At 51.7% G+C, this 122,739-nt stretch overlaps 1 protein-coding gene, 1 long non-coding RNA gene and 1 pseudogene across 3 annotated transcripts; 2 read left to right on the plus strand and 1 right to left on the minus strand.

The window, feature by feature from the left end:
• The first annotated feature begins 14,242 nt into the window (after positions 1 to 14,242).
• Positions 14,243 to 15,046, plus strand: LOC100586777 (annotated as a pseudogene). The gene has a single exon (XR_001113371.2). The product of XR_001113371.2 is annotated as a 40S ribosomal protein S15a pseudogene (transcript).
• A 27,572-nt stretch (positions 15,047 to 42,618) lies between these two features.
• Positions 42,619 to 107,444, plus strand: CASTOR2 (cytosolic arginine sensor for mTORC1 subunit 2). Its single transcript, XM_030797490.1, has 9 exons — positions 42,619 to 43,090; positions 88,934 to 89,004; positions 98,768 to 98,961; positions 99,145 to 99,277; positions 100,141 to 100,264; positions 101,243 to 101,353; positions 103,060 to 103,142; positions 105,667 to 105,761; positions 105,861 to 107,444. The coding sequence occupies exons 1-9, from the start codon at positions 42,978 to 42,980 to the stop codon at positions 105,924 to 105,926; spliced, it is 990 nt and encodes a 329-aa protein (XP_030653350.1). The 5' UTR covers positions 42,619 to 42,977; the 3' UTR covers positions 105,927 to 107,444.
• Positions 107,445 to 108,333: 889 nt separating this feature from the next.
• Positions 108,334 to 113,949, minus strand: LOC115830997. Its single transcript, XR_004026543.1, has 2 exons — positions 110,096 to 113,949; positions 108,334 to 109,304 (listed from the first exon to the last, which is right to left on the minus strand). It is a non-coding gene; the product is annotated as an uncharacterized LOC115830997 (long non-coding RNA).
• Between the last annotated feature and the right edge of the window lie 8,790 nt (positions 113,950 to 122,739).

Genomic DNA, 122,739 nt, shown 5'->3' on the forward strand with positions numbered 1-122,739 from the left:
CTTATTTGGAAATGGTATTCTGCATTGTAATTTTTTTTTTCAATGATAATAACTCAATCCTCTATTTGACAAAGAAGAAGAAGGAAGAGGAAGAAAAAGAAAGTGGGATAAAGGATCAGAAAGGGAGGAAAATAGAAAAAATTAGAGTATGACTCCAGGGTAGACCTGTTTTGTTGTCGCTTGGTTGGTTGGTTGGTTGGTCAGTTGCATTTTTCATATGTTTTGCCATGTTGGCCAGGCTGGTCTCGAACTCCTAGCCTTAAGTGATCAACCCACCTCGGCCTCCCAGAGTACTGGGACTACAGGCATGAGCCACCACGTCCAGCCCCCACATTGCTTCTGGCCTCTGCGGTAGACCTCCCAGATGGGGCGGCCGGGCAGAGGCGCTCCCCACATCCCAGACGGGGTGGCCAGGCAGAGGTGCTGCTCACATCCCAGAAGGGGCGGCCGGGCAGAGGCGCTCCTCACTTCCCAGACGGGGCGGCCGGGCAGAGGCGCTCCTCACTTCCCAGACGGGGCGGCCGGGCAGAGGCCCTCCTCACTTCCCAGACGGGGCGGCCGGGCAGAGGTGCTCCTCACTTCCCAGAAGGGGCGGCCGGCCGGGCAGAGGCGCTCCTCACATCCCAGAAGGCGTGGCCGCGCAGAGGCCCTCCTCACTTCCCAGACGGGGCGGCCAGGCAGAGGCGCTCCTCACATCCCAGAAGGGGCGGCCGGGCAGAGGCGCTCCTCACTTCCCAGACGGGGCGCCAGGCAGAGACGCTCCTCACTTCCTAGATGGGGTGGCGTCCGGGCAGAGGGGCTCCTCACTTCCCAGACGGGGCGGCCGGGCAGAGGCGCTCCTCACTTCTTCCCAGATGGGGTGGCCGGGTGGAGATGCTCCTCACTTCCTAGATGGGGTGGCGGCCGGGCAGAGGGGCTCCTCACTTCCCAGACGATGGGTGGCCGGGCAGAGGCGCTCCTCATTTCTTCCCAGAGGGGGCATCTGCATTGTAATTTTTGCTCTGTTTTATTTTTACATTTTCTTTTTACGACATATCTGGGATTTGCTTTAAAACATCCCAGCCAAGAAAAAGAGGGGAAGGGGAGGATAGTTTAGAGCACATTGGCAAAATCCTGATTGCTATTTAAGCTGGGCAGTGGGTGCACGGGGGTTCACTGTACTCTCTGTCTACTTTTGTAAATGTTTAAAAATATTTGTTGTAAAAAGTTCCTTGGTTTTCCTTATGTTTCTCCAGAGGAAAAAAGATGTTGTTTTATATCCTAAAATGTACAAGCTACCTTGTTAGAATAAAACTAAATGTGTATGCTGCTGGGCACCAGGGCTCGTGCCTGTAATACCAGCACTTTGGGAGGCCAAGACGGGTGGATCACCTGAGGTCAGGAGTTCGAGACCAACCTGGCCAACATGGTGAAACCCCGTCCCTACTAAAAATACAAAAATTAGTCAGGAGTGGTGGTGCGCTCTTGTAATCCCAGCTACTCAGGAGGCTGAGGCAGGAAGATCACTTTAACCTGGGAGAAGGTTGCAGTGAGCTGAAATTGCACCACTGCACTCTAGCCTGGGCGACACAGCAAGACACTGCCTCAAAAAAAAAAAAACAAACCCAGGACTAGTTCATCAAGAGGCAAAATAATATGACAAACCCTACTTAAATGATTTCATCTGGTTTCAACCACTGCCAGCTGGTTTGATCCAGTTTCAGCTGGTTTCAAATGACTTCATCCAGTTTCAGCCAAGTTAATTCAGCTTCAGGTGGTTGTGAACAGTTTGTGGCTCCTTTCAACCAGCTTCAGCTGGTTTCAGCCAAGGTCATCCAATGTTGGCTGCCTCCAACTGGTTTAACTCCTGTTTCAACTGGATTCAGCTGATTTCCACTCTCCTTAAGGCTGTGCTGTCCAATTCAGTAGCTCCTAGCTACATGCAGCTCTTTACATTTAAATTGATTAAAATTAAAGGAAGGCCAAGTTCTCTGGCTCACCCTGTAATCCCAGCACTTTGGGAGGCCGAGGTGGGAGGATCACTTGAGGTCAGGAGTTCGAGACCAGCCTGGCCAACATGGTGAAACCTTGTCTCTACTAAAAATACAGAAAACATTAGCCAGGCATGGTGGTGGGTGCCTATAGTCCCAACTACTCAGGAGGCTGAGGCAGGAGAATCATTTGAACCTGGGAGGTGGAGGTTGCAGTGAGCGGAGATCACACCACTGCACTGCAGCCTGGGCGACAGAACAAGACTCTGTCTCAAACAAATAGATAAAATGAAATGAAATTCATTTCTAGTGTTATAGGCAGAATGTTTGTGGACTCTCCAAAATTCATCTGTCAAACTCCTAACTCCCAGTGTGATGGTATTTGGAGGTGAGAAGTTTGGGAGGTGATCATGTTTAGATGAGGTTGTAAGGGTGGAATTCACTTGATGGGATTAGCAGCCTTTCGAGAAGAGTCATCACCAAGCTTGCTTCCTCTCTCCCTGTCTTGGTCCATTTTGGCACTGCTATAAAGAAAAACCTGAGACTGGGTAATTTTTAAAGAAAAGAGGGGTGTTTTGTTTTGTTTTGTTTTTGGAGATGGAGTTTCACTGTCATCACCCAGGCAAAAGTGCAATGGCACGATCTTGGCTCAATGCCACCTCCACCTCCTGGGTTCAAGCCATTCTCCGGCCTCAGCCTCCTGAGTAGCTGGATTACAGGCGCCCGCCACCACGCCCAGCAAATTTTTGTATTTTTAGTAGAGACGGGGTTTCACCATGTTGTCCAGGCTGGTCTCGAACTCATGACCTCAGGTGATCCACCCACCTTGGCCTCCCAATGTGCTGGGATTACAGGTGTGAGCCACCACACCCAGCCAAGAAAAGAGTTTTAATTGGCTCACGTTCCGCAGGCTGTACAGGATGCATGATTCTGACATCTGCTCAGCTTCTGGGGAGGTCTCAGGAAACTTAAAATCATGGCAGAATGTGAAGGGGAAGCATGCACATCTCACATGGCCAGAGCAAGAGGATGAGAGAGAGGTGGGAGGTGCTACTCACTTTTAAACAAGCAGAGCTTATGATAACCTTCTACCATGAAAACAGCACGGAGGGGATGGTGCTAACCCATTCATGAGAAATCCGCCCGGTGATTTAATCACCTCCTATCAGGCCCCACCTCCAACACTGGGGATTACAATTTGACATGAGACCTCTTTTTTTTTCTTTTTTTGGTTTTTTTTTTTTTTTGAGACAGTTTCACTCTGTCGCCCAGGCTGGAGTGCAGTGGCGCCATCTGCCCTCACTGCAACTTCTGCCTCCCAGGTTCAAGTGATTCTCCTGCCTCAGCCTCCCGAGTAACTGGGATTACAGGTGTCCACCACCACACCCGGCTAATTTTGTATTTTTAGTGGAGACAGGTTTTCACCATGTGGTTCAGGCTAATCTCAAAGTCCTGGCCTCAGGTGATCCGCCCACCTCGGCCTCCCAAAGTGCTGGGATTACAGGTGTGAGCCACTGCACCTGGTCTCGACATGAGATTTAAGCAGGGGACAGACAGCCAAACCATATCACTCCCCATCATGTGAGGATACAGGGAGAAGACAGCCATCCACAAATCAGGAAGTGGGCCCTCAGCAGACACCAGTGTGCTAGTTCCTCAATCTTGTAATTGTGAGAGAGAAATGTGTGTTGTTAAGCCACCAGCCTATGGTTTTCTGTAATAGAAGCCCAAATGGACTAAGATACTCAGTCACGCTGCTCACAATTCCAGTGCCCAAGAGGGCCAGGACCACATGTGTTCAAGTGGCCGGCATATTGGATGGCGCATTCATAGAACATTTCCATCACCACAGATGGTCCTTCTGGGCAGCTCTACTCTTGGGAGGAGTTCACATGTAGAGATCATGGCAGCAAAAGTCTCTCTGAGTCAGGTGAGAGGCAGAAAGATAAGTGTGTTATTGGCCCGGTGCGGTGGCTCACGCCTATAATTCCAGCACTCTGGGAGGCCGAGGCAGGCAGATCACGAGGTCAGAAGATCGAGACCATCCTGGCTAACATGGTGAAACCCCGTCTCTACTAAAAATACAAAAAATTAGCTGGACGTGGTGGTGGACGCCTGTAGTCCCAGCTGTTTGGGAGGCTGAGGAAGGAGAATGGCGTGAACCCAGGAGGTGGAGCTTGCAGTGAGCCAAGATTGTGTCTCTGCACTCCAGCCTGGGCAACAGAGGGAGACTCTGTCTCAAAAAAAAAAGGAAGTCTGTTATTAACACCAGGAATGATCATTGTCACTTTTTTTTTTTTTTTTTGAGACAGAGTTTCACTGTTGTTGCCCAGGCTGGAGTGCAATGGCTCACTGCAACCTCCACCTCCTGGGTTCAAGTTGTTCTCCTGCCTCTCAGCTTCCTGAGTAGCTACAGGTGCCCACAACCACACCCAGCTAATTTTTGTATTTTTAGTAGAGACAGGGTTTCACCATGTTGGCCAGGCTGGTCTCGAACTCCTGATCTCAGGTGATCTGTCCGCCTCAGCCTCCCAAAGTGCTGGGATTACAGGCGTGAGCCACTGTGCCCAGCCCATTGTCACTTTTTACTGAGCACCTGCTATCTACCAGGGAGTGTCGAATGTGTAAAAATGCTATCAGTATGCCTTCCAACAACTCTATAGGGTGGGCATTATCACCCATATAACAGAGAAGGAAAATGAGGGTTTTTCCTTTTTTCTTTGGTTGGTTGGTTTTGGTTTTTGTTACTGAGACAGGGTCATACTCTGTCTCCCAGGCTGGAGTACAGTGGCACCCCTCATAGCTCACTGCAGCCTCAACCTCCCAGGCTCAAGTAATCCCCCCAAGTAACTGGGACTACAGGCATGCACCACCATGCCTGGCTTTTTTTTTTTTTTAGAGGTGGGGTCTCACTATGTTGCCCAGGCTGGTCTCAAACTCCTGTTCTCAAGCGATCCTCCTGCCTCAGCCCCCTAAAGTGCTGAGGTTACAGGCATGAGCCACTGCACCTGGCTAGGAAACTGAGTTTTTTCAGTGGTAGAGGCTCTTAGCCAGTGGCCAAGGGAAAGAGAGAGTTCTGGGTTCAGGGGCGGGCAGGAAGTTAGCAAGACACCAGGGACTCAGCTACACTGGCTGGATCTCAGGGAAGAGCAACTGCCACAGTGGGGACCTGGAGCATGAGGGGAAACTGAGGCAGCAGCTGCACCACAGGGTTGGCAGTACCTGATAAGAGAAGAGGATGCCTTCCATAAGTAGGCCCACAGGTGCCCAGGGCTCCCCATACCCACTGGGTACCAGGTCTAAAACCATGAGACCAGTACCAGCACCAACCACTCAAGGAGCTGAGACAGCTGACCCACTCTGTGCCCTGGCTAGGACTGGCCCCAGCACCCCCAGTGGGGAGGACTCAATGGTCCCAGCTGCCAAGGGCCCAGGAACACTAGCAACAGAAGAATGGCCAAAGTGACAGGGAACCCTTGAGACCCTAGAGTGGCAATGCCTGGGCCGGGCCTGATCCTTCCCACCAGACCCCAGCCATTCCTGGCCTTCTGCCATGGTTCCTGGTTGGTCTGCAAAGTGCCTGGGGCAAATACCTTCTGGGAGAAGAGTAGAGAGGGTACCCAGGCTCCATGGGCCTTAGGATTCCTGAAGTGGGAGGCTCCTCTCTGATGATGGGGCCACCCTGCTCTGGACAGAAATTCCCTAGCCTCAGGGACATGTTGAATCTTGTCACCCGGAGGAACCAAGTGGCTGGGTGGTGGCCCAGTGCAGTGGCTCATGCCTGTAACCTCAGCACTTTGGGAGGCCAAGATGGGCGGGTCATGAGGTCAAGAGATTGAGACCAGCCTGGCCAACATGGTGAAACCCCGTCTCTACTAAAAATACAAAAATTAGCTGGGTATGGTGGCGGGCACCTGTAATCCCAGCTACTCGGGAGGCTGAGGCAGGAGAATTGTTTGAACCTGGGAGACAGAGGTTGCAGTGAGCTGAGATAGCGCCACTGCACTCCAGCCCGGGTGACAGAGTGAGACTCCATCTGAAAAAAAAAAAAAAAAAAAAAAAAAAAAAAAAAAAACAGCTGGGCAGCAAAATAAAACGGTTCCCCAGTTCAGCCTTCGGAGGTACCAACCATCGTTAGCAGAGCTGTAAGACCAACTGGGCCCCCACTCGAGGAACATCCCCCTTGCCACAGGGGCTGGGGAGTTGGATTCCCGGGCTGTGCTGCCCTCTGGAGCAGCCCCCTTGGATTGGCCCTCACTGTTCTCCGGGGCCCTGGGAAGCCATGCAGAGAGGCAAAGGTCCTTTATGTGCCAGACAAGGCTGCTGTCAAGGGACTGCAAGTCTCCATGAGGTGTGACATATCTGTTTTTAGAAAAAGAACATCACATCAGCAGGAGCCGGTGGCCAGAGCTGGGGGGAAGGGGGGATCCAGGTCCAATTCCCATGTATCTAGGGCACATGTGCACAGCACCGAGGGCCACTCCACCCCCTCCCCAGCTCTCAGAGGACCCTGCTCCCACCTGCCTTTTGCTGTGCTATCGGGCAGATGGCATTGTCTCTGCTTTGCAACTGATGAAATAGGAACTCTGACTTCTGAGCTAGGCTAAGAGGGTGCTTGATGCTGCCATTCCGGGCCCAGGTGAGACATTCAGTCATCAGCATCTGTAGCTCTTGCCTGAGTCTCTGAGCCTGCCAGGGCAGAGCAGAAGCAAATGCATGAAGGCTCCTCCCCCAGGGGCTGCTCTTAGCCAGTGACTGATGACAATGGGTGTATCAACAGCTTAGCCACATGACCCCACACAGGTGGGGACAACCATGGGTTTCCACATTCTGTACTGCCTCCCAGAGGTCCTCACCAGGTTTAAGCTCAATTGCCTACACTGGTAACTGGTAACTTCCTTGATAACACTAATTTCTTTTTTCATTCTTTTGGTGTTTTTTTTAGATGGAGTTTTGCTCTTGTCGCCCAAGCTGGAGTGCAATGGTGCGATCTCAGCTCACTGCAACCTCTGCCTCCCAGGTTCAAGCGATTCTCCTGCCTCAGCCTCCTGAGTAGCTGGGATTACAGGCATGTGCCACCACACCCTGCTAATTTTATATTTTTAGTAGAGAGGGGGTTTCCCTATGTTGGCCAGGCTGGTCTTGAACTCCTGACCTCAAGTGATCCACCCACCTCAGCTTCCCAAAGTGCTGGGATTACAGGCATGAGCCACCGCGCCTGGCCATTTCCTTCCTTCCTCTCTCTCTCTCTCTGGCTGGAGTGCAGTGGTGTGATCTGGGCTTACTACAACCTCTGCCTCAAGAGTCCCTCTGCTGGGACTACAGGTTCACACCACCATGTCCAGCTAATTTTTGTGGGGTTTTTTTTGTAGTGATAGGGTTTCACCATGTTGCCCAGGCTGGTCTCAAGCAGTCCTCCTAGGTTCAAGTAATCTTCCGGCCTCAGCCTCCCAAAGTTCTGGGCTTACAGACCTGAGCCATTGTGCCCAACTAACACCCCTTTCTTGGCAGCCTTCCTGTCCATATCTGGCCTCTCTACTCCCCTACCTGGGTTCGTGGGATGACTTGCACTTAAATCCTTGGAGGGAACTTTAAGCAGAAGGAAAGAGGAGAAAACTCAGAAATGGTGTGGGACCAGCAGCTTCCCCATTGTCTGGTCTGGAGTGGAGGTTGTCCAGGGATCCAGGGAGCCTGGCTCAAGCAGGATAGAAGTGACATCCAGGCTGGCCATCAGGGGGTGCAGTTCAGCAGCAGAGTCTCCAGGCCTGCTCACACTTGGGCTGGTGAAGGATTCTCTTCTGGATAGCCTGTTTAGATTACAGTAGGACCTGAAGACATGAAATTGGTTTCCAGCCCTGGGACAGGGGTCGGGCCAGGCTCACACAGCTGGGCCCAGGCTCAGGACTGAGGTAGAAGCATAGTGTTCATCACAGCTGGAGCAAAAGCCCAGAAGAACGGACTTAACACTCCCAGTGGGTCAGAGGAGAGGCTAGCACAGGGTAGAGACAAGATTCTGCAGACAGAGGCCAGAAGATTTTTGTAGGCTACAAGATTCTGTGGACAGAGGCTCGCGCCTATAATCCCAGCACTTTGGGAGGCCAAGGCAGGTGGATCACTTGAGACCAGGAGTTCAAGACCAGCCTGGCCAACATGGTGAAACCCTGTCTCTACTAAAAATACAAAAATTAGCCAGATGTGGTGGCGCGTGCCTGTAATCCCAGCTACTCAGGAGGCTGAATCAGGAGGATCGCTTGAACCCAGGAGGCGGAGGTTGCAGTGAGCCGAGATCGCACCACTGCACTCTAGCCTGGGTAACAGAGCAAAACTCTGTCTAAATAAATAAATAAATAAATAAATAAATAAATAAATAAAATTATGCAGACCTCATCCCCAGGAGGCAGTCTGAAATGGCTCAGGAAAAAAAAAAAAAGCAGGTGAAATTTGTGCAGGGGGATCTCACCTGAACAAGGATCAGAAAGACAAGGGGTTGTGCCCAAACCTCCCCACCCTCCTAGTGGCAGCTGGACCCTGGACCCCTTCACCACCACCAGCCTGCCCCATGCTATCCATCACCGGCCAGCTCACAACCTAAACATCTCTGCATCCCTCCTCTCTCTCTCCATCCCCACTGCTACCTCACTGGTTCTGGCCACCACGGCTCTCTCAGCTAGGCTGCAATCACTTCCAGGCTGGATTCCCCACCCCTGCCCTTGACCTTCTCCTGTCCTCTACTCCACAAGGCAGCCAGAAGAATCTGCCAATGTATCAAGTCTTCTCTTGGGCTAGAGCCTTCTGGTTGCTTCCAATCTGCACCCTCCCAGCCCTTTGTGTCAGGCACCATCTCATCTTCATAAATCCTGTTTCTATTGCCTGGAGGACTCCCCCAGCCCTACCTTCCCCTGTTCCTAAATGACATTTTGCCACCCTTCAGATTTCAACGTCACTTTTTTTTTTTTTTGAGACGGAGTCTCGCTGTTGCCCAGGCTGGAGTGCAGTGGCACGATCTCAGCTCACTGCAGGCTCCGCCCCTTGGGGTTCATGCCATTCTCCTGCCTCAGCCTCCCGAGTAGCTGGGACTACAGGAACCCACCACCTCACCCAGCTAATTTTTTGTATTTTTTTAGTAGAGACGGGGTTTCACCGTGTTAGCCAGGATGGTCTCGATCTCCTGACCTCGTGATCTGCCCGCCTCGGCCTCCGAAAGTGCTGGGATTACAGGCATGAGCCACCGCGCCCGGCCCTCAATGTCACTTTTGAGAGAAACCTTAGCCAGGCATGGTAGCATGCACCTGTGGTCCCAGCTACTCTGAAGACTGAGGAGGAATGATCTCTTGAAGTCAGGAGTTGGGGGCTGCAGTGAGCTAGGATTGCACCACTGCACTCCAGCCTGGACAACAGAGCAAGACCCTGTCTCTAGGCCAGGTGCAGTGGCTCACACCTGTAATCCCAGCACTTTGGGAGGCTAAGGCAGGCAGATCACCTGAGGTCAGAAGTTCGAGACCAGCCTGGCCCACATTGTGAAACCCCATCTCTACTAAAAATACAAAAATTAGCCGGGTGTGCTGGCATGCACCTGTAATCTCAGCTCTTGGGAGGCTGAGGCAGGAGAATTGCTTGAACCTGGGAGGCAGAGGTTACAGTGAGCCAAGATCACACCACTGCACTCCAGCATAGACAATGAAGCAAGAAAAAAAAAAAAAGACCTTGTCTCTGAAAAGAGAGAGAGAGAAACATAGTTTCACCATGTTGGCCAGGATGGCCTGGAGCTCCTGACCTCAGGTGATCCACTTGCTTCAGCCTCCCAAAGTGCTGGGTTTATAGGCATGAGCCAACACGCCCAGCCTAGTTTTTGAAAATTCTCATTGATTATCTATCATATATTGCTTCTCTGTGATTTTCTGCTGTTTTTCTAAAACTTCTAGTAGCCCTATGTTGCAATCCCTCCATCTTTCTCCCATTTCTCATAATTGCTCTTTTGTGAATTTCATCTTTGGCTCCTAGTGCTCTTGTGTTGGTCTGGACCCTTCTAGTAACAGAACGGCCATCTGAATGGAGGTCCATGCAGGGTTTCTCTCTCTCTCTTTTTAGAGACAAGGTCTTGGCTGGGTGCGGTGGCTCAAGCCTGTAATCCCAGCACTTTGGGAGGCCGAGGCGGGCAGATCACAAGGTCAGGAGATCGAGACCATCCGGGCTAACACGGTGAAACCCTGTCTCTACTAAAAATACAAAAAATTAGCCGGGCATGGTGACGGGCACCTGTAGTCCCAGCTGCTCGGGAGGCTGAGGCAGGAGAATGGCGTGAACCTGGGAGGCGGAGCTTGCAGTGAGCTGAGATCGTGCCACTGCACTCCAGCCTGGGTGACAGAGCAAGACTCTGTCTCAAAAAAAAAAAAAAAAAGAGACAAGGTCTTGATTGTGATGGTGTCTACCTAAGGGTACGCATTCCCCCAGACTCACAAAACTGTACACAAAGACTAGTAGTCTTTGTTTTGTGAGTCTGGGGGAATGCATACCCTTAGGTAGACATCATCACAATCAAGATATAAAAGGGTTCCATCATTCCCCAAAATTGCACACTGCCCTATTGTAGTCAAGTCTTTCCCCCACCTCACATCTCCTGTAATCATGGAGCATGTGGCATTTTGAGTTTGTCTTCTTCCACTTAGCAGAATGCCTTTGAGATTCATTCATGTTGTTGAGTATCTCAACAGCTTTTTTTTAGCTGCTGAATAGTAGTCTACTGTATGGATGTACCAATTTATCCATTCTGTAGTTGAAGTGCATTTGACTTGTTTGTACTTTGGGGCAATTATAAATAAACTGATTGTAAATATTTGTAAACCGACTTTTGTTTGAATACAAATTTCCATTTCTCCTGGTTAAACACCTAAAAATGGGATTGCTGGGTCATGTGGTAAGTGTATGTTACATTTATTTATTTATTTATTTATTTATTTATTTAGACCGAGTCTCACTCTGTCACCCAGGCTGGAGTACAGTGGCACCTTCTCGGCTCACTATAGCCTCTGCCTCCCAGGTTCAAGTGATTCTCCTGCCTCAGCCTCCCAAGTAGGTGGGATTACAGACACCACCCACCATGCCGGGCTAATTCTTGTATTTTTAGTAGAGATGGGGTTTCACCATGTTGGCCAGGCTGGTCTCAAACTCCTGACCTCAGGTGATCCACCTGCCTCAGCCACCCAACGTGCTGGGATTATAGGCATGGGCCACCATGCGTGGCTATGTGTTCACTTTAAATTTTTTTCTTTTTCTTTTTAATTTAAAATTATTTTTATTTATTTATTTTTTGCTGAGGCTGGAGTGCGGTGGCACAATCACAGTTTGCTGCAGCCTCAACCTCACAGGCTCAAGTGATCCTCCTACTTCAGCCTCCTGAGTAGCTGGGACCAAAGGAACATACCACCATACCCAGCTATATATATTTTGTAGAGACAAGGTCTCACTGTGTTGCCCAGGCTGGTCTTGAACTTCTGGACTCATGCGATCTTCCTACCTTGGCCTCCCAAAGTGCTGGGATTATAGGCATAAGCCACTGTGTTGGCCTTTATGGCCATTTTAAATTTAGTTATTAATTTTCTTACTACTGACTTTTGAGGATTCTTTACATTCTCAATAAAAGTCCTTTATCATATATGTGCCTTGCAAACATTTTTTCCCAGTTTGTGGTTTGCTTTTCCATTTTCATAAGAGTGTCTTTTGAAAATCAGATGTTTTTAATTTTTATGAAATCTAGTTTAGCATATGTTTTTGTTTATGCTTCATGGAGATAGAAGCTATATCTAAGAAACTTTTTTCCTAATCTAAGCTCACAAAGATTTTCTCCTATGTTTCCTTTGGGAAGTATTTTAATTTTGAGGTTGGATTTAGGTCTATGATCCATTTTGTTTTTTGTTTTTTTTGAGACGGAGTCTCGCTCTGTCGCCCAGGCTGGAGTGCAGTGGCGCAATCTCGGCTCACTGCAAGCTCCGCCTCCCAGGTTCACGCCATTCTCCTGCCTCAGCCTCCCAAGTAGCTGGGACTACAGCCGCCCGCCACCACGCCTGGCTAATTTTTTGTATTTTTAGTAGAGACGGGGTTTCACCGTTTTAGCCAGGATGGTCTCGATCTCCTGACCTCGTGATCCGCCTGCCTTGGCCTCCCAAAGTGCGGGATTACAGGCGTGAGCCACCGCGCCCGGCCCTATGATCCATTTTGAAATAATTTTTGTTAAGTTGTGAGGTAGAGGTGGTCAAGTTTCTTTCTTTTTTTAAAAAATATATGCATGACTAGTTGTTCCAATATCATTTGTTGTTTGTTTGTTTGTTGTTGAGACAGAGTCTTCCTCTGTCAACCAGGATGAATAGAGTGCAGTGGTACAATCACAGGTCACTGCAGCCTCAAACTCAAGCAATCCTCCCACCTCAGGCTCCCAAGTAGCTGGGACTACAGGCACATAGAACCACACACAGCTGCTGCTTCTTTTTTTTTTAGTGACAGGGTCTTGCTATGTTGTCCAGGCTGGTCATGAACTCCTGGCCTCAAGCCATCCTCCTGCCTCAGCCTCCCAAAGCGTTGGGATTACAGGCGTGAGCAACCACGCCCAGCTGCAACACCATTTGTTGACATGACTACCATTTATCCATTTGATTGTCTTTGCCGTTTTGTAAAAACCAACCGACCCTGAGGTGGGCAGATCGCTTGAGCCCAAGAGTTCAAGACCAGCTTGGGCAACATGGTGAAACCCTATCTCTATTATAAAAATAAAATAAAAAAAAAATCAACTGACCACATATGTGTTAGTTTATGGAGTTTCAAAACATGGTTAACAGGATAGAGCTTTGCCTGTTAGGGAGAAGGAAAGGGGCATTTAGATAGATAAAATTCTTTAATATTTTTCAAGATTTGTATTTATTTAGTTAGTTAGTTTAGTTTAGTTTTTGAGATGGAGTCTCACTCTGTCGCCCAGGGTGGAATGCAGTGGCAAGATCTTGGCTCATTGCAACCTCCATCTCCTGAGTTCAGGCAATTCTCCTGCCTCAGCCTCCTGAGTAGCTGGGATTACAGGCATGTGCCACCACACCTGGATAATTTTTGTATTTTTAGTAGAGACGAGGTTTCACTATGTTGGCCAGGCTGGTCTCGAACTCCTGACCTCAAGTGATCTGCCCGCCTCAGCCTTCCAAAGTACTGGGATTACAGGCATAAGCCACCACGCCCAGCCTGTTTTGTTTCAATTGCAAATAAGAATTGCACATATTTACGGGGTACTTAGGGATGTTTTGATACATACGCACAGGTGTATGTGCAACCTTACAGATGACGTTCCCCAGGAAACACTGAGATGGATTGAGCAAGCAGAATATTTATTAAGCAGTGCCCTTGAAGGCCAGGCACAGTGGTTTATGCCTGTAATCCCAGCACTTTGGGAAGTTGAGGATTCCTTGAGCCCAGGAATTGGAATTCAAGACCAGCCTGGGCAATATAGCAAGACCCCCACCTCTACAAAAAATAAAAAGTTAGCGGGGCATGATGGTGCATACCTGTAGTCCTAGCTACTCAGGAGGATGAGGCAGGAGGATCACTTGAACCCAGGAGTTAAGAGGCTGCAGTGAGCCATGATTGCACCACCGCACCTCCAACCTGGGTGACAGAGTGAGACACTGTCTCTTTAAAAAAAAAAAAAAAAAAAGGTGTTCTTGAGAGCAAGAGGCCAGAAGGAAGCAGGAGCAAGTAATGGAGAAATGGCGAGAAGGTAAGCTTCCACTGAGCCCAGAAGGAGAACAGGAGCTGAAACAGCCATTCACACTTGTCCAGGCTTGGCCAAGGTGGTTGGACCTCCACCCTTCCACAGACATGGGATATTGGGAGAAGGAGCTCCCTGTAGTTGAGACAGTTCCTGTGGGCAGCATTCACAGAGGGGCCACAAACCCTTCATGGAAGGTGGTGTGAACCATGTGCCTCTGCAGTCTGCCACAGTAGGGTTATACTTTGTGTTTTCTTTTTCGTTTTTGAGACGGAATCTCACTCTTGTCACCCAGGCTGGAGTGCAATGGTGTGATCTCGGCTCACTGCAACATCCGCCTCCCAAGTTCAAGTGATTCTCCTGCCTCAGCCCCCCCAGTAGCTGAGACTACAGGTGTGCACCACCACGTCTGGCTAATTTTTGTATTTTTAGTAGAGACGGGGTTTCATCATGTTGGTCAGGTTGGTCTCGAACTCCTGACCTCAAGTGATCCTCCCACCTCAGCCTCCCAAAGTGCTGGGATTACAGGCATGAACCACCACGCCTAGCCTTACGTTTTGTGTTTTCATCTGCATCTGCCATGAATGAGGAAGAATGCCTTTTCATATTCTTGGAGGGAGGTTCTGGAGAGGGTGACCAAGTGGCTTCAGGCCTTCCTGAGACACAAGGGAACCCCTCTGGAGCAGCTTCTAGTGGAAGGCCAGGCAGACCTGGATCTAATTTTAGTCTTTCATGCCCTAACTCTGTGCTCTGAAGGGAGTGACTCAACTTCTCTGAGCCTCAGTTTCCCTCTCATAAAATGACTGGGATTGTGATCAGGGGTGGGGGATAAAAAGGAAGAGAAGGCTCTTTCCGCCATCTTTCCGCACCGCCACAATGGTGCGCATGAATGTCCTGGCTGATGCTCTCAAGAGCATCAACAATGCCGAAAAGAGAGGCAAACGCCAGGTGCTTATTGGGCCATGCTCCAAAGTCATCATCCTGTTTCTCACTGTGATGATGAAGCATGGTTACATTGGCAAATTTGAAATCATTGATGATCACAGAGCTGGGAAAATTGCTGTGAACCTCACAGGCAGGCTAAACAAGTGTGGAGTGATCAGCCCCAGATTTGATGTGCAACTCAAAGATCTGGTAAAATGGCAGAATAATCTGCTTCCATCCCGCCAGTTTGGTTTCATTGTACTGACAACCTCAGCTGGCATCATGGACCATGAAGAAGCAAGACGAAAACACACAGGAGGGAAAATCCTGGGATTCTTTTCCTAGGGAGGTAATATATATATTTACAAATAAAATGCCTCATGGACTCTGGTGCTTCCAAAAGAAAAAAAAAAAAGGAAGAGAAGGAGATGTCCTCACTTTAATCTTTAATTTAAACTCTGATCATGTCCAAAGGATTTAAGGACATTTAGTCAAATTCAGAGGCCCAGCAAAGTTGTTCCTATGGGTCAGTTTGCAAGAGGGTCCCAAGAGCTAGGAAGAGGCTGGGCACAGTGGCTCATGCCTGCAATCCCAGCACTTTGAGAGGCCAAGGTGGGTAGATTGCTTAAGATCAGGAATTCAAGACTAGCCTGGGCAACATAGCAAGACTCCATCTCTAAAGAAAATGAAAAAAACTAGCCAGGCATGGTGGTATGTCCCTGTAGTCCCAGCTACTCAGGAGGCTGAGGTAGCAGGATCCCTTGAATCCAGGATTTTGAGGCTGCAGTGAACTATGATCACACCACTGCACTCCAGCCTGGGTGACAGGGCAAGACCCTGTCTCAAAAAAAAAAAAAAAAAGATCTGAGAAGGACCATTGACAACATGCCGGGTTCAGTGTGGCCTCCTGAGCCTGGTTCCAGCCTTCTATCTCCTTGGGCCTGGGGTGTGAATGACACCTGACCCGCTCACTCTGTTTGGGAGTTGAACAGTAAATTAAAGGTCTTCATTATCTCATTTGAGGTGGAATAAAACACTTTGGAAAGGCTGGAGCATTCACAGCAATCAAGCTCTGAAAGGTTCTCAGTTGCTGGAAGGAATATCCTCCAATAGATTGCTCTTTTCTCTGAAACGTGGCTTACATCTCATGAGCAATTCCAGCAGCGTCCACTGCAGATGTTTTTGGCATCTTCACAAAGGAGTTAAAGAGATCAGACTCCTTCCCAAGAGAGAAAATCATCTTTGCAAAGTCCAAAAAGATTCCCTGGGCACAGCTCCCTCTGCCGTGACCTGCCAAGAAATTTTGGGGCTGCGTAGGACATGGGGTCATTCTCTAGCTCCAGGATACTCACCAGTGGTCAGTCACCACCTATGCGTCACAAGTCACTCCACAAACCTTAAATGAACATCATGTTGGGGAAGGCCATGCTTTGTCTCAGCCCTGCCCTCCCTGGGCTTACTATCCAAACTTGGCCCTGTGTAAATTCTACAGGATTCACCCCTGGTTTTCCTGTCCACTGACTCAAATGACCAACATCTCAACACCTTCCTGGGGGTCAGACATGCAGAGACTTGCATTTTAGTGATCATAAAATTGAGGCACAATGTGGCCGGGTGCGGTGGCTCACGCTTGTAATCCCAGCACTTTGGGAGGCCGAGGCAGGCGGATCACGAGGTCAGGAGATCGAGACCACGGTGAAACCCCGTCTCTACTAAAAATACAAAAAAAAATTAGCCGGGCGTGGTGGCGGGCGCCTGTAGTCCCAGCTACTCGGAGAGGCTGAGGCAGGAGAATGGCGTGAACCCGGGAGGCGGAGCTTGCAGTGAGCCGAGATCGCGCCACTGCACTCCAGCCTGGGTGCCTGGGTGACAGAGCGAGACTCCGTCTCAAAAAAAAAAAAAAAAAAAAATTGAGGCACAATGTATCCAAAATAAACCTTCAGAATCTCAGACTCTAATCCTCTCCAGAATTAGTTTCCAGATTTTTAAACATTTAACTTTATTTTTAGAGAAGGGTTCTCACTATGTTGCCCAGGCTGCTCTTGAACTGCTGGGCTCAAGCAATCCTCCCATCTCAGCCTTCCAAAGTGCTGAGATTACACGTATGAGCCACCATGCCTGGCCACTTTAAAAATAATAATAATAATAATTTCTCGCTCTGTCACCCAGGCTGGAGTGCAGTGGTGCCATCATAGCTCACAGCAGCCTCGAACTTCCAGGCTCAGGTGATCCTCCCACTTCAGCCTCCCAAGCCACTGGGGGACGACGGGTGCTCACCACTGTGCCTGGCTACTTTTTAATTTTTTCGTAGGGAGAAGGTCTCACTAGGTTGCCTAGGCTGGTCTCAAACTCCTGGGCTGAAGTGATCCTCCGACCTTGGCCTCCCAAAATGCTGGGGTTACAGGTATGAGCCACTGTGCCATCCCAGTTTCCAGAATTTTTTTTTTTTTTTTGAGACGGAGTCTTGCTTTGTCTCCCAGGCTGGAGTGCAGTGGTGCGATCTCGGCTCACTGCAAGCTCCGCCTCCAGGGTTCACGCCATTCTCCTGCCTTAGCCTCCCGAGTAGCTGGGACTACAGGCACCCGCCACTACGCCCGGCTAATTTTTTGTATTTTTAGTAGAGACGGGGTTTCACTGCGTTAGCCAGGATGGTCTCGATCTTCTGACCTTGTGATCCGCCCGCCTCGGCCTCCCAAAGTGCTGGGATTACAGCCGTGAGCCACCGCACCCGGCCCAGTTTCCAGAATATTAAAGAGCTTCTGTTGGGTTAGCCTTAGGAATAGGCAAAATAATAACAGCAACAATTTTCCTCTGTTGGGCACTTCCCATTGGCCAGAACTGTACTCAGAACCAAAACACATCACCCAGAATCCTTATAACAACCCCAATTTATAGATGGAAAAGTTGAAGCATGGAGGTATGAGTAGCAGGGGTGTGGAGGGCCTGCAACCTCTATCTTCCACCAGGTCAACCTTTTGGTTCTTAGAAACTGTGCAGGCAGGCACGTATGTTTATTGCGGCAATATTCACAATAGCAAAGACTTGGAACCAACCCAGATGTCCATCAATAATAGACTGGATTAAGAAATCCATTTATGGATTATGCAGCCATAAAAAAGGATGAGTTCATGTCCTTTTTAGGGACATGGATGAAGCTGGAAACCATCATTCTGAGCAAACTATCGCAAGGACAGAAAACCAAACACCGCATGTTCTCACTCACAGGTGGGAATTGAACAATGAGAACACCTGGACACAGGGCAGGGAACATCACACACCAGGGCCTGTTGTGGGGTGGAGGGAGGGGGGAGGGATAGCATTAGGAGATATACCAAATGTAAATGACGAGTTAATGGGTGCAGCACACCAGCATGGCACATGTATACATATGTAACAAATCTTCATATTGTGCACATGTACCCTAGAATTTAAGTATAATAAAAAAAAAAGAAAGAAAAAGAAAGAAGAAAGAAAGAAAGAAAGAGAAAGAAAGAAAGAAAAAGAAACTGTGCAGGCAGGACGGGCATAATGGTTCATACCTGTAATCCCAGAACTTTGGGAGGCTGAGGCGGGCAGCTTACTTGAGGTCAGGAGTTCGAGACCAGCCTGGCTGACATGGCGAAACCCCGTCTCTACTAAAAATACAAAAATTAGCCAGGCGTGGTGGCATGCACCTGTATTCCCAGCTAGTCGAGAGGCTGAGGCAGGAGAATTGCTTGAACCCAGGAGGCGGAAGTTGCAGGGAGCCAGGATCATGACACTGCACTCCAGCCTGGGCAACAGAAACTGCACAGGCAAGTCCTCAGCCATGGATTAAGACCAAAAAGAAAGAAAGAAAAAAATGTTGAAAGGGCACAAGCTGCGGAGTGGAGAGGAGAGGAGAAGAGACAGATGGAAGTGAGCCCAGGTACAGAGAGAGATGGGGGGAAAGACTGAGTGGCCTCTTGTCCTGCTGCAGCCTTGCCTACAGACAGCCTGGAGCTGTCACCCTCACCATGGTGCCTAGTGTTCCCTCACTGATCCGACTCATAGGTGTTCCTTCACCACCTGGGGCAGCCCTGGGGAGACCCAAGGAAAGCTGGGTCCATGTGCACCTTTCCTCCTAACCTCCTCTAGCCTCAGTCTCCCCATCTGTGGAAAGGGCACATGAATCCCCACCTCTCCAGAGGATCAGACGCAACAATGTACCCATGGGCACCAAGGAGGAGCCCTGGACACACACCCATTTCCTTCCTTTCCTCCTTCATAAGTCAGGAAACAGTACAGAATACAAGCCACAAAGGGAACCTGCCCTTAAGCCAGACTGCCAAAGAATTGCTTTGTCCATGCATTCATTCATTCATTCATTCATTCATTCATTCATTCAACAGATACTTCCTGAGCATCTACTGTGTGCCAGGAAGAGCACTGAGGCTTTCCTTTCCTTTTTTTTTTTTTTTTTTTTAAGTTTCTCTTTTTATTGTTACTCTGGTGGGAGTTAACGGAATAACGGTCCATGTCTCCAGAGAAGGTGAAGGCTTCTTGACTCGAATATAATGGGTCCACCCTTTTTCAGTGGTCCAAACTGCTGTTTCAGTTGTTGTGAGCACCAGATAGGGTCCTTCCCAGGTAGGCTCAAGCTTTCCCTCTTTTCAGCCTTTGATAAGGACGTGATCTCTGGGTTGATGTTGGTGGGTCAGGAATTCAAGGAGTGGAGTCTGTGCTAGGAGACCTTGAGTCCTGAGGGAAGGAAGAATGGAAGACAGACCAAATACATAATTTCTTTTTTTTTTTTTATGGATCAATGATAATAACTCAATCCTCTATTTGACAAAGAAGAAGGAGAAGGAAGAGGAAGAAAAAGAAAGTGGGATAAACGATCAGAAAGGGAGGAAAATAGAAAAAATTAGAGTATGACTTCAGGGTAGACCTGTTTTGTTGTCGCTGGGTTGGTTGGTTGGTTTGTCTGTTGTATTTTTCATATGTTTCGCCATGTTGGCCAGGCTGGTCTCGAACTCCTAGCCTCAAGTGATCAACCCACCTCGGCCTCCCAGAGTGCTGGGACTACAGGCGTGAGCCACCATGTCCAGCCCCCACATTGCTTCTGGCCTCTGTGGTAGACCTCCCAGACGGGGCGGTCGGGCAGAGGTGCTCCCCACATCCCAGACAGGGCGGCCGGGCAGAGGCGCTCCTCACTTCCCAGACAGGGCAGCCGGGCAGAGACGCTCCTCACTTCTTCCCAGACGGGGCGGCCGGGCAGAGGCGCTCCTCCCTTCCCAAACGGGGCGGCCGAGGCTTTCCTTTCCTAAAGGCATTCTCTTTTCCTTGTTTCTTTCCTTTCCTTTATTTTATTTTTTTTTGAGACGGAATCTCGCTCTGTTGCCCAGACTGGAGTGCAGTGGTACGATCTTGACTCACTGCAACCTCTGCTTCCTGGGTTCAAGAGATTCTTGTGCCCCACCACCTGAGTAGCTAGGATTACAGGCATGCATTGCCATGCCTGGCTAATTTTTGTATTTTTAGTAGAGACGGGGATTTACCATGTTGGCCAAGCTGGTCTCGAACTCCTGACCTCAAGTGGCCTATTGTCCTGCTGCAGCCTTGCCTACGGACACCCACGTCAGCCTCCCAAAGTGCTGGAATTACAGGTATCAGCCATTGCGCCCAGCTCTAAAGGCATTCTTTCATGTATTTCCCATGCACGCACACACAGGCATGCGCACTGCGAGACAGGCACCATTGTGCCCATTTTACAGATAAGTCAACCAAAGCAGAGAAAGCAGAAGTAACTGCAAAGCACAGAAAGCGATCGAGACCAGATTCAGACGGTGCCTGGCTGTCTGGGATGCAAATGTCTGTTTGTTTCCCAAATGCACACTCTCCACCATGACAGGGCTGAATGATGCCTGGTATCTGTGTCCAAGCGTGTGAGTTTGCACAGAGAGGCTGGCATATGGTCCCTGGGGCCTCCTGCAAGGCTGGGCAGGCCCGGGAGCACTGGAGAAGGAAGCCCTTGTTCCCAAGATCAGGATAATGGCCGATGTGGATTACGCTGTGCCTGTTTACCTTCCTGAAGCGCTGTGTAAAGTGTGAGAAACAGAGGTGGCTGAGGCCTGGGCTTTCACAGATCAGGCCAATGGGACATCCAGTCCATCAGCCTCTTGAGTTGTTGGGGTTACAGGCACCTGTCATCACAACCGGCTGATTTCTCTTTTTATTATTACATTTTGTAGAGATGGGGTCTTGCTTTGTTGTCCAGGCTGGTCTTGAACTACTGGCTTCAAGTGATCCTCCCACTTCAGCCTCCCAAAGTGCTGGGATTACAGGCTTGAGCCACCACACCCGGCCTTGTCTGTTTTTTATAACCAAGCCATGAGTAACAAAAAGTCAGAAGAAAGTGTTGCCACCTCTGATGGCAAATCCCAAAAGGGGAGCTGAGATTTGTTTTGAGTGATGGTGGCATGGAACTAGAGACCTAGAAGAAGATCCAAGATCACAGGCCACCCCTTCTAGTTTACAGATAAAGAAACTGAGTCCTAGCCAGGCGTGGTGGCTCACACCTGTAATCCCAGCACTTTGGGAGGTGGAGATGGGCAGATCACCTGAGGTCAGGAGTTTGAGACCAGCCTGGCCAACGTGGTGAAACCCCATCTCTACTAAAAATACAAAAATTAGCCGAGCATGGTGGCGGGCGCCTGTAATCCCAGTTACTCGGGAGGGTGAGGCAGGAGAATCGCTTGAATCTGGGAGGCAGAGGTTGCAGTGGGCCAAGATCGCGCCATTACACTCCAGCCTGGACAACAAGAGTGAGACTCTATCTCAAAAAAAAAAAAAAAGAGAGAGAGAGAAAGAAGAAACTGAGTCCCAGAGAGGAGACTGGCAGAGATGAGAGCCCTGTGCCATCCCCAACCCCACCAGCTGCCAATTCTCCCAGCCTCCATTTAGTTATTTATTTGTTTGTTTGTTTATTCAATCAACTTTTTTTTTTTTGGAGATGGAGTCTTGCTCTGTCACCCAGGCTGGAGTGCAGTGCCTCGATCTTTGCTCACTGCAACCTCCGCCTCCTGGGTTCAAGTAATTCTCCTGCCTCAGCCTGCTGAGTAGCTGGGATTACAGGCATGTGCCACCACACCCAGCTACTTTTTGTATTTTTAGTAGAGACGGAGTTTCGCCATGTTGGCCAGGCTGATCTGGAACTCCTGACCTCACGTCATTTGCCCATCTCAGCCTCCCAAAGTGCTAGGATTACAGGCGTGAGCCACTGCACCCGGCCTATTCAATAAACATGTATTCAGTCTGTACCTACTGTTCTAGGGACTGTGGACAGAGCACTGAGCAAGATAGGAAAAAACGAGCACTACTCTGGGTGAGTGTCAGCAGAGCCAGCCTCAGGGAGCATGACCCATGCAATTACACACTCGGTTTCATGCTCTACGGTGGCCATTTTGAAATCCTTAATAATTTTTCAAGAAGAGCCCTCAAGTTTCATTTTGAAACGGGCCCTGCAAATTATGTAGGTGGTCCTGTGTGTCAGGCCAAACTAGCAGATAAGGAAATGAGGCACAGAGAGGGAAATAACTCCACCAAGGTTCACACAGGATGCAAGCCACACAGCTGGGATTGGAACCTAGGTTAGGCTGGGTGCAGTGGCTCATGCCTGTAATCCCAGTACTTTGGGAGGCCAAGGCGGATGGATCATCTAAAGTCAGGAGTTCAAGACCAGCCTGACCAACATGGTAAAACCCCATCTCTACTAAAAATACAAAAATTAGCCGGGCACGGTGGCTCACGCCTGTAATCCCAGCACTTTGGGAGGCCAAGGCGGGCAGATCACGAGGTCAGGAGATCAAGACCATCCTGGCTAACACGGTGAAACCCCGTCTCTACTAAAAAATACAAAAAATTAGCTGGGTGTGGTGGAAGGCACCTGTGGTCCCAGCTACTCATGAGGCTGAGGCAGGAGAATGGCGTGAACCCAGGAGGTGGAGCTTGCAGTGAGCCGAGATCACACCACTGCACTCCAGCCTGGGTGACACCACTGCACTCCAGCCTGGGTGACAGAGCAAGACTCCATCTCAAACAAACAAACAAACAAACAAAAATTAGCCGGGTGTGGTGGCGGGTGCCTGTAGTCCAAGCTACTCGGGAGGCTGAGGCAGGAGAATCACTTGAACCTGGGAGGCAGAGGTTGCAGTGAGCCGAGATCATGCCACTGCACTCCAGCCTGGGCAACAGAGCGAGACTCCAAAAAAAAAAGTGAGAGAAAGAGAAACAAAGAAGAAGGAGAAAAAAAAAGAAAGAAAGAAAGAAAGAAAGAAAGAAAGAAAGAAAGAAAGAAAGAAAGCAAGCAAGCAGGAAAGAAAGAGAAAGAAAAAATAAAGAAAGAAAGAGAAAGAAGAAAGAAAGAGAAAGAAGAAAGAAAGAAAAGAAAAGAAGAAAAGAAACGAAACCCAGGCTAACAGACTCCAGATACCAGCAGCAGCCCTTGAACCATGTTGCCTAATTGTCCCCAAGGAGAAAATCCCAGGTCTTCAGAGGCAGCAAAAGCTTTCCTGGCACAGAGCTAGAAAAGAAGATTCTCATGGTGTCCCATGTGGCAGGAACTACAGGAGCTGGGGTGGGTAATCCGTTTAGGCCACTTGACAAACACCTATTTTTAGGTCAACTCTGAGAATAGAAAGATGAAAAAGGAGTGGCCTCTGCCATCCTGGAGCTAAGCAACTGGTATAAGGGAAGTGACAGCCCCCATGGAATCGGACCATTTCAACTTCATGTGATGAATGACAGTCAGGGCTTCTGGGCATGACTGTAGGAATGACCACAGCTAACACTGACCATGGGCCTACTTTGTGTGCTGTTTGCTTTTTTTTTTTCTTTGAGACAGAGTCTCACTCAAGTCGCCAGGCTGGAGTGTGGTGGTGCGATCTCGGCTCACTGCAACCTCTGCCTCCCAGGTTCAAGCGATTTTCCTGCCCCGGCCTCCCAAGTAGCTGGGACTACAGGCGCTCACCACCACGCCCAGCTAATTTTTGTATTTTTAGTAGAGACCAGGTTTCACCATGTTGGCCAAGATGGTCTCGATCTCTTGGCCTCGTGATCCACCCACCTTGCCCTCCCAAAGTGCCGGGATTACAGGCGTGAGCCACCGTGCCTGGCCACGCTGTGTGCTTTTTAGCATTTTCTTCAGTTTTTGTGGCAACCTATGAGTCAGGAACTCTTATTATGCTATTTTACCTAGGAGGAAAAGAGCATTCACAGAGATTAAACAGTGTGTTCAGGCCAGATGCAGTGGTTCAACCGTAATCCTAGCACTTTGGGATGCCAAAGCAGGAGGATTGCTTAAGTCCAGGAATTCAAGACCAGCCTGCGCAACTTAGTAAAACCCCCATCTCTTTTTTAAAAAAATAAATAATAAAATACTTTAGGAGGCCAAGGCAGGCAGATCACTTGAGGTCAGGAGTTCCAGATCAGCCTGGCCGACATGGTGAAATCCCATCTCTACTATTACAAAAATTAGCTGGGTGTGGTGGCGGGCGCCTGTAGTCCCAGCTACTCAGGAGGCTGAGGCAGGAGAATTGCTTGAACCCAGGAGGCAGAGGTTGCAGTGAGCTGAGATCACACCACTGCACTCCAGCCTGGGTGACAAAGCGAGATTCTGTCAAAAAATAGTAATAAAAATGATGATAAAATAAGATAAAAATATAAATAAAAAATAAACAACATGCCTAAAACCACACAGCTAGAAGGAGGCAGTGTCAGAACTCAGCTATGTCTGACATCAGAGACCACGATTTTTTTTTTTTTTTTGAGACGGAGTCTTGCTCTTGTCACCCAGGCTGGAGCGTAATGGGACGATCTCAGCTCACTGCAACCTCCGCCTCCCAGATTCAAGCGATTCTCCTGCCTCAGCCTCCCAAGTAGCTGGGATTACATGCACCTGCCACCACACCTGGCTAATTTTTGTATTTTTAGTAGAGACAACGTTTCGCCACGTTAGCCAAGCTGGTCTCGAACTCATGACCTCATGATCCATCCGCCTCAGCCTCCCAAAGTGCTGAGATTACAGGCATGAGCCACCACGCCCCCTGGCCTTTTTTTTTTTTTTCCTGTTTTTTTTTTTTTTTTCTGAGGCAGACTCTCGCTCTGTCGCCCAGGCTGGAGTGCAGTGGCGCGATCTCGGCTCACTGCAAGCTCCGCCTCCTGGGTTCACGCCATTCTCCTGCCTCAGCCTCCAGAGTAGCTGGGACTACAGGCGTCCACCACCACGCCCGGCTAATTTTTTATATTTTTTAGTAGAGATGGGGTTTCACCGTGTTAGCCAGGATGGTCTCGATCTCCTGACCTCAGAATCCGCCCACCTAGGCCTCCCAAAGTGCTGGGATTACAGGCGTGAGCCACCGCACCCAGCCTCTTTTTTGTTTTTGAGACAGTCTCTGTCGCCCAGGCTGGAATGCAGTGGTACAATCTCCACTCACTGCAACCTCCGCCACCTAGGTTCAAGTGATCAAGTGATTTTCCTGCCTCAGCCTCCCAATTAGCTGGGATTACAGGCATACACCACCACACCCTAGCTAATTTTTGTATTTTTAGTAGAGGGGTTTTGTACACCACCAGCTAATTTTTGTATTTTTAGTAGAGGGGTTTTTCCATATTGGCCAGTCTGGTCTTGAACTCCTGACTTCAAAGTGATCTGCCTGCCTTGGCCTCCCAAAGTGCTGAGATTACAGGCATAAGCCACCATACCTTGCCAGAGACCATGATCTTAACGAGTATATGGCCCTGCCCCGAAGAACTGTGGACATACAGATGAGAGGCAGGCACCCCAGACTGCTGGGAAAAATCACAGAAAGCTTCCCAGAGGACGTGATGACAGAGGTGAAATAAATATGGATCTCTCAGCCTATACTAGGGTCAGAGGCCATGAGAGAGTATGGAAGAGGGAGAGAGACCTCTCACTGGAGGGTAAAGTACTAGGCTGGGAATGGTGGCAGATGGGACCAGAGAGATAAGCAAAGACCACACCACAGTGAGCCTTGAATGCCAAGTACATCAGTTATGGGTCTCAGAATCTATTCTGGTCAGTCTACATAGCAAAGAAATGAATGAATGAATTTATTTATTTATTGAGACGAATTCTTGCTCTATCGCCCAGGCTGGAGTGCAGTGGCACGATCTTGGCTCACCGCAACCTCTGCCTCCAGGGTACAAGCCATTCTCCTGCCTCAGCCTCTTGAGTAGCTGAAATTACAGGTATGTGCCACCACATCCAGCTAATTTTTGTATTTTTAGTAGAGATGGGGTTTCACCATATTGGCCAGGCTGGTCTCGAACTCCTGACCTCAAGTGATCCACCCGCCTTGGCCTCCCAAAGTGCTAGGATTACAGGTGTGAGCCACCTCGCCTGGCCAGAAATTTATTTTTAATATGTCAAGTAAACTGACCAGGGGTGGTGGCTCACAACTGTCATCCCAGCTCTTCGGGAAGCCAAAGCAGGAGGATCACTTGAGGCCAGGAGTTTGAGACCAGCCTGGGAAACATAGCAAGACTACACACACACACACACACACACACACACACACACCACACACACAAAATTAGCCAGCGTGAGGCTTGAATGCCAACTGCATCAGTTACGGGTCTTAGTTGCAATCAACAGAATCCATTCTGGTCAGTTTACATAGCAAAGGAATTTATTTTTAAAATATCAAGTAAACTGGCCAAGTGTGGTGGCTCCTACCAGTAATCCCAGCACTTTGGGAGTCCGAGGCAGGCAGATCACCTGAGGTCAGATCACCTGCGATCAGGAGTTCAAGACCAGCCTAGCCAACATGGTGAAACCCTGTCCCTATTAAAAATACGGGAGGCTGAGGAGGGAGGATCACTTGAGCCCGGGAGATTGAGGCTGCAGTGAGCTATGATCACACCATTACTCTCCAGCCTGAGTGACAGAGTGAGAGTGCCTCAAAGAAAATTAATTTTTGCCTGCCTGCCTTCCTCTCTCTCTCTCTCTCTCTCTCTCTCTCTTTCTTTCTTTCTTCCCTCTGTGGCCCAGGCTGCCATCTACTAGGCTCGCTGCTGCCCCGCACCGCGGACTGCCTGGGACTGCCGGCGCACGCCACCACCGCTTCCTGCTTTTTCTCCTTTGGCTGCAGGCGCGGTTTCGCCACGTTGGCCACGCTGGTCTCCAGCTCATGACCCCGAGTGCTCTGCCCGCCTCGGCCTCCTGAGGTGCTGGGACTGCAGATGGAGTCTCGCTCACTCGGTGCTCGGTGTTGCCCGGGCTGGAGTGCGGTGGCGTGGTCGAGGCTCGCGGCAGCCTCCGCCTCCCAGCCGCCTGCCTTGGCCTACCAGGGTGCTGGGATTGCAGCCCCTGCCCAGCCGCCGCCCGTCGTGGGGCGTCTCTGGTCGGGCGCCCTCTGCCCGGCCTCCCCATCTTGGAAGTGAGGAGCGCCTCTGCCCGGCCACCCATCGTCTGGGAGGTGAGGAGGCCTCTGCCCAGCCACCCATCTCTGGGAGTGAGGAGCGCCTCTGCCCGGCCACCCATCGTCTGGGAAGTGAGGAGCGCCTCTGCCCGGCCACCCCGTCTGGGAAGTGAGGAGCGCCTCTGCCCGGCCGCCCCGTCCGGGAAGAAGTGAGGAGCGCCTCTGCCCGGCCGCCCCGTCCGGGAAGAAGTGAGGAGCGCCTCTGCCCGGCCGCCCCGTCTGGGAAGTGAGGAGTGCCTCTGCCTGGCCACCCATCGTCCGGGAAGTGAGGAGCACCTCTGCCCGGCCACCCATCGTCTGGGAAGAAGTGAGGAGCGCCTCTGCCTGGCCGCCCCGTCTGGGAAGTGAGGAGCGCCTCTGCCCGGCCCCATCGGGTGAGGGCCCCTGGCCACCCATCGTCTGGGAATTGAGGAGCGCCTCTGCCCGGCCGCCCCGTCTGGGAAGAAGCGAGGAGCGCCTCTGCCCGGCCGCCCCGTCTGGGAAGAAGCGAGGAGCGCCTCTGCCCGGCCGCCCTGTCTGGGAAGTGAGGAGCACCTCTGCCCGGCCGCCCCGTCCGGGAAGAAGTGAGGAGCGCCTCTGCCGGCCGCCCCGTCTGGGAAGTGAGGAGCGCCTCTGCCGGCCGCCGGGGAAGTGAGGAGCGCCTCTGCCCGGCCGCCCCGTCCGGGAAGAAGTGAGGAGCGCCTCTGCACGGCCGCCCCGTCTGGGAAGTGAGGAGCGCCTCTGCCCGGCCGCCCCGTCTGGGAAGTGAGGAGCACCTCTGCCCGGCCACCCATCGTCTGGGAAGTGAGGAGCGCCTCTGCCCGGCCCCCCATCTGGGAAGTGAGGAGCGCCTCTGCCCGGCCACCCATCGTCTGGGAAGTGAGGAGCGCCTCTGCCCGGCCACCCATCGTCTGGGAAATGAGGAGCGCCTCTGCCCGGCCGCCCCGTCTGGGAAGAAGTAGGAGCATCTCTGCCCAGCCGCCCCGTCTGGGAAGAAGTGAGGAGCGTCTCTGCCTGGCCGCCCCGTCTGGGAAGAATGAGCAACGCGTCTCCCGGTCGCCCGTCTGGGAAATGAGGACGCCTCTGCCCGGCCACCCTGTCTGGGAAGTGAGGAGCCCTCTGCCCGCTGCCCCGTCAGGGAAGAAGTGAGGAGCACCTCTGCCCGGCGCCCCATCTGGGAAGAATGAGGAGCACCTCTGCCCGGCTGCCCCGTCAGGGAAGAAGTGAGGAGCACCTCTGCCCGGCCCCCCATCTGGGAAGAAGTGAGGGGCGTCTCTGCCTGGCCGCCCTGTCTGGGAAGTGAGGAGCGCCTCTGCCCGGCCGCCCCGTCTGGGATGTGGGGAGTGCCTCTGCCCGACCGCCCCGTCTGGGAGGTCTACCACGGAGGCCAGAAGCAATGTGGGGGCTGGACGTGGTGGCTCACGCCTGTGGTCCCGGCACTCTGGGGGGCCGAGGCGGGTTGATCACTTCAGGCTAGGAGTTCGAGACCAGTCTGGCCAACATGGCGAAACATATGAAAAATACAACAGACAAACCAACCAACCAACTCAGTGACAACAAAACAGGTCTACCCTGGAGTCATACTCTAATTTTTTCTATTTTCCTCCCTTTCTGATCCTTTATCCCACTTTCTTTTTCTTCCTCTTCCTTCTCCTTCTTCTTTGTCAAATAGAGGATTATTATCACTGATCCATATAAAGTCCCTCTCTCATTTATTTTAATTCCCACCCCCCATTTCTATTCCCCGACTTCCCTTGTGCAACCTTCCTAATATGTTTGATACGCATCTTTTTGTTTGTATGTATTTTTAGAAAATGTTTATTGTTTTTGTGTGCAAAAAAATTAATAAAAAAATAGAAAATTAATTTTTTTTTTGTAAACTATCACAGCCAAAAGGAGCCTAAGAAGACATTACTACTAAATGTCACATGGTGCCATGGATGAGATCTTCGGACAGAAAAAGGAAATTGGGCCTGGCGGGTGGGTCACGCCTATAATCCCATCACTTTGGGAGGCTGAGGTGGGTGGATCACCTGAGGTCAGGAGTTCAAGACCAGCCTGACCAACATGGAGAAACCCCGTCTCTACTAAAAATACAAAATTGGCCGGGGTGGTGGCACATGCCTGTAATCCCAGCTGCTTGGGAGGCTGAGGCAGGAGAATCGCTTGAACCCGGGAGACGGAGGTTGCGGTGAGCCAAGATCGCGCCATTGCACTCCAGCCTGGGCAACAAGAGTGAAACTCCGTCTCAAAAAAAAAAAAAAAAGAAAAGAAAAAGGAAATTTGTAAAAAGGAGGTCTAACTAAAGTATGGACTTCAGTTAATTACAATGTATTAATTTGAGTTCATTAACGGTAACAAATATACTATACCAGTGCCAGATGTTAATACTAGGGGGAAGTGGTACAGGATATATGATAATCCTACTGCCTTAACAATTTTTCTGTAAATGTAAAGCATTGTAAGATGAAGAGTCTACTTTTAGAGTACTGAGTAAATTGCATGGAACTAAACACACACGCACAATTACACGTAAAACTGATAGAACCTGGATAAGTTCAGTGGATGGTATCGAAGTCAATTTCCTGGTTGTGAGATTGTACTCTAGTTTTGCAAGCTGTTACCATTGGGGGAAATTGCATGAAGGGCACGAGGGCTCTCTGGGTATTAATGTCTTACAATTGCAAGTGATTCTGCAATTATCTTAAGATAACAAGCCTAATTTTATTTATTTATTTTATAGAGACAGGGTTTCACTGTATTGGCCAAACTTGTCTCAAACTCCTGGCCTCGAGCGATCCTCCCACCTTGGCCTCCCAAAGTGTGGAGATTACAGACATGAGCTATAGTACCTGGCCAAAAAGCTTAATTTTAAAACACTGAACAGAGAACAGGATCTTTTGGAAAGCTGAAGAAATAAAGTCTAGGCTTAAAGTTCTAGGACCCTTACCCAGCACCATGGGGCAGAACTGGCCTGATAAGAAAATAAAGCTGTGGGCTGGGCACAGTGGCTGATGCCTGTAATCCCAGCACTTTGGGAGGCTGAGGTGGGTGGATCACTTAAGGTCAGGAGTTTGAGACCAGCCTAGCCAATATGGTGAACCCCCATCTCTACTACACAAAAATTAGCTGGATGTGGTGGTGGGTGCCTATAGTCCCAGCTACTTGGGAGGCTAAGGCATGAGAATCACTTGAACCCAGGAGGCGGAGATTGCAGTGAGCCGAGATCACACCACTGAACTCCAGTCTGGGCAACAGAGCAAGACTCTGTCTCAAAAAAAAAAGAAAGACAGAAAGGGAGGGAGGGAGGGAGGGAGGACAGGAAAAGAAGGAAAGGAAGGGGAGGGGAGGGGAGGGGAGGGAGGGGAGGGGAGGGAGGGAGGGAAGGGAGGGAAGGGAAGGGAAGGGAAGGGAAGGGAAGGGAAGGGAAGGGAGAAAGAAAATGAAGCTGTGGCAGCTTCCACAGCCACACCTTCTCCAGGACTTCTCGTTTCTAAATGGTGAGTTGTATTTTCCCAAAATGGCTACAATAGTAACTTCATCCAACATGCTCTTCTACAAAGTGACGTTGTCACTCCTCCATCAAGAAGCAGGGTCTATGACCCTGTCTTCATCTGTTTTTGTTGCTATAAAGGAATATTGAGGCTGGGTGATTTATAAAGAGGTGTATTTGGCTCACGGTTCTGCAGGCTGTACAAGCAGCATGGTGCCAGCATCTGCTGCTAGTAAGGACTGTAGGAAGCCTCCTATCATAGTGGAAGGTGAAGAGGGGCTGACAAGATCACGTGGTGAGCAACAGACGTGCCAGGTTCTTTCAAAGATCCAGCTCTCATGTGAATAGAGCAAGGATTCACTCATTACCACAGGGAGGGCACCAAGCCATTCATCAGGGATCTGCCCCCATGACCCACACACTCCCACTTGGCCTCATCTCCAACATTGGGGATCACATTTCAACACGAGATTTAGAGGGGACAAATATTCAGACTATATCAGCCCCCTCCCCTAACTCAAGCTGGGGTTGCACCTGTTTCAACCCAGAGAATACCATGCAGGTGACGTCCCTACGATTTCTTTTTTTGTGTGTTGTTTTGAGATGGAGTCTTGCTCCGTTGCCCAGGCTGGAGTGCAGTGGTGCAATCTTGGTTCACTGCAACCTCTGCCTCCTGGGTTCAAGCAATTCTTATGCTTCAGCTCCTGAGTAGCTGAGACTGTAGACATGCACCACCACACCTGGCTAATTTTTGTATTTTTAGTAGAGACAGAGCTTCACCACCTTGACCAGGCTGGTGTCAAACTCCTGGCCTCAAGTGATCTGCTCACCTCAGCCTCGCAAAGTGCTGGGATTATAGGTGCGCACCCAGCTAATTTTTGTATTTTTAGTAGAGACTGAGTTTCACCATGTTGGCCAGGCTGGTGTCAAACTCCTGGTCTCAAATGATCTGCCCACCTCAGCCTCTCAAAGGGCTGGGATTACAGGCTTGAGCCACCGCATCCCGCAGCCACCGCGCCCCGCAGCCACCGCGCCCAGCTTGATTTCTGAGGTTAGGTCATAAAAGGCCATGTGGCTTCCAGCTGACTTTCTTGGCACATTTGCTCTCCAGACTCTCCCTGCAGTGTCCTCTCTGAGAATCCAGCTGCCAAGCTGTGAGAAGCCCTAGCCCCATGGAGAGAGGCACCCGTCAACCAGGCTCCAGACATAGAGTAAAGAAGCTTCCAGGCAACCCCAGCCTCCAGGCATCCAAATCACCACCAGCATTCAAGTCTTTCCAAGTAAAGGCCAGATACCACAGAGCAAAGACAAACTGTTCTCACAGGCCCTGTCTGAATTAACAACCTATAGAATTCATGAGTTCAGGTCAGGCACAGTGGCCCACACCTGTAATTCTAACACTTTGGGAGGCAGAGGTGGGAGAATCACTTGAGATCAGGAGTTTGAGACCAGTCTGGGCAACATGATGAAACCACATCTCTACCAAAAAATACAAATATTAGCCAGGTGTGGTGGTGTGTGCCTGTAGACCCAGCTACTTGTGAGGCTGAGGTGGGAGGATCGCTTGAGGCTGCAGGGAACCATGATCATGCCACTGCACTCCAGCCTGGGTAAGAGTGAGACCCTGTCTCAAAAAAAAAGGAAGAATTCTCCCAGCACTTCAGGTGGCCGAGGCAGGCGCATCACCTGAGATCAGGACTTCGAGACCAGCCTGGCCAACATGGTGAAATCCCATCTCTACTAAAAATACAAAAAAATTAACTGGGCATGGTGGTGTGCACCTGTAATCCCAGCTACTCGGGAGGCTGAGGCATGAGACTCACTTGAGGTGGAGGTTGCAGTGACTGAGATTGTGCCACGGCACTCCAGCCTGGGTGATGGAGTGAGGCTTCATCTCAAAAAAAAAGAATTCATGAGTTAATATAATGTCATTTCCTATTTTCCTTCCTTCCTATTCTTTCTTTCTTTCTTTTTCTTTCTTTCTTTTCTTTTTCTGTCTCTTTCTTTCTTTCTTTTCTCTTTCCTTTCTTTCTTTCTCTCTTCTCTTTCTTTCTTTCATCTTTTCTTTCTTTCATCTTTCTTTTCTTTCTTTGGCCTTTCATTTCTTTCTTTTGTCTTTCTTTTCTTTCATTCTTTCTTTTTAACAGGGTCTTGCCTGGCTGCCCAGACAACAGTGCAGTGGTGCAATCACAGCTCACTGCAGCCTTGAACTCCTCAGTTCCAGTGATTCTCCTGCCTCAGCCTCCCAAGTAGTTGGGACAACAGGCGTGTGCCACCATCCCCAGCTATTTTTTTAAAAAAAATGTTTTAAGACAGGATCTTGCTAGTTTCAAACTCCTGGTCTCAAGCAATCCTTCCATCTCAGCCTCCCAAGTTGTTGGGATTACAGGCGTGAGCCACTGTGCTTACAGGCATAAGCCACTGCACCGGGCTATTTTGTCATTTTTCTCCACTAAGTGTGAGCTATGTAGTATATAGTAATTGTTACCAGACAAATCCCTGCTGCCTTCTCTGAAATCCCATCCATGCACCTTTTGCTCACTTCTGAACCTGAGCCATACCCAGGTCTGATGTACCTGCATCTTAGCCACAGGGAGGCTGCAGGAGCTCACCTTGTGAAGACAGGGCTCATGACATGGGAAATCATCAAAATCTATGCTGGGTGGCCGCCATGCACAGAAGGCCACTAGGTCAGACCAAGTGTGGACTAACAGTAGCCTGTAACAGAAGTGACCTCCCTTCATCGCACCCTGCCCCATCATGATTTGAACCTCTCTAGAACCTGCTGTGTTGAATTGGGTGCTGACTTCACTCTGTTTTTTTTTTTTTTTTTTTTTTTTTGAGACAGAGTCTCACTCTGTCACCCAGGCTGAAGTGCAGTGGCATGATCTCGGCTCACTACAACCTCTGCCTCCCAGGTTTAATCAATTCTCCTGCCTCAGCCTCCTAAGTAGCTGAGATTATAGGCGTCCGCCACAACACCAAGCTAATTTTTTTGTATTTTTAGTAGAGATGGGGTTTGGTTTCACCATGTTGGCCAGGCTGGTCTCAAACTCCTGAACTCAAGTGATCCATCTGCCTCAACCTGCCAAAGTGCTGCCAAAATATTAGCATTTTGGCCAGGCACAGTGGTTCACATCTGTAATCCCAGCACTTTATGGGGCTGAGGCGGGCAGATCACCTGAGGTCAGGAGTTCAAGACAAGCCTGGTCAACATGGTGAAACCCCGTTTCTACTGAAAATACAAAAATTAGCTGGGCGTGATGACGCGCGCCGGTAGCTCCAGCTACTCAGGAGGCTGAGACAGGAGAATCGCTTGAACCCAGGAGGCAGAGGTTGCAATGAGCCAAGATCGTGCCACTGCACTCCAGCCTGGGCGAGGGAGCAAGACTCCATCTCAAAAAAAAAAAAAAAAGCTGGTGTGGTGGCTCACGCTTGTAATCCCAGCACTTTGGAGGCCGAGGTGGGCAGATCACTTGAGGTCAGGGGTTCCAGACTAGCCTGGCCAACACAGTGAAACCCTGTCTCTGCTATAAAAAAAAAATTAGCTGGGCGTGGTAGCGCATGCCTGTAATCTCAGCTACTCAGGAGGCTGAGGCAGGAGAATCACTTGAACACAGGAGGCAGAGGTTGCAGTGAGCCAAGATTGCGCCACTGTACTCCAGCCTGGGCGACAGAGTGAGATTCCATCTCAGAAAAAAAAAGAATGTGTTTCAACATATAATCAATATTTTTAAATTATTAATAAAATTCTTTAAAATTTTTTCATAATAATCTTTGCAATCCAGGGTTCATTTTACACGATAGCACATCTCAGTTTGGATGCTTAATTTTCATTCACAATACTCGATCTGTATTTAGAGTTCATAGATTTACATAACTAAATTGTTTCAAAGTCCTGTGACCAACTTGTCTTCCTGGAGAGTGTCCTGGTTTCAAAAATGAAAGTCTTACATCTTGAAATTCTCCTTGGTCCCAGGAAAATCAGGGCAGTTGGTCAACCTCTTCCAAACATACTTGGACATCATTTTTCTTTTTTTTTTGTTTTTTTGAGACATAGTCTCACTCACTCTGTCGCCCAAGCTGGAGTGCAGTGGCGCCATCTTGGCTCACTGCAACCGCCATCTCCCAGGTTGAGGTGATTCTCCTGCCTCAGCCTCCCTAGTAGCTGGGATTAGAGGCACATGCCACCATTCCCAGCTAATTTTTTTGTAATTTTAGTAGAGACAGGATCTCACCATGTTGACCAGGTTAGTCTCGAATTCTTGACCTCAAGTGATCTGCCCAGCTCAAGCCTCTCAACATGCTGGGATGACAGGCATGAGCCACCGCACCCAGCTGGGTTTTGTTTTTTGGTTTGTACTGTGTTTGTTTTGTTTTTTTGAGATGGAATCTCACTCTATTGCCCAGGCTGGAGTCAGTGGTGCAGTCTCAGTTTACTGCAACCTCCGCCTCCCAGGTTCAAGCGATTCTCCTGCCTCAGCCTCCCGAGTAGCTGAGACTACAGTCACTCACCACCATGCCCTGCTAACTTTTGTATTTTTAGTAGAGGCAGGGTTTCACCACGTTGACCAGGCTGGTCTCAAATTTCTGACATCAGGCGATCCACCTGCCTCAGCCTCCCAAAGTGCTGGGATTACAGGCATGAGCCACCGTACCTGGCCTGTTTTTTGTTTGTTTGTTTGTTTGTTTGTTTGTTTGTTTGTTTGTTTTTTGAGACAGAGTCTAGTTGCCCAGGCTGGTGTGCAATGGCGTGATCTCGGCTCACTGCAACCTCCGTTTCCCCGGTTCAAGTGATTCTCCTGCCTCAGCCCCTCAAGTAGCTGGGATTACAGGTGCATGCCACCACACCCAGCTAATTTTTTTTGTATTTTTAGTAGAGATGGGGTTTTTACCACATTGGCCAAGCTGGTCTCAAACTCCTGACCTCAAGTGATCTGCCTGTCTTGGCCTCCCAAAGTGCTGGGATTACAGGCATGAGCCATCATGCCTGGCCAGGCTCATGCCTGGCCAGCAGGCAAGACATAGGGTTTATTGAGGAGACTTACAGGGTAGTCCAGACATGGCAGGTGGAACAGGAGAACCACACCTGCTTATAAAAAGCATGCAGTTGGGCCGGGCACGGTGGCTCATGCCTGTAATCCCAGCACTTTGGGAGGCCAAGGCGGGCGGATCACAAGGTCAGGAGATCGAGATCATCCCGGCTAACACGGTGAAACCCCGTCTCTACTGAAAATACAAAAAGTTAGCCGGGCGTGGTGGCGGGCGCCTGTAGTCCCAGCTACTTGGGAGGCTGAGGCAGGAGAATGGCGTGAACCTGGGAGGCAGAGCTTGCAGTGAGCCGAGATCATGCCACCGTACTCCAGCCTGGGTGACAGAGCGAGACTCCGTCTCACAAAAAAAAAAAAAAAAAAGCATGCAGTTTATACAGCATTTCCACTTAGCACCCTCCCCCTAGCACCCTCCCTCTGGCAACCTTCATTGAACCCCAAACAAAGGCCACCATCCCCTAGATGGTCCAGGGGTTCAGATGTTCCTCATAGATAAGAAAAGAATCTCCGGGTTGGCCACTCCTGGATTCCTTAGCTTAGAACTTTCAACACATACTCTTCTTAGACCATGGGGTCATTTTCAAGGTATGCTGATGTTACTGTTGTCAGGTGTGTTTGCCATGCATCATAGCTAACCACTAGGAAGTTCTATAAGTGAGGCAGGGCCTTAAGAACATACTCTGAGCTGGAAGTGTCAAGTTGGAGGCCCTTGACATTAGAAGCCAGAGACTGGGTACACCCACATAGTGAGAGAAGTTGAGGGCTGCGGGGATGTGTCAGCTATATCCACTGCTACCCAACAAACCATTCCAAGTCTTAATGGCGAAAAATAACTTTTTTTTTTTTTGTCAGAGGCAGGTTCTCACTGTGTCACCCAGGCTGGAGTGCAATGGTGCAAACACGGCTCACTGCAGCCTCAACTTCCTGGGCTCAAGTGATCCTCCCACCTCAGCCTCCGAAGTAGCTGGAACTACAGGCGTGCATCACCATGCCCAGGTAATTTTTGTATTTTTTTGTAGAGAAGGGGTTTTGCCATGTTGCCCAGCCTGGTCTTAAAGTCCTGACCTCAAGGGCTCCACCCACCTTGGCCTCCCAAGGTGCTGGGATTACAGGTGTGAGCCACTGCGCCCAGCCAACAGCTATTTTTTTTTTTTTTTTTTTGGAGACGGAGTCTCACTCTGTCACCCAGGCTGGAGTGCAGTGGCCCAATCTCAGCTCACTGCAAGCTCCACCTCCTGGGTTCATGCCATTTTCCTGCCTCAGCCTCTCGAGTAGCTGGGACTACAGGCGCCCGTCACCATGCCCGGCTAATTTTTTGTATTTTTAGTAGAGACAGGGTTTCACCATGTTAGCCAGGATGGTCTCAGTCTCCTAACCTTGTGATTCACCTGCCTCGGCCTCCCAAAGTGCTGGGATTACAGGCGTGAGCCACTGTGCCCAGCCAACAGCTATTTTTTATTCGTCATGTTTCTATTGGTTGGCTGGATAGTTCTGGTTTCACCTGGGCTAATGTATGTGGCTGCATTCAGTTAGATAGTCAGATGCAAAGTCCAAGATGGTCTCGTTCGCATCTTAGCATGGTCTGGTAGTTGGTGCTAGCTGTTGGCAGAGGCCTGACACAGCTGGAACACCTGGACCTCTTCATATGATCTTTCTTGCAAGCTTCTTTACGGCATGATGGTCTCAGGGCAGCATTCTTTCCAAGAGGGCAAGTCTCAATGCACAGGACTTAGGGAGCAGATTTGCCAATACCCTATTGGCCAAAGCCATGAAAATCACATAGCCAGACCTAGAGCCAATGAGTGAAATACCAGAAAAGGGTAGTGCTAAGGAACCGAAAGAGGAGGGAATTCTACCAGGACGGTGCCCATCCAACACTTGTGTTACCTCAGGAGCCAGTACCTCCTTAAATACAGGGCCCAAAGTGCTTCAACTTGCTTCACCCCAATCCCAGCCTGAATCCTCAGGACTTGGCAACTCAGAGGTCAATTTCCTTAACACTCCAATGTGAATTTCGGAAGTTAGTTTCACAGAAATCTTAAGCACCAAATACAACTGAGTGAAAGCAGTTCTGCAAGTCAAAACAAAGTGGTCTACATTTGCAAACTTTATGGCAGTCTGGCTTAATGAAATATAAAGCCCACAATGCTTTTAAATAGTTTTGGCCAGGCACAGTGGCTCACGCCTGTAATCCCAGCATTTTGGGAGGCTGAGGCAGGCAGGTCACCTGAGGCCAGGAGTTTGAGACCAGCCTTGCCAACATGGTAAAACCCCGTCTCTACTAAAAATACAAAAATTGGCTGGGCGTGGTGGCTCACGCCTGTAATCCCAGCACTTTGGGAGGCCAAGGTGGGTGGATCACAAGGTCAAGAGATCAAGACCATCTTGGCCAACATGGTGAAACCTTGCATCTACTAAAAATACAACAATCAGCTGGCATGGTGGCACATGCCTGTAGTCCCAACTCGTCGGGAGGCTGAGGCAGAAGAATCATTTGAACCTGCGAGGAGGAGGTTGCAGTGAGCCGAGATCATGATGCTGCACTCCAGTCTAGCTACAGAGTGAGACTCCGTCTCAAAAACAAACAAAAAAATACAAAAATTAGCCAGGCGTGGTGGCATGCACCTGTAGTCCCAGCTACTCGGGAGGCTGAGGCAGGAGAATTGCTTAAACCCAAGAGGCAGAAGTTGCAGTGAGCTGAGATCATGCCATTGCACTCTACCCTGGGTGACAGAGCAAGACCCTGTCTCAAAAAAAAAAAAAAAATATATATATATATATATATTTTTTTTTTTTACCAAGACCCACAGTAAAACATACCTTTATATCAAGTTCTAGTGCACATAGGCAGACACACACATGCACGCACCCCTTACACACATGGACAAGATTAAAGTGCCCTTCGGTATAGAAAAGATAATAGTAACCTACCCATTTTATATGAAACACTGTCACATTTTCTAGTCTATTTAAAAATTTTTTTGTGTTTTTTTTTTTTTGCTGGGGATTTTTCCATTTTGTTGAAGAGATGGTCTCACTCTGTTACTCAGGCTAGAGTCCAGTGGTACAATAATAGTTCACTGCAGCCGGGCACGGTGGTTCACGCCTGTAATCCCAGCACTTTGGGAGTCCAAGGCAGGTGGATCACGAGGTCAGGCGTTCAAGACCAGCCTGGCCAACATAGTGAAACCCCATCTCTACTAAAAATAAAAATAAAAATAATTAGCTGGGCGTGGTGGCAGGCGCCTGTAATCCCACCTACTTGGGAGGCTGAGGCAGGAGAAGCTTGAACCTGGGAGGTGGAGGTTGCAGTGAGCTGAGATTGTGCCACTGCACTCCAGCCCGGGGAACAGTGTGAGACTCCATCTCAAAAAAAAAAAAAGAAAGAAAAAAAACCAATAATAGTTCACTGCAGCTCCGAACTCCTGGGTCCAAGGGATCCTCCCACCTCAGCCTCCTGAGTAACTAGGACTACAGGTGCACAACACCACATCTAGCTAGTTTCTTATATTTTTATTTTTGTAGAGATGAGCGGTCTTGCTATGTTGCCCAGGCTGGTCTCAAACTCCTGGCCTCAAGAGATCCTCTTGCCTTGGCCTCCCAAAATGCTGAGATTACAGGCATCAGCCACTGTACCTAGCCTGTTTAATTATTTTTTTAAATAATTGCCATGCCCTGCTAAATTGATTTCACCATCCACTACGTGGGTCATACACAGCCTGCAGATTGAAAAATGCTACCTTAGGCCATCCAGAGCAGAAGTCAGAAAACTAGCCAAATCTTGCCTTTAGCCTTGTTTTGTTTCACCTGCTTTTTTTTATTGTTGTTGTTTTGTTTTTTGTGTTTTTTTTATTTTATTTTTTATTTTTTTTGAGACGGAGTCTTGCTCTGTCCCCCAGGCTGGAGTGCAGTGGCACGATCTCGGCTCACTGCAAGCTCCGCCTCCCAGGTTCACGCCATTCTCCTGCCTCAGCCTCCCGAGTAGCTGGGACTACAGGCGCCCACCACCGCGCCCGGCTAATTTTTTGTATTTTTAGTAGAGACGGGGTTTCCCTGTGTTAGCCAGGATGGTCTCGATCTCCTGACCTCGTGATCCGCCCGCCTCAGCCTCCCAAAGTGCTGGGATTACAGGCTTGAGCCACCGCGCCCGGCGTTTTTTTTTTTTTTTTTGAGACATAATCTCGTTCTGTCGCCCAGGCTGGAGTGCAGTAGCGCGATCTCAGCTCACTGCAACGTCCGCCTCCCAGGTTCAAGTGATTCTCCTACCTCAGCCTCCCAAGTAGCTGGGATTACAGATGCACGCCACCATGCCTGGCTAATTTTTGTATTTTCAGTAGAGACGGGGTTTCACCATGCTGGCCAGGCTGGTCTCAAACTCCTGTCCTTGTGATCTGCCCGCTTTGGCTTCCCAAAATGCTGGGATTATAGTTGTGAGCCACTGCACCCTGCCAGTTGTTTTTTTTTTTTAGAAACTGAATTTTATGCCTTCATGCAAGCTTCCCTTCACCTGTACCATTTCCAACTTCTTTTTTTTTTTTTGAGATGGAGGCTCACTCTATCACCCAGGCTGGAGTGCAGTGGCGCCATCTCAGCTTACTGCAACCTCCACCTCCTGGGTTCAAGCGATTCTCCTGCCTCAGGAGAAGGCACTTCCATGCCCCGCTAATTTTTTTGTGTTTTTAGTAGAGACGAGGTTTCATCATATTGGTCAGGCTGGTCTCAAACTCCTGACCTCAAATGATCTACCCTCCTTGGCCTCCCAAAGTGCTGGGATTACAGGCATGAGTCACCACGCCCAGCCACGTTTCCAACTATCTGATAGCCAACTGCTTCACACATTTGTGTAATCTGTCTGGCCCCTGAATGCATTTCTGTTTGGGATTTCTAGATCTCTCGATTCTAAAGGCATAGATAGGTGCATTGATGCATTCTACAAATATTGAATGAGTGTCTCTCATAGGCCAGTCACTATTGCTGACAATGGGAACACAGCCGAGAACAGACAAAAATCACTGCCTTTGCGGAGTTGAGATTGTATAGGGGAGAGACAGATAAGCTTTAAAAAAAAATGCTGAGGCTGGAGGATCACTTGAGGCTGGGAGTTCAAGACTAGCCTGAGCAACATAGTGAGACACCCCTCTCTACAAAAAGTAAAAAAAAAAAAGGCTGGGCGTGGTGGCTTACGCCTGTAATCCCAGCATTTTGGGAGGCCGAGGCGGGCAGATCACGAGGTCAGGAGATCGAGACCATCCTGGCTAACACAGTGAAACCCCATCTCTACTAAAAATACAAAAAAATTAGCTGGGCGTGGTGGCGGGCGCTTGTAGTCCCAGCTACTCGGGAGGCTGAGGCAGGAGAATGGCGTGAACCTGGGAGGTGGAGGTTGCAGTGAGCTGAGATCGTGCCACTGCACTTCAGCCTGGATGATAGAGCAAGACTCCGTCTCAAAAAAAAAAAAAAAAAAAAAGAAGGCCAGGCATGGTGGCTTACGCCTGTAATCCCAGCAGTTTGGGAGGCTGAAGTGGGTGAATCACCTGAGGTCAGGAGTTCAAGACCAGCCTAGGCAACATAGTGAAAAATACAAATATTAGCCGGCCATGGTGGCCAGCGCCTGTAATCCCAGCTAACTGGGAGACTGAGGCATGAGAATCGCTGAACCAAGGGGGCGGAGGTTGCAGTAAGCCAAGATGGCGCCATGGCACTCTAGCCTGGGCGAAAAAGCAAGACTCCATCTCGGGGGTGGGGAAAAGAAAGTTAAAAAAAAAAAATTAGCCGGGCATAACTGTAGTCCCAACTGCTCGGGAAGCTGGGGTGGGAGGATCGCTTAAGCCCAGGAGTTCGAGGCTGTAGTGAGCTATGATTGAGCCCCTGCACTCCATCCTGGGCAACACAGCAAGACCCTGTCTCTAAAAAATAAATAAATAAAAGAAAAAGAGTGAAAGAAAATAAAGTGGGAGGGGGATATGCATGCTCTAAGATCTGTCGACCACAGATTACAGGCTTTTCACCCTTTTGTGGAAATGACAAAACCTAGTATGTTCCTACCTAACAGAGGAGGGCTGAGGGAAGGTGAGGCAGCACAACTGCAATTTTCCCCTAAAAGAGAGTTCTCAGCCTGCCCTGGCTGATAGATCTCACCCATCGCGTCCCCAAATTACTCTGCCAAAGGTCGAAGCACCAATCACTTTAACCCAGAACATTTCAAAACCAGACAGCCATGGAGGAGGAACCTCTGTGGTCCGGGCGCGTGGGCCCTGGGGTTGGAAGTGCCTCAGACGCACTTTACATTTTCCGCGAATTCAGCCTTCGCAGTCACCATCACCCCTTCACCAGTGGGATAAATGGCCACCTCATTAGCTCTGCACACATGACCCTCCCGACCTGACTCCTGGTGACTATGCCTGCCTTATCTCTTTTCTCTCCTCCCTCACATTTTCCGCTGCAACAAAGCCAAACACAGCGCCGTGGGGGCTTTCACGCTTCTCTGCCCTAGGACACGCTGTTCCTGCAGCCTGGAAGGCCTCTGTCCTCCATCCGCGCGCCCTCACTCCCTTGCTACGAACTCCCATTCATCCTTCAAAACCCAGCCTGAGTGTCCCCTCCCCCGGGTCACCCCCTTCGACCTATCAATCCCCTCCCTCTGGGTCCCCAGCAAGCTTTTCGGTTTGGCTTCTCTGCATTCTCATGACCGATTGCCCTACATCTTGGCGCTCCCAGACTCGGGCCTTCTCCAGCACTGGAGTCGTCTGGTTTGCTCGCTTTACACTCCAAGCGCCTAGTACCGAGCCTGAGTGGGTGCCAGAGGGCGCGCCTAGGCTCAGGCTGGCTCCACCCGCCCCGTGCCTCCCCTCGGCCTTCCCCGTGGTCCTGAGGATGCCCGCGCTCCTGCATTTCCCGTGCACCGGGCTGCCGGTAGCTCCGGCAGCCCAGCCCCCGCGGCAGCAACAGCAACAGCAGCAGCAGCACCGGGGGAGCCCCCCAGGCGGACTACAAGTCCCGGCAGGCCGCGCGCGGGCCGCGCATGCGCAGCGGGGACCGGCGTTTGAGTGGCAAGTTGTTTGTTACAGCGAACACCAGCTGCTCCCCGCGCCGGGCGACGCGCGCCGCTGCTCCGCCGCTCGGCCCCTCGGCTGCTGCTCCGCCGGCGCTGCCTCCCTCGCCCCGCGGCTCCCCCTCGCAACTTGGCGGGCCTCCTCCCTTTTGTCCGGCCCGGCCCGGCCGCCGCCGCCCCCCGCGCCCGGCGCCGAGCTCCCGGGTCCCCGGGCCGGCTGTCGGTGCCGGCAGGGCGCGGAGGGGGCGGGGGCCGCGGCTCGTCCCCCCGCGGATGAGCCGCCGCGGACGGGGCGCGGGCGGACGATGGAACTCCACATCTTGGAGCACCGGCTGCAAGTTGCCAGCGTCGCCAAGGAGAGTATCCCGCTGTTCACCTACGGCCTGATCAAACTTGCCTTCCTGTCCTCCAAGACCAGGTAAGCGCGCGGGGACGCGGCGCCGGCCGGGGACAGACAAAGGGGGCGCACCCCGGGCCGCTGTCCTCGCCGCCGCGCCTCGGAAAACAACTTTGGGCCCCGGGAGCGCCCCCGCCCCGCCCCCGCCGCCGCTTCGCCCGCGTCTGACAAAGCCGGAGCCGCAGGGTCCTGGCTCCCGGACCCCCCGCAACCGTCCACCCCCCGATGCACCACCCCCCACCTCTGTCGTGCCCCCCCATCTCCCACCGCCTCCCCCATCGCAGCCCCCTCCCCGAAATCCGGGGGGCTGGGGCGGCTGCAGTGACGGATCCGTGAATGGATGAAGGAACGAACGAATGAATGAATGAAAAACAGGTGTGGGGACGAGGCCTTGGAAAAAACAAACTAACGCCCCCATCCCCCCATCCCTCGGTTGGGCCGGCCCCCGTCGCCACGGCGGGGGGAGGGATTCCGCTGAGCGCGGTTACCCAGAGCAGAAAATCATAAAATCATTAGTGGGTGTTTATCTCAAGGTGCCTACGAGGCTTGCTGCGGACGGCCTGGAATTGGGGGGGAATGGGGGGGCGAGGGCCAGGGAGGGGCTGCAGAGGACGTGATTCTTTCTCCTTGGGGTCCTGGAAAGGGGGTGGGGGGATGTTTTGCCCAACCGTAGAAGGGGAGGAGCAGGCGTGTTTATGCATCTGCCTTGAGGCTGGGCTTGGATGCTGCAGGGGGAAAAATAGTTGAAGGCCTTGGAAGGTGAAAGAGGGAATCACACACACTGACAGTCTCTCTCTCACTTGGATTTTCCCTATGCCAGGTAAGGGTTTGACATTGTGAGCCCCGGTGGGTGCTTGCTTTAGGGTTTTGTTGTTGTTGTTGTTTAAGGAGCCTGAGCTGAGGGGAGTGTGAGTGCCAGCTAGCTGCTGTAACTTAAGTCTCGTTTGCCCACCATTGTGACTTAAAAAGGAATGATAAAGTTGTTACTGGTTGGTTTTTCGCGGTTTGGGGCGGTGGTGGCTCTCCCTCACTGCAAAATGAATGAATATGTTTCGGGTCAAGGTTAGCGTGAAAATGACAGCCCCCTTAGGCTGCCCCCTTTGGCACTGAGCTCAAGGGAGACAGAGAAATAATTCCATCCCAGCCTGTTATCTGCCTGTGAAAAGTTCTTGCTTGGAAATCTCACTTTGATGTGTGTGTCTGAGCCGGGTGCTCAGTCCGGCTATTGTTTGCGAGATGGAGCCAGATCTGCCGATGGCATCTTGTTTACTTTCTTCTCCGGCTGCTCAGTAGGGTATGGAGATTTAAAATAGTCGCCAAGCCTCTGCCATGGAGCCTGTGCTCCCCGTTGATTGCAAAGGGTAATGATTAAACAGGTCATTTGAAAACAAAAGCCAACAGCTCGGATTCTGAACCGCGCCCCCACCCCTCACACAAAGCCCCCTCTGGCTGTTGACACCTTCAGATCCTGCTTCTGCCTGCCCTCTGCCCCCCACTCCCTAGCCGGGCGTGACGTTCCAAGGCTTGGAGGTAACAGAACAGCCTTGTTTTTCCAAGCCTTGGCCCTCAGCCCTGGGCAGCCCCCTGGCTGATTTCTCGGCCACCATTCAAATGAGGATGATGACTCAGGCTGCGGCTGTGCACAGGGCCTGGGTGCTGGAAGGAGGGGGCATTTGGGGGCTTCTTAGAAAGGCAGCAAAGGGCAGGGTCCCTCAGCCCCTTTCCCTTGGTGGAGAGACTGGCCTTCCAGCCCCCAACTCAGGGTCCCCTTTGGGTACTCACGGATAGATAGGCATGTCTCTGGGGTCAAGCCCCCCTGCTGGCATCTGGGAACACAAGAAAACCTGCCCCTCAGTGGGTCCCCCTTCCTCCCTCCCCCAGAAAGCAGCCTGTCCTGTCCCAGGCCCAGGTGACCCAGCTGACTAGTCCAGTTTCAAGATGACTCAGAGGCCAAAGGCCATCTCTGTGTTTCCATGGTCTGGCCTCAAAAGGTGCTGGAACGTTCGTCAAATGCCTGAGGACCTGCCACCCCAAGCACTCTGATCCCAGATCGTGGCTTCAGGTCATGTGTGACCAGAGCCCCCTGCCTGCGTGGCTGAGGCGAAGTCTCTCTCCTCTGGCTCACACTTTGTCCGTCTGTAAAATAGAGATAGCACTACTTGGCTCGCTCATGGACACAGAACTGCTGTGTGGATGGCGTGGGATGATTGTGGGAAATGGCTTTTTAGCGAGTGTTAATGGGTCGCAGCCTTCGGACATAGCATTTAAACTGTTTTCAGTAATCAGCCATCCAGGTAGAACCCCTTAGATTCTTCCTGCAATACCTGCCCCCAGGTGGTGTGACCCACAGCTGTGTCACCTCCCTCTCCGAAACCTAAGTTTAGCCCAGACTAGCACAGCATGCCCTGAGGGTCCCTGTGCCACCTATTTACTTTTTTTTTTTTTTTGAGACGGAGTTTTGCTCTTGTCTGGGCTGGAGTGCAATGGCGCTATCTCGGCTCACTGCAGCCTCTGCCTCCTGGGTTCAAGCGATTCTCCTGCCACAGCCTCCTGAGTAGCTGGGATTACAGGCATGCGCCACCACGCCTGGCTAATTTTGTGTGGAGACGGGGCTTCTCCATGTTGGTCAGGCTGGTCTTGAACTTCGACCTCAGGTGATCCACTGGCCTCAACCTCCCAAAGTGTTGGGATTACAGGCGTGAGCCACCACGCCCGGCCCGTTTACAGTTTTGTCAGTCACTGTATAGCATCAAATCGTTGACATGGCATTCGAGGCCCTTTGGGATCTAGATCCTGAATCCTCATCTTTATTTTTTTATTTTTTATTTTTTATTTTTCTCTTTTAGAGACAGAGTCTTGCTCTGTTGTACAGGCTGGAGTACAGTGGCGCCATCATAGCTCAGTGCAGCCTTCAACTCCTGGGCTCAAGCAATCTTCCCACCGCGACCTCCCAAAGTCCTGGGATTACTGCTCCTGGCCTTGAATCCTGATCTTTAGCCCTCCCCCAGCAAATACACAATTTCCCTTATTGTTCCCTACATACCTCTGTGCCTTTGTGTCTACTTCTCTTCCATCTGCCTGGAATATTCTCCCCCACCTACCCCTAGTAAATTCCTATTCAATCCTCAAGAGCTAATGATAACACACTGAAACCTTCCTGGACCTTTCCCTCCGCCCCTTAGCAGACTTAAGTCACTTCTCTCTCGTGGAGTGGAGTTGTGGAAAGGGAATGGCATTAGGAAACATTCACTCTGTGTGGGGGTGTGGCTGGGTCCAAGGGATGCAGAGATACCTTGCCTCTTCCTCTGCCAAGCCCTAGAGCCTGGTGGAAGAGAAAGAAAGAGGCCATCACTCTGCAGCAGGGTGGAGTCAAGGAAGGGCTGGTCTAGCAGGGTACCTAGAAGGCTGGGTGCCTACCTGTAGGAGGTGGTACTAAATCTTAGAGCTTTGTTTTGTTTGTTTTTAAGAGATGGGGTCTCACTCTGTTGCCCAGGCTGAAGTACAGTGGCACCATCATAGCTCACTGCAGCCTCGGACTCCTAGGCTCAAGCAGTCGTCTCACCTCGGCCTCCCAAGCAGCTGGGACTGCGGTTGCACACCACCACACTCAGCTAATTTTTACATTTCCTGTAGCGATGGGGGTCTCACTGTGTTGCCCAGGCTGGCCTTAAACTCCTGGCCTCACATGATCCTCCCACCTCAGCCTCTCAGAGGTGCGTGCGGACATAGCATTTAAACTGTTACAGGCCTGAGCCATTGGCCCTTAGGGCTTTTGAAGTAGGAAAGCCAGTGGCTCACACTTGGAGTTAACTAGTTGGAAGAGAGGATCTAGATCCCAGGACCCCCAGGTACGTTCTGTGTATTAGGTATTAAACCTGCTTTGCAAACCAGGAAGCTGGGGCTCAAAGATTAAGTGACTTGCTCAAGGTCACGCAAGAAGTGATAGATCCGGGATTTAAATGTGCAAATCTGCACCTTTCTGGCATAAGCTCCTAGTTTTTGCTGTTGCAGGTTGCAAGAGATGCCCCCATTGAATGGTTATGTCCAGCCCTTCTGTCTACAGCACAGTGTTCTGAAAGGCTTAGGAGTACAGAACTGAAATGCTGGCCTTTCTGTATTCCTGCCTACTTGGCCTTGGTGGGCCTTTTCTTTATTTTTTTCTCTTTTTTTTTTTTTTTTTTTTTGGAGATAGGGTCTTGTTCTGTCACCCAGGCTGGAGTGCAGTGGTGCATTCTCAGCTCACCCCGAGAAGCTGGGATTACAGGCGTGCGCCACCACGCCCGGCAAATTTTTGTATGTTTAGTAGAGACTGGGTTTCGCCATGTTTGCCAGGCTGGTGTCGAACCCCTGACCTCAAGTGATCCACCAGCCTCGGCCTCCCAAAGTGCTGGGATTACAGGCGAGAGCCACCGCGACCTGCTTAGACATTCTACTTAGAGCCTTAGAGCCTATCTCAGATACTTCCTTCCGGGCACCTTGCGTATTTCTCAACTTTTGCCCATAACAACATGTTATTGGCTTGTCTTTGTCTCTTACCTAGATTATCAACCTTCAAGTTTTTTGTGCATGATTTGATCCACCCCTCCCCACCACATCACCACAGTACCTACCAGTGGTGATGAGAGCTACCGTTGACTTTGCCATATTTTGCAGAGTGGTGAAGACACTAGCTTTGGAGAAGTACAACAGCAAGGTCGCACAGCTGGAAAGAAACAGAATTGGGATTTGAACCAGGTCCTGTCTCCGCTGCGCATAGCACCCTGATTTGTAGGCACTTAGTAAATGTCTGTTTGATGGATTTCTGACCATCAGAGTGACCCAGATTTCAACCCAAGTATTTGCCAGAGTCTCATAGGAGTGCCCTGGGGACTGGAAGAGACGTCATTGTAGAAGGCAGAATCACACCTGGTAGAAGCAGAGCCCAGCGACCCTGTCCCGGGTCTGCTGAACCAGGTCTCTGCCCAGGACCTTTGGAGGAGCACGTGGGTGTGGCTGGACTAGGCGAGGAATGCGCTTATTTATTCTCAGCATAAAGCCAGAAGGCAAGGCCCTGGGTAGGTCTGTCGGCTGAGCTTCCCTTGTCCTCTGTGGTAACCCTGAGGCTCTGTGACCTAGCTGAGGGCCCTCTGTGGCCCACCTCACCTTGTCTCTCCAGCCTCACTTCGAAGCTTCTAGCCACACCCTAGCATGCCTCCAGCCTTCAGGCCTTTGTTCTTTCTGCCTAGAGTATTACTTCTTGCCTTACCCCTTTCTTCCCCGTGCATCCTTCTAGATTCCATTTCAGCTTCCCTGAGGGCACGTTGGGCTCACTCTTCTGGTAGGATGGGCTTAACTCAAAACAATGAGGCCAGGACCAGTGGCTCATGCCTATAATCCCAGCACTTTGGGAGGCTGAGGTGGGAGGATCCCTTGAAGCTAGGAGGTTGAGACCAGCCTGGACAACAAAGCAAGACCCCATCTCCACAAAAAAAATTTTTTTTAATAATTAAAAAAAAAATAGCCAGGCATGGTGGTGCACACCTGTCTCAGGAGGTTTAGGTGGGAGGATCACTTGAGCCCGGGAATTTGAGGCTGCAGTGAGCTATGATGGCGCCACTGCACTCCAGCCTGAGCGACAGAGACCCTGTCTCTGAAAAATAATAAAAAAAGATGAAATGTAACCAGGGGCTATGAACAAGGATGCTTTGTGGTGTTTGTTTGTTTGAGATGGAATCTCACTTTGTTGCTCAGGCTGGACTATAGTGGTGCAATCTCGGCTCACTGCATCCTCTGCCTCCCTGGTTCAAGCAATTCTCCTGCCTCAGCCTCTGCAGTAGCTAGGATTACAGGCACCCGCCACCATACCTGGCTAATTTTGTATTTTTAGTAGAGACAGGGTTTCACCGTGTTACTCAGGCTGGTCTCGAACTCCTGACCTCAGGTGATCCTCCCTCCTTGGCCTCCCAGAGTGCTGAGATTACAGGTGTGAACCACTGCGCCCAGCCAGCAAGGATGCTTTGAGCTACAAACAACAAAAAGCCAGGACATAACCAATAAGAAGTTTGAACTTTGTGTGATCAGAGTTTATGGGTTGGGCTGCTCCAGGCTTGAGTAACTTAAAGGCTTGATGAGGTCATCAATTTCTGCTTGGCTGCCCATGGCACAGAAGCATAGCCCCACTGTAATGGCTGGGGCGGCTCCATGCATCCTGGGCAGTCAGGAGGAAACTCCGTGAAGGAAGGAGCTGTTGCCTCTAGGGTGGCCCTGAGAAAACCTTTCTAGGGGTACCCCTATCCCTGCACAGACTTCCTCATCTCATTGGTCAGAACTGGGACACATGAACATGCCTCAGCCTATCACAGGCACAGGGAATGAGACCATCATGGACCAATCAGGATTCACCACTCAATATGGGGCCTGCCATCCGGATGGATGCTCTCCGCCGCAGGGAGGTGGGGGACCCAGAAGCTGTGGGTGATGGCCATGTGCACAGTAGGACTGAGGCACTCAGTCCCGTAGCTGACCTACCTGGGACAGGCCTGGAGGCTGACTCAGGTGTGAGGGGCAGAGAGATTACTGTGCACAGACTGCTGTGTGACCCCAGATCTAGGTGGGATCCCGGTGTGCCCCATCTGCTTGGCTTACCCCAACCCCTCTGGAACCTGAACCTACTCCCAGAGTCCCCTCTATTTTTTTATTAATATTATTATGGAGCCACCTCTTTATTTATTTGTTTATTTTGGAGACAGGCTCTACTGCCCAGGCTGGAGTGCAGTGGCACCATCATAGCTCACTGCAGCCTCAAACTCCTGGGCTCAAGGTATCCTCCTGCCTCAGCCGCCCGAATAGCTGGGACTGCAGGCATGCAGCACCACACCTGGTTAATTTATTTTACTCTAATTTTAGTAGAGACAAGGTCTCACTGTGTTGTCCAGGCTGATCTTGAACTCCTGGCCTCAAGGAATCCTCCCACCTTGACCTCCCAAAGTGCTAGGATTACAGGTGTGAGCTACCATGCCTGGCTAATTTTTGTATTTTTAGTAGAGACGGGGTTTCGCCATGTTGGCCAGGCTGGTCTCGAACTCCTGACCTCAGATGATCCACCTGCCTTGGCCTCCCCCAAAGTGCTGGGATTACAGGTGTGAGCCACCATGCCCAGCCAAGCAGCACCCTCCTTTTTGCCCATGAAATGCTGTTATCTTTAAATTCCATTCTAGAAAGTCCATTGGATTGGCAAAAACTACACAGGCAAGTATGCAGTAAGCATGTGCCCATCGAAAGTTCCTTCTGCCTTCCTGGGCCAGATCTGCTGAATGCAGGTCTCTGGTTTGTTTTGGCCTGCACTGGGTCATTCGTGTTCCTACCTGCAGGACATCTTGCAAAGGAGCCATGGTGAACGCTAAAGTCTTTTGTTTCTTTTTTGTTTTTTTTGTTTTTTTTTTTTTTTTTTTTTGAGACGGAGTCTCACTCTGTCGCCCAGGCTGGAGTGCAGTGGCGCAATCTCGGCTCACTGCAAGCTCTGCCTCCCGGGTTCACGCCATTCTCCTGCCTCAGCCTCTCCGAGTAGCTGGGACTACAGGCGCCCGCCACCACGCCCGGCTAATTTTTTGTATTTTTTAGTAGAGACGGGGTTTCACCGTGGTCTCGATCTCCTGACCTCGTGATCCGCCCGCCTCGGCCTCCCAAAGTGCTGGGATTACAAGTGTGAGCCACCGCGCCCGGCCTGTTTGTTTGTTTTTGAGACAGAGTCTCGCTCTGTCGCCCAGCCTGGAGTGCGATGGCACAATCTTGGCTCATTGCAACCTCCACCTCCCAGGTTCAAGCAATTCTCCTGCCTCAGCCTCCAGAGTAGGTGGGATTACAGGCGCCTGCCACCACACCCGGCTAATTTTTGTATTTTTAGTAGAGATGGGGTTTCACCATGTTGGTCAGGCTGGTCTCGAACTCCTGACCTTGTGATCCGCCCGCCTGGGCCTGCCAAAGTGCTGGGAGGCGTGAGCCATCACGCCCGGCTAGTGAACACTAACGTCTTAAGAGGCGTTTATGAGAGAAAAGCTTAAAATTGCAAAAAGTCCATGCAGAGCCCTCGTCATTCCTCGGAGCACATTGGGCTGAGGCCACTGTCTGATTGCAGTTTAGGGAAAGACAGGCTAGCCCAAGGGAGTTAGAGCCGTGGGACACCTCGGCTGGAATCCCAGCACTGCTCATCCTGGCTGTGTGATCTTGGGCAAGTTGCTTGACCTCGCTGTGTTATGTTTCTTACCTGTAACACAGGGATGATGATCATGCCTGCACCCTAAGTGGTTGTGAGGGCTGATGAGATAAACCACGTCAAGCACTCTCAAGAGTATCTGGTCCACTAGAAGCTCCAATAAGCATTTTTTTTTTTTTTTTGGGACAGAGTCTTGCTCTGTTGCCCAGGCTGGAGTGCAGTGGCATGATCTCAGCTCACTGCAACCTCTGTCTCCCAGGTTCAAGTGATTCTCTTGCCTCAGTCTCCCAAGTAGCTGGGATTACAGGTCTCCACCACCATGCCTGGCTAATTTTTGTATTTTTAGTAAAGACACCTGGACCTCCCAAAGTGCAGGATTACAAGTGTGAGCCACTGTACCCAGCCATTAAGCATTAACTGGGAAGGTCCTGGGGCCACTGGCCAGCACCAGTTTGTGAGGGCAGAGCCAGAGAAGCCCGGGCTTAGAAGACTTTTTACACACACACATAATCGCATCTTGATTCTGGAAAGTGGAGATGCTGTCACTGCTCTCGCAGAACTAAGCCAAGGATCTCACCTGTCATTTAGGTGTCGGGCCTCTGGCAGGGGCAGCCAAAATGCTCTAGGACCACAGAACTGCAAGCCAGTAAGGCTTCCTAGAGGAGGCGGCACCATCTGAGCCAAGAATGGGGTGATGGGTGGCATGAGAAAATGTCAGGAGGTGCTGGGGATAAAGCAAGATGAGCAAGCAGGGAACAGGAGTGGGTGGGCACAGATGGATCAGGGGAGGGGTATGAGTGAAGAGGGTATGGGGTGAGCCCCAGAGCCTTGCGTGTGCCCACTCAGGACAGCCATAGTCTGCTGCTGCCCAGAGAAAGGGGCTGGCTCAACCCTAGCTCCCAAATCTTTTTCCTATGCCTTTTTCCTTTTTCCTCATCTCTTTCCTGAACTATCCAGATAGCTTCCTGCCTCCTGCCTCTAGGGCAGCCCAAATGCTCATTGCTGCCCCATCCCTCTGGGCTGGAGGAGCAAACGCCTGGAGTCTGGAAAGAGAAAGGTGTCTGCAGGGAACAAGCCGCTGTCCTGTGGCGGGTGCAAATTGGTATGTTCTGTTCACGCAGAAACCCTGCAGTGTGTACCTGCTGTAGGCAGGGCCCGATAGGAATCGCGAAAGGTGTTTCTGTCCCATGGGAGGAAAAGACGTGAGTCCCGTGTGTTCTCCAGCAAAGGTAGAGGGTGAGAGGACCAGAGGCCCACACGGGGGGCATGGCTGGGAGTGCAGAGGCAGGGGGGAGTCCGGGAGGATGGAGGGACACAACTGGAGTGGGTGCTGGGTGGACTTCATGCATTCCTTCAGAATCCCTCGCCACATCTCTGCCTTGTTGGTTTTGTTTTTTGAGACAGGGTCTCACTCTGTCACCCGAGCGGGAGTGCAATGGCGTGATCTCAGCTCACTGCAACCTCTGCTTCCTGGGTTCAAGTGACTCTTGTGCCTCAGCCTCCAGAGTAGCTGGGATTACAGGCATGCACCACCATGCCTGGCTAATTTTTTGTATTTTAATAGAGACGGGGTTTCACCTTGTTGGCCAGGGTGGTCTCAAACTCCTGACCTCAGGTGATCCACCCACCTTGGCCTTCCAAAGTGCTGGGATTACAGGCATGAGCCACCACTCCCGGCCTGAATCTTTCTTGATCAGATGTCTTCTGTCTATCCACTCTGGCTCTTCCTACTCCCTTCCCAACACATGCCCTATTTTAGGTAACCATGGTAGTTTTGTTTTGTTTTGTTTTTGTTTTTGGAGATGGAGTTACACTCTGTCTCCCAGGCTGGAGTGCAGTGGCATGATCTCGGCTCACTGCAACCTCTGCCTCCTGAGTTGAAGTGATGCTCCTGCCTCAGCCTCCTGAGTAGCTGGGGTTACAGGTACCACCACCATGCCCAGCTAATTTTTTGTATTTTTAATTCAGATGGGTTTTACCAGGTTGGTCAGGCTGGTCTTGAACTCCTGACCTCAAGTGATCTGCCCGCCTTGGCCTCCCAACGTGCTGGGATTACAGGCATGAGCCACTGCGCCTGGCCAACTGTGGTAGTTTTTAGATTTTTTGTACAGAGGGGGTCTCACTCTGTTGTCCATGCCGGTCTCAAACTCCTGACCTTAAGTGATCCTCCCGCCTTGGTTTCCCAAAGTGCTGGGATTACAGGCATGAGCCACTGCTCCCAGCTGCTGGTGGTTTTAAAAGCTAGGATTGGCTGGGTGCAGTGGCTCACACCTGTAATCCCAGCACTTTGGGTGGCCGAGGCGGGCGGATCACAAGGTCAGGAGATCGAGACCATCCTGGCTAACACGGTGAAACTCCGTCTCTACTAAAAAATAGAAAAATTAGCCGGGCGTGGTGGCAGGTGCCTGTAGTCCCAGCTACTCAGGAGGCTGAGGCAGGAGAATGGCGTGAAGCCGAGATCGCGCCACTGCATTCCAGCCTGGGCGACAGAGCCAGACTCTGTCAAAAAAAAAAAAAAAAAAAAAAAAAAAGCTAGGATCCCTCCACCCCCCTCTCCTTTAAATGTCTGTCTTAGCTACTTTCTTCTAAGTCACTAGGAGATGGTAAAAGCAATACTGCGAGACTTCCGAGGCTAGGGCACGAAAGGATAGCTTCTGCATGGCATTCCCTCTCTCCCAGATCCCTTGCTGTGTGGGAAACCAACCCCCAAGGCCTGAGGACACCCAAGCAGCCCCATGGAGAGGCCCATATGGAGAGGAACTGAGGCTTCCCACCCTCAGCAGGCAGAGCGGGGCTTTGAAAACAGATCCTTCCGCCCCAGGCAAGCCTTCCAGTGGATTGCAGCCCCAGCCAATGCCTTGAACTGCCAAGTTCAGCCACACCTAAATTCCTAACCCCTAGGAACTGTGAGGGATAATAAGTTTGTTGCTGTTTCAAGCCACTAAGATTTGGGGTAATTTGTTATGTAGCAACAGATAAGGAATGAAATGACCCTGCCATTTATCATTGAGATGGGAACAAACATTTTTTAGAATAGCAGGAAGTACTTAAAATAATTACTAGATTGGCCAAGCACAGTGGCTCACGCCTGTAATCCCAGTACACCTGTAATCCTAGCATGCCTGTAGTCCCAGCACTTTAGGCTGATCACTTGAGCTCAGGAATTGGAGACCAGCCGAGGCAACATGGTGGGACCCCGACTCTGCAAAAAATCCAAAAAATTAGCTAGGCATGATGGCGCATGCCTGTGATCCCAACTACTCAGGAGGCTGAGGTGGGAGGATTGCTTGAGCCTAGGAGGTAGAGGTTGCAGTGAGCCGAGATTGCACCACTGTACTCCAGCCTGGACAACATAATAAGACCCTGCCTTATTATAATAATAATAATAACAACAACAACAGCGATCCGCAGACAGCAGGGCAAACCTGACTATGTGATCACCCTACCTTTAGTCCAGCCAGAGAACTCTAGTGAGTCCTTAAACCTAACACAGACACTTCTTGAGGTCGGCTTCAGCATCCTCTCCTCCAGGAAGCCACCCTGGTGCCTAGTAAGTGGCTTCCTGGGATCACCCATGCCTCGGGGTGCAGGATGAGAGGGCTGGTCCTGATCCCCTTCTGTCCTCACCCCCAGGTCCATGTCCAGGGCTCAGGACTGGTTGTCCCTCGGTGTTGACTTATCTCTCAGGGACCAAAAAAGTCAGTTGTAGCTGGGCACGGTGGCTCATGCCTGTAATCCCAGCACTGTGGGAGGCCGAGGCCGGTGCATCACCTCCTGAGGTCAGGAGTTCGAGACCAGCCTGGCCAACAAGGTGAAGTCCCGACTCTACCAAAAATACAAAAATTAGCCAGTGTGTTGGCGGGCGCCTGTAATCCCAGCTACTTGGGAGGCCGAGGCAGGAGAATCGCTTGAGCCCAGAAGGCAGAGGTTGCAGTGAGCCGAAATCATGCTACTACACTCCAGCCTAGGCGGCAAGAGTGAAAATCCATCTCAAAAAAAAAAAAAAAAGTTGTAAAAGGTTTAATTGGTCTCTTCTGAGCCTGCACACGGCTGCAGTATGAGGAACCACCCCAGTTGCATCCGCGCTGGGCCAGTGGGATTCTGGGTGTCCAAGGTCCCTGTGGGCCCTCCACGGTGCTAAATTAAAACTTTTTGAAAAAAAATTTATTTTTTTTTTGAGACGCAGTCTGGCTCTGTTGCCCAGGCTGGAGTGCTGTGGCGCGATCTCGGCTCACTGCAAGCTCCGCCTCCCGGGTTCACGCCATTCTCCTGCCTCAGCCTCCCGAGTAGCTGGGACTGCAGGTGCCTGCCACCACCACGCCTGGCTAATTTTTTTGTATTTTTAGTAGAGACGGGGTTTCACCGTGTTAGCCAGGATGGTCTCGATCTCCTGACCTCATGATCTACCCACCTCAGCCTCCCAAAGTGCTAGGATTACAGGCATGAGCCACCGCACCCAGCCTGAAAAAAATTCTGGAGACAGGGTCTCACTGCGTCACCCCAGCTGGAGTGCAGTGATGCAATCTCAGCTCACTCCAGCCTTGATTTCCCGGGCTCTAGCAATCCTCCTGCCTCAGCCCCACTGAGTAGCTGGGACTGCAAGCACTCACCACTATGCCCAGATAAGTTTTGTATTTTTTGTAGAGACAGGGTCTCGCTATGTTGCCCAGGCTGGTCTTGAACTCCTGGGCCCAAGTGATCCCCCTGTCTCAGCCTTCCAAAGTGTTGGGATTATAGGCGTGAGCTACGTCACCTGGCCTAAATGGAAAACTGGTGTCTAGGTGCCATATACTCAGGCTTGCCCTCACCGTAACACATTGAACATACTCCAATCTCTGAGCTAGATCTCTGCTTAAAAACCTGAGGTTTTGCTTGCACACCCCATTTTTTTTTTTTTTTTGAGACAGGGTCTTGCTGTCACCCAGGCTGGAGTGCAGTGGTGTGATCTTGGCTCATTGCAACTTCCATCTCCTGGGTTCAAGTGATTCTGGTCCCTCAGCCCCCTGAGTAGCTGGGATTACAGGTGCATGCCACCACGCCTGGCTAATTTTTGCATTTTTAGTAGAGACGGGGTTTCATCATGTTGCCCAGGCTGGTCTTGAACTCCTGACCTCAAGTGATCCACCAGCCTTGGCCTCCCAGAGTGCTGCAATAACAGGCATGAGCCACCGCGCCCGGCCATGCACCCACATTTACAGCACCCTTAGTCACTAAGGCCTAAATGTGGAAGTGACCCAGGTGTCTACTGATGGATGAACAGATCAACAAAATGGGATGTATTCGCACAAAGGAATATTATTTGGGGGGGGAAGGAAGGAAATTCTGACACATGCTACAACATGAATGAACCTTGAAGACATCATGCTGAGTGAAATAAACTAGTCACAAAAGAAATACTGCATGAGATCCCACTTGTATGAAATACCTGGTGTAGCCAGAGTCATAGAGACAGAAAGAATGGTGGTTGCCAAGAGCTGGGGAGTTGGTGTTTTTAGTGGGTATGGAGTTCCTGTTGTGTAAGATGAAGAGTTCTAGAGATGGATGGTGGCAAATGTATTGCAAATGTACTTAACATTGTTGAATTGCACACTTAACGATAGTTAAGATGGTAGGTTTTGTTGTGTGTATTTTACCACAGTTAATAAAATTTGAGGCCAGGCGTGGTGGCTCATGCCTGTAATCCCAGCACTTTGGGAGGCTGAGGTGAGTGGATCGGTTGAGCTCACAAGTTGGAGACCAGCCTGGGCAACATGGTGAAACCTCATTTCTACAAAATATACAAAATGTAGCTGGGCATAGTGGTGTGTACCTATGGTCTTAGCTACTCAGGAGACTGAGGTGGAAGGATCGCTTGACCCCAGGAGGTGGAGGCCGCAGTGAGCTGAGATCGTGCCACCATACTCCAGCCAGGGCAGTAGAGCCAGACCTTGTCTCAAAAAAATAAAAATAAAAATTAATGTTTAAGATTTTATTTTATTTTAGATTCAAGAGGTACACGTGCATGTTTGTTACATGGATATATTGCATACTGGTGGGGACTGGGTCTCTAGTACGCCCATTACCCAAATAGTGAAGATTGTACCTGATAGGTAATTTTTTTAACCTTTCTCCCCTTCCCAACCTCCCCTCTGTTGGAGTCCCCAGTGTCTGATGTTCCCTTTTTTTTTTTTTCTTTTTTTTGAGATGGAGTCTTACTCTATCACCCAGGCTGGAGTGCAGTGGTACAATCTTGGCTCAATGTGGCCTCTGCCTCCTGGGTTCAAGTGATCCTCCTGCCTCAGCCTCCCAAGTAGCTGGGACTACAGGCATGTGCCACCACACCCAGCTGATTTTCATATTTTTTAGTAGAGATGGGGTTTCACCATGTAGGCCAGGCTGGTCTCAAACTCCTGACCTCAGGTGATTCGCCTGCCTCGGCCTCCCAAAGGGCTGAGATCATAGGCATGAGCCACTGCTTCTGGCCATGGCAGATCCTTCTTGAGCACCCACCATGCATGAGGCCTCCGCGGGGAGTTCCCATCATTCACCCTCATAGCAGCTCTACAGGAAGAAGCTGTCTGCCCCCAAGTCACACAGTGGACAACAGCAGTTTGGGGTTCAGCCTTGGCGCCCCCCCCCCACCCAACTCCTCGCCGCCTATGCCCTCCTGCACTCCTTTCCACTGTTAACCCAAGATGGAAAAGCTTATGCCAAGGGTCATTTCTCAGGATGTGCACATAACAGGAAAATGTGTTTTTATCCAAATTCCCACAACCCACCAGCCATGTGATCTTGGGCAACTTAGAACCTCCAAGGAGGGTCTGGCTCTGTTATCTATGCTAGAGTGCAGTGGCGTGATCATAGTTCACTGTAGCCTCAACCTTCCAGGCTTAAGCAATCCTCCTGCCTCAGCCTTCCGAGCAGCTGGGACTACAGGTGTGCACCGTCATGCCCAGCTAATTTTTAAAAAAGATTTTTAATAGCAACAGGGTCTTACTGTGTTGCCCAGGCCAGTCTCGGACTCTTGAGCTCAGACAATTCTCCTGCCTTGGCCTCCCAAAGTGGTGGAATTATAGGCATGAGCCACCACACCGTGGCCTGGTTTCATCTTTAAAATAGGGATAAGGTGAGGCATGGTGGCTCACACTTGTAATACCAACACTTTGGGAGGTCGAAGCAGGAGGATTGCCTGAGCTCAGGAGTTTGAGATCAGCCTGGACAACATAGTGAGACCCCATCTCTATACCAAAAAATAACCGGAGATAATACTATCAACATCTTGGGTGGTTGTGAGAATTAAATGGGGAATTTTATATTAGGGACTTAGTGAGGTGTTGATTAGATAGTGAACCTATTATTCACAGAAATTCAGTGGATGTTTATTGAGGTGCCCTGTACTTGATGCAAGCCTCGGCGAGGTGGCAGTGGTGGCCTCTGTCCCCATGGCACGGATGGTCTGTTCTGCTTTGGAAGCACTGGAAGGGCACATCTGACAATTGCAGGATGGCTGATTTTTATTGGAGGAAGGGAAGCTGTTTATTTGTTTCATATTGGCTGAGCTGTGGGGATGTGGGAGGCTGGCAGGAGGGGAGGGGTCTATAGTAAGGAGACTGAAGAAACTTTGGGGCCAGGCAGGCAGCCCCCTGGTAAGAGCTGCTTCTTGGAACACAAAGAGCTGTTGCGTCCTCCAGCCGGCCTTGAGGAAGGTGTGACCTCTCTGCTCCCAGCAATGTCTTGGGGACCCTTCTCTGCCCTGCACACCAGCTCTGCCTGCAGGGTGCCTGGACACTCTGGGTGTCTACTGTGTCCCCATATGGTGCTTGCAAGTCTTCCTCCCAGACTGCACCCTGCTTCTGTGTCCCCTCCCTGGTGCACAGCACCACATCCAGCCCCCCTCCCACCCAGCCCACCCAGGTCCTGCCCATTTGACCGCCAGTCTTTCTCCAGTCGCCCCTCCTCTGCATGCTGACTGCCATGTCTTGTCCTCTTTTTCTTTTTTTTTTTTGAGACAGAGTCTTGCTCTGTCATCCAGGCTGCTCGAGTGCAATGGCACAATCTTGGCTCACTGCAACCTCTACCTCCCGTGTTCAAGTGATTCTCTTGCCTCAGTCCTCCCTGGGACTACAGGTGTACACCACCATGCCTGGCTAATTTTTATATTTTCAGTAGAGTCAGGGTTTCACCATGTTGGCCAGGCTGGTCTCGAACTCCTAACCTCAGGTTATCCACCCGCCTTGGCCTCCCAAAGTGCTGGGATTACAGGCATGAGCCCCCATGCCCAGCCTGTCCGCTTCTATTCTAGCTCCCCCATTCCTGATCCCCTGACCCTGAGGCCTCAGGACGAAGGTCTCATCCCCTCCAGGCAGGCCCTCCTTGGCAGGGCAGCTTCAATTTGTATAGGAATCAAATCCATCCTGTTGGGGTTTTATCATGTTCCCCAGGCCGGTCTTGAACTCCTGGGCTCAGACAATTCTCCTACCTTGGCCTCCTAAAGTGCTGGGATTACAAGTATGAGCTACCACGCTGGGCCTATTTTTTTTTTTAATAATTTTTTTTTTTTTTTAATGTGGGAGTGTTCAAATGTGAAATCAAGGCCCGGTGCGGTGGCTCATGCCTATAATCCCAGCACTTTGGGAGGTGGAGGCAAGAGGATCGCTTGAGGCCAGGAATTCAAGACCATTTGGGGCAACATAGCCAGACCCCGTCTCTACAAGAAATTTTAAAAATTAGCCAGACGTGGTAGTGCACACCTGTAGCCCCAGCTACTCTGGAGGCTGAGACAGGAGGATCACTTGAGCCCAGGAGTTGGAGGCTGCAGTGAGCTATGCTCACACCATTGCACTCCAGTGTGGGTGACAAAGTGAGACCCAGTCTCAAGAAAAAAAAAAAAGTGGGAAGAAGCGTACCCCACCACCCTTCTTCTTTGGGGTTAGAATTTTGGGCCTGCACTGGAATGTGGAACGCTGATAGGGGATGGGGACAGGTGGAGGTGTCAGGGGAGCCCTCAGACTCTACCCTCCTTCATTGCCTCAGAGATGAGGCTGGGGAACAACCCTGGGGTAAGCGGATTGCCCGTGCCCACTCCCCTGCATGCAGGAGCTGGATCTCGGATTCACTCTTCCCCTTTCCTGATGGGAACTTGCTCCTGCATTTGGCCCCTGGGCCTCCAGGTAACCTGCCCCAGCCACCCAGGGCTTGGCCCCAGGCAAGTGCATCTCTAAGGGCAGATCCCTAGGTGAGCGAGCTTCCTGGGTGACTCCTTTGCACACACCCAGGCTGGACTCCCTCCACCCCCTCCCAACTGAGCAGTGCTTTTGGGCTGTTTCTTCCACTAGAGCAGCACAGTCAAGAATGATGGGATGTATGGGCTGGGCGTGGTGGCTCATGCCTGTAATCCCAGCACTTTGGGAGGCTGAGGCAGGCGGATCATGAGGTCAGGAGTTCGAGACCAGCCTGACTAATATGGTAAAACCCCGTCTCTACTAAAAATACAAAAATTAGCCGGGTGTGGTGGTGGGCACCTGTAGTCCCAGCTACTTGGGAGGCTGAGGCAGGAGAATTGCTTGAACCCGGGAAGCGGAGGTTGCAGTGAGCAGAGATCACACCACTGCACTCCAGCCTGGGCAACAGAGTGAGACTCCGTCTCAAAAGAAAAAAAAAAAAAGAATGAGGGGGTGACACCTCGGAGAACAAGCTGCAGGCCTGGTGTCACCTGCAGATGACAAGGCTACCGTATCCATTCCTCAAGCCAGGCCTCTGAGGAGCCCTGGTGGGTAGGGTGCTAGAGGGAGAACTCGAGCTTGCAGGCAGTAAAATGCATTTTTTTTTTTTTTTTTGGTGGCGGGGACAGAGTCTCACCCTGTCGCCCAGGCTGGAGTGCAGTGGTGCAATCTTAGCTCACTGCAAACTCTGACGCCTGGGTTTGAGCAATTCTCCTGCCTCAGCCTCCCGAGTAGCTGGGATTACAGGTGTGTGCCACCACACTCAGCTAATTTTGGCATTTTTAGTAGAGACGGGGTTTCACCATGTTGGCCAGGCTGGTCTCAAACTCCTGACCTCGGGTGATCAACCTGCCTCAGCCTCCCAAAGTGCTGGGATTACAGGCGTGAGCCACTATGCCCGGCCACATTTCTTTCTTTCTTCTTCTTTTTTTTAATCTGTGCTTTTCTCCACCCTCTTCAGACTTTGTTCTAGTCCACAATTTCCCTCCTGCAGCTTCTCTTTGATTAAGTTCCCACCCCGTCCCCCACCCAACCCCTCAGTCCAAATTAGCCTGATTTAAGTGTCTTTGTCAGTTTCTGTAGAAAAATGAAGAAGGTGATAACACCCACGTTATAGGGCTGTTCATGGGAGGTTTAAGTGAGATCTTACAGAGAAAGTGCTTAGCAGGTGCCCCAGGTCCAGAGTCTGGGGTTGGCTGTGAGTTGTGTGCATCTCCTGTCCTGACCCCCTCTGCAAACTTGGTTTCTGAGTGCTTGAGTGAGGCACACTTGACCTGCTTATGTGATTCCCCATGGCACCATGATGTAGGGAATGTCTCCCAACAAGGCACCTTATCAAGCGCTCTCTCCACTCTGCTGTTGCTACCACATATCCCTGTGCAGGTCACCCTGCCTTTCTTGTTTTCTTTTGAAGACAGGGTCTCACTCGGTCACCCAGGCCAGAGTACAGTGGCAAAATCATAGCTCACTGCAGCTCCTGTACTCAAGGGATCCTCCTGCCTCAGCCTCCTGAATAGCAGCTGGGGCTGCAGGTATGTGCCACCACACCTGGCTAATTTTTACAGTATTTTGTAGAGACAGGGTCTCACTTTGTTGCCCAGGCTGGCCTCAAACTCCTGGCTTCAAACGATCCTCCTGCCTCGGCCTCCAAAAGTGCTGTGATTTCAGACGTGAGCCACCTCACCTGGCCTGACCCGGCCTTTCTGAGTCTTCAGCCCTCATCTGTGTCTGGGGGCATTCTAAAAACCAAGGAATAGAACCCCAGGGTCAGAATCAGACTTTGCATTCAGTAGGCCGTCAATACTTGGGTTTTCGCTCAGTTTCTGGGGCATTGAGACTGGTAGAAGCAACTGACCCCCTTAGCTAAGGCAGGCAAGCGGGTATCGTCACCAAGAGACAGACCCTGGAGATCAGGGGAGGTTATTTGGGGTTGGGGATCTCCACAGAGGGACAGGGAAGTTAGTACCATCATCGGGCTGGAAATGGGAAGCGTTTGGCTTGATGGAAGTGGTGAGGCTGGGGTGTGGGACCCTGGCCATGTGACCTACATGGGATGATCTCAGTAGAAATTGGGACCCACCAACCATGGTTGCCTGGGTGAGTTGAAATGCTGGTGATACAGAACAACAGGCCAGCTGCCGTCTCCCCACCTTTGGGAGGGCACCCTCTGATGGTGGATCCCTGGAGGAAGGAGCCAACACCTCCCTTCCTGCTCCTCTCACTGCTATTGATGAAGATGGCAGTGAGGCCCACCTTGGCTCAGGTTCCTATGGGCCAGGCCCACCGCCATGCCCTTTGGATGCATTATCAATTCAGGTGGGTATGTGACCTCCCCCATGTCTCAGATAAGGAAACCGAGGCCCCAGAGGGGGAGGAAGCTGCCCAAAGCCATCTGTATAACTTAGTCGAAGAAGCTAGCTTTGGACTCAGCAGTCTGATTTAAGAGCCACTCGGGCACAGTGGCTCACACCTGTAATCCCAGCACTTTGGGAGGCCGAGGCAGTCGGATCACCTGAGGTCAGGAGTTCAAGACCAGCCTGGCCAACGGGGTTAATAGAAACCCCGTCTCTACTAAAAATATAAAAATTAGCTGGGTGTGATGGTGCACGCCTGTAATCCCAGCTACTCAGGAGGCTGAGGCATAAGAATCGTTTGAACCCAGGAGGTGGAGATTGCAGTGAGCCGAGATTAAGCCACAGCACTCCATCCTGGGCGACAGAGTGAGACCCTGTCCCAAAAAAAAAGAAGAACCATTCTAGACTGCGCCACTCCTGTCTCTATGCAGGGTGGGCCAGTGAGGCTCTGAAAGATGGGAGATCTAGCCCCTTCTCAGGGCAGGTCTGGTTCTGGTCCTCAGGGCTCCCACAGAAGCAAAAGTTGAGCCCCTTTCAAGAGTCACTGTCAGGGGGTTGGGGGCAGTGGCTCACACTCAGCACTTTGGGAGGCTGAGGTGATGGGATTGCTTGAGCTTAGAAGCTCGAGACCAGCCTGGGCAACATAGTGAGACCCCATCTCTACAAAAAAAATACAAGAAGTAGCTGGGCTTGGTAGTTCCTGCCTGTAGTCCCAACTATTCTGGAGGCTTAGGTGGGAGGATTGCTTGAGCCTGGGAGGTTGAGGCTGCAGTAAGCCAGCCAGGATCATGCCACTGCACTCCAGCCTGGGGGCCAGAGATTGAGAAAAAGCCTGTCTCAAAAAAAAAAAAAAAAAAAAAAAGAATCATTGTCAGGTGATCTCAGTTCTGCCCTGATCTCTCATCCCAGCTCTGCCCTCGCTAACTGTGACGGTGAGCATATTCCATTACCCCCCAGGCCTCAGTGTCCCGTCTGCAGAGGGGCATGGCAGAACCTTCCTTAGGGTGGCCTGAGGGTTAGATGGCATCATGGACAGACCAAGCCCAGCACCACATCTACCACAGGTGGTTGCTCCAGATGGATACCTGGATAGCTCTTTTTTCCTTAAATCATTTTAGCCAATTTCAGCTTTCCATTTACTCCTTCAGCAGATGCTCACTGAGACACGGATGCCACCTTTATTTATTTATTTATTTGGATTTTTTTGACACAGAGTCTCACTCAGTCACCCAGCCTGGAGGGGAGTAGCGCAATCTCGGCTCACTGCAACCTGCACCTTCCCTGTTCAAGCGATTCTCCTGCCTTAGCCTCCCAAGTAGCTGTGACTACAGGCGCACACCACCACACTCAGCTAATTTTTTTGTATTTTTTAGTAGAGATGGGGTTTCGCCATGTTGGCCAGGCTGGTCTTAAACTCCCGACCTCAAGTGATCAGCCCTCCTTGGCCTTCCAAAGTGCTGGGATGACAGGCGTAAGCTGCTGCACCCAGCTGGATACTGTCTTTAGAACATGCCTGTGGAGGGGGTGGATCACGAGGTCAGGAGTTCAAGACCAGCCTGGCCAAGATGGTGAAACCCCGTCTCTACTAAAAATACAAAAAAAGAATTAGCCAGGTGTGGTGGTGAGTGCCTGTAATCCCAGCTACTCGGGAGGCTGAGGCAGAGAATTGCTTGAAGCCGGGAGATGGAGGTTATGGTGAGCCGAGATCACGCCACTGCACTCCAGCCTGGGCAACAGAGTGAGACTCTGTCTCAAAAAAAAAAAAAAAAAAAAAAAAAAGAACATGGCTGCAGGTCTCAGTGTTGCAGAAGGTTCCCATATCTAGAGCCCCAGGGGCAATGCACTGAGCTCAGATACTGCCTGTGGTGCTTCTGATCACCTGCCCCTTATGCCCCCTTCCAAAAATGTGGGTCTGGGAGAAGGTGGTGATTTTAAGACAGCACAGCTCCTACCTGTACTGCAGGCCCTGCCCTGCACACCACATGTGTTCCTAGAATATCCCATGAAAAACAAACGGTTTCGCCAGGTGCAGTGGCTCACGCCTGTCATCCCAGCACTTTGGGAGGCCAAGGAGGGAGGATCACTTGCGGTCAGGAGTTGGAGACCAGCCTGGACAATGTAGTAAGACCCCCATCTCGATAAAATTTTTTAAATTTTTAAAAATTAGCCAGGTATGGTGGCACACACCTGTAGTCCCAGCTACTCTGGAGGGCAAGGTGGGAGAATCTCTTGAGCCCAGGAGTTTGAGGCTGGCAGTGCACTCCAGCGTGGGTGACAGAGCGAGACCTTGACTTTAAATAACAACAAAAAAATTCAACCATTAGGATCTTACCCTGTGTTTATGCTACCAAGGAGTGTTTGTTCTCTAAAGCCAGCACCAGCCAGGCGCAGTGATTCACACCTGTAATCTCAGCACTTTGGGAGGCCAAGGTGGGCAGATCACTTGAGGTCAGGAGTTTAAGACCAGCCTGGCCAACATGGTGAAACCCCATCTCTTTTTTTTTTTTTTTTTTTTTTTTTGAGATGGAGTCTCGCTCTGTCGCCCAGGCTGGAGTGCAGTGGCGCAATCTCGGCTCACTGCAAGCTCCGCCTCCTGGGTTCACGCCATTCTCCTGCCTCAGCCTCTCCGAGTAGCTGGGACTACAGGCGCCCGCCACCACGCCCGGCTAATTTTTTTGTATTTTTTTTAGTAGAGACGGGGTTTCACCGCGGTCTCGATCTCCTGACCTCGTGATCCAACCGCCTCGGCCTCCCAAAGTGCTGGGATTACAAGCGTGAGCCACCGCACCCGGCCTCAGTGAAACCCCATCTCTACTAAAAATACAAAAATCAGTTGGGCGTGGTGGCGGGAGCCTGTAATCTCAGCTACTCGGGAGGCTGAGGCAGGAGAATTGCTTCAACCTGGGAGGTGGAGGTTGCAGTGAGCCAAGATCACACCTCCAGCCTGGGCAACAGAGTGAGACTCTGTCTCAAAAAAAACAAAAAAAACAAAAAAAAAATGCCAGGACCCCTAAATCCTCCCATAGAAGAAGGAAGGTTCTTAAGTCGCTCAAACACACACATCTGTTGGGAGGGCAGATTCTCCTGCAGTCTGGGCCTTTCTGCCGCAGAGGGCAGGGACAGGTGGCCCAAGGGAGAGCAATTCAGGCAATTTGTGTGATCCAGGAAGGCCATGCCTCTGGTCTCCCGAGGGCTTCTTCATCACCCCCATGGGGAGTCAGGCCCCTCTCACAGTGGCTGGGGAAGACAGAGACTGAGCAGTAAGAAGGTTCTGTCTGGTTTTCTTTTTTTCTTTTAATTTAATTTAATTTTTTTTCGAGACAGAGTCTTGCTCTGTCACCTAGGCTGGAGTGCAGTGGCGTGATACCGGCTCACTGCAACCTCCACCTCCCAGGTTCAGGCAATTTTCCCACCTCAGCCTCCTGAGTAGCTGGGATTATAGACACGCACCACACAGCTGGCCAATTTTTATATTTTTAGTAGAGACAGAGTTTCACCATGTTGGCTAGGCTGGTCTTGATCTCTTGACCTCAAGTGATATACCCACTTTGGCCTCCAAAGTGCTGGGATTACAGGTGTGAGGCACTGCACCTGGCCTTTTTTTTTTTTTTTTTTAAATAATATTTTACAAAAATTGATATTAAACTGTTCTCACTCTTGGCCTCTGGCTTTCATTGCTCATTGCTCATCTGTTGTCCAGAGATGGCCAGTGGTCACGGGCCACTTCTTTTTTTTTTTTCTTTTTTGAGACGTAGTCTCATTCTGTCACCCAGGCTGGAGTTCAGTGGTGCCATCTCGGATCGCTGCAACCTCCGCCTCCCGGGTTCAAGCAATTCTCCTGCCTCAGCCTCCCAAGTAGCTGGGATTACAAGTGCCCGCCACCACACCCGGCTTATTTTTGTATCTTTAGTAGAGATGGAGTTTCACCATATTGGTCAGGCTGGTCTCGAACTCCTGACCCCACCTTGAAGGCAGCCCTGGAGCCCTGAGTCATCCTGCAGGGACTTATCTCCACCTTGTTGGTGCTCTGGGCACTGACCTCACCAGTGGTCACACACCATCACTCATTACTATCCAGGAAGTCAGCTGCCCTTAAAACACAAGGCACTGAGCACCTTTAGGGGTCCGGGAAGAGAAAACAGCCTATCTCTAGTCCAGGCGTGTTTTCTTTGGCCCACCCAGTGTGTTTTTAAACAATTCCACCAGCATTTAAACATTGAGAAAGAACATACAAATCTGGCTTTCCATCTTTTCTTGAAAAACTGGGAGATCTTGCAACTCAGGGCCCATAACGGCAACAGTTTATCAGAGTGAAGTGGCAGCCGTCCCCTCTTTTCAGCAGGGAGGGGGCCCCGGGTGGCCTCAGTTCCTTCCACTCCCAGTGTCCCCTGACACAGAAACCAGGTTGTGGGTGCATTTGTGATGGTATTCATACAGCCCTGTTCCTTCGGTACAGAAAAGATGTCTCTACTGTTCCTTCCCAAAAGCGCAAGGAAGAGAAATAGACTCAGAGGGGCCCCCCGTTTCTTCGTGAACGTGGAGAATGTTCCTGGGTGTTTACTAGGCAAATTGTGTCTCAGCCCTGCATCTCTTCACCTGAGTATCTCAGCTGCCTCCCCTTTGCAGGCCTGTGAGCTGCAACCCCTGCTCTAGACACTTGTTTTTGTTTGTTTGTTTGTTTTGAGATGGCGTCTCAGAGCGGAGTCTCGCTCTGTTGTCCAGGCTGTGGTGTAGTGGTGCGATTGCGGCTCACAGCAACCTTCGCCTCCCAGGTTCAAGCGATTCTCCTGCCTCAGCATCCCCAGTAGCTGGGATTACAAGTGCCTGCCACCATACCCAGCCAACTTTTTGTATTTTCAGTAGAGATGGGGTTTCACCACGTTGGCCAGGCTCATCTCGAACTCCTGACCTCAAGCGATCCTCCTGCCTCAGCCTCCCAACATGATGGGATTACAGGCATGAGCCACCGAACCTGGCCCCTGCTCTGGACGTTTTCAAGTTCTTCCTTGATTGAGGTCCTCTCCCTCCTCCTCCACCACCAGAACCCACTATGGAAACACAAGCATATCCGTGTCCTGACCCCCATCCCTAGCAGAGCTCTAGCAGGCACTGCTGACTTCAGTGACAGTGACGGCTGGGTCGACTCCTCTTGACGCTCCTGGCCATCCTTCCAAGCTCTCAGCTGGAGGGGCACAGAGGCTGTGGTCTGCGTCGGTGTCAGCCCAGACTTGGTCAGGCTCAGGGGCTTTGGTTTCTGGGCCCTGCATCCCCTGGGGTCTCTTCTTTGGGCTGCAGCGGATGGAATCTGCAATGGTTCATTTTAGGCGGCTGCTTGCCTGGATGAAGGGATGTGCAGATAACGGGTAAGGCGTTATTTCTGGGTATATCTGAGGGTGTTTCCAGAAAGACTGCCATTTGAATCAGTGTGGACAGGCACCATCTAGTCAGCCAAGGGCCTGGATAGAACAAAAAGACAGAGGAGAGCTGAATTTTCTCTCTCTGTCCTGGAGCTGGGACACCCTCCTTCTCCTGCCCTTGGAAATCAGGACTCGGGGCTCCAGGCTTTGAACTCTGGACTTGCACCAGTGGCATCCCGGGTTCTCAGGCCTGTGGCATGGGATTGAGAGTTACACCATCGACTTCCCTGGTTCTGAGACCTTCAGACTTGGACTGAGCCACAATACCAGCTTCCCTGGGTCTCCAGCTGCAGATGCCCTCCCAGGGGACGTCTCAGCTGCAAGAATTGCACGAGCCAATTCCCCTAATAAATTCATTCTTACGTATCTCCATTTCCTAGTGGTTCTGTCTTTCTGGAGAACCCTGACTAGAACAGGTCCTGAGCCTGGCCCCCCTGCTTGAGAGAAGACGGAGCCCAGACAGGAAGCACAGGGGGGTGTTTAGAGAGATTGAACAGTGTAGTCCTCCCCGAGCTGCAGGAACGATTCTCTTCCAAGCAAGTTAGCTGCTTAAAACAGATCACATCTAGGCCAGGAGCGGTGGCTCACACCTGTAATCCTAGCACTTTGGGAGGCCAAGATGGGCGGATCACTTGAGGCCACAAGTTCGAGTCAGCATGGTGAAACCCTGTCTCTACTAAAAATACAAAAATCAGCCAGGCATGGTGGCAAGCACCTGTAATCCCAGCTACTCGGGAGGCTGAAGTGGGAGAATCACTTGAACCTGGGAAGGGGGGGCCTCAGTGAGCGGAGATAGCGCCACTGCACTCCAGCCTGGGCGACAGAACGAGACCCTGTCTCAAAAATAAAACAGGTCACATCTGCTGTCACCTACCCTCAAACGTTTCAGACCCTTTTTTTTGAGACGGAGTCTTGCTCTGTCACCCAGGCTAGAGTGCAGTGGCACGATCTCGGCTCACTGCAAGCTCTGCCTCCCGGGTTCACGCCATTCGCCTGCCTCAGCCTCCCGAGTAGCTGGGACTACAGGCGCCTGCCACCACGCCCAGCTAATTTTTTGTGTTTTTAGTAGAGACAGGGTTTCACCATGTTAGCCAGGATGGTCTCAATCTCCTGACCTCGTGATCTGCCCGCCTCGGCCTTCCAGATTGCTGGGATTACAGGCATGAGCCACTGCACCCGGCCCAGGCTCCTTTTTTTTTAATGGACCTCAGGCGTGCAGAATTTGATGACTCAGAATTTTTGGTTCGTGACATACTTATTGATCCTGCTTTTACTTTATGTTTGTTTATCATTTGAATAACACTGCCCCCCACAGCAACCATGACATTGATGGTAACTGCTGTCTGTCTACATTTATCTTTCCCTTGATTTTTGCAAAGGCTTTCATCCCATTTATATGTATGGAAAAGATACCTGGCAGCCTGCGATCTTCTGAGGCATGCTTTTTTTTTTTCATTCCACATTGTATTTCAAAATGCAGAAGATATTCTGTGTTTCTATGACTGTAGGATATTAGGGCATTCATTCAGCCATAACACTGGAGGGAATTTTTCTTTTTCTTTTTTTTTTTTTTTTGAGACACAGTCTTGCTCTGTCACCCAGGCTGGAGTGCAGTAGTGCGATCTCGGCTCACCGCAAGCTCTGCCTCCTGGGTTCACGCCATTCTCCTGCCTCAGCCTCCCGAGTAGCTGGGACTACAGGCGCCCGCCACCACGCCCCGCTAATTTTTTTGTATTTTTACTAGAGACGGGGTTTCACCATGTTAGCCAGGATGTTCTCCATCTCCTGACCTCGTGATTCGCCCATCTCGGCCTCCCAAAGTGCTAGGATTACAGGCGTGAGCCACCACGCCTGGCTTTTTTTTTTTTTTTTTTTTTTTTTTTTTTTTTTTTTTTGAGATAGGGTCTTGCTTTGCCCAGGCTGGAGTGCAGTAGTGCAGTTATAGCTCACTACAGCCTGGACCTCCTGGGCTCAAGGAATCCTGCCTCAGCCTCCCAAATAGCTGGGACTACAGGAGCATGCCACCATGCCTGGGTAATTTTTGTTTTGTTTTTGAGATGGAGTCTTGCTCTGTCACCCAGGCTAGAGTGCAGTGGCGCGATCACAGCTCACTGCAGCCTCTACCACCCAGGCTCGAGCGATCCTCCCAACTCAGCCACCTGAGTAGCTGAGACTAACCACCGTGTCCACCTATTTTTTTTTTCTGTAGAGATGGGATCTCACTATGTTGCCCAGACTGGTCTTGAACTCCCGGCTTCAAGCGATCCTCCCACCCCAGCCTCCCAAAATGTCGCGTATGGACGTGAACCACTGCGCCCAGCCTGGATTAATCTCAAAAATAATATATTGAGCAAAATAAACCAGGCAGAAAATAGGACACAATGTGTGTGTTTCCATGGATTTGAAGCGCAAAACAGACACAGTGAATCCACGGCACTAGAGACTAGAGCAGTGGCTGCCTCCAGTTGTTGGGAAGGGAGCACGGAACACTTTCTGCATGATGGGAATATCCAATATACTTATCAGGGTGCTGGTTAAATGGGGGATATACACTTGCCAAAAGTCATCTAATTGCCCACCTGAAAATCTGTACATTTTATTATAGTAAGTTATGCTGCAATTGTAAAAACCGATTTGGGGTTAAAAAAATACATATCTATAAGAAACCATGACCCAAGCTCAGATTTTATCTCATTAAAAACATGTTTTGGGCCGGGCACGGTGGCTCATGCCTGTAATCCCAGCACTTTGGGAGGCCGAGGTGGGCGGATCACAAGGTCAGGAGGTGGAGACCATCCTGGCTAACACAGGGAAACCCCGCCTCTACTAAAAATACAAAAAATTAGCCGGGCATGGTGGTGGGTGCCTGTAGTCTCAGCTACTTGGGAGGCTGAGGCAGGAGAATGGAGTGAACCCGGGAGGCGGAGCTTGCAGTGAGCCGAGATTGCGCCACTGCACTCCAGCCTGGGCGACAGAGCGAGACTCCATCTCAAAAAAAAAAAACAAAAAAACATATTTTGACTAGGTGCAGTGGCTTATACCTGTAATCCCAGCAATTTGGAAGGCCAAGGCAGGAAGATCTCTTGAGCCAGGAGTTTAAGACCAGCTTGTACAACATAGACCCTGTCTCTACAAAAAATAAAAAATTAGGCTGGCTGCGGTGGCTCATGCCCGTAATCCTAGCACTTTGGGAGGCCAAGGCAGGTGGATCACTTGAGGTCAGGAGTTTGAGACCAGCCTGGCCAACGTGGTGAAATCTCGTCCCTACTGAAAGTACAAAAATTAGCCAGATGTGATGGTGGATGCCTGTAATCCCAGCTACTCAGAAGGCTGAGGCAGGAGAATCACTTGAATGTGGGAGGCAGAGGTTGCAGTGAGCTGAGATCATGCCACCGTACTCCAGCCTGGGTGACAGTGAGACCCAGTCTCAGAAATAAATAAATAATAAAATAAGAAATTAGTTGGGTGTGGTGTCACGCACCTATAGTCCCAGCTACTCGGGCAGGAGGATCACGTAAGCCCAGGAGTTAGAGGCTGCAGTGAGCTATGATTGGTGCCATTGCACTCCAGCCTGGGTGACAGAGCAAGACCTTGTCTGAAAAAAAAAAAAAAAAAAAGGATAAAGAAAATCCCCATGCACCTAACCACCAGCCACACTATAGTTGGGCGAGCTGGAAGGTGTGAGCATCTGTAGGTCCTCAGCCCATAAAGGTGCCCTGCCTGCCTGGTGATGGGAGACGCAGTGGCCTTTATCACATTTTCCATAATTGGATATGAGGGAAGCATGGGACCGTGATCCCTGGAGGGACTGCAGGGATTGCCCATGCCAGTCATCTCACTGTACAGCTGGAGAAACTGAAGCCAGGACAAGGAGTGGGCCAAGGTTCCATAGTGAGCAGGGGATACTCTGTCTGTCTGGTGCACCACCCTCCTGTCCAGCCCCCAGTGCCCCCACCCGCCCCACCCCAGGCCAGGAGCAGCCCCTGGCACCCAAGACAGGTGCAGAGTCAATCAGCAAATACTACAAGGCTCGCCCAGAACTGGGAGCTGGGGTAGCAGTGACAAAGCCTCCTTGGTCTCTGCCCACTCAGCAGCCCAGGCCAGGGTGGAGTTGGTAAATTTCAGCAGTGATCTAATGGCCAAACACCTCCCTAAGTAGGCACTGAGGGTTGGAGGGGAGGTGTGGGTAGTGTTGAGGAGGGGACGTAGTGGAGCATGGTTCGTGAAGGTGTCCACCCTGAGACCTGAAGGCTGGGGAGTGGAATGAGGGTCCTGGGGGAGGGTATGGCACACTAAGGAACGAGGAGGGGCCCAGCAGTGGCCATGTGGGGGCTGGACAGAAACAGCCCAAATCACGGAGCTGGAAGCCATCCTGGGGCCCTTGGTGTTATCGTGGAGACAGTGGAGCCACGGGAGGTGCTTGACCCAAGGAGCGAGGTCATCACATTTGTGCTTTGAGAAGTGCCTTTGCCTGTACTGTACAGCGTGGATGGACAGGGCCTCAGGAGACCCAGGAAGAGGCTTGGGAGATGACAGCAGGGATGAAAAAGGCTGGATTTGAGGTCCCCAAGGGGTCAATCGAAGAGGGCTTGGTGAAGGGCAGGCTGGGGGCATAGTGAATCGAGTGGCACACAACAGGTGGACACCAGGAAGAGTCTGGGTGGGGGTCAAGGGGATGGGTCACTGTGCTGGAGGTGAAAGGTCTTCCCAGTTCTGGTCCTGGCTCATGCAAAGTGTGACCTCTGGCAGATCCCATCCCTTCTCTGATCCTGGGTTTTTGTCTAAAGATGATCTATTCCATGCTAAAATTCTTTCCCCTTAAGATGCTAATCAAGGAACTGTAGGGCCCTGTATGGTGGCTCAATCCTGTAATCCTAACTCTTCAGGAGGCAAAGGTGGGAGGATGGCTTGAGGCCAGGAATTCAAGACCAGCCTGTGCAACATAGTGAGACCCTGTCTCTACACGAAAAGATTTTTTTTTAAGACGGAGTCTTGCTGTGTCACCCAGGCTGGAGTGCAGTGGCATGATCTCGGCTCACTGCAACCTCTGCCTCCTGGGTTCAAGCGATTCTTCTGCCTTAGCCTCCAGAGTAGCTGGGACTACAGGGGCACGCCACCATGCCCAGCTAATTTTTGCATTTTTAGTAGAGACGGGGTTTCACCATATTGGCCAGGCTAGTCTCGAACTTCTGACCTCGTGATCTGCCCACCTCGGCCTCCCAAAGTGCTGGGATTACAGGCGTGAGCCACCGTGCCCCGCCTCAAGATTTTTTTAAATCAGCCTGGTATGGTGGTGCATGCATGTAGTCCCAGCTACTTGGGAGGCTGAGACAGGAGGATTGCCTGAGCCCAAGAGTGCAAGGCTGCAGTGAGCTATGATTGCACCACTGCACTCCAGCCTGGGGGACAGAGTGGGACACTGTTTCTTAAAAAACAAAAAGGGGCCGGGCGTGGTGACTCAGCCTGTAATCCCAGCACTTTGGGAGGCCAAGGCGGGTGGATCATGAGGTCAAGAGATCGAGACTATCCTGGCCAACATGGTGAAACTCTACTAAAAAAATACAAAAATTAGCTGGGTGTGGTGGCATGCGCCTGTAGTCCCAGCTACTCGGGAGGCTGAGGCGGGAGAATCGCTTCAACCCAGGAGGTGGATGTTGCAGTGAGCAGAGATCGCGCGACTGCACTCCAGCCTGGCGACAGAGCGAGACTCCGTCTCAAAAAAATAAAAAGAAAAAGGAAGGCACATAGAGCTTCTAGAAATCATCTACCCCCAGGATGGAATTAATTGCTCCAGAAAGAAGTGAGTTCCCCATCCCTAGGTGTATGCAAATGCAGGCTGGGCCACTCTCTGTTCAGGATTCCAATACTGGAGGAGGCAACACAGAATAGCTTTCCAAACTTGATTCTGGGCTTCCCTGTGCCCCACCTCTACATCTGGGTGGCTCCCTGAAGGTCCTCCTTTGTCTTTTTTTTTTTTTTTTTTTTGAGAACAAGTCTCACCGTGTCACCCAGGCTGGAGTGCGGTGGTGTGATCTCTGCTCACTGCAACATCCACCTCCTGGGTTCAAGCGATTCTCCTGCTTCAGCCTCCGGAGTAGCTGAGATTATAGGCACCTGCCACCACACCCAGCTAATTTTTGTATTTTTAGTAGAGACAGGGTTTCACCATGTTGCCCAGGCTGGTCTCGAACTCCTGGTCTCAAGTGATCCACTGGCCTCTGCCTCCCAAAATGCTGGGATTGCAGGTGTGAGCCACCGTGCCTGGCACCCCCCTTTCTTATTTGCTGGTGAACTGGTGGTAAACTGTGCCACAGATTTAAAAAAAAAAAAAAAAAAAAACACTTGTAATGCTCTTCTCTCTGCTGCTTTAGCTGGTTCATAAATCTGACATCTCAGAAAAGGTTTTGCCAGGCAAGTTTACCTGGAAGTGTCTCTCCCCTGCTGCACCCTCCTTCCCCCTCTGCCTTGGGGTTTCAGGTCTGTTGCTGGAACAGGGCTCTGGCTGGGCCAGGGCTCCTCGCCCAGGATGCCAGGGGAGAGGCCCCGTGTGAGGGCCTCACTCTGTGGGCTTAGGAATCCCAGAGTAAACAGATCAAGTTACCCGTGTCAGCCGGGCCGTCCACAACAGGCAGCCACAGCGATTGAAGATGGGAATGTTCTCAGAGATGACTCAGCTACTCAGCTTCTCGGCCCAGATCAGGGGCCGCCCTGGGCCTCAGCTCTGCCCTGGTGCTTGGCTCCAGGCCAAGGCCGGGGTTGGGTGGTGGGGGGAACAATGGATTTTGAGAGTCAGCGACTGGTGTGCAATTCTCTTTCACCCCATCAGGGTGAGGGCACATGTCAACAACTCTGGCAGGGTGAGAGGACCGGCTGCGACCTGGGTCATCTGCAGGGTGGTGGCTCAGCCTCTCTAAGCCTCAGTTTCCTCATCTGTCAAATGGGCAGCAACAACTATGTCAGAGAGTTGATGGGACAAATGAATCAACCGCCCGGGTGTGGTGGTTCATGCCTGTAATCCCAGCACTTTGGGGGGCTGAGGCGGGTGGATCACTTGAGATCAGGAGTTCGAGACCAGCCTGGTTAACATAGTGAAACCCCATCTCTACTAAAAAATACAATAATTAGCCAGGCGTGGTGGCAAGCGCCTGTAATCCCAGCTACTTGGGAGGCTGAGGCAGGAGAATTGCTTGAACCTGGTGGGCAGAGGTTGCGGTGAGCTGAGATTGTGTCACTGCACTCCAGCCTAGGCAACAAAGCAAGACTCTGTCTCCAGAAAAAAAAAAAAGAATCAACCAAGGTGGTTGAAGCCGGGGTGCAGGCAGAGAAGTGCAAGTCTGCAGGGAGAGCCTGGACCACGGTGGTTGGAAGCCCACGAGTGAGCATCTGGGGAGAAGGTGTAATAGGAGATGAGAGAAGACCCCTTGAGAGCTGCCTACGCTGGGGAGGAGAAGAGCAGCCACCACAGGAAGCAAAGGACTGTCAATGTCCAAGACGTCAGAGGAGACCGTGCAGGAGATTGCAGATTCCAGGGAGGCCTTGGCCAGCCATGTGGGTCCAGGCAACAGGTCAAGGGCAGGAAGGCATGAGGGAAGACGTCATCGGGCTGGGCTCAGGGAGGTCACTGATGAACGGAGCGGGATGCCCTGGAGGGCTTGAGGAGGTGGCCCAATGGCAGGGGGTCGGGGTAAGGAGGTGGCCTCAGGAGGAGATGGGGATGAAAGAAGACTTTTTTTAGGACAGAAGAAACTTGATCCTATTTATTGCTAAGACTAAGAAGCCAAGTATGAAACCGACAGCTCAGGGAGGTGCTTGGGAGAGTCATGAAAGTGGGGAGGAGTTTGCCAGGGTGCTGTTTTCCTGAGGCCAGAGAGAAGGGGTCAGATGGGTGGACAGGCCGGACACAGTGGCTCACACGTAACCCTAGCACTTTTGGAGGCCGAGGCGGGAGGATCACTTGAGGCTAGGAGTTCGAGACCAGCCTGAGCAATATAGTGAGACCCTGTCTTTACAAAAAAATGAAAAAAAAAAAAAAAAAGAAAAAAAAGGCCCGGCACAGTAGCTCACATTTGTAATCCCAGCACTTTGGGAGGCCGAGGCAGGCAGATCATGAGGTCAGGAGATCGAGACCATCCTGGCTAACACGGTGAAACCCTGTCTCTACTAAAAATACAAAAAAAATTAGCCAGGCGTGGTGGCAGGCGCCTATAGTCCCAGCTACTTGGGAGCCTGAGGCAGGAGAATGGCGTGAACCTGGGAGGCGGAGCTTGCAGTGAGCCGAGATCACGCCACTGCTCTCTAGCCTGGGCAACAGAGCGAGACTCCGTCTCAAAAAAAAAAAAAAAAAAAAATTAGCCAGGCATGGTGGTGTGTACCTGTAGTTGCAGCAATTTGGGAGGCTGAGTTGGGAGGATCACTTGAGCCCAGGAGTCTGAGGCTGCTGCAGTGAGCTATGATTGCACCACTGCACTCCAGCCTGGGCAACAGAGCAAGACTTTATCTCAAAAAAAAAAAAAAAAAAAAAAAGATGGGCGAATGATCAGAGACTTTCTGAGAGGGTGCCCTCCCCAGTTGGTCTGTGTCTTAGGAAATCTGGGGTGTGTGTTGGGGTACTGAGCGTGGCAGAGGGGCAGGGGTGGAAGAGGTCTGGGGGAGGGAGGGTTAAGCTGACCCAGCAAAGGGTAGATGGGCCCCGGTGGCAGGAAGGAGGATTTCTGAGCTGCAGGTCTTTGCTGAGGGTGGGTTTGGGCAGGGGTCATCTAAGGATGGGGCCAGCCGAGGGGGCCCCCAGGAACACCCAGCCCCACAGGCTAGCAGTACACGGTAGGGTTGGAGTGGTGGTGGCCACAGGAGATGAGTGTGACTGGGAACGAGGGCCACTCCCAGAGTTACTAGGTGACAGGACAACTCCAGCCCATTCCCCAGCGTGTCCCCAAAGTCCTTTAATAGCAAGGCCTCCAGAGAATGTTGCGTCCCAATTCATAGTGTCAGGGCAGGACTGCAGGTTGCTTTAGGGTCAAATATTTCTATTGTGGTCTTCAGCATGTTGACACAAACTGTCTGCATGCTTGGAAAAGTCAGAGGTTGTGTGTCTCGGTGTGCGTTCTCAGCTCTGGTGTAAGGAACACAGAAGGTTGAATGAGCTGGTTATGTCAGGAAAAGACCAGGGAAGTGTCGTGCCATTAACCAAAACCAGAAATGGATGTTGTTTATGAAAGCAACCACAGCGTGCCTGGTGCTTTTTTTTTTTTGGAGACAGAATCTCGCTCTGTCACCTAGGCTGGAGTGCAGTGGCGCGATCTCGGCTCACTGCAACCTCCGCCTCCCAGAGTGAAGCAATTCTCCTGCCTCAGCCTCCTGAGTAGCTGGGATTACAGGTGCCTGCCACCACGCCCGGCTAATTTTTTTTTTGTATTTTTAGTAGAGACGGGGTTTCACCATGTTGGCCAGGTTGGTCTCAAACTCCTGACCTCAGGTGAACCATCCCCCTCAGCCTCCCAAAGTGCTGGGATTACAGGCATGAGCTACCGTGCCCGGCCGCCTGGTGCTTTTTTTATTTTTTATTTTTTGAGACAAGGTCTTACACTGTCACCTAGGCTGGAGTGCAGTGGTGCAATCACAGCTCATCACTGCAGCCTCGACCTCCTGGGCTCGAGCAATCCTCCTTCCTCAGCCTCCTGAGTAGCTGGGACTACAGGTGCATGCTACCAGGCCCTGCTAATATTTTTTTTAGATTATTTTTTGTAGAGACAGGGTCTCACTGTGTTGCCCAGGCTGGTCACCTGGTGCTTTTATCTACAAAGGGACACCGATTCCTCACCCTGGTTCCTGAAGGCAGACAGTATATACCCCTCTTGGAAGTTTGGGGAACGGGCTCAGGAGCTGTGTAAATAATGCCCAGGACCACAGGATCAGACCGCCAACTCCAAAGCATTGCCTTTTTTTTTTTTTTTTTTTTTTGAGACAGAGTCTCGCTAGTCTGGAGTGCAGTGGCACGACCTGAGCTCACTGCAGCCTTGAACTCCCAGGTTCAAGTGATTCTCGTGCTTCAGCCCCCCAAGTAGCTAGAATTACAGGCATGTGCCACTACGCCAGGCTAATTTTTGTATTTTTAGTAGAGATGGGTTTTCACCATGTTGGCCAGGCTGGCCTCGAACTCCTGACCTCAAGTGATCTGCTTGCCTTGGCCTCCCCAAAGTGCTGGGATTACAGGCATGAACCACTGTGCCTGGCCAGATGTTTTTGTTGTTTTTTTTAATCATAGGTACTTGTAACTCTGTAAAAAGTATACCCTGCCATACACAATGTTTGGGTACTTGTTTTTCCACCCACGGTGCTGTGACATTGCTGACACTTGTTAATCTCTTTGCTTAACACTGTGGATGGTTCATGTTGCCTGCTGGGTAATATTCTGCCGTTCTTCATGTCCTCTCCTGCTGATGGGCATCTGGGCTGTGGCCAGGTTTTTGTTACTGAGAACAGGCTGTCACGGATCCTCTTGTCTGTGTCTCCCGTTACATGTCTGTAAAGGGTGGATGTCTCAGAATGGAAATGCTGAGTCATGGGGCGTATGCTACAAGTCCCCCCTGCCTTCAGGAAGCCCCCAACCGGTAGAGGCAGCTCAGCCCTGGCTCGGCAGACCCCAGGCAGCTAACTCCTTTAACCCAACTAAGCTTCGGTTTTCCCGTCTGTGAAATGGGAATCATTCTGCACACATTCATTAAGGTCACACTGATTACAGACCTCGTACCGAGCCCTGTGCTGGGCATGGCAGCCCTGGAGGAGGGAGATGCAGCCTTGTCTCTTGCTCGCAAAGACAGAAATGGGGCCAGGCGCGGTGGCTCACACCTGTAATCCCAGCACTTGGGAGGCTGAGGTGGGTGGATCACCTGAGGTCAGGAGTTGGAGACCAGCCTGGCCTACATGGCGAAACCCCATCTCTACTAAAAATACAAAAATTAGCCGGGCGTGGTGGCACACGCCTGTAATCCCAGCTACTCGGGGGGCTGAGGCAGGAGAATCACTTGAACCTGGGAGGCAGAAGTTGCAGTGAGCCGAGATCGCACCACTGCACTCCAGCCTGGGTGACAGAGTGAGACTCCATCTCAAAAAAAAAAGGCAGACAGACCTGGAAGTGATTAATCTCAGTACTATGATGGATATCGCCATGGCTGGGGAGGTGATAGGCTGGTGGGGGTGAAAGGAAGTCGGGTTGGGGACCGTGAGAATTGGGGAGATCCAAGATCAGTGATCATTTTGCACCAAGACCTGACAAGCAGAAGGTATACTCTTGCCTACAAGGACTGAGATCTCCTGGGAGGCAGCCTGGGTTTCTGGGGCTTTCCCCAGATCTTTGTCATTTCTTCTGCCCTATCCGTCCCCTTTGGTAGCCCTGCCTCTCCATAATCACCCTGGAATTTGCCAAACACCATCACCCATGCTGTCTGATTGGATTCTCCTGGTTGCCCGTGACACAAGCACATTTTATTTTCTATCTCTTGTTTTGTTTTTTGAGATGGAGTCTCGCTCTGTCACCCAGGCTGGAGTGCAGTGGCGCGATCTCAGCTCGCTGCAAGCTCCGCCTCCCGTGTTCACGCCATTCTCCTGCCTCAGCCTCCCGAGTAGCTGGGACTACAGGCACCCGCCACCATGCACAGTTAATTTTTTGTATTTTTTTTTTTTTTTCCAGTAGAGACAGGGTTTCCCCGTGTTAGCCAGGATGGTCTCGATCTCCTGACCTCGTGATCCGCCCGCCTCGGCCTCCCCAAGTGCTGGGATTACAAGCGTGAGCCAACGCGCCCGGCCTTATTTTCTATCTTAAGGCAAAATAACTCCTGTTCAGGATCGCCCTACCAATTGCAGAACCAATTAAGGGCTTTTTTCTAAGTAAAACTTGAAAGGGCAGCTTCTAGTTGCTAAAGACAGGAGAAATGAAATGTAAATAACACGAGAGACCCATTGAAAACTCGGGAGAAACAGATGAAAAAGCTGCAGCTGGTTAGCAGAACAAAGCCGGGCACTCACCCTCCCCCTAATTTTCCTCTGGGAAGAAAAGCCCCGTGAACTGTGGCCCTGAAACACTTCTATCACTCACTGCTTTTTTTTTTTTCTGAGACGGAGTCTTGCTCTGTCGCCCAGGCTGGAGTGCAGTGGCGTGATCTCGGCTCACTGCAAGCTCTGCCTCCCGGGTTCACGCCATTCTCCTGCCTCAGCCTCCCAAGTAGCTGGGACTACAGGTGCCCGCCACCACGCCCAGCTAATTTTTCTGTATTTTTAGTAGAGACGGGGTTTCACCGTGTTAGCCAGGGTGGTCTCGATCTCTTGACCACGTGATCCGCCCGCCTTGGCCTCCCAAAGTGCTGGGATTACAGGCTTGAGCCACCGCACCCGACTTTTTTTTTTTTTTTTTTTTGAGATGGATCTCACTCTGTCTCCAAGCTGGAATGCAGTGGCTGGTGTGATCTTGGCTCACTGCAACGTCTGCCTCCCAGATTCAAGTGATTCTCCCACCCCAGCCTCCCGAGTAGCTGGGACTACAGGTCTGCACCACCACACCCAGCTAATTTTTGTACTTTTAGTAGAGACGGGGTTTCACCATGTTGTCCCGGATGGTCTTGATCTCTTGACCTTGTGATCCGCCTGCCTTGGCCTTCCAAAGTGCTGGGATTACAGGCATGAGCCACCACACCCGGCCGCTCACTGCGTGTTTTAAAAGGCCCCTGTCAGCCGGGTGCACTGGGTCACACCTGTAATCCCAGTACTTTGGGAGGCCGAGGCTTGGGAAGATCGCTTGAGGCCAGGAATTCGAGACCAGCCTGGGCAACATAGCAAGACCCCGTCTCCACAAACATTTAAAAATTAACCGGCCATGGTGACATGCATCTATAGTCCCAGCTACTCAAGAGGCTGAGGTGGGAGGATCACTTGAGCCCAGGAGTTGGAGGCTGCAGTGAACTATGATCATGCCAGTGCACTCCAGCCTGGGTGACAGAGCAAGACCGTGTCTCTAAAGGAATGAATGAATGAATGCTACTATTAGCCACATCAGAAAAACATCAGCAGGGAGGCAGCCAGAAGTTGGCTGGAAGGGGCAGGGATGGGCGGTCTCCGGAAGCAGCATGATCCCTTCATTCCCTCACGTGGATAGACTGCAGGAGATGTGGCCAAACCTCCCTCATTCCAGACAGAACGGGCCACACTTTGCAAGAAACACCCCTGTCCTTCCAGGCTGGTGCTGTAATCCCAAGTGGGCTGAGAAAGGACCTACTTTAAGTAAGGCCTGAGAATGTTTTGTAAACAGGCGCCCATAACATCCAAGATGCCTGTCTTGGGGCCTGTTTGCAGAGCCTCTCTGGTTTGGGTGGGTGGTTCACTTGAGCCGTGAAGGCTCTGGGCTTGTTCAAAACCCCGCTGGCCAGGCTCTTTTTTGTTTGTTTGTTTTTGAGATGGAGTCTGGCTCTGTCACCCAGTCTGGAGTGCAGTGGCACGATATCGGCTCACTGCAATCTCCACCTCCCTGGTTCAAGCAATTCTGCATCAGCCTCCCGAGTAGCTGGGACTACAGGTGTGTGCCACCACGCCTGGCTAATTTTTTGTATTTTTAGTAGAGGTAGAGATGGGGTTTCACCCTGTTGGCCAGGCTGGTCTCGAACTCTTGACCTCAGGTGAGCCACCTGCCTCAGCCTCCCAAAGTGCTGGGATTACAGGCATGAGTCACCACCCGACAGGCCAGGCTGTTAATTCCAAAGGTCCTGGCTTGTTCCCAGGCAAGCTAGCAGGTGACCTTGGCAGGGTCTGGCTGACACAGGGCATGGTGACCCTGCAGGAATCAAGCCTGCATCTTTTATTTTATTTTTTTAAGACAGGATCTGACTGTCATCCAGGCTGGAGTGCAGTGGTGCAATCACGGCTCACTGCAACCTCCGCCTCCCAGGCCCAAGTGATCCTCCCACCTCCGCCTCCTGAGTAGCTGAGACTACAGGGGCACACCACCATGCTCAGGTAATTTTTAAATTGTTTTGTAGAGATGGAGTCTTACGATGTTGCCCAGGCTGGTCTCAAACTCGTGGGCTCAAGTGATCCCCCTGCCTTGGCCTCCAGAAGTGCTGAGATTACAGATGTGAGCCACCGCACCCGGCCTCCCACCTGGAGTTTCTTAACAGCACTTACCACCCACACTGGGTACTTTCTGGCATTTGCTCCTCTTTCCAGCTCTTTGTAGACAGAGTACAGAGAGGCCACAAACCCCAGGGGCCCGGCATCTGGGGTGTGGACCTGGCCGTGACTCATTAGAAAAGGCGGAGAGAGAATTAGAACTGGAGACCTTAGCCGCTCCAAGAGGAGGGTTAAGTCAAGGTGATACCACATGAGGCCGGGCAGGGTTTGTTCTCATTGAGGCTTCTCTGAATGTGAAGGCAAGTGTGTGGCCACAGTCCATCCTTTTGCTCAGCAATCCTTGAGTGTTGATTCCATGCCTAGCCAGTGTCAGATACAAGGTATGTGTATGGAGGACCCTCTGTCCTTGCTTCTGAGAGCTGTGGTCCACTGAGGGAAGTACACCCTTAAAGTATGATTTGTAATAGATTGTGGGACGCACTCGGCACTGTCATGTGCAGTTGCATGGGTTGTGCACTGCACAACTCTAAGGGCATACTTCACATAGACTGTGAGATGAACTGTATCTTAGGGCTGTGATGCACCACCAGCCCAGCTGTCCACAGTGGCCTGAAAGTCATCTCATAGACATAGTGTGGGGCTGTAGGCTGTCAAAGGAGGACAACCTCTATGATGGGAGATGAGGGAAAGGAAGTGGCTGGTGTTGATCACGCAGGGTTTTTTTGTTTTGTTTTGTTTTTAATTTTTAGTAGAGGCAGGGTTTCACCATGTTGGCCAGACTGGTCTTGAACTCCCAACCTCAAGAGATCCATTCACCTCCACCTCCCAAATTTCTGGGATTACAGGTATGAGCCACCATGCCTGGCCAGGAAAGATTTTACCCTAGAGGAAATGTTTGAACTGGGTCTTAAAGGATGAGCATGAAATCTTCAGCCAACAAAGTTGGGAGGCTATGCCGGGCAGCTGAAAGAACATTCAGGCGGGGCGAGGTGGGTCATGCTTGTAATCCCAGCACTTTGAGAGGCTGAGGCGGGTGGATCTTCTGAGGTCAGGAGTTTGAGACCAGCCTGGCCAACATGGTGAAACCCCCTCTCTACTAAAAATTCCAAAAAGTTGACTGGATGTGGTGGCGGGTGCCTGTAATCCCAGCTACCTGGGAGGCTGAGGTAGGAGAATCGCCTGAACCCCAGAGACAGATGTTGCAGTGAGCCGAGATCGCACCACTGCACTCCAGCCTGGTCAACAAGAGTGAAATTGCATCTCAAAAAAAAAAAAAAAAAAGAATATTCGTCACTGTTGGAGGCATGAGACTGTGGAGGCAGGGGCGTTGAGGCCAGGAGTGGAAGAGGGAGACAAGACAGGAGGGTAGTCCAGCCTTGAGTTTGCTTTGTGGAGAGTGATGGAGAGGCGAAAACGGATCTCAGAGTGACCTTTGAGTAAAGAAGACATGGGGCCGTGTGGAGTGGCTCACACCCATAATCCCAGCACTTTGGGAGGTGGAGGGTGGAGCATCGCTTGAGGCCAGGAGTTCAAGACCCACCTGGGCAACATAGCAAGATCCCATCTCTATAAAAATTTTAAAAATTAGCTGGGTGTGGTGGCATGCACCTGTAATCCCGGGTATTTGGGAGGCTAAGGATGGCCCGCAAGGGGGTGCTGTGCTTGGACTGGGGAATGGCCAACTGCTCAGCAATAAGGGGACGACTTCGAGAAGCAAGGATAGGAGGGTGAAGCTTGATACGACAAGAAACGCAGCAGATGTAATCCAAAGGCAAAGGGGAACCTGTAGCTTGAATTAAGAAGTGGTGTGGGCTGGGTGCAGTGACTCACACCTGTAATCCCAGCACTTTGGGAGGCCAAGGCAGAAGGATCACTTGAGCTCAGGAGTGCAAGACCAGTCGGGGCAACGTAGTGAGACCCTGTCTCTACAAAAAATAAAAAATTAGCCAGCTGGGCATGGGTAGTGCACACCTGTAGTCCAAGCTAGTTGGGAGGCTGAGCTAGGAGGATTGCTTGAGCCCAGGAGGTCAAGGCCGCAGTGAGCCAAGATCATGCCACTGCACTCCAGCCTGGGCAACAGAGCAAAAACCTGTCTCAAAAAAGAAAAAAAAAAAAAAAAATAGGCCAGGCGCGGTGGCTCATGCCTATAATCCCAGCACTTCGGGAGGCCGAGCCAGATGGATCACGAGGTCAGGAGTTTGTGACCACCCTGGCTAACATGATGAAACCCTGTCTCTACTAAAAATACAAAAAATTAGCTGGGCATGGTGGCGGGTGCCTGTAGTCTCAGCTGCTCTGGAGGCTGAGGCAGGAGAATGGCATGAACCCAGGAGGCGGAGCTTGCAGTGAGCCGAGATTGCACCACTGCACTCCAGCCTGGGCGACAGAGTGAGACTCCGTCTCAAAAAAAAAAATGACAAGGACGTCAAGGAGAGGGAGGAGTCTGGGGGCTGTCTCCTGAGGGTAGTGACCAGAGTGATGGCAGCAGGTGCCTCCAGCTGATCTGCCCTCCCCGAAGCCCGCCCGTGCCAAGGTGCACATTCTGAGATGTCCCATAGCTGGCAGAGCCACAGAATTGCTCAGCCACTGAGGACAGGTCACTTCAGCAACATATTTATACTCCATTTACACACAGGCCTCTGTTGCCTTCTGCTGGTATTTATGCCTTTCGGAATAATTTGTGTGGTCTATTTCTGGAGTGTCCCTCAGAGCCGAGGGCGCCGGGAGCAAGGGCCAAGTCTGTTTGCCTCCCTGGGGCTCTCGGGCAACTGGGCAGCCCCGCCCCACCCAGGGAGTACCAGCTCATGGCAGTCTGGTGACTGGGGGAGTCCAGGGCTCTTTCTGAGTTCATGGGGGTCCCTAGGAAGGGTCCAGGCCTGACCAGTGATTGCCACTTACTGTGGTGATAATTTGCTGTTGTCCTCAAAGCAATTATAGATTTCACGTATCCAGGCAATACTTGCAAATTGGATATGGGACAGGCAGGGACAGAGACGTAATTTGAAAACCGAAGAGCCGGAGGGAAATTGATGAACGTGGGTGGTTGTTCCAGCAGAATGCCTTAGCCCCTCCCAGGGCGAGAGAGGCCACCTCATGGATGACCCTAGCCAGGCTTTTTTTTTTTTTTGAGACAGAGTGCCTCTGTTGCCCAGGCTGGAGTGCAGTGGCACGATCTCAGCTCACTGCAACCTCCCAGGTTCAAGTAATTCTCCTGCCTCAGCCTCCCAAGTGGCTGGGATTACAGACGCCCGCCGCCATGCCAGGCTAATTTTTATATTTTTAGTAGAAATGGAGTTTTGCCATGTTGGCCAGGGTGGTCTCAAACTCCTGACCTCGAGTGACCCGCCCACCTCAGCCTCCGAAAGTGCTGGGATTACAGGCATGAGCCACCCCAGCAGGCCAAGCATTTTCTTTACATTCAAGTTTATCAAGCAAAATTCACAAATTCACCCCTTTCTAGCAGACAGTTCTTGAGGTTTTGACAAATTTATATGATCTTGTGAGTTTTTTGTGTGTTTTTGAGATGGAGTCTGAATCTAATCACCCAGGCTGGAGTGTAGTGGTGTGATCTTGGCTCATTGCAACCTCCACCTCCCGGATTCAAGCGAGTCTTCTGCCTCTGCCTCCCCAGTAGTTGGGATTACAGGTGCCCACTGCCACATCTGGCTAATTTTTGCATTTTTTTGTAGAGACAGGGTTTCACCATGTTGGCCAGGCTGGTCTCGAACTCCTGACCTCAGGTGATCCGCCCACCTCTGCCTCTCAAAGTGCTGGGATTACAGGCGTGAGCCACTGCGCCCGGCCTAAATTTATGTGAATTTATATGATCTTGTAACCACTGCCACACTCGAGGCCCATCCCCCCAGAATTTCCCAGTGCCCCTACTAGTCAGTGTCTACCCATCCCCTGGTAACCGCTAATGATTTGTCCCTATAGTTTGGCCTCTTCCATAATGTTGTATGAATAGAATCATACAGTATAGAATCTTTTGAGCTTGGCTGCTTTAACTTAGCAAAATGCACTTGAGATCCACCCCTGTTAGTGCATGAATCAGTAGTTTATTTGTTTTAATTGCTGACACGTATTTCCTCATGTGGACGTGCCGTAGTGTATCCTCTCTCCAGTTGAAGGAAGGACATTTGGGTTGTTTCCAATTTAGCGCAAATACAAACAAAGGCAATATGTATTTGCATCTAGGTCTTTGTGTAGGCACTTGTTTTCACTTCTCTTGAGTGAATACCTGGGCACAGGATAGCTGAGGCTGGGTGGTCAGTGTGTGCTGAACTTTATAAGAAATTGCCGGCTGGGTGCAGTGGCTCACACCTGTAATCCTAGCACTTTGGAAAGTCAAGGAGGGAGGATCGCTTGAGGACAAGAGTTCAAGACCAGCCTAGACAACATAGCAAGACCTCATCTCTACAAACAACTTTAAAAACTAGCTGGACAGTCTGGGCACAGTGGCTCACACCTATAATCCCAGCACTTTGGGATGCTGAGGTGGGTGGATCACCTGAAGTCAGGAGTTTGAGACCAGCCTGGCCAACATGGAGAAACCTTGTCTTCACTAAAAATACAAAAATTAGCCAGATGTGGTGGCAGGTGCCTGTAAGCCCAGCTACTGGGGAGGCTGAGGCAGGAGAATCACTTGAACCTGGGAAGTGGTGGTTGCAGTGAGCTGAGATCCTGCCACTGCACTCTAGCCTGGGTGACAGGGTGAGAGACTCTGTCTCAAAAAAAAAAAAGAAAAATTCAGCTGGACATGGTATTATGTGCCTGTAGTTCCAGCTACTCAGGAGACTGAGGCAGGGGGATTGCTTGAGCCCAGGCGTTCAAGGCCTCCATGAGCTGTGATTGCATCACTGCACGCCAGACTGGGTGACAGAGCAAGACCCTGTCTCTAAAAAGAAGAAAGAAACTGCCAAATGAATGTTTGAAGGGCTGGGCCATTTTGTACTCCCACCAGCAGCATAAGAGAGTTCTAGTGGCTCCATATCCTTGTGAAAATTTTCAGGAATAAGTTTAAAAAGGAGCTGGAGAGGTTCTGTAGGTGAGGGGGCTGCAGGGCAGCTGGTAGGAGAGGAGGCCAGGGAGGAGGGTGACCTATGGATACACCAGCCACCCCCATCCCCTGCACCACTGTCCACTCAAAGATCCCTTTTCCATTTGCATCTTTGGGAGAGTGATACTTGCCCTTTGCCTGGTGATACGGTTTGGCTGTGTCCCCACCCAAATCTCACCTTGAATTGTAATAATCCGCACGTGTCAAGGGTGGGAGCAGGTGGAGATAATTGAATCGTGGGGGTGGTCTCCCTCATACTGTTCTTGTGGCAGTGAATAAGTCTCATGAGATCTGATGGTTTTATAAAGGGCAGTTCCCCTGCACATGCTCTCTTGCCTGTTGCCATGTAAGATGTGCCTTGTCTCCTTCTTTGCCTTCCGTCATGATTGTGAGCACCCGCCCCCGCCCCGCCCACCACCAACCAGCCATGTGGAAATATGGGTCCATTAAACCTCTTCCCTTTATAAATTACCCAGTCTCGGGTGTGTGTTTATTAGCAGCATGAGAACAGATGAATACACCTGGGTTACTCATGGGCCTCTTTCTGTCCCGGCTCCCCTCAATGGGTGGGGGTGCAGAGCCCGTGCCCAGCTTTGTGCTGGAGAACTGGAACACCAGATAAGTGGCCGGGGGTCAGTTTCCTGCAAGCCTCTGCCTGTGCACGCTTGGACTTGCCATCTCTGCCTGCAGTACTCTCTGGGGTGCAGTGGGGGTGGTTCTGGCTAAATGGGGAACAGGGACACGGGCGTTGAGGGGGTGATGACCCCCATCACCCGAGGACCAGAAGCCTCGAAGCTCAGCCCGAGGGCCACCTGGACACAGACCAGGGCACCAAAACCATGCCCAGGACTGAGGCCAGCAGGGTCAGGGTTCTGGTCCCTGTTTTGGGGGAATAGATGGTTTCGTTTTGTGGGTAGATGAGCAACATACCTCCCAGGCTGAGCGGTGCTATCAGAGGTGATGTGAGGTGGGGTGGAGATCCATGTCCCAAAGATGTCACGGATGGCCGCACTCCTCTCTCTTTAGGGATAGAAAGTAAACCGAGGGCTGGGCTGTCAGTCAGCTGGTGGGAATTAGGCATTTTTATGACTTGGAGCTCCAGAGTTGCTGAGGAGGAGGCCACGACAATGGGAGGGGAGATGGGAACAGACACCTAGAGGTTACAGTGGCAGGGCCATGGAAAAGACGGCTCCTCTGCCTGACCCACACTGGAGCCACCCTTTGGCCACTTCTTCCCTCCGAGAAAACGTGGGATCTCGGGCCCTCAGGCCTGGAGGCCTGGACAGAATCATAGGGGCTGACTGGCTCAGAGGTCCCCAAAGATTGCGGGGGTACCGTGGGGACAATCAGCATCTCTGAGTAAGGGGACATGAAGGGAGAGACAAACAACTTACCCAATGTCACCCAGCAGCCTGCGGCCGGAGCTCTGGGTAAACTGAGTCATCATCTCCGGGGGCACGGGTGGGCAGCTGCCCCAGGGGACCTGCCTGGACTAATGAGATCTTCTGTGTCTGTCTGTCCATCCATCCAGGTGCAAGTTCTTCAGTCTGACTGAGACGCCAGAGGATTACACTATCATTGTCGATGAGGAAGGATTCCTAGGTAAGTGCTTCTCTCCCTAGGGGCTCGGCTGGACCATGCCCTGAAGTCAGGGCTGGCTGCCCACCTCCTTATTTCTGTCCCCCACCCACCTCCTTATTTCTGCCCCCACCTACCTCCTTATTTCTGCCCTCATCTGCTGGTCAGCTAGAAAAACAGCAGAGTGTATTTCTTTCTCTCCCTGGGTTCTGAAGGGTCCCCTCCCCTCCTGCTCTTGAGATTGCCGTAGGAAAGACTCCCAAGTAGTAAGTAGGTACGGCGCTACCCAACTGAGAATTAGATCAACCCAGAAGAAAAGGAACATGTTTCACTGAAACCTGCCAAGTGCTTTAGAACATCTTCAGTCGGGCGCAGTGGCCCTCACGCCTTTAGTCTCAACACTTTGGGAGGCTAAGGTGGGAGGATCACTTGAGCCCAGGAGTTCGAGACCAGCCTGGGCATAGTGAGACCCCCGTCTCTACTAAAAAATTACTTTAAATTAACTGGACATGATGGCATGTTCCTGTGGTCCCAGCTACTTGAGAGACCGAAGCAGGAGGATCGTTTGAGCCCAGGAGTTGGAGGCTGCAGCGAGCTGTTATTGAACCACTGCTTTCCAGGCTGGAAGACAGAGCAAGACTCTTATCTCTTTTTTTTTGTTGTTGTTGTTTTTTTTGAGATAGAGTCTCCCTCTGTTGCCCAGGCTGGAGTGCAGTGGTGCGATCTCGGCTCACTGCAAGCTCCACCTCCTGGATTCACGCCATTCTCCTGCCTCAGCCTCCTGAGTAGCTGGGACCACAGGCGCCTGCCACCACGCCTGGCTAATTTTTTGTATTTTTAGTAGAGACAGGGTTTCACCGTGTTAGCCAGGATGGTCTCGATTTCCTTACCTTGTGATCCACCTGCCTCGGCCTCCCAAAGTGCTGGGATTACAGGCGTGAGCAAAAAAAAAAAAAAAAAAAAAAAAAAAAAAAAAAAAAAAAAAAAAAAAAAAAAAAAAACCAGCATGTGGTGTTCCTCTACTATTGGGAGTGGTGGGGATTTACAGGAGTTGAGACTTGTTTTTTCTTAATATATAACATAAAAATTTTTTTTTTTTTTTTTTGAGATGGAGTCTCACTCTGTCATCCAGGCTGGAGGGCAATGGCGTGATCTCGGCTCACTGCAACCTCCGCCTGCCAGGTTCAAGCCATTCTCCTGCCTCAGCCTCCCAAGTATCTGGGATTACAGGTGCCCGCCACCACGCTTGGCTAATTTTTATATTTTTAGTAGAGATAGGGTTTCACCCTATTGGCCAGGCTGGTCTGAACTCCTGACCTCAGGTGATCCACACACCTTGGCCTCCCAAAGTGCTGGGATTACAGGCGTGAGCCACCTTGCCTGGCCTAAGAACCAATTTCTTTTCTTTTCTTTTTTTTTTTTTTTTTTTTTGAGATGGAGTCTCGCTCAGTCGCCCAGGCTAGAGTACAGTGGCGTGATCTCAGCACTGCAAGCTCCGCCTCCCGGGTTCACACCATTCTCCTGCTTCAGTCTCCCGAGTAGCTGGGACTACAGGCGCCTGCCACCACGCCTGGCTAATTTTTTGTATTTTTTAGTAGAGACGGGGTTTCACCATGTTAGCCAGGATGGTCTTGATCTCCTGACCTCATGATCCGCCTGCCTTGGCCTCCCAAAGTGCTGGGATTACAGGCGTGAGCCACCACGCCCGGCCCTCAGAACCTATTTCTAAAAAAAAAAAAAAAAAAAAATTAAGTGCCCCCCCCCCCCGACCCCCCGCCAGGTGGAAAACATTAATGAAGGGGCACTTTACAGGCAGAACCCCACAGCTTCTAGTACTGGGGACACACTTGGCATCCCCAGGGAACTAGAGTGTGAGAAGAGAGACAGGAGGACAGGGCTTGCCTGGAGGAGGGGGAATCAGGAAAGATCCCTCCATGTGGCTGCACACACATGGGCTTCTCTGTCTGGAAAGCACCCCTCCCTTCATGGTTTCTATCTGGCATGCGGGCACTTAAATTTTTTTTTTTTTTTTTTTAGAAACAGGTTCTTGCTATGTTGCCCAGGCTGGGGTACAGTGGCTAATCACAGGTGTGATCATAGTGCATGGCAGCCTCAAACTCCAGGGCTCAAGCAATCCTCCCACCTCAGCCTCCAAGTAGCTGAGAGTAGAGGCATGTACTGCTGTGCCTGGCGCTAGACTTTTTCCTGAACTCCCCTCCTATACTTTTATTTGGGTTAGAAGAAGCATGGGGAGACTTCTGTAGCATGGCTCTTTCCGGGGGCTCAAAAGAGGAAGTTCCTGGTGAGCTAATGTGGTCATGGAGGACTTCCTGGAGGAGGTGATATTTTCGTTGGCCTTTTGGGGAAGGAAGAAAACATGTCAGAGGAGAGTTGAATGAGAAAGTACAGGAGCAGAAGCAAGGGCCAGGTCCAGTCTCTCAAAAAGGGGAAGACAGAGGTAGGCAGGGAAAGTTTGGATCTTATTCTTTAGGCACTGGGAGCCATTGAAGGTTGTTGGGCTGGGTTAGGGCTGAGTTGGGGTAGAGTCCCCTGGGGTGTGTGTGTGTAGGAGAGGGAACAGGAGTGAAGTAGGAAATTCCTGGGGGTGAGTAAGCTCTCTTCACATAGAGGTCCTTGGGCCCAGGCTGAGACCCTCGGCTGGCCCAGGGAAGGAATTGCCCGCAATCCCTCAACCCTGCCATTCCCCAGAGCCATCCATAATGGCCTTGTGACTTTTGAAACTGCCTTGCCCTGCCCCTCCCTGAGCCTTTCCCAGCCGCAGGCGCAGCACTGGGGAAGCAGGTTTCAATTAGCCCAGCAAGGCCAGAGGCTAGCCAGCCAGCCTTACCTCTGTGACTTCAGGGTAAGGCCTTCCCTTCCAGGGTGCGTTTCCTGGTCAGCAAACCAGGCTGCTTGGAAATCCATTATTGCCCAAGAAAAAAAAATTGAGAGGATTTGTTTTTTCTCTCTTTTTTTTTTTTGAGATGGAATCTCACTCTGTCACCCAGGCTGGAGTGCAGTGGCGTGATCTTGGCTCACTGCAACCTCCGCCTCCCAGGTTCAAGCGATTCTCCTGCCTCAGCCTCCTGAGTAGCTGGGATTATCACCCGCCACCATGCCCGGCTAAATTTTTGTATTTTTAGTAGAGATGGGGTTTGGTTTCACCATGTTGGCCAGGCTGGTCTCAAACTCCTGAACTCAAGTGATCCACCTGCCTTGACCTCCCAAAGTGCTGCCAAAATATTAGCATTTTGGCACCAGTGGTTCACATCTGTAATCCCAGCACTTTGTGAGGCTGAGGCGGGCAGATCACCTGAGGTCAGGAGTTCGAGACAAGCCTGCCTGGTCAACATGGTGAAACCCTATCTCTACTAAAAATACAAAAATTACCCGGCACGGTGACACGTGCCTGTAGCTCCAGCTACTCAAGTGGCTGAGGAAGGAGAATCGCTTGAACCCAGGAGGCAGAGGCTGCAGTGAGTCAAGATCATGCCGCTGCACTCCAGCTTGTCAACGGAGCAAGAATCCATCCCCCCCACCAAAAAAAAAAAAAAAAAAAAAAAGGAGTTTGAGGCCTAGCACAGTGGCTCACGCTTGTAATCCCAGCACTTTGGGAGGCCGAGGCAGGCGGATCACAAGGTCAGGAGATCCAGACCATTCCTGGCTAACACAGTGAAACTCCGTCTCTACTAAAAATACAAAATAAATTAGCCAGGCATGGTGGTATGCACCTGTGGTCCCAGCTACTTGGGAGGCTGAGGCAGGAGAATGGTGTGAACCTGAAAGGCGGAGCTTGCAGTGAGCGGAGATCGTGCCACTGCACTCCAAGCCTGGGCAACAGAACAAAACTCCATCTCAAAAAAAAAAATAAAAGAGTTCGAGACCAGCCTGACCAACATGGAGGAACTCCGTCTCTACTAAAAATACAAAATTAGCTGGGCATGGTGGTGCATGCCTGTAATCCCAGCTACTCAGGAGGCCAAGGCAGGAGAATTGCTTGAACCTGGGAGGTGGAGGTTGCAGTGAGCTGAGATCGCGCCATTGCACTCCAGCCTGGGGGACAGAGTGAGACTCCGTCTCAAAAAAAAAAAAAAAAAAAAAAAGTAAAGACCCATTTTACAAGTGAGAAAGCAAGCAGACATTAACTTGCCCAGAGTTAGTGGTGACAACCAAGTCAGGACGGAAAGTAGGAAATGCTCTCAGGGCACCTCTAGCCTAAATAAGGAGAAAGTGCTGCTGGAAAGTAATGTGAGAAGATGGTATACCACCATGTGTGGCCTAGGACAGTCTGAGAAGACTCTCAGGGGGCTGTGGCAGGATTTGGGGTGGGCCTAGGGGCTGCAGTATGAGGCTAGGAGGACAACTGTACCCCTCATCTCCTTGGATGCTCTGCTTCAGAAGGAGAGTTTAGTTTTTGTTTGCTTGCTTTTCTCGACACAGTCTCGCTCTGTCCCCCAGGCTGCAGTGCAGTGGTGCAGTCTCAGCTCACTGCAGCCTCCACCTCCCGGGTTCAAGCAATTCTCCTGCCTCAGCCTCCTGAGTCGCTGGGACTACAGGCGTGCACCACCACACCTGGCCAATTTTTTTTTTTTTTTTGTATTTTTAGTAGAGACAGGGTTTCACCATGTTGGCAAGGCTGGTCTTGAACTCCTGACCTCAGATGATCCTCTTGCCTCGACCTCCCAGAGTGCTGGGATTACAGGCGTGAACTACTGCACCTGGCCCACTGGCTGGTTTTTGGGATTTTTTCTTGTTTTTTTTTTGTTTTGTTTTGAGATGGAGTCTCTCTCTGTTGTTCAGGCTGGAGTGTAGTGGTGCGATCTCAGCTCACTGCAACCTCCACCTCCTGGGTTCAAGCGATTCTCCTGCCTCAGCCTCCTGAGTAGCTGAGACTACAGGCATGCACCACTATGCCCAGCTAATTTTTGTATTTTTAGTAGAGACAGGGTTTCACCATGTTGGCCAGGCTGGTCTCGAATTCCTGACCTCAAGTGATCCACCTGCCTCAACCTTCCAAAGTTCCAAAGTGCTGGGATTATAGGCATGAACCACTGCCCACAGCCCACTGGCTAGTTTTTGTGTTTTTTGTAGAAGAGTCTCACTATGTTGCCTATGCTGGTCTGGAACTCCTGGCCTCAACCAGTCCTCCCACCTTGGTCTTCAAAGTGTTGGGATTACAGGCTTGACCCCAGGAAGAAGGATGCTGGCTCTGGCCTAGGGAATGAAGGCCGGTGTCCTGTCACCCCGTTCTGCAAACCTCCAGCGCTGCAAACATTGCTTCCTACCAAAGGGCTTCTTCTGCCACTTTTAACATGAGCCAGGGTGCGTGTTCACTAGCAGCTTTGATAGTTAGAAGCTAGCAGCTGGCCGTGGTTCAGTGGATGCTGGGTCTTTCCTGGGAGGGCAGGGGATGGCTTGTAAATGACATTAACCAGCAGAGTTCCTTGTTCAGTGTGAACATTGTTAAGAGATTCTTGGTCTGAGCACAGTGGCTTATGCCTGTAATCCCAGCCCTTTGGGAGGCTGAGGCAGGTAGATCGCTTGAGCCCAGGAGTTCAAGATCAGCCTGGGCAACATGGCAAAGCCCTATCTCTGCAAACAATACAAAAATTAATCTGCTGTGGTGGCGCATGGCTGTGATCCCAGCTACTCGGTGGGCTGCAGTGGGAGGATCATTGAGCCTGGGAGGTTGAAGCTGCAGTGAGCCATGATTGTGCCACTGCACTCCAGCCTGGGTGATAGAGCAACACCCTGTCTCAAAAAAAGAAGAAAAGAAGGTCTTGGCTCAAATAGATGCAGTATGTCTATGTGGCAGACAGAGGGGTTGTACATGTGTATATTCTGATTTTTTTACGTGTGTATGTGTCTGTGTGTGTGACTGAGTCTCGCTCTGTCACCCCGGTTGGAGTGTAGTGACACAATCTCGGCTCACTGCAACCTCCGCCTCCCGGTTCAAGCGAGTCTCATGTCCCAGCCTCCTGAGTAGCTGGGATTACAGGCGCCCACCACCATGCCCGGCTAATTTTTATATTTTTAGTACAGACAAGGTTTCACCCATGTTGGCCAGACTGGTCTTGAACTCCTGACCTCAAGTGATCTGCCTGCCTTGACCTCCCAAAGTACTGGGATTACAGGCATGAGCCACCGTACCCAGCCTCTTTTAAGTATTTAATGAGCACTTTGTGCAGTGCTAGGTGTCCTGACAGATTCAGAATAATGTTAGAAGCCTCTGGGTAGTGGGTAGAAGCTAGACTTGGAGTTAGAGGGGCCCAGTGTTCATCTGGGCTCCACATCACCAGCCCTAACCCATCACAGTTCTCTTGTCTGTGAACTGGGGACAGCGGTACATCATTGTGGTCCATGCCACGTGTGGCAAGGCATGGTCAGCAGGCAGTGACCGATCAAAAGGTGGAGAGGTGGCCGGGCAAGGTGGCTCACACCTGTAATCCCAGGACTTTGGGAGGCCGAGGTGGGCAGATCACGTGAGGTCAGGAGTTCGAGACCAGCCTGCCCAACATGGTGAAACCCCTTGTCTACTAAAAATACAAAAAATAAATAAATAAATAAATAAAATAAATAAATAAATAAATAAATGAGCCAGGCATGGTGGTATGCACCTGTAGTCCCAGCTACTCAGGAGGCTGAGACATGGGAATCACTTGAACCTGGGAGGCAGAGGTTGCAGTGAGCCGAGATCGTGCCACTGCACTCCAGCCTGGGCGACAGAGTAAGACACTTTTGCTCAAAAAAAAAAAGAAGCAGCAGCTCTGGGTTCTTCCCAGGGCTGAGGCCGTGAGCAGGGCGGGTAGACCAATCCATCAGACAGGCTGCCTGCTCTTGGCCAGCTGCTGATTGACCTGAAATCCTCCAGCCAGCAGCAGCCGCCTCTTCCCCCGCACCCACGTTTCCAGCTGGTCTCAGGCCTGGGCTTCTCCCCAAGACCACTCTGGGTCTCATCCAAACCTGCCAAGAGACTCCTAGTGGCAGAGTCTTGGTTATGTCAGCACCCCCTCAAGGTGCGCATATGCACCCCAGCACTTCACCGCCTCGGAGGCTGTATCAGCAGCCGCTCCCGCTGGGGAGGACAGAGCCAGGATTGGCCCCTCGGAGCCTGAAGCCTGCGCCTTTGATAAGAGACAGGCCTCCCACTGCTCAAGATTGGGGCCGCTTTTTCCCATTTCTGTGCAGCCGCCTGCCTCTCTAGCCACCCACTGGCTGACCACTGGTCCTTCTCAGCCAACAGGACCAATGGGCTCCCTGGGCTGTGGTCACCATGGTGACCAGAGCTGGGCAGGTAGAAACAGGCATGGGCCTCACTCAATTTCCCTCCTCTCAGGCCATCTTGCCTGCCAGCAGAGCCCAGCTCGTCTTTCCCCAAGAATCTTCATCATCACAGCTGCGTTAGCTCACCCATCTCTGAGCCCCTCTCTCCCTTTTTATCGATTTATTTTTTGAGACAGGGTCTAGCTCTGTCACCTAGGCTGGAGTGCAGTGGTGCAGTCAGCTCACTGCAGCCTTGAAATCCCAGACTCAAGTGATCCTCCCACCTCAACCTCCCAAGTGTCTGGGACCACAGGCATGTACCACCACGCCTGGCTCATTTACTTTTTATTTTTATTTTTTTAGAGATGGGGTCTCGCTACATTCTCCAGGCTGGTCTCAAATTCCTGGCCTCAAGCAATCCTCCCACCTTGGCCTCCCAAAGCAGTGGGAGTGCAGGCGTGAGCCACCGCCTCCAGCCTCAGCACCTCTCTTTTTAGCCTCCTATTTTCTTAGGGACTTGGTACTTTTCATTTGGTGCCCAACATAGAGCCTGGGTTCTTGAGCCAGACCCGCACTGGAATCCTGGCTCTGTTATTTCCTGAGTGGTCTTCGGCAGATCACTGAGCCTTCCAGGTCCAGGGTTTCTGGACTGTTGAGTGTACAGCGCGCAAAATAACACTGCCTTGGCCAGGCGCGGTGGCTCACGCTTGTAATCCCAGCCCTTTGGGAGGCCAAGGCGGGTGGATCACTTGAGGCCAAGAGTTTGAGACCAGCCGGGCCAATGTGGTGAAACCCCATCTTTACTAAAAATACAAAAATTAGCCGGGCATGGTGGCAGGTACCTCTAATCCCAGCTACTTGAGAAGCTGAGGCAGGAGAATTGCTTGAACCAGGAGGCAGAGGTTGCAGTGAGCCAAGATCATGCCAGTGCACTCCAGCCTGGGTGACAGAGTGAGGCTCCACCTCAAAAAAAAAATCCTGCCTCCTTGTGAGATGCAGTGTCAGAGTTCACCTCCCTGTGCCGTGCCCCCTCCGCACTCAGGGCCTGGAACTGGGTAGGTTTACGCAGGTGCCCGGTGATGCGTGAAGAGTGCTGTATGCAGCCTGGGCTTGAGTCTGCAGCTGTGTGTGGACACACACATAGTGTGTGCCTGTGTCCCACGTTCAGGGCTACTCAGGGACTCTGTCTGCAGGACAGGGTGGAAGGGATGGCTCCGACGTTTGGATTCTGCGTTTTCATGAGCTAGGTAAGGAGGCTTAGCAGTTGCTGCTGCTCTGGTCTCCCCACCCTGCCAAAGTCAGTGCCAGCCCTCGGGACTTCCAGGCTCTCAGGAGGGACATGGGTGACAGTCATTGCCCCACCCCCCGTGATGCAGCATCTTCAGGGGCCCTCCTGGAGCTGCCTGTTCTTCCAGAGGAGCCCAATGTGCAGGGCTGGCTGAAGGGAGAAGAGAAACCCCAAAGCCCCACCCAGCCTTTTCCTGGCCTCCCCTCCACCCAGAGCCTCCCTGAGAGGTCTCCAGGAACCCAGTTTGAAAGCCAGTTGCACATGAGACAATGGGCGTGATGACAGCATCAGACACACAAAAGGGTTGTAAGAACTAAAGATAAGGGCATTGTCCACTACTGATGCCATCGTTTTACGGCTGAGGAAACTGAGGCTCGGCGCAGATCAACCACTTGCCCACGTGGCTCCCACTCTGCTAAGCTGCCTGGGATGTCCTGTGTCATCTTGAGGGACTTCCCTGCCCAGTCCTCCCACGAAGCAGCCTTTGATTCAAATCCCATCCTGTTGAAGGCCGGGCGCAGTGGTTCACACCTGTAATCCTAGTGCTTTGGGAGGCCAAGGCAGGAGGATCCCTTGAGATCAGGAGTTCGAGACCAGCCTGGACAACATGGGAAAATGCCATCTCTACTAAAAATACAAAAATTAGCTGGGTGTGATGGTGCGTATCTGTAATCGCTACTCAAGAATCACTTGAACCCAGGAGGTGGAGGTTGCAGTGAGCTGAGATCGCACCACTGCACTCCAGCCTGGGCGATGGAGCAAGACTCTCTCAAAAAACAATCCCATCCGGCCGGGTGCAGTGACTCACGCCTGTAATCCCAGCACTTTGGGAGGCTGACGTGGGCGGATCACGAGGTCAAGAGATTGAGACCATCCTGGCCGACATGGTGAAACCCCGTCTCTACTAAAAATACAAAAATTAGCTGGGCATGGTGACACGTGCCTGTAATCCCAGCTACTCAGGAGGCTGAGGCAGGAGAATCACTTGAACCAGGAAGTCAGAGGTTGCAGTGAGCCGAGATTGCGCCACTCCAGGCGCTCCAGCCCAGCAACAGAGCAAGACTGTCTCAAAAAAAAAAAAAAAAAAAAAAAAAAATCCTGTTGGAAAGTGAGACAAGGCACAGGGTGGAGCTGGCCCCAGAGCCTCACTCCCCACCCCTCTGGCCTGCCTTGCCCTACCCTTGGGACAGCTGGAACCTCAGCAGTCACAGGGCTGCCTTCTGTGTCTCCCTCCAGAGCTACCCTCCTCGGAGCACCTGAGTGTGGCAGATGCCACCTGGCTGGCCCTGAACGTGGTGTCCGGCGGTGGCAGCTTCTCCAGCTCCCAGCCCATCGGCGTGACCAAGATCGCCAAGTCGGTCATCGCCCCACTGGCCGACCAGAACATCTCCGTGTTCATGCTGTCCACGTATCAGACAGACTTCATCCTGGTGAGCCGACCGTCACAGACACGCCTTGCATACTCACGCCCGCCTCTGACACACTCATTCCCATCTCCCACCCCTTGCAGCCTTGACCTTCCATGTTATTCCAGGGTGGGGGCAGAGTCTCAGGGTGAGAGGTCGGTGCCCCAGGGCCACCAGGCACACACGGCCTCAACTTCTTGCCCCTAGGTGCGCGAGCGGGACCTGCCCTTTGTCACCCACACGTTGTCATCAGAGTTCACCATCCTGCGGGTCGTCAATGGCGAGACTGTGGCAGCCGAGAACCTCGGCATCACCAACGGCTTCGTGAAGCCCAAGCTGGGTGAGCTAGGGGCGGGGGTTTGTGCAGGGGAAACCTCACAAAGTTACCAGGCCCAGCCGCAGACCATCCTTGCTGTCAGCACGGGCGTCTGCCCACTGAGCATGAATGGAGTGCCAGGCAGAACGGGATGCAAAGGGCCCGGCGCGGTGGCCCATGCTTGTAATCCCAGCACTTTGGGAGGCTGAGGCAGGCAATTCACCTGAGGTCGGGAGTTTCAGACCAGCCTGACCAACATGGAGAAACCCCGTCTCTACTAAAAATACAAAATTAGCTGGGTGTGGTGGTGCATACCTGTAATTCCAGCTACTGAGGAGGCAGAGGCAGGAGAATCACTTGAACCCAGGAGGTGGAGGTTGCGGTGAGCCGAGATTGTGCCATTGCACTCCAGTCTGGGCAACAAGAACAAAACTCCATCTCAAAAAACAACAACAACAACAACAAAAATGTGATGGAAAGGTCCTAGGCAGGCCCTGCTGCTGTATCTAGCAAGGGTGGTGGACATGCATGCAGACAGCAATAGCCAGAGGCCATTCCTGCTGCATCCCAGGTGTCAGGGTGGGTTTCTCTGGGCAGGGACTGTGGTGCTGAAGCCTGGAACACAAGTAGGAATGGAGCCAGGTGGTGCCGGTTGGGAAGGGCATCACAGGCAGCCAGCACAGCATGTGCAAAGGGCCAGGGGTCTGAGGGTGAGATGGAGAATCAGGACGGTGGTAATTGGTGGTAGAGGCTGGAGAAGCAGCGGTGATTGAGTCTCTTGGGGCCTGCGGCTGAGCCCTCCCCAGCCCTCTTCCCAGGCCCTGCACCCACCAGAGCTGCTGCTTTCAGTCCCAGCCTCGGTGCCTGACGTCTTTATGCTCTTACAGTCCAGAGGCCGGTCATCCACCCACTGTCCAGCCCCAGCAACAGGTTCTGTGTCACCAGCCTGGACCCCGACACGCTGCCTGCTGTTGCCACACTCCTCATGGATGTCATGTTCTACTCCAATGGGTAGGGCTGCCTTGGGCATGAGGGGTCACAGGGTGGGCCAGGGGGAGGCACGGCTCCGCCTAGGAGTCTTAGTCTGAGTGGGGAGGCTTTGCCAGGAGCTCATCTGAGGGAAGAGACACAGACCTTCCCTGGAGCTAGTCTGATGGGGGAGACACGGACCTGCCTGGAGCGTGGGGGAGCCGTGGAGCTAGTCTGATGGGGGAGACACGGACCTGCCCTGGAGCTAGTCTGATGGGGGAGACACAGACCCGTCCCGGAGCTAGTCTGATGGGGGAGACACGGACCCACCCCGGAGCTAGTCTGATGGGGGAGACACAGACCTGCCCTGGAGCTAGTCTGAAGGGGGAGACACAGACCAGCCCCAAAGCTAGTCTGAGGTGGGAGAGAGGGACCTGCCCTGGAGCTAGTCTGAGGTGGGAGAGAGGGACCCGCCCTGGAAGTAGGCTGAGGGGGAGACACAGCTCCACCTAAAAGCCCCAGTCTGAGGGGTGAGACATCCTACCCTGGGAACCCCAAAATTTGGTGAAGCCCCAAAGACACATTAGGAGCTGTAACAAACTCCCCACTCCCCACTGAGCTCTGAGGACAGGCCCAGTCTGTTGAGGAGCTGAGAACTCAGATTTTTTTTATTTGGTGAACAACAGACATCGTGTCACTTCCTCAGCGGATTTTTTAAAGTTTAGGCCAACACGAGATAGGGCGGGGCAGGGTCCAGCATGCTGACAGTCACCACAGCCTGTGCCCTGAGATGCAGGCAGGGGCCTGTGTAGCCTGCGTGGGGGGCCGGCCGGGCCTCCAGCACTGCAAAGTGTAGCAGCCGTCTCTGTGAATGCGGTGAAATCATCCCCATGGCTTAGCGAGCAGGATGAGAAGGACACTGGCCCAGGGTCACCCAGGTGGCATCAAAGCCTGGGCCCTGTGTGTGAATGGGCAGGGGCCACCGGGGCCCCATCCTTACCAGCTGCCCCCGGTCCCCAGAGTGAAGGACCCCATGGCCACTGGGGATGACTGCGGCCACATCCGCTTCTTCTCCTTCTCCCTCATCGAGGGCTACATCTCCCTGGTGATGGATGTGCAGACGCAGCAGAGGTAAGCTAGGCCCTGGGGGGACGTTCAACCCAGGGTGGGCCCCGGGGTCTGGAGGGACTATGTGATAGCACATCACCCACTTTGTCTTTTTTTTTTTTTTGAGACAGAGTCTTGCTCTGTCGCCCAGGCTGGGGTGCAGTGGTGCAATCTCAGCTCACCACAACCTCCACCTCTCAGGTTCAAGCAATTCTGCTGCCTCAGCTGGGACTACAGGCACGTGCCACCATGCCCAGCTAATTTTTGTATTTTTAGTAAAGACAGGGTTTTGCCATGTTGGCCCGGCTGGTCTCGAGCTCCTGACCTCAGGCAATCCGCCTGCCTCAGGCATGATTTTTTTTTTTGTTTAAGACGGAGTCTCACTCTGTTGCCTATGCTGGAGTGCAGTGGCACGGTCTCGGCTCACTGCAAGCTCTGCCTCCCGGGTTCACACCATTCTCCTGCCTCAGCCTCCAGAGTAGCTGGGACTACAGGTGCCACCACCACGCCTGGCTAATTTTTTGTATTCTTAGTAGAGACCGGGTTTCACCGTGTTAGCCAAGATGGTCTTGATCTCCTGACCTCGTGATCTGCCCGCCCCAGCCTTCCAAAGTGCTGGGATTACTAGCGTGAGCCACCGCGACCAGCCTGATTTTTTTTTTTATTTATTTTTGTTGAGACAGGATCTCGCTCTGTCACCCATGCTGGAGTGCAGTGGTGCAATATTGGCTCACTGCCACCTCTGCCTCCCAGGTTCAAGTGATCCACGTGCCTCTGCCTCCTGAATAGCTTGGACTACAGGTGCCTGCCACCACACCTCACTAATTTTTGTATTTTTATTTTTATTTTTAATTTATTTATTTTTTGAGACAGGGCCTCACTCTGTCGCCCATGCTGGAGTGCAGTGGCACGATCTCAGCTAACTGCAACCTCCGCCTCGCAGATTCAAGTGATTCTCCTGCCTCAGCCTCCCAAGTAGCTGGGACTACAGGTGCCCGCCACCATACCCTGCTTATTTTTGTACTTTTTGTAGAGACAGGGTTTTGCCACGTTGGCCAGGCTGGTCTTGAACTCCCGACCTCAAGTGATTCACCCACTTTGGCCTCCCAAAGTGCTGGGATTACCAGCGTGAGCCACCGCGCCTGGCCAGTTTTTGTATTTTTAGTAGAGATGGGGCTTCGCCATGCCGACCAGGCTGGTCTCCAACTCCTGACTGCAAGTGATCTGCCAGCCTCGGCCTCCCAAAGTGCTGGGATTACGGGCGTCAGCCACCATGCCCGGCCACTTTGTCTCTAATAAACCCTCACCATAGCCCTTCGTCATAAGTGAGCTGGTCCCCCAGCTCAGAGAGGTGCAGGGGTTGTCCGAGGTCCACTGTGGGGTGGTGGCAAAGTGGGGATTTGAACCACAGCCCCGGTGCTATTTCTCCCTCAGCTTCTGCTCTGGACCTGGAAAGAGGTGTCTAGACCAGCCTTAGCAAGGGTTTGGCGAGGGGCTTGTTCCAAAGCCCAGCCTGACATCACCCTCCCCATCTGCCTCCCCTCAAGACGAGGAGGCTGCGGGGCGAATAGGTCCAGGGTGTCCGGAAGGGATTGTTTTTGGGGGGCCCTGAGCTCTGCCCAACCCTGCCTGGCCAGCCTCGTGCCTCACTCTGGCTGGTGCACCAGCACGCCAAGGAGGGAGCGCAATTCACATCAGCCTCGGGGATTGTTTTCTCGCTCCTTTTGAAGGTTTCCTAGTAACTTGCTGTTCACAAGTGCATCTGGAGAGCTCTGGAAGATGGTCCGGATTGGAGGACAGCCCCTGGGGTTTGGTGAGTCCTGGGGGGATTGCATGGGGGATTGGGGGAGCTGGCACTGCTGAGCCCACTCACATACATTGTCCGCGGTGACTCAGCCCCTGCTGGGGGGTACAGATGGGGAGACTGAGGCTTGGGGAGCCTGAAGTTTCTGTTGCTCCCCAGTGTGTGGCAGGGGTACACAGGCCTCTTGGGGACGAGGGGAGCAGGCTTCGATCAGAGTGCTTTTATTTTGCCCCCTCTTGAAATTTAATATGTTGCTTATTATTAGAAAATTAAGCAGCTGGGTGTGGTGGCTCATGCTTGTAATCCCAGCACTTTGGGAGGCCGAGGTGGAAAGATCCATTGAGCCCAGGGGTTCTATACCAGCCTGGGAAACATAGCGAGGCCCTGTCTCTACCAAAATTTTTAAAATTAGCTGGGCATGGTGGCTGGCGCCTGTAATCCCAGCTACTCAGGAGGCTGAGGCAGGAGGATTACTTGAGCCTAAGAGTTCAAGGCTACAGTGAACCATGATCATGCCATTGTACTTCAGCCTGGGCGACAGAGCAAATCTTTGCCTCTAAAAATAAAAAAAGACACTGGGTGAGTTGGCTCGTGCCTGTAATCCCAGCTCTTTGGGAGGCCGAGGCAGGTGGATCACCTGAGGTCAGGAGTACAAGACCAGCCTGGCCAACATGACAAAACCCCATGTCTACTAATAATACAAAAAATTGGCCAGGCACGGTGGCGTGCGCCTGTAATTCCAGCTACTCAGGAGGCTGAGACGGGAGAATTGCTTGAACCCGGGAAGCAGAGGTTGCGGTGAGCCGAGATCGCTCCATTGCACTCCAGCCTGGGCAACAGAGCAAGACTCAGTCTCAAAAAATAATAATAAATTAAATTTAAAAAAGAATAAATTGGGGCTGTGATAAAAATTAAAGAGAAAAAAAATCACTCCTTAGTTCCACAGCTCAAAGATAATAACTGTTGGCAATTTTTTAACGTGTTTTCTTCATGTAAATACATGTAATTGTCAGATATTTCCCAGAGAGTCTGACACCCAACACTTTACCCCTAAATGCCTCGCCTTTTCCATCCTGGGAAGAAGCACTGGGCGAGGTGGCTCACGCCTGTAATCCCAGCACTTTGGGAGGCCAAGGCGGGAGGATCACAAGGTCAGGAGATCGAGATCATCCTGGCTAACACAGCGAAACCCTGTCTCTACTAAAAATACAAAAAATTAGCTGGGCATGGTGGCGGGCGCCTGTAGTCCCAGCTACTTGGGAGCCTGAGGCAGGAGAATGGTGTGAACCCGGGCAGCGGAGCTTTCAGTGAGCCGAGATGGCGCCACTGCACTCCAGCCTGGGCGACAGAGCGAGACTCCGTCTCAAAAAAAGAAAAAAAAAAAAGAAGAAACACTTTCTCCTGTATAACCACAACGACAGGATTCCACAGGAGAAAATTTTCAGTCATTCCCTAAGACTCAGTCTTTCCTGTTTCCACAGTTGTCCAGACAACGTCTTTGGTGGATAGCATTTTTTTTTTTTCTTTTTTCTTTTTCTTTTTTTTTTTTTTTTGAGATGGGATCTTGTTCTGTCGCCCAGGCTGAAGTGTAATAGCGCAGTCTTGGCTCACTGCAGTCTTTGCCTCCTGGGTTCAAGTGATTCTCCTGCTTCAGCCTCCCAAGTAGCTGGGACTATAGGCACGTGCCACCATGCCTGGCTAATTTTTGTATTTTTAGTAGAGATGGGGTTTCACCATGTTGGCCAGGCTGGTCTCAAACTCCTGACCTCAAGTGATCCACCCACCTCAGCCTCCCAAAGTGCTAGAATTACAGGCGTGAGCCACCGCGCCCAGCCAAGGTGCCACACTTTTAAACAGCCAGATCTCATGAGGACTTACTGTCACAAGAACAGTACCAAGAGGATGATGCTAAACCATTCATGAGGAATCCACCCCCATAATCCAGTCATCTTGCACCAGGCCCCATGTCCAATACTTCAGATTACAATTGGAGGATTTGGGCAGGAACACGAAGCCAAACTATTTCACTGGCCAGCAACTGGAGAAGGCTCCTGGTTGGGGGACATCTGGGTTAAGCCTTCAAGACGGATGGCGAGTGGGAGGCTGGGCGCGGTGGTTCACGCCTGTAATTCCAGCACTTTGGGATGTGGAGGTGGGTGGATCATTTGAGTACAGGAGTTCAAGACCAGCCTGGCCAACATGGTGAAACCCCATCTCTACTAAAAATAACAAAATTAGCCGGGCATGGTGGTGAACACCTATAATCCCAGCTATTTGGGAGGCTGAGGCACGAGGATTGCTTGAACTCAGGAGGCGGAGGTTGCAGTGAAGTGAGCTCACACCAGTGCACTCCAGCCGGGGTGATGGATCGAGACTCCGTCTCAAAAAAAATAAAAGGGATAGCAGATGGGAATTCTCTAGGAGGATGGTGGGTGCAGGGTAGGCATTGCCCACAGAGGGTAGAGGCTGAAGAGCCACACAGGCAAGGGTAGCCAGGTTACGCAGAGGCTAAGGACAGTCTCTCCTGTTCTAGATGAGTGTGGCATCGTGGCCCAGATCTCAGAGCCCTTGGCCGCTGCGGACATCCCAGCCTACTACATCAGTACTTTCAAGTTTGATCATGCACTTGTGAGTGTCCAGCCCCAGACCCCTCCAGGGCAGGGCCGGGGTGGGGAAGCGGGTTCCTGGGCTCATGGGCAGGCATCTGCCTCCTCTCCCCCCACACAGGTCCCAGAAGAGAACATCAATGGTGTCGTCAGTGCCCTGAAGGTCAGCCAAGCAGAGAAGCACTAGAAGGGTCTCTTCTGCTCCTCCCTGCCGCCGCCCAGGCCCAGCCCTAACCCTGAAGATTGATCTTGCAGTATTTCTCTACAGACTGGAAAATCAGCCTGGGGACCCTGAGGAAGGGGCCTCTGTGGGAGACTCCCTCGATTGCCAATCCCTCCAGGGCAGGGGCCCACGCCAAGGCCTCTCCATGCCCTCCTGCCTTCCTGGAGCCCCCGACCCTCCAGAGAACGACCTTTCTCTTCTCCACCTCCCCCACCCCAGAAAATGCTTTCAGAGGCCCAGGGAGCTTGTGAGCTGATCCACCTTCTCATCCGGCCTCACCCACGGCCAGGGGCAGATGCCAAGGGAAGCCGGTCCCTCCGAGACACCGGTGTACCAGCTGTCATGTCACCTTGCAGGGCTGGGGCTGGTGGGGTGGGGCCGAGTTTGGGGTGCCCCAGAGGGTTTGGGGGTGAGTACTGTGGTCACTGGTCTCTGCTTCCATCAGCTCAGGGCTGGTTCCCTCGGAGTGGAGGCCAGCATGGCCCCCTCAGGTCATCGGGGCTGGTGAGGTTCAGACAGGAATCCAGGTGGGATCCCCGAGCTGGGAAGGACCCAGACTCCCCCTGTACCTCGCCTGCCAACCACAGGGCCTGGGCCCGACTCCCAGCAAGACTGCCAAGAGGGCCCTGTCCAGACCCTCCCCCACAAGCACTCAGTCCTTGTGGGAGGAGGGAGGGTCCCAGGAGACCCACCAGCCTGGAGCACCAGCTCCTGTCCCCTCGGCTCCCCCTGGACCCGACTTGGGCAGGTAGAGCCTCAGCTTCCCCCAGCAGGGACATCCCTGGCTTTCCGGGCCTGAGGTTTCTTAGGTGGTGTCCCACCTCCCCAACAGACAACTAGACCAGCATAGGACTCCCCACCGTCCTCCTTCCTCCTCTGCCCCCAACTCACCTGCCTGCCTACCCGCCCCTCGGTCGGGGGCTGTGGCATTCATGAGTACTTGACCCAGGAGGCAGCTTAACTGAGCCTTAATAGAGAAAACCATACTTTGTTTCAGTTTTTTATTTAATGTATTTGCACCCAGGCTGCTCTTGGCAGTAGTTTCTGTTTGGCAGGGATAGGACCTATTTGAGTTCTGTCAAGGGGGTCTGGAGGCTCTGTGTCACTAGGCTGGTGCTCTGTGGCTCCAGGGACAGGCAGTGGGAGTCGGGAGATGTCACAGGAGCCTTGGCCCTCTCTTCTGAAGGGAAGCTGGGAGCAGAGATCTGTTACAAGACGCTGGAGCCGCTGGCACCCTGCATGGGAACTCCCAACCAGCTGTGGTTCTATCTGAGCAGCAGAGGGGATGAGGGAACCCGAGCGCCATGGGGAGGTGGACAGCCGGGTGGCAGGCCAGCTGAGTGGTCATGTCCAGGAGGCATGGGGTTAGCTGTAGTGTCCCTTCCAGTGGGGTGGTTTTCTGAATGAGCAGGACCAAGGGCCCCTGTGGCTTTGGCTCTGGCGGTTTGTTTTTTGTTTTTGAGGTGGGAATCTGGCTCTGTCGCCCAGGCTGGAGTGCAGTGGCACGATCTTGCCTCACTGCAACCTCCTCCTCCCAGGTTCAAGTGATTCTCCTGCCTCAGCCTTCCGAGTAGCTGGGGTTACAGGCACGCACCACCACGTCTGGCTAGTTAATTGTATTTTTAACAGAGACGGGATTTCATCACGTTGCTCAGGCTGGTCTCGAACTCCTGACCTCAGGTGATCCGCCCGCCTCGGCCTCCCAAAATGCTGGGATTACAGGCGTGAGCCACCACACCCAGCTGAGTTGTGCTATTTCTGTGGTCAAAGGAGAAGGGATATTTTCTAGTCCTGGCAAAGTGCTCCCCACTTCTCTGAGCTGCGTGGGACCCTCTGAGCCCTGGAAGCCCACCAGATGGAGAAGCTGTTCTTTAAAATCCTTGTGGGTGTTCGAGGCCCACCACATTAATTAGAAACCAATTTTTTTTTAAGTTAATTCGTTTTGCACAAAACTCCAAAACAAAACTCATACATTGCTGGTCCCAAAAGGGAGGTGGCCGAGTGGGGCAGGGCTGCAGTGGAAGCCCTGAGTCCCCCTTCTGACCTTGCAAGGCCTTGATTTTCCTTTCTGTCATTTCCCCTTGACGGTGTCACTTCTCTGCCTTTCCTTCCCGCCGTGCAAGTGTGTCGGCCCCGTGACCCGAGTCATGTGTCCCCTAGACTTCCTAGGACGTATCTATTGTACACACCTATAAATACCTGTGTTTTATGTTGATAGAGATATATACTGTAAATAGCATATATACTTGAGCAATATATATGTTAATATATACTGTGTGCGCAGTCCGTGGACACAGCCCCCCCGCTGTGTGTGCACGTGTATGGGTGTGACGGCCTCCACCCCGCGCCGTCTGCCATGCACACGGGCACATTTGAGCCACCATATATTTTTAATTCAAGTATATAGGCAATACGATTATTACAGAAGCCGATGGGTTCCCTCAGACCTGACTTGAGAGAACAAAGCCAGCAGCTCAAAGAGCCCGTGACATGGGATGTGGGATGGGTGCCGAGAGCCCGCTGTGGTGTGGGTCATGCCTCCTGCAACCCACTTTCCCCAGCCAAGGTCCCTGGGTGCCCTTGTTTTATTTGGGGGGACATTGATCCCGAGGGAGGAGTATTTGGAATTTCTTGCTTTTAACCAGAATGCCCCCTCTCCCCTGCCCCCGCCAGCGGCCTCACCCTGAAGACCTGGGCCTGCTGAATGGGCCACATGCTGCCTGCATCCCGCCTCCGTGGGTGGCACTTTTTACGCAGGCGGCTTGTTTTTTTGTTTTGTTTTGTTTTTTGTAACCTGCAAGCTTAGAAATCTCAGGTTCTGCTCCCGGGGCTGCTCCTGGGGACTGGCCTCGTGTCATGGAGAAAAGCATGCGTGTCGGGGCACGCTGGGGCCAGGGTATGGCTCTCCGCCCTGGCTGGCTCTGCAGGGGTGGTCCCTGTTCCAGCCCGCTCTGTGGGAGCTGCCCCCCAGGGACCCTGCTCCTCGGTCACAGGGGGCCCCTTTAGTTTTCCCGTCCCCATCCTGCTCGTGTAAAGCTTGGTTTATCTTCTCGGCGTTCTGTGTGTAGCGTAGTCTTGGTTTGGTCTCCACAGCTCTTCGGGGTGGGGTGTGAGTGTGGTTTTTCCCAGGCAGGGGCCGTCTGCCCTTGTCCCCCAGCCATCTCTTGGTCTGCTGGGTGGGAGGGTCTCTCCAGGCCCCAGACCCCACTTGGAGGAGTGTGTGTTTCTCCGAGGGGCTCCATCCGCAGTTGCATGGAACTCCTTACCTGTTTGCCGTCTGTCCCCCGGAGGTAATCAGAGGACTGGGCCCGTTGTCTTGACGCTGGCGGATGGGGCAGGTGCCTGGCTGGGGAGGAAGAGGGCTCTCTATGATGTGGATTTTTTTTTTTTTTTTTTTTTTGAGATGGAGTCTTGCTCTGTTGCCCAGGCTGGAGTGCAGTGGCATGATCTCAGCCCACTGCAGCAACCACCACCTCCTGGGTTCAAGCGAGTCTCCTGCCTCAGCCTCCCAAGTAGGTGAGATTATAGGTACTCGCCACCACACCTGGCTAATTTTTGTATTTTTAGTAGAGACGGGGTTTCACCATGTTGGCCAGGCTGGTCTTGAACTGACCTCAAGTGATCCTCCCGCCTCGGCCTCCCAAAGTGCTGGGATTATAGGCGTGAGCCACCGTGCGTGGCCTCGTGGAATTTCTAGGGGTGAGCAGGTGACCCTGGGGCTGCCACTTGAGCTCCTGGAATGTGTGTCTTGCCCCTGTGTGGTTCTCCAGTAAGAAAAGCTCAGACAGTCTCAACCCCACCCTCTCCCCTTGCTGCACTCCGAGTACCAGTGGGAGCTGAAGGATTAGTTCTGCCTTGTCGTGGGGCTCCCCTGGTTCCCAAGATACCCCTTTCTCCCTCAGCCCCTTGTCCTGACCCAGCAAAGATCTGGGCATTGCCGACTCTGCACCTCCTTCCTCCATGGGCATCTCTAGGACCGCCCCCCTTCAAGGGGCACTGCCCACACCACCGTCGTCAGCCCAGGGCATGCATCCGTGCCAGATAGGCTTGCAGGCCTGACCCCGGTAGCCTCCCTTCCCCAAGATTCAGAGGCAGGGACCCAGAGCCTCACTCCAAACCACCGGCATTCTCACCTCCAAGCACCAGGCCGCTGGTGGGAAAGGAAGGAGCTGGGGGATCAGAGGCTCCCAGTGTGGCCTCCGGAAGCAGCAGCATAGCCACGGTGACATTTGTTTAGCAGGAGGAGGCTTGGTCTGGAGGGGCTTGCCCCTCTGAGGTGACAGAGGATGCCCTGGAGGTCAGGAGAGAAGACTGGGAAGACACGAAGGGCCAGGCCCCTGTTAAAGCCCAGGGCACTATTTGGTGATCTTCAAATGTGAACATTGGCCACCTCCCACCGGCCCCTTCCTCCTGGCCACATTTTCCAGGGATACCCTGGGGAGTCCTAAGGCCACCCTGGGCCCCTTTCTGAGCCTAGAGATCTGGATGTGGTGACAACCAGGGCTTTTCCAAGCCCCAGCAGAGAGAGGGGGCTTTAGGGCAAGAGCACCTCAGCCCTGCAATGGGGGGGATCTTTTTTTTTTTTTTTTTTTGAGACGGAGTCTCTGTCACCCAGGCTGGAGTGCAGTGGTGCAATCTCGGCTCACTGCAACCTCTGCTTCCCAGGTTCAAGCGATTCTCCTGCCTCAGCCTCCCAAGTAGCTGGGATTACAGGCACCCCCCACCACACTCGGCTAATTTTTGTATTTTTAGTAGAGACAGGGTTTCACTATGTTGGCCAGGCTGTTCTCAAACTCCTGACCTCAGGTGATCCGCCCACCTTGGCCTCCCAAAGTGCTGGGATTACACGCATGAGACACCCCGCCCGGCCAATGGGATTTTTGACGCCACTTCCTGAGTGAAGCACTTTGCATGGGGATGGGAAGAAGCACCCCCAACCTTCTAGCCCGCTCTGAGCAGGGCCTGGAGCATTGGAGACATTGGTTAGTGTAATAGGCAGAGCCTGAGTGAGGCCGATGGGCTTCTCCAACAGAGAAAATACATTGGCTTTGGATACCATGCTGAGGGAGGGGGTTAGGCCTGGCAGGGGCCCATTCAAAGGAGGCCGGGCTTGGTGGCTTAGGCCTGTCATCCCAGCAGTTTGGGAGACCAAGGCGGGAGGATAGCTTGAGGCCAGGAGTAGCCTGGAGCAGAGGCAGGAGTCTGAGGCCTCAGCCATGGCATCCAGGGACATCCTGGTGGCCGAGAAAGCTTGTGGCTGTCGCTACAAGGGAAGAGGAGGTATGGAAATTGGAAGTGCAGGGTGGCCTGTGTGCTAGGAGTGGGGATGCAGGCCTAGATGTGTTTATGCACACATATGTGCATGTACGTGTGAGCGTGGATGTGTTCCTATGCATTAGAGTGTGTGTGCGTGCACGTGTGCAGGGCCCACACCTGAGATATGGGACTGGCTCTTGGAGTATTTTGAGTTCTCAGTAGCAGTCTTGCTGTCAGGCCTCGAGTGCAGAAATGATTAGGTGAGTGAGGGCAGGACTCGAATGCAGGCCCTGGCTCCAGGGGAGAGGGTGGGGCGTCTCTGGTAGGATGGCCTCACCCCACTTGTCAGAACTACTCTGGAGGTGGGCAAAGGTGTCAGGAACAGTTTGAGCAGTTCTGGCTCAGGGTCGCTCATGAGGTTGCTGTTGTCTGAAATCTTAGCTAAGGATTGGAGGATGCACTTCTAACTGAGGCCTGGCTGTAGGCAGGAGGCCTCAGTTCTTTCCCAGGTGGGCCAACCCACGCGGCTGCTTGAGTGTCCTCACAATATGGCGCTCGGCTTCCCCCCAGAGCAAGAGATTCAAGGGCCCAGGGTAAAAAGCCAAAGTGTTATTTTTATCCCTAGCCTCAGAATTCACACTCTGTTGCCTCCACCATGCTCTGGTGTGATACAGCCCAGCTCTGATTGGAAGGGGCTGGGGCTGCCCATGCTGACTCTTCAAAGGCATCCCATCCTGAAGATGGTGTTCACAGGGAGGGTTTGTGGGGGCCGGTGCTCCCTCATCTACTGGGGCTCATTCTGGAAGAAGGTCCAGAAGAATTGGAGACCCTGCCCCTCACCCAACTTTGGAGGTGGCAGAGTGAACAGCAGGCCAAGTTCAGGTCCCAAGACAGGCCAAGGCCAGTGCGGTTTCCCTTCCACTGCCTCATTTTACCTGTATTCAGAAGACGGTCTAGGAAGAGTTGAGCAGAGTTCCCTCTAAAAGAGTAGGGAGCTGATAACAGCCCCAAGCCCTCCTCTTTCTCTATGCCAAAATCATTTCCGTTATCCTGAGATGGGGGTGAGTGGATGGATGGTGTACTGAGGGGCCTCTGCCCTGCCCAGAGCTCCCCCATCGTAGTGGGGGCAGGGGACTTCCTGCCCATGGCCCCCTCCAGCCCTCAACTGGCGTGCCCGGGTCACCAGCAGCAGCAGCGGTGTTTCATCGGTCCCAAGATCTGGGTGAAGGGGAGAACCTGCCATCTTATCCCTACCCCCCCGGGGCCCTCAAGCTTATTTTCTTGTTGAAGAAACACAAAACCCTCGAGATTCATGTACTGTATGTTGGAGAGAAAAAAATTACCTAATGTTCCCCCAAAAAAGACAGTATATTTTGTACTTTGTAAAGTGTTAATTAAAATGAAAAGAAAAAAAGATGCTGGCTGGTGCCTGTCTGGTTTTTTGCTGATCTAGCCAGAACCTGGTCTCATCGCTTTCTCCTCCACACTGTGGTCGGGGGAACACAGGCCAGGGGCTAGAGGCGGGTAGAAAAACACCCAGAAACTGAGGAAGGGTCCCCAGAGCCAGAGGGGTTGTATTAGTTACCTGGTGCTGTATAACAAGTTGCCTCCAAACTTAGCGGCTTAACATGATCATTATTTATAGATCACATTTTCTGTGGGTCAGGAATTCAAGAAGTTTGGCTGAGCGATTCTGGCTCAGAGTCACTCATGAGGTTGCCGTTGTCTGAAATCTTAGCTAAGGACTGAAGGATGCACTTCTAAGTGAGGCCTGGCTGTAGGCAGGAGGCCTCAGTCCTTCCCCACGTGGGCCAACCCACGGGGCTGCTTGAGTGTCCTCACAATATGGCGCCCAGCTTCCCCCAGAGCAAGAGATTCAAGGGTCCAGGTTAGAAACCAAAGTGTTATTTTTATTCCTAGCCACAGAATTTACACGCCATTGCCTCCACCATGCTCTGGTGTGATACGGCCCAGCTCTGATTTGACATGGGAGGGAACTGCATAAGTGGGTGGAAACCAGGAGGTAAAGATGACTGGGGGCCATCTTGGAGGCCAGCTACTATGCCCAGCATCCCCACCCAGACCTTGGGCAGAGGCAGGCCTGGGAGTGGGGACGGTGGGGTGAAGGAGTTGGACGGGGCCTTTCTGATGGCAGGGGAAGGTCAGGGGCTGCTTGCCTGGCCTAAGGGTCTCTGATCCAAACCTAGAGCCCTGCCATGGACATCACAGCTCCAGGTAAGTTCCAGAAGCCCAGGAGCTGATACCTCCAGATTAGATATCCTGTGGGCAGGAAAGAGGAGCACCATGCTTCTGGCTCCTGCCCTCTTGGTAGGCGGGACACTGGGGCTGTGCCAGCAAGAAACGATGGGCTTGAGACCAGCAGGTTCTAGACTGACACCCTTCCCCTTCTCCTCTCTGAGATTTTCCATGGGGGCGGGTAGCTGTGAGCAGGGCAGGGCTGAAGACCCATACCTGCCCTAGGCCCCATCAACCCCCGTCCCAACCCTGCCTCACCCTTGGCCCACAGGAAGAGACCCTGGAGACTGGGAGTGAAAATGGTAGCTGAATATTCTTCCATCACCCTGAGCCCAGGAGCGTTCTAGCTGCTGGGAAGGTTTTATACTTGGGGTCTGAAGACAAGTCCTGTCACTCTGGCCTTCAGATAATACCACAGGAGGGCCGGGTGCAGTGGCTCACACCTGTAATCCCAGCACTTCTGGAGGTGGAGGCAGGAGGATTACCTGAGGTCAGGAGTTCAAGACCACCCTGGTCAACATGTGTAACCCTATCTCTACTAAAAATACAAAAATTAGCTGGGCGTGGTGGTGGGTGCCTGTAATCCCAGCTACTTGGGAGGCTGAGGTAGGAGAACGGCTTGAATCCGGGAGGTGGAAATTGCAGTGAGCCGAGATTGTGCCACTGCACTCCAGCCTGGGCAACAGAGTGAGACTTGGTCTCAAAAAAAAAAAATAAAAATGATAATTCCACTGGAGCCGGAACATCCATGGGCGATCTTGACTGCCCCAAAACTCTCAAAACCATCCCCTTGTGCTGGTGCTGGGGACCCACCATAGCCGCTGCACCAGGGGTCCTTCCCAGAGCATTACAAGGAATGCAGTGCTAGGATGGACCACAAGGGAGTGCTGTGCTTGGACCAGGAAATGACCAGCTGCCAGCCAATAGTAGAGGGAAGACGGAGAAGCAGCGAGGGACAGGAGAGTTAGGCTTAGTGAGACAAGAAACACAGCAGGTAGAATGCAAAGGCAAAGAAGGACCCATAGTGGGAATTAAGAAGTGGGGTGGGCCAGGTGCAGTGACTCAACGCCTGTCATCCCAGCACTTTGGGAGGCCGAGGCAGGCGGATCATGAGGTCAGGAGTTCGAGACCAGCCTGACCAAAATGGTGAATCCCCATCTCTACTAAAAATACAAAAATTAGGCATGGTGGCAGCCACCTGTAATCCCAGCTACTCGGGAGGCTAAGGCAGAAGAATCACTTGAACCCAGAAGGCAGAGGTTGCAGTGAGCCGAGATCATGCCACTGCACTCCAGCCTGGCAACAGAATGAGACACCGTCTCAAAAAAAAAAGAAGTGGGGTGGGCCAGGTGCAGTGACTCTTGCCTGTCACCCCAGCACTTTGGGAGGCCGAGGTGAGCAGATCCCTTAAGCCCAGGATCTCAAGACCAGCCTGGGCAACATAGGGAGACCATGTCTCTACAAAAAATAAAAAATTAGGCCAGGCACGGTGGCTTATGCCTGTAATCCCAGCACTTTGGGAGGCTGAGGTGGGCGGATCACCTGAGGTCAGGCATTCGAGACCAGCCTGGCCAACATGGCAAAACCTCGTCTCTACTAAAAATACAAAAATTATCCGGGCATGGTGGCGGGCGCCTGTAATCCCAGCTACTCGAGAGGCTGAGGCAGGAGAATCGCTTGAACCTGGGAGGCAGAGGTTGCAGTGAGCCGAGACCATGCCATTGCACTCCAGCCTGGGCAATAGAGCAAGAGCCTGTCTCAAAAAAAAAATTAGCCAGATGTGATGGTGCATACCTGTAGTCCCAACTACTCAGAGGCTGAGGCCAGAGGATCACTTGAGCCCAGGAGCTGGAGGCTCCAGTGAGCTGTGATGGCACCACTGCACTCCAGCCTGAGCAACAGAACAAGACCCTGTCTCTAAAAAGCAATAAATTCCAAAAAAATTTAAATTAAAAAATAAAGCAAAGGCCACAAAAGGAAAGGGCATCATCTTTGGTCACTTTGCCCACCCTGGTTTTGTCATGTGAATTTCAGCTGACTCGGGCAGGGGAGGGAGTGTCGGATCAGCTCACATAGTGAAGAAAGCGGAAAAAAATATGCACCAAAAGGGAATGTGTGCAATGAAATCATGGTGACAGCTGCACAACACAGTTTGTGAAAAACCACTGAGCTGTGTGCTGTAAATGGTTTTATGTTATGTGACTTACATCTTGATGTTTTAAAGAAGGAATGTGGTAGAAAAAGCAACAGGTCTGGATGCACACTGGAGGACAGCTGAGAAAGAAAGGTGATTGCGGCTGGGCGTGGTGGCTCACACCTGTGGTCCTAGCACTTTAGGAGTCCGAGGCGGGCGGATTGTCTGAGCTCAGGGGTTCAAGACCAGCCTGGGCAACACAGTGAAATCCCGTCTCTACTAAAATACAAAAAGTTAGCCGAGCATGGCGGTGTGTGCCTGTAATTTCAGCTACTTGGGAGGCTGAGGCAGGAGAATCGCTTGAACCAGGGAGGCAGAGGTTGCAGTGAGCTGAGATCGCGCCACTGCACTCCAGCCTGGGCAACAGAGCGAGACTCCATCTCCAAAAACAAAACAAAACAAAAAAGGCGATTGCTGTGATGGTTCTTGGCAGCTGAATGTGGAGGTCTTCGCCTTGTAAAGGTTGGCAGCAGAACATCACATTTGAGATGTTTTTCCAAGAGATGCCTCTACCTGAGCTGAGTGGGAAACTCAGGCAGCATCAGCTAGACCTGGGGCCTGGTTTGTTTGTTTTTTTCTTTAAATTTATTTGCTCACTGCAGCCTCGAACTCCTGGTCTCAAGCAATCCTCCCATCTCAGCCTCCAGAGTGGCTGTTAACTATAGGCATGCACCACCATGTTTGGCTAATTTTTTAATTTTTTGTGGAGATGGGGGTCTTGCTCTATTGCCCAGGCTGCCCTTGAACTCCTGAGCTCAAGTGATCCTCCCACCCCAGCCTCCCAAAGTGCTGGGATCACAGGCGTCAGCCACCATGCCCAGGGCCCATTTCTATGTACTTGGTCATTATAAGCTCTGATGACTACTGGGCACCAAGAGGGTTCCCTAATTTGTTTATTTACATTTATGTATTTATTTAGAGATGGAGTCTTGCTCTATCACCCAGGCTGGAGTGCAGTGGAGCAATCTAAGCTCACTGCAGGCCCCACCTCCCAGTTTCAAGTGATTCTTGTGCCTCAGCCTCCCCAGTAGCTAGGACTATAGGCACACACTGCCATGCCCAGCTAATTTTTGTATTTTTAGTAGAGATCAGGTTTTGCCATATTGGCCAGGCTGGTCTCAAACTCATGACCTCAAGTGATCCGCCCGCCTCGGACTCCCAAAGTGCTGGGATTACAGGCATGAGCCACCGCCCCCGGCCGGGGTCTCTCTATTAGAGGCAGAAACACAAGAAAAGCAGGCAGAAAGCCTGCCATGAGCCTGCAAGGAACAGCCCAAGTTGTATGCAGGGAAATAAATATTCAGTATCTTGGAACTTACAGAGTGTGTTGTAGATTAAATGATGCAAATGTCAAAACTCAAAAAAATTAAATGAATGAGCGGCAACTCCACTCCTAGGTATACATCCATGAAAATTGAAAACTTATGTTCACACAAAAACGTTCCAGAAACAAAACGCTGGGCCAATGTGAAACTTATACGTGAATGTTTTGACATTATTTATAATGGTCAAAAAGTGAAACCAACCCAAATGTCCAGCAACTGATGAATAAATATGCAAAACGTTATATATTAAAAAAAAAAAAAAAAAAAAAAAGGCTGGGCAAGGTGGCTCATGCCCGTAATCCCAACACTTTGGAAGGCTGAGGCAAGAGAATCATTTGAGCCCAGGAGTTCAATACCACCCTGGGCAACATAGCGAGGTCCCCCCATCTCTACAAAAAATTTTAAAAATTGGCCGGGGCATGGCCTAGCGTGCCTGTAATCCCAGCCACTTAGGAGGCTGAGACAGGAAGATTGCTTGAGCTCAGGAGTTCAAGGCCACAGTGAGCTATGATCACACTACTGTACTCCAGCCTGGGCAACGGAGCAAGACTGTCTCAAAAAATAAAAGTTTCCGCCAGGCGCGGTGGCTCACGCCTGTAATCCCAGCACTTCGGGAGGCCGAGGCGGGCAGATCACGAGGTCAGGAGATTGAGACCATCCTGGCTAACACAGTGAAACCCCGTCTGTACTAAAAATACAAAAAATTAGCCGGGCGCGGTGGTGGGCGCCTGTAGTCCCAGCTACTCGGGAGGCTGAGGCAGGAGAATGGCGTGAACCCAGGAGGCGGAGCTTGCAGTGAGCCGAGATCGCACCACTGTACTCCAGCCTGGGAAACAGAGCAAGACTCCATCTCAAAAAAAAAAATAATAAATAAAATAAAAATAAATAAAAGTTTCCAGATGATTCTATCATATAGTATTGTACAAGCAGGGTTGAGAATGAGAACCCCAGGTTTGAGGGGTAGAATCTGCTCTAAGGAATCCCAAAGTCACTCCTTTTTTTTTTTTTTGAGATGGAGTTTTGCTCTTGTTTCCCAGACTGGAGTGCAATGGTGTAATCTCGGCTCACTGCAACCTCTGCCTCCCGGGTTCAAGCGATTCTCCTGCCTCAGGCTCCTGGGTAGCTGGGATTACAGGCATGTGCCACCACGCCCAGCTAATTTTGTATTTTTAGTAGAGACGGGGTTTCTCCATGTCCATGTTGGTCAGGCTGGTCTCGAACTCCCGACCTCAGGTGACCCGCCCGCCTTGGCCTCCCAAAGTGCTGAGATTTACAGACGTGAGCCACCACACCCTGCCCAAAGTCCCTCTTATGAACATCATTGCCTTGGCTGCTCTGCAGGGCAGGTGGCAGACCAGCCCCAAGACACACACCCTTGAAAGCAGGCATCCATCTCACCACCCCATCTGCAGCTCCTGGCATACAGTACGTGCTGGGGAGCATGTGGTTTATCAATCATCTTCTTCATCTTCAATATTTTTCCTCCAGGCCCAGGCGCGGTAGCTCACGCCTGTAATCCCAGCACTTTGGGAGGCCGATGTGGGCGGATTACATGAAGCCAGGAGTTTGAGACCAGCCTGGCCAACATGGTGAAGCCCCGTCTCTACTAAAAGTATTAAGACAAAAATTAGCTGGGCCTGGTGGTGCACGTCTGTAGTCCCAGCTACTCGGGAGGCTGAGGCAGCAGAATCACTTGAACCACTCAAGAGGCAGAGCTTGCAGTGAGCTGAGATCGCACCACTGCATTCCAGCCTTGGTGACAGAGTGAGACTCTGTCTCAAATATATATATATGTAATTTTCCTCCTGGAATGCATGTCAACTGCTGGAGTTGTGGAACCAGCTACCACCGTTCATCTGAGCCTATCCAGTCTGAGGCCCCAAGGAGGGAACTCAAACGGGGCATCTTTCCGACTGGCATGACTTCATGTGCTCCACTCTGGCCTCCTGGGATTCAGCTGCCACCTGCTACCAGAGCAAGAGTAAGATGTTTCCCCAGCAAAACAGGTGCCTCCTGGTTGGAGGTGACAACAGTATCTAGGTTTATCCATTTATTTATTTATGTATTTATTTATTGAGACAGAGTCTCAATCTGTCACCCCGGCTGGAGTGCCGTGGTGTCATCTCGACTCACTGCAACCTCCGCCTCCCTGGTTCAAGCGATTATCCTGCCTCAGCCTCCCAAGTAGCTGGGATTACAGGCACATGCCACCACACCCAGCTAATTTTTGTATTTTTAAAAAGTAGAGACGGTGTTTCACCATGTTGGCCAAGCTGGTCTTGAACTCCTGACCTCAGGTGATCCATCTGCCTCAGCCTCCCAAAGTGCTAGGATTACAGGCGTGAGCTACCGCCCCCAGCCATGGTTTATCCTTTTTTTTTTTTGGAGACGGAGTCTCGGTCTGTCTCCCAGACTGGAGTGCAGTGGCCCAGTCTTGGCTCACTGCAACCTCCGCTTCCCGGATTCAAGCAATTCTCCTGCCTCAGCCTCCCAAGTAGCTGGGACTACAGGCACGTGCCATCACACCCAGCTAATTTTTGTAGTTTTAGTACAGACGGGGTTTCACCAGTCTCAGACTGGTCAGACTGGTCTTGAACTCCTGACCTCGTGATCAGCCTATGTCAGCCTCCCAAAGTGCTGGGATTATAGGCGTGAGCCACCACACCTGGCCATGGTTTATCCTCTTAAACATGACCACAGAGGATGCACCTCACTGTGGCCCCAGATCCAAGAAAAGCACAGCTATCAGGACTCCTAACACTGTCTCCAGCTCAGGCTTAACCCAGGCTGCTGCTGTCTCCCATGTTAAATATCGGGGCTGGTGTTTAATGAATTCAGAACCCTTGGTTGGTGCAGCAGGAGAGTCTCGGGTAGCTGTATAGTGTCCCCTGGGAGAGAGAAAGCAAGTGTGGGGTCCTGGAGGCAGGGACAGGTGCCTGGTGCACGATCACAGGCAGGACAGAGCCTGGAGCAGATGCTGCCTGGGGCGGGGCTGGGCCAGTGCCGGGTGCTGCCCTCATGGCCATCTCTGAAAGGGTCTGTCCCACCAGGTGGTTAAGCTGGGCCACTAGGTCAGTCCTGGTGCCATGGATTGCATAGAGAAGACCCCAGAACAGTTGTTAGTTTGTTTTTGAGACAGAGTCTCGCTCTGTCACCCAGGCTGGAGTACAGTGGTGCAATCTAGGCTCACTGCAACCTCCGCCTCCCAGGTTCAAGCAATTCTCCTGCCTCAGCCTCCTGAGTAGCTGGGATTGCAGGCACACGCCACCATGCCTGGTTAATTTTTGTATTTGTATTTTTATTTATTTTTGAGCCAGAGTCTTGCTCTGTCACCCAGGCTGGAGTGCAGTGGTGTGATCTTGGCTCACTGCAAGCTCCACCTCCCGCTTTTTTTTTTTTTTGGCGCGCAGACCAGTGTTCATTCCTATTCCATGGGCAGGGGCGGGAGTGCCTAGATGGGAAGTCAGACCAGGCAGGGGTGGATGGACGACAGCCCGTGAGCTGGGGCTAACTGGATCAGGGTCTGTGGGTAGTCTGGTGACTGCATCCTCGGATGCTGCAGTGGTTAGACTGGCACCCACGAGGGGGCCCTTGAGGAGCTCAGAACATGGCTCCATGGCAAGGGAGGGTCCCTGGGACGCAGCTCACTGAGCCTTGTGAAGCCGCCTGTGCCAGTGGCAGATGACATCCTCCCTCCGAGGGGAAACCCAGTCACGGGAGAGCAACGCCTCTCCCCAAGGTCAAAGAGCTGAATAGGGCAGGGAAGCCATTCTCCTGCTTAAGCCTCCCGGGTAGCTGGGACAACAGGCATGCGTCACCACATCCGGCTAATGTTTGTATTTTCAGTGGAGACGGGGTTTTGCCATGTTGGCCAGACTGGTCTCAAACACCTGACCTCAAGTGCTCTGCCCATCTCGGACCCTCAAAGTGCTGGGATTACAGATGTGAGCCACTACGCCTGGCCTCCCATAACAGTTTAAGCAGTTCCCGCTGCCGTCCAGGTGAAGGCCAGGCCTCCTTTAGATGCTGGTACCAGGTGGAAGGTGAGAGAAACAGAGGATTTCATAAGCGCATCCTGAGTTTTGATCCAGGCCCAGGCACGGCACTGGGCACTTGGCCTCAGACTGCAACCTGCTGGGCCGTGGCTGAGCCTTCTCTTTAGGGCATTATTTGTCAGGATTTGACTTTGTCATGCAGAGCACAGTCAGCGCATAAGTATTCCTGAATTAATGAAAATGTAAGCTGACCATATATTCAAGAAACAAGTCACGACAGCGTTCTATTGAGGTTGACAACCTGAGCTTTGATTAGCTGTGAAGGGTTTTCATGCCAGTGAGACCCATCTCTTCCCCACAGAAATCAGTGTGGAGTGGTGGTCTGCATACCTGCAGGGGCGAAGAGGATGGAAAACTGGACCTACGACCCCTGCAAACTGTCCGAGGGAGATGGGGGGGGCCTCCTCCAGGCTGACAACCTGGACACACTATGTCTTCCACCCAGGTGCCTCTCTGACCTTGGTTACTGACCCCATCAGAGAGAAAGGGACAGAGTCCGCGTGTATGGAGAATGGCCTGGGGACACATGGGGTTGGCACTCCATCGTGGGTGCCGTTCACGTGCTCACTAAAGCGAGAGGAGACGGGAGCTTGCAAACACTGATTTTTCGCAGGAACACAATGATCGAGCCTAGCAACCGAGCTAATGGCATAGTAGGGTTTCTATGGACTTGTGTGTCAAATGCTGGGGTTGGGGGAGGGGCGGCACTAGGGAAAGAGAGGACAGACGCTGAGATGCAGGCACAGGTGACAGCTAGGGAGAGGGCTTGGTCCACAGCAGAAGAGCTCCAACCAGGAGCCCTCGTGACCCACAGAAGGCACAGCCAAGCAGCCCTCCTGGGCAGACAGAGCCCAGCTGGAAGAAAGAAAAGACAAACCCAAGGACGTCCCTGCTTCCACACTGGTTGCTATGTCCAAAGTCAAGATCATTACTGGGGCCGGACGCGGTGGCTCACGCCTGTCATCCCAGCACTTTGGGAGGCCGAGGCGGGCGGATCTCTGGAGGTCAGGAGTTCGAGACCAGCCTGGCCAACATAACAAAACTCCGTCTCTACTAAAAATACAAAAATTAGCCGGGCACGGTCGTGCATGCCTGTAGGCCTGGCTACTCGGGAGGCTAAGGCAAGAGAATCGCCTGAACCCAGGAGGCGGAGGTTGCAGTGAGCTGAGATCATGCCACTGCACTCCAGCCTGGGCAACAGAGAGAGACTCTGTCTCAAACAAACAAACAAAAAAGATCATTACTAGATCTGTATCTTGGTTGCCATTAGGGTGGGAGGATTAAAAACTCACCTTCTCCAGAGACCCTCCATCCTCCATCCTCACCTGCCAACCCGAACCCCGCCCAGTGTGACCCGGGTCTGACCTCCAGGGGCACTTACCGTCTCTAGATCAATACGTGCTTTGCAGCTTGAGTTTCACTGAGGTCGGATTACCCTGCTTCACTGCAGGGGCAACTTTAGACCCGGCCCCAGCAACGGTTTCAGGAAGGAAAAATGACACACGGTTTTCAATTTCTATTTCAAGTTTATGAGAAAACTTGACTGTAATAAACCTAAGAATGGGGTTCGCAGTGCAGGTGAAGGGCCCCTCCCCTAGATATCTGAGTGGCAGGTTCTCATGGCCGCAGGTCACAGCAAGGACACTGCTGGCTGGGTGACCGTTCCACTTTAAAGTGCAGCTCTAGGCCAA

The sequence above is a fragment of the Nomascus leucogenys genome, chromosome 17 (assembly GCF_006542625.1).
Source record: "Nomascus leucogenys isolate Asia chromosome 17, Asia_NLE_v1, whole genome shotgun sequence".
Lineage (NCBI taxonomy): Eukaryota > Metazoa > Chordata > Mammalia > Primates > Hylobatidae > Nomascus > Nomascus leucogenys.

Bases quoted from the DNA above. Each gene is read 5' to 3' on its own strand.
- CASTOR2 (XM_030797490.1), top strand. From the start codon at position 42,978: ATGGAACTCCACATCTTGGAGCACCGGCTGCAAGTTGCCAGCGTCGCC. The intron at 99,278-100,140 runs GTGAGCTAGGGG...ATGCTCTTACAG, and splicing joins CTTCGTGAAGCCCAAGCTGG to TCCAGAGGCCGGTCATCCAC. The intron at 105,762-105,860 runs GTGAGTGTCCAG...CCCCCCACACAG, and splicing joins TCAAGTTTGATCATGCACTT to GTCCCAGAAGAGAACATCAA.